The 131,617-nt window shown below is 42.8% G+C and overlaps 4 protein-coding genes and 1 non-coding gene across 9 annotated transcripts; 2 read left to right on the forward strand and 3 right to left on the reverse strand.

Moving 5' to 3' along the window:
• The first annotated feature begins 4,693 nt into the window (after positions 1–4,693).
• On the forward strand, positions 4,694–23,871 carry clec11a (C-type lectin domain family 11 member A). The gene is made up of 4 exons (XM_002938537.5): positions 4,694–5,228; positions 7,261–7,522; positions 20,977–21,168; positions 23,093–23,871. Exons 1-4 carry the CDS (start codon positions 5,052–5,054, stop codon positions 23,485–23,487), a joined length of 1,026 nt encoding a protein of 341 aa, XP_002938583.2. The 5' UTR covers positions 4,694–5,051; the 3' UTR covers positions 23,488–23,871.
• Positions 23,872–42,541: 18,670 nt separating this feature from the next.
• Positions 42,542–71,101, reverse strand: LOC100486384 (zinc finger BED domain-containing protein 1). Of its 4 annotated transcripts, XM_002938538.5 has the most exons (6): positions 70,940–71,101; positions 56,687–56,756; positions 55,000–55,262; positions 52,225–52,289; positions 47,222–47,379; positions 42,542–46,771 (listed from the first exon to the last, which is right to left on the reverse strand). In XM_002938538.5, exons 2-6 carry the CDS (start codon positions 56,736–56,738, stop codon positions 44,721–44,723), a joined length of 2,589 nt encoding a protein of 862 aa, XP_002938584.1. In that variant the 5' UTR covers positions 56,739–56,756; positions 70,940–71,101; the 3' UTR covers positions 42,542–44,720. The 4 variants fall into 4 exon arrangements, with proteins under 4 accessions (XP_002938584.1, XP_004912076.1, XP_031761556.1 ...); XM_004912019.4 differs by lacking the exons at positions 55,000–55,262; positions 56,687–56,756; positions 70,940–71,101 and adding an exon at positions 51,555–51,658; XM_031905696.1 differs by lacking the exons at positions 55,000–55,262; positions 56,687–56,756; positions 70,940–71,101 and adding an exon at positions 51,555–51,697 and having other exon boundaries at positions 52,225–52,279.
• Positions 71,102–85,556: 14,455 nt separating this feature from the next.
• On the forward strand, positions 85,557–95,850 carry LOC116412466 (ETS-related transcription factor Elf-5-like). Its single transcript, XM_031906761.1, has 6 exons — positions 85,557–86,097; positions 88,176–88,346; positions 89,931–90,017; positions 91,645–91,713; positions 91,859–92,051; positions 95,355–95,850. The coding sequence occupies exons 1-6, from the start codon at positions 86,016–86,018 to the stop codon at positions 95,461–95,463; spliced, it is 711 nt and encodes a 236-aa protein (XP_031762621.1). The 5' UTR covers positions 85,557–86,015; the 3' UTR covers positions 95,464–95,850.
• A 2,881-nt stretch (positions 95,851–98,731) lies between these two features.
• emc10 (ER membrane protein complex subunit 10) lies at positions 98,732–106,507 on the reverse strand. Of its 2 annotated transcripts, XM_012956621.3 has the most exons (8): positions 106,302–106,507; positions 105,371–105,437; positions 103,982–104,094; positions 103,762–103,860; positions 103,342–103,523; positions 102,403–102,496; positions 102,093–102,185; positions 98,732–99,939 (listed from the first exon to the last, which is right to left on the reverse strand). In XM_012956621.3, the coding sequence occupies exons 1-7, from the start codon at positions 106,425–106,427 to the stop codon at positions 102,102–102,104; spliced, it is 765 nt and encodes a 254-aa protein (XP_012812075.1). In that variant the 5' UTR covers positions 106,428–106,507; the 3' UTR covers positions 98,732–99,939; positions 102,093–102,101. The 2 variants fall into 2 exon arrangements, with proteins under 2 accessions (XP_012812075.1, NP_988902.1); NM_203571.1 differs by lacking the exon at positions 102,093–102,185 and having other exon boundaries at positions 99,355–99,939; positions 106,302–106,434.
• A 4,529-nt stretch (positions 106,508–111,036) lies between these two features.
• mir150 (microRNA mir-150) lies at positions 111,037–111,100 on the reverse strand. Its single transcript, NR_049590.1, has one exon. It is a non-coding gene; the product is annotated as a microRNA mir-150 (primary transcript).
• Between the last annotated feature and the right edge of the window lie 20,517 nt (positions 111,101–131,617).

Genomic DNA, 131,617 nt, shown 5'->3' on the forward strand with positions numbered 1-131,617 from the left:
TTATGTACCCAGATTGTGCCTAGTTGTAGCAATGATCTACCCAAGTGTGTGCCTAGTTGTACGTATGATGTACCCAGGTTGTGCCTAGTTGTACCTATGATCTACCCAAGTGTGTGTCTAGTTGTACGTATGATGTACCCAGGTTGTGCCTAGTTGTACCCATGATGTACCCAGATTGTGCCTAGTTGTACCTATGATCTACCCAAGTGTGTGTGTCTAGTTGTACCCATGATGTACCCAGATTGTGCCTAGTTGTACCCATTATGTACCCAGATTGTGCCTAGTTGTACCCATTATGTATCCAGATTGTGCCTAGTTGTACCCATTATGTACCCAGATTGTGCCTAGTTGTACCCATGATGTACCCATATTTGCCTAATACCCATTAGGCTACACTGATGAATGCAAAGCACTAAAATGGACACAAAACTGGGTTTGTATTGATACCTTTCACATTCTACTTTGCAACCCGACACAAGTGCCAATGCACCCCTTCAGCCTGCGCCAGTTGTACCTATGATCTACACAAGTGGGTTTCTAGTTGTACCCATGATGTACCCAGATTGTGCCTCGTTGTACCTATGATCTACACAAGTGGGTTTCTAGTTGTACCCATGATGTACCCAGATTGTGCCTAGTTGTACCTATGATCTACACAAGTGGGTTTCTAGTTGTACCTATGATGTACCCAGATTGTGCCTAGTTGTACCTATGATCTACACAAGTGGGTGTCTAGTTGTACCCATGATGTACCCAGATTGTGCCTAGTTGTACCTATGATCTACACAAGTGGGTTTCTAGTTGTACCCATGATGTACCCAGATTGTGCCTAGTTGTACCTATGATCTACACAAGTGGGTGTCTAGTTGTACCCATGATGTACCCAGATTGTGCCTAGTTGTACCTATGATCTACCCAAGTTGGTGTCTAGTTGTACCCATGATGTACCCAGATTGTACCTAGTTGTACCTATGATCTACACAAGTGGGTTTCTAGTTGAACCCATGATGTACCCAGATTGTGCCTAGTTGTACCTATGATCTACCCAAGTTGGTGTCTAGTTGTACCCATGATGTACCCAGATTGTGCCTAGTTGTACCTATGATCTAACCAAGTGGGTGTCTAGTTGAACCCATGATGTACCCAGGTTGTGCCTAGTTGTACCTATGATCTACCCAAGTGTGTGCCTAGTTGTACGTATGATGTACCCAGATTGTGCCTAGTTGTACCCATGATGTACCCAGATTGTGCCTAGTTGTACCCATGATGTACCCAGATTGTGCCTAGTTGTACCTATGATCTACTCAAGTGTGTGTGTCTAGTTGTACCCATGATGTGCCCAGATTGTGCCTAGTTGTACCCATGATGTACCCATATTTGCCTAATACCCATTAGGATATATTGATGAATGCAAAGCACTAAAATGGACACAAAACTGGGTTTGTATTGATACCTTTCACATTCTCCTTTGCAACCCGACACAAGTGCCAATGCACCCCTTCAGCCTGCGCCAGTGAATTGATCCTGGACCTGGCAGTAAATCCCTTAGTGAGTTGCAGACAACCTGTCTGCTAACACAGCAACCTGACGCTTCTTGACCCCCCTCATCATGCACATACACACCCACCCAATACCTTGTTTGTTCTTCCAGCCACTGGGGACTAGGGATTCCTGCGGGTCCAGTTCTTCAGAGGCAGATGAAGCCCATTATTCAGAAGTACAAGTTAGGGGCACAGGCCATAATGTGTTTACACTCCTAAGTACTCCTAGTTGCATCTAGGTCATAGTAAGCAAGCCCTAATATGTGCAAAAAAATTGACCGGACAGGAGCCAACACCGTGGACTTGTGTTTATTGGCCCAAAGTGCAGGTTGCAGACCCGCAGACAGACATTTCCACAGAGGACGTCAGTTGGATGCATTGATACAAAACCAGAAAAGTGTTAAATCAGCATGGGAGAAGCAATGTCCTGCAGAGAGACACACAACTCCAGGGAACCACTTTCCCGCTCCTTCCAGTGATAACAGAAAGTGCAGTGGAGTGTGACAGGCACAAGGGCAAATCTGTACACACAGCGGGCACCATGATAAATCAAGCCAGCCTCCTCAGCTGAATGTTTTGGGTCAGAGCACTCTGTGACTTGTTTTAATGCAATGCTGGACAGAATTGAGCAGTTAATGTGTACGGATTTCTATTGTTTTAAGAATAGCTGCCACGTTATTCTGAAATCAAAGATTTGAGAAACATAACCTGGGATGGGACATAACCACAGGGGGGAACAGAGCCAATGTACCATAGGGGGCAGTACATGAAGTGACTGAGGAGTAGAGGGCCTGAGATTAATATCTGTAAGTGAGGGAGGGTGTGGAGCTGGGCCAGACAGGGGGGTCCCGGGTCCAATTTTGCACCATGGACCATATGCTTTTAGTTGCACCATGAACATAGTAATAGATGAGTGATGAAAGCACCTCAATAATTACATGGTGCTACCAGGGTAGCCACGTGGCTGGTATTTTACTGGTGTAGCTGGTAAAGCTTGCAAAGTATTTGCTGCTAAATTTGTAATACCCTTAAGATGAGCTACTGGCCCACCCAATTTTACCTATTTTTCTCGCCCAATCCACTTAAACTTTATCCTCTGTCGGCCTATGCATCATATATCCAACCGTTTAACATCAAGGCCCACTCCGTTTACATCCCTGCTCTGCCCCCTTTTCTGTTTGCCTCCACCACCTGGTAAAAAGAATTCAAAAAGGTGGCAAACAGTCGCTGTGAGCCTCTAGTGATGGCATCCCTGAGCTGCATGTTCTAAAAGTGAGGCTGTATTTTGCCTATGTAGTTATCTCCTGGCTTGTTTTTACTTTTGGGTTTTAGCTATTTTAGCAGTCCATCGGTTGCTTAGCCTCCCAACCTTACCTAAAACAAAAAAGGCTACAGATCTACAGAAACATTGTTCTGACAGGCACCCTGCTATACTTTCAGGCATATCTACAGTTGGCCATACAAGTAGTGCATGGTGCAATGACAGATGATGAAGTGCAGTGGAAACACAGCTCCTTTACAATTGTTTGGGCTGTCGGCCCATACAAGCGAAAGAATAGAAAGGTAACCAGACTTATATCTAGTATAAATAAATCTAAAGCAACTGGACTTGTTACTTGTTAAGTAATCATTGAAGACATTTCACTACTCATCTGAGCAGCTTCTTCAGTTCAACTGACTGGTATGGGAAGTCCCCAGCATATGTACTCTTCCACTAATCCAATCACAATGGCACTATGTAACTCTTCAGAAAGGGGACATCTGAAACTCACAGAGGTGTGAATGCTGTGGAGTTACTTTGAAAGGATTACTTAACTATCATGGAACTCTTCAAAACAGGTGTTACTTGTTGGAGTTGCATGAATGGATGTGTGAAGAGTTCTGAAACTGCCAGGGTACAGATGTTAGAACAGCATTGTATGTAGCAGACAGATGGTGTTGAAGGCCCCCACCTCTGTTAAGGGATGGTTTCTCCACTTTAACATGAATAGCCTCTTTTACACCTCTTTCAAACCAGCGGTCTTCTTTGTCCAAAATTTGGACATTGCTATTTTCAAAGGAGTGTCCCTTGTCTTTTAGGTGTAGAAATACAGCAGAGTCCTGGCCTGTAGTGTTCGCCCTCCTATGCTGAGCCATTCGCTTGGAGAGCAGTTGCTTTGTCCCACTAATGTAAAGGTCAGCACACTCCTCGCTACACTGGACTGCATATACAACATCTGTACCCCGGCAGTTTCAGAACTCTTCACACATCTATTCATGCAACTCTAACTCTAGTAACACCTGCTTTGAAGAGTTGCATGATACTTTGGTAATCCTTTCAAAGTAACTCCACAGCATTCACACCTCTGTGAGTTTCAGCTGTCACCTCTCTGAAAAGTTACAAAGTGCCATTGTGATTGGATTAGTGGAAGAGTATATATGCTGAGGACTTCCCATACCAGTCAGTTGAACTGAAGAAGCTGCTCGGATGAGTAGTGAAACGTCTTCAATGATTACTTAACAAGTCCAGTTGCTTTAGATTTATTTATACTAGATATACCATGACCTGGATGAATGAAAATCTTCATAGTCATAACCAGACTTATGTTATCCATCCATGCAGCCCATGTGTTGATTGGTTGGATGCAATTTGGAATTGTCCTGTGTATGGCCACTGTAGTGCTGCAAAAAAGTTTTAACCCAATTCTCACCCTAACTTTCAGGCTGACCTTCCCATCCACTTATATGAGCCCTCTTAGGGAGCGTCCTGGCAATGGTTTGTAAGCATTATTAAACAACAATGAAGTGATAATGTCTATGATGGCATCTTAACCCCATGGCAATAGAGGGTGCACCATGTCATTATTGAGGTGCTTCCATCACTCCTCTATTACCATGTTCATGGTGTAACTAAAAGCACATGATCCATGGTGCAAAACTGGACCTTTGTATCATTTTTGGCATTCCGTGCAGGAGACCAAAGGGAATTGAGGGACTTTTCAATAAGAATTGAATAAGAGTTAGGAGGTATGTCAGCAGCTGCTTGTAAAGAGCACAAAGCCATTGTTGAATTTCATCATTTAAAGACAACATTTCAAAACATGAGTATAAAATTTAATAGGGGTGGGCTCCCACACTAACATTTTCACTTTTTCTAGAAGCAGCAACTTTGCAGCATACCAGGAAACCCATAGCCATGCATCATTTTCCGTGAGCCTTCTGTCTCCTCCGAGCCCACCTTTTATCCTTTCCTCTCCCCCTGCCAAGTGTGCTGTTTTCTTGGCCCTACCATCCCCTCTCTGGCTGCAGAACAGCAGACGCTTGGAAAAAAAAACACTGACATTTCCTGTCTTTTAGTAAGTCCTCATGTGAGCAAATCTTCAGAGAGAACAAAGACGCAGAACTTCTGAGGAGCAGGGGGAAGAAAGGAAAAACCTTTCAATGTAAGGTGTCCTCCTTCATTGTTTTTCATTTTTATTTTTGGAATTATTACTTCATTTAGACATTACTGGCCTTGTCTGTTATGAGAAAATGCTCTTGGAAGAAGTGTTCCTGGCTGCATTGTGCATGAGTCTAGTCCCCAGCACCCTGACGCAGGAGGAGGCAGCAGCAGAACCTCTTGGACTGGGGAACATTACAGAATCTGTGGTTATCATTGAGAAACGAGGGGACACGCCAGATGTCATTATAGATACATATCTGCGAAAGGTGAGAAGATGCTACCATTTTAGAGAGATATTTGCCATTACTCCTTGTCACCACTTCACACTGAAATGCCTGAGACTAATCTTGGGGTTCCAGTGGTCACATCCAGTGTGTTTTGCATGCTTGCCAATAGGAATCACTGAAAGGTAATATATATTTCCACACAATGGGCCCCGTGGGGCACATCTTTCATATGCGTTTGCGAATGTGGTTGCCTTCCTACAGTTTGGGGAGTCCTAAAATTATGCTTCCTCAGTACTTTCTCAGCCAAATCTGCCAATTAACCTTTTAGGAAGCCTTCATTCCTAATAACAAATACAAATGTATTTTCACATCTTGAAACTGTACAACGGTGTCTATTTGGTTAATGACCACTGAGCTATGGCTCAATCATAAATCTTTGTGCAGAGCTATACTTGTACCTTACATCTCACTTATTCGCACTTAAAATGCAGCCCTGAAAGGTAGGGCTTTCATTAACTACTGTCTTTGATTTGTCTGTCTGCTATTAATATCTTGATGTAACACAAGTCCAGACAGCTTCAGCATACCATGAGTCTGAGTACTTTTGCTTAAACATGATTTTATTGGCTCGAAAAGGTAGACAAGAGAAAGGCACAGTTTTCGGACCTTACTGGGCCCTTAATTAATATCTGAACGTACTGTACCAAGGAATATGGTACCTGTCTAATAAGCTTGTTCTATAGCAGTGATCCCCGACCAGTGGTTCGTGAGCAACATGTTGCTCCCCAACCCCTTGGATGTTGCTCCCCATGGCCTCAAAGTAGGTGCTTATTTTTTAAATTCCTGGCATGGAGGCAAGTGTTGGTTGCATAAAACCCAGTGTAAAGCCAAACAGAGCATTCTATATGCTACTAGTCCACATAGGGGCTACCAAATGGCCAGTTATAGCTCTAATTTGCACCCCCAGGAACTTTTTCTATGCTTGTGTTGCTCCCCAACACGTTTTCCATTTGAATGTGGCTCACAGGTATAAAATGTTGGGGATCCCTGTTCTATAGGGTAAGTAGACCCTGGTTTTGCAAGAGATTTTAGGACTATAGAGGGCTCACTGGGACCCTAGCTACATCTAGGTTCAACCATTGACAAGAAGACAGGAAGGGACCCTTGCAACTAGAAGTAAGGGCTTCCCAACTAAACTGTAGAAGTCTGCCCTGCAAATATACTGATGAATTGGCCCAGCCCAGTTGCTTCACACAGTAAGATGCATATTATAGGCTCAAGGACTCTCCAACAGGACATGTCTTCTGTATTTTCTACATATATTTCTGGCAGCATTAATTAGGGTCAGGCTTGAGATTCTTATGTGGGTTTATCAAAGTCTGGTAACAAGAAGTTACATATTAAAAGTCATGTAAAACATAGCAGGACTTGAAACTTAAGTCATGCCATATGTAGTGACCATTCCTCATTTTGTTGTTGTGATTTTTTTTCTGGAAACGTTGCCACAACTAAACATGTGAAGTGTTGGCAACAAAAGTGCTGTTCTTTTTCTCATAAGAAGGGCTTCAATAAGTCAAGAAGTTAGAGGACTCCTACTAATACAATGATGTCCTCCAACCAAAGCTCTTCAAGCAGGCTGGAAATTTGATGGTTGATCTGAGGCCCAAGGGCTTACAGCTGGCCAGCCCACAGTAGGATTCATCTCCTTTTATAAGATATAAGCCTTTGCAACTTCTTGTTATCATCAGTCCACAAAAAAAAATATTAGTCATTGTTATGTTTTTTCTCTACTGTCGCAATTTACTTGCTGCCAAAATATTTTCCCCATTGACTTGAATGGGTTTTGCCATAAAAACAATTTAGAATATTTTTGTTGTTCCCTACGTGAATTGTACAGTAAAATCTTAGGGGAAAATATTGGGGATTTTTGGTACTAGGTTTGCAGTTTCTATTCCTATACACAACTCTCCATAGTACAAAATATAGTCCACCAATGTCTATATGCATACTGAGCTGAAAACAGTATCTAAAATGAAGTGTGAATGCCTAATGTAAGGTTTATGCCTTTTAGATCTTTTTAGGGAATGAAGAGGTAACTGTTTCACCACCAGATGATCCTCATATACTCCCCAAAACGGATGCTCCCCAAATCCATCATGTTACAACAGTTTCTATTTTACAAAATGGAAACAGTAATGAGCAAGATATAGAGAATGAAGAAGAAGAAGAGGAGGAGATTGAAGAAGAAGATGATACACTGAAAGGCAAGGTACCAACAACTGCAACACAGCCATCAACAACAGCTTTTCTGGATGATAATTTCAATTATTTCAGTAAGTACAAAAACTCCTCTTCATTCTCTCCCCACTGCTAATATAGGCACCATCTCTCCCTACTATACCTGCTATCCCACAGCCAAAGTCCCTTCCCAAAGGCTATTATCCCACTGCTACTATAGGCACCATCTCTCCCTACTATACCTGCTATCCCACAGCCACAGTCCCTTCCCAGAGGCTATTATCCTACTGCTACTATAGGCACCATCTCTCCCTACTATACCTGCTATCCCACAGCCCCTTCCCAGAGGCTATTATCCCACTGCTACTATAGGCACCATCTCTCCCTACTATACCTGCTATCCCACAGCCACAGTCCCTTCCCAGAGGCTATTATCCCACTGCTACTATAGGCACCATCTCTCCCTACTATACCTGCTATCCCACAGCCCCTTCCCAGAGGCTATTATCCCACTGCTACTATAGGCACCATCTCTCCCTACTATACCTGATATCCCACAGCCCCAGTCCCTTCCCAGAGGCTATTATCCCATCACTGCTACTATAGGCACCATCTCTCCCTACTATACCTGCTATCCCACAGCCCCAGACCCTTCCCAGAGGCTATTATCCCCCCACTGCTACTATAGGCACCATCTCTCCCTACTATACCTGCTATCCCACAGCCACAGTCCCTTCCCAGAGGCTATTATCCCCCCCACTGCTACTATAGGCACCATCTCTCCCTACTATACCTGCTATCCCACAGCCACAGTCCCTTCCCAGAGGCTATTATCCCCCCACTGCTACTATAGGCACCATCTCTCCCTACTATACCTGCTATCCCACAGCCCCAGTCCCTTCCCAGAGGCTATTATCCCCCACTGCTACTATAGGCACCATCTCTCCCTACTATACCTGCTATCCCACAGCCACAGTCCCTTCCCAGAGGCTATTATCCCCCCACTGCTACTATAGGCACCATCTCTCCCTACTATACCTGCTATCCCACAGCCCCAGTCCCTTCCCAGAGGCTATTATCCCCCCACTGCTACTATAGGCACCATCTCTCCCTACTATACCTGCTATCCCACAGCCCCAGTCCCTTCCCAGAGGCTATTATCCCCCCACTGCTACTATAGGCACCATCTCTCCCTACTATACCTGCTATCCCACAGCCATGGCCCCTTCCCAGAGGCTATTATCCCACTGCTACTATAGGCACCATCTCTCCCTACTATACCTGCTATCCCACAGCCATGGCCCCTTCCCAGAGGCTATTATCCCACTGCTACTATAGGCACCATCTCTCCCTACTATACCTGCTATCCCACAGCCACAGTCCCTTCCCAGAGGCTATTATCCCACTGCTACTATAGGCACCATCTCTCCCTACTATACCTGCTATCCCACAGCCACAGTCCCTTCCCAGAGGCTATTATCCCCCCACTGCTACTATAGGCACCATCTCTCCCTACTATACCTGCTATCCCACAGCCACAGTCCCTTCCCAGAGGCTATTATCCCCCCACTGCTACTATAGGCACCATCTCTCCCTACTATACCTGCTATCCCACAGCCCCAGTCCCTTCCCAGAGGCTATTATCCCCCACTGCTACTATAGGCACCATCTCTCCCTACTATACCTGCTATCCCACAGCCACAGTCCCTTCCCAGAGGCTATTATCCCCCCACTGCTACTATAGGCACCATCTCTCCCTACTATACCTGCTATCCCACAGCCCCAGTCCCTTCCCAGAGGCTATTATCCCCCACTGCTACTATAGGCACCATCTCTCCCTACTATACCTGCTATCCCACAGCCACAGTCCCTTCCCAGAGGCTATTATCCCCCCACTGCTACTATAGGCACCATCTCTCCCTACTATACCTGCTATCCCACAGCCCCAGTCCCTTCCCAGAGGCTATTATCCCCCCACTGCTACTATAGGCACCATCTCTCCCTACTATACCTGCTATCCCACAGCCCCAGTCCCTTCCCAGAGGCTATTATCCCCCCACTGCTACTATAGGCACCATCTCTCCCTACTATACCTGCTATCCCACAGCCATGGCCCCTTCCCAGAGGCTATTATCCCACTGCTACTATAGGCACCATCTCTACCTACTATACCTGCTATCCCACAGCCACAGTCCCTTCCCAGAGGCTATTATCCCACTGCTACTATAGGCACCACCTCTCCCTACTATACCTGCTATCCCACAGCCACAGCCCCTTCCCAGAGGCTATTATCCCCCCACTGCTACTATACGCACCATCTCTCTCTACTATACCTGCTATCCCACAGCCCCAGTCCCTTCCCAGAGGCTATTATCCCCCCCCCCCCACTGCTACTATAGGCACCATCTCTCCCTACTATACCTGCTATCCCACAGCCCCAGTCCCTTCCCAGAGGCTATTATCCCCCCACTGCTAATATAGGCACCATCTCTCCCTACTATACCTACTATCCCACAGCCCCAGTCCCTTCCCAGAGGCTATTATCCCACTGCTACTATAGGCACCATCTCTCCCTACTATACCTGCTATCCCACAGCCACAGTCCCTTCCCAGAGGCTATTATCCCCCCACTGCTACTATAGGCACCATCTCTCCCTACTATACCTGCTATCCCACAGCCCCAGTCCCTTCCCAGAGGCTATTATCCCCCACTGCTACTATAGGTACCATCTCTCCCTACTATACCTGCTATCCAACAGCCACAGTCCCTTCCCAGAGGCTATTATCCCCCCACTGCTACTATAGGCACCATCTCTCCCTACTATACCTGCTATCCCACAGCCCCAGTCCCTTCCCAGAGGCTATTATCCCACTGCTACTATAGGCACCACCTCTCCCTACTATACCTGCTATCCCACAGCCACAGCCCCTTCCCAGAGGCTATTATCCCCCACTGCTACTATAGGCACCATCTCTCTCTACTATACCTGCTATCCCACAGCCCCAGTCCCTTCCCAGAGGCTATTATCCCCCACTGCTACTATAGGCACCATCTCTACCTACTATACCTAATATCCCACAGCCCCAGTCCATTCCCAGAGGCTATTATCCCCCACTGCTACTATAGGCACCATCTCTCCCTACTATACCTAATATCCCACAGCCCCAGTCCATATCCAGAGGCTATTATCCCCCCACTGCTACTATAGGCACCATCTCTCCCTACTATACCTACTATCCCACAGCCCCAGTCCCTTCCCAGAGGCTATTATCCCCCCCACTGCTACTATAGGCACCATCTCTCCCTACTATACCTGCTATCCCACAGCCACAGTCCTTATCCAGAGGCTATTATCCCCCCACTGCTACTATAGGCACCATCTCTCCCTACTATACCTGCTATCCCACAGCCCCAGTCCCTTCCCAGAGGCTATTATCCCCCACTGTTACTATAGGCACCATCTCTCCCTACTATACCTAATATCCCACAGCCCCAGTCCCTTCCCAGAGGCTATTATCCCCCACTGCTACTATAGGCACCATCTCTCCCTACTATACCTGCTATCCCACAACCACAGTCCCTTCCCAGAGGCTATTATCCCCCCACTACTACTATACGCACCATCTGCCCCTACTATACCTGCTATCCCACAACCACAGTCCCTTCCCAGAGGCTATTATCCCCCCACTACTACTATACGCACCATCTGCCCCTACTATACCTGCTATCCCACAGCCATAGTCCTTTTCCAGAGGCTATTATCCCCCCACTGCTACTATAGGCACCATCTCTCTCTACTATACCTGCTATCCCACAGCCACAGTCCCTTCCCAGAGGCTATTATCCCCCCACTGCTACTAGAGGCACCATCTCTCCCTACTATACCTGCTATCCCACAGCCCCAGTCCCTTCCCAGAGGCTATTATCCCCACTGCTACTATAGGCACCATCTCTCCCTACTATACCTGCTATCCCACAGCCCCAGTCCCTTCCCAGAGGCTATTATCCCCACTGCTACTATAGGCACCATCTCTCCCTACTATACCTGCTATCCCACAGCCCCAGTCTCTTCCCAGAGGCTATTATCCCCCACTGCTACTATAGGCACCATCTCTCCCTACTATACCTGCTATCCCACAGCCCCAGTCCCTTCCCAGAGGCTATTATCCCACTGCTACTATAGGCACCATCTCTCCCTACTATACCTGCTATCCCACAGCCCCAGTCCCTTCCCAGAGGCTATTATCCCCCCACTGCTACTATAGGCACCATCTCTCCCTACTATACCTGCTATCCCACAGCCACAGTCCCTTCCCAGAGGCTATTATCCCCCCACTGCTACTATAGGCACCATCTCTCCCTACTATACCTGCTATCCCACAGCCCCAGTCCCTTCCCAGAGGCTATTATCCCCCACTGCTACTATAGGCACCATCTCTCCCTACTATACCTGCTATCCCACAGCCACAGTCCCTTCCCAGAGGCTATTATCCCCCCACTGCTACTATAGGCACCATCTCTCCCTACTATACCTGCTATCCCACAGCCCCAGTCCCTTCCCAGAGGCTATTATCCCCCCACTGCTACTATAGGCACCATCTCTCCCTACTATACCTGCTATCCCACAGCCCCAGTCCCTTCCCAGAGGCTATTATCCCCCCACTGCTACTATAGGCACCATCTCTCCCTACTATACCTGCTATCCCACAGCCATGGCCCCTTCCCAGAGGCTATTATCCCACTGCTACTATAGGCACCATCTCTCCCTACTATACCTGCTATCCCACAGCCATGGCCCCTTCCCAGAGGCTATTATCCCACTGCTACTATAGGCACCATCTCTCCCTACTATACCTGCTATCCCACAGCCACAGTCCCTTCCCAGAGGCTATTATCCCACTGCTACTATAGGCACCATCTCTCCCTACTATACCTGCTATCCCACAGCCACAGTCCCTTCCCAGAGGCTATTATCCCCCCACTGCTACTATAGGCACCATCTCTCCCTACTATACCTGCTATCCCACAGCCACAGTCCCTTCCCAGAGGCTATTATCCCCCCACTGCTACTATAGGCACCATCTCTCCCTACTATACCTGCTATCCCACAGCCCCAGTCCCTTCCCAGAGGCTATTATCCCCCACTGCTACTATAGGCACCATCTCTCCCTACTATACCTGCTATCCCACAGCCACAGTCCCTTCCCAGAGGCTATTATCCCCCCACTGCTACTATAGGCACCATCTCTCCCTACTATACCTGCTATCCCACAGCCCCAGTCCCTTCCCAGAGGCTATTATCCCCCCACTGCTACTATAGGCACCATCTCTCCCTACTATACCTGCTATCCCACAGCCCCAGTCCCTTCCCAGAGGCTATTATCCCCCCACTGCTACTATAGGCACCATCTCTCCCTACTATACCTGCTATCCCACAGCCATGGCCCCTTCCCAGAGGCTATTATCCCACTGCTACTATAGGCACCATCTCTACCTACTATACCTGCTATCCCACAGCCACAGTCCCTTCCCAGAGGCTATTATCCCACTGCTACTATAGGCACCACCTCTCCCTACTATACCTGCTATCCCACAGCCACAGCCCCTTCCCAGAGGCTATTATCCCCCCACTGCTACTATACGCACCATCTCTCTCTACTATACCTGCTATCCCACAGCCCCAGTCCCTTCCCAGAGGCTATTATCCCCCACTGCTACTATAGGTACCATCTCTCCCTACTATACCTGCTATCCAACAGCCACAGTCCCTTACCAGAGGCTATTATCCCCCCTCTGCTACTATAGGCACCATCTCTCCCTACTATACCTGCTATCCCACAGCCACAGTCCCTTCCCAAAGGCTATTATCCCACTGCTACTATAGGCACCACCTCTCCCTACTATACCTGCTATCCCACAGCCACAGCCCCTTCCCAGAGGCTATTATCCCCCCACTGCTACTATAGGCACCATCTCTCTCTACTATACCTGCTATCCCACAGCCCCAGTCCCTTCCCAGAGGCTATTATCCCCCACTGCTACTATAGGCACCATCTCTCCCTACTATACCTAATATCCCACAGCCCCAGTCCATATCCAGAGGCTATTATCCCCCCACTGCTACTATAGGCACCATCTCTCCCTACTATACCTGCTATCCCACAGCCCCAGTCCCTTCCCAGAGGCTATTATCCCCCCCACTGCTACTATAGGCACCATCTCTCCCTACTATACCTGCTATCCCACAGCCACAGTCCTTATCCAGAGGCTATTATCCCCCCACTGCTACTATAGGCACCATCTCTCCCTACTATACCTGCTATCCCACAGCCCCAGTCCCTTCCCAGAGGCTATTATCCCCCACTGTTACTATAGGCACCATCTCTCCCTACTATATCTAATATCCCACAGCCCCAGTCCCTTCCCAGAGGCTATTATCCCCCACTGCTACTATAGGCACCATCTCTCCCTACTATACCTGCTATCCCACAACCACAGTCCCTTCCCAGAGGCTATTATCCCCCCACTACTACTATACGCACCATCTGCCCCTACTATACCTGCTATCCCACAGCCATAGTCCTTTTCCAGAGGCTATTATCCCCCCACTGCTACTATAGGCACCATCTCTCTCTACTATACCTGCTATCCCACAGCCACAGTCCCTTCCCAGAGGCTATTATCCCCCACTGCTACTAGAGGCACCATCTCTCCCTACTATACCTGCTATCCCACAGCCCCAGTCCCTTCCCAGAGGCTATTATCCCCACTGCTACTATAGGCACCATCTCTCCCTACTATACCTGCTATCCCACAGCCCCAGTCCCTTCCCAGAGGCTATTATCCCACTGCTACTATAGGCACCATCTCTCCCTACTATACCTGCTATCCCACAGCCACAGTCCCTTCCCAGAGGCTATTATCCCCCCACTGCTACTATAGGCACCATCTCTCCCTACTATACCTGCTATCCCACAGCCACAGTCCCTTCCCAGAGGCTATTATCCCCCCCCCCCCCCCCACTGCTACTATAGGCACCATCTCTCCCTACTATACCTGCTATCCCGCAGCCACAGTCCCTTCCCAGAGGCTATTATCCCCCCACTGCTATTTATAGGCATACCAGATGCTACTCATTGGAGCCCCATTTGAAGAGGAACCCAGGGTAGTAATCCCTGCTTGGTCTCCCAAAGACTCAATAGTTTGATTTTGAGTGCTGGATGATTTGTTTTCTTTTTTTCCAACCAAGGTTTGTGTATTAACAAAATACACTGGAACTTTAGCAACGTAATCATTTCAAGCTCTACAATTAACACTGGCTTAAATTACAGGATGGATGTAACAATACTTATAATTTATATACTTTGCTAATATAATCACCAACCCCTCTGGCTAGTTTTTTTTTCCACTGCAGAAACAATTCTGGCTTCACCACAGCATTAGATCATTTCCATTCTTATAGGGTATGAGATCATTTAATAAAGACCATACAGTCATACAGTACTGAATATACATATTAATATAATATGCTGTGAGGCTGATCATGGAGGTTGTGCTGCCATCCTGCTCACTCCTATATCTGCTCTGCTGGAGCTGTGCTTGCTCCTGTTTTGAATAGAAAGTTCAGCTGTTAGGCCTATGGGCACATAGGGCATATTTACAATCTCTGTGCTCTGGTGGAAAAGCCGCTGCGCCAGCTCCCTGCCTTTCTTTGCCCTACTGGTGGCATTTCAGAGGTTATTTAAAGGAGAAGGAAAGGCTAATAAAGAGATAATCCCAAGCTGCAGGCATACCTTCAGTTCTCTCAATAGTGCCCTTAAGTCTCCCCATATTTCTCCTGTTCAGATGATCAGAAGCCTTATAGGAAAAAAAAAACACTGAGCTCTGTAAAGAAAGTTCCCATAATACCTCGCTCCTGCACCGAGACCCAGACCAGTGTACATGCTCCGTTAGTAAGACTATGAGACAGCTTCCTGCTGATTGTCTCAGAACACAAATTCCTAAGGGGGGGGGAGTTCTTAGCATTCTTGAGGGAGGGAGGCAGGAGAGGGGAGAGAGGAGAGAACTGCGTGTCTCTGGCACAGGAAAACAAAGAGACCAAAAATCCTGTTTCTTTTGACAGAGAACTCAGTGCTTATAGCTGTATTTACATACACCTTTCTGATAAAGCTTACTTAGTTTTTACCTTTCCTTCCCCTTTAACTAGAGAGCAGTGGGTTGCTCATGCCTGCTTTATATGAATTCACTGGAATGTGTTTGCTGTACATTTTAACCAGGACTTCTATAGCCAAGACAGAAGGGTTTAGTAGTTAAAAGTGAAACGTCACAAAAAGCAACCAAGTAGAATTTTGATTTCATGTTTCACTTGCTGGTCATTTTGGCCACGTGGCTGCAATCAGTTGGAAATTCTATTTCTGAGAAAAGGAAAGTCTTGTGATGTTGTTCTGCTTAGAAAATGAAAAGTCACATAACAATTCTTTGTCCAGTTCAAAGCAGAGCAAGTGTAGCCATTCTGTCATAATCACCAGTAGGTGGTGCTGCTGTTTCATATGTAAAAACTGCTAATATATTGAAAACTAAAAAAAAAAAAATGTAATGCTACATTTACATTGTTTGTTTTTCAAAGTTATTCATTGCTCAGAAACCATTTTTCCGATATTTGCATCAGACAATGGGTACTCTTAGGAAAGGAAATATACAGATGGAGTATGTATCCTGAATTTTATCTCCATATATTCCAGAAAGTTACATTTACTAAGCCTAATTCCTAAATGTTAATGTGATTATGATGCCTAAAAATAACCTTATTTGGTATTTGTATCCCAGAGGAGCGAAGCATGCACTGTGCTCATAGAAATTTATTTCTGGAAAATCCCCTGAGATATCATTTGGGGTAACTAGGTAACCATCTGTATATTCAGCAATTACTTTCACCTCCAGTCATTAAATTCATTTTGCAAATAAATAACAATTGGAAAATGCACTAATAGCTTGGGTAGATCTCTTATATTTATGTGCCCCGTGATGCTCCTAAAGGTGCATTTTCACATCTATATACTCCTTTATTCATCAGGAGTAAAATAAATTGAACGTATGCTGGAAAACAATCTGCCTACTCTTTTAATTAAAACAAGCTTTGCTTTTACTCCATCTTCTCTGTAATTAGCTAAGTTGGTTTAGCTAGAGTGCTCTGCATAAACAACCCCCTCCCTTCACCCTTTTGTTGTGACTAAGGCTTACAGATAAGCAGAGGCCCATTATGCAGGGGGTTAATCTGTACACTGGTTATCTATTTAACTACCTTGCAAAAACCAGCAAGTTGGAAAACATGAATGGGTTCCAATGTATCTGTTTAGTTGAGGAAATAACAAAATCCGTAAATAATAAAAACAATAGGCATAAAGTATAATGAGCACAAGCACTGTTTATTAAATGCAGGGTAGGCAAGTGCCTGGGGTGCAGACAGAAAGGGGCAAAGTTGGAGTCCGGCCAAAGATGGTAAAGGAGTGAGTAACAGCGGGAGCAGGAGCTGAAGGTATTGTCAGCCGAATGTATCAGCTTTGGGGGTGGGTTCAACATTGGTCTGGCTCTTCTTATGCTGAACAAGAGGTTAGTATATTTGTACTTAAAAGCAGGAGCCGCTGTATATATTGTACAAAGTTGTGTCATTTGGGCCCATTCCAATGGACTGGTTGACTGACAGCTGATTGAAAATTGGGCAGATAGATATCAGGCAGCAATAGAAATCCCATTTCACAAGGGACTCATCAGCATGTTAATGCAGCCCCTACCCTGATGGGTTTGCATAGGTCTGTGAAGGGTTCGACAGTTGTCCAGAGGGCCAAATGATCAGATTTATTTGTTATGGTTAGCCTAAGAATCATGGCAGTAGGTCTATTTATCTTCAACAATGTCAAGATAATAGGTAAATTCACTTACCTTGATGCAGTGTGCAAAGTATAATTTTGAGCAAAATTGCCATGTTTTTTCCCACAATGCAGCCCTTTTTGTCAGAATTCCAGCCCCATTGCAGACGCAAATGGGTGATTATTTCGACAAAATTGTGCTGGGCCTATCACAGTTGAGTTCAACTAAGAGTGTGCAGTTGTGGCAAATATATTCTGCCTGGCGTCTTGAGTGTGTGAGTGGTGTGTGCACCCTTTTGCCACAAGTGTGTTGCACCTATTTACACTGGGCACGAGGGGGGGTGCAGTTGCACCCATTGATGCATAGGAAGCCTGGAACTACTATCAAATGAATAAAAGCGATTCCCACCAGAACTCCTTCTTCTTTAATTCTCCCATGGGGCACTATGTTCCCTGGATGTTTAACTTAACATCACCTTATAGCATAACCATGAAAGAATAGGACCAGCACTCACATATATCTTTTGAGCTCCTTGCCCTTTATTTCAAACCACAGTTTAAAATTTCAGAGGGAAGACCCTCCCTTCGTCAGGAAATGGAGAGACATAACCAGCAAGGGGTCTACCCACCTGAAACATTGAACCTACTTCACAAGTCAAACTGTGGCTTGAAATAAGATATATGTGCCATTCCTAGTCTTCCATGTTCAAATCCTGGAGCTACTGCCTCCCCCTGACCAGGTGGTAGGCCCAGGATTTCCTTGCATTAATAGGCACAGCAGCATCCAATGGAAAGCAGGATGGACTGCACAGTGACAAGAACAACTGTATGGAAGTGCAAAGAGTGCCTTTGGGCGTAAGTATCTTTAATGAAAGTGTTTCTAAGTGCAACCAACTGCAGGAAAAAGCACAAGTTTCCTACTGTACTTGCAGATGTAAATAAGCCCTAATAACTTAGCTGATGCAGAACACAAATAAAGCTTTAAAATGAAAAAATACATTTAACGTGACATGGAACAAAACACCGTTATGCCTATGTGAAAATTGAAAAGGGCTTATTTAAAAGGCAGGTAATTATGTGATGACAGAATCGTGCCCAGTAGCTATAGATCATCCTGGTGAGGGACCCTTGGCTAAGGTTTATTTCCCCTGACAGTTGCTGGCATGCCAAAGCATAAGTATCCTGTTCCAGACACTGCGCAGTTGCAGGATATAATCTTAATTAGCGCTTGATTGAAACTGACGAACTCTGAGGGAAATTATGCAGAAGATCAGCAGTTTGTAGGAGCTTAAATTCCAGACAGCATATTTGAGTAAAATATAATTGGGATCATATAACTGTCTTGTCTGCGGAGAAAGCAAGGAGCGCAAACATGTCCTTTAAGCAGTAATGTTTTGGAATAGAACCGCACGCTCCATACTCCGACCTCCCCATACAAACGAATCAATTATAGTGGCTGCCAAGCGTCGCTGGAATCCTGACAAGGGCTCGGAGTGCTGGGGCATGGGGGGGGGGGGGTACCACAGAGAAAGATGTTGAAAGGGAGTGCTGGGTTGGCCACGCTACAAGGAAAATGAAGAACACATATGTTTTGTTTGGATACATTCTTTTTTGACCACTGAGCACCAAGTTTTCTTTATTGGCAGTGCAAGCAGGGGGCCACCAAGGCATCTGTGTTTTTGAGGGGCCCTAGAGAGTAGAAGTAACACTAGCACTTTTCATAAGAACAAGATATTTTTGTTTCAATCAAAATCCTTGCCTACCCCTAGCCCCCTTTTATATACCCGTGCCAAACCCCAAAACTCTTTCTTCTCTGTTACTCTTAACATGGAGCCTTACCTCCCAACATTTGAAAAATGTAGAAAGGGACAAAACGAAATGCAGCACGTAGCATGGCGAAAAATCATTTGACCTTGCCCATTTTTAGAATTGCATCTAAGTGCAGTGTTGAGTGTTCTGGGCTCTCTGCCAAAAGCTACTTATCTTGTTAAATTTAAGAAGCTTTGTATCTTTTTTGGCGTTCAGTGTAGGAGAAGGGAAATATGGGACATTCAATAAGAATATGCGGGATAAACTCGAAAAAATCGAGACTGTCCCACCAAAAATCGGGACAGTTGGGAGGTTCACTGCCAGAAGCTTGGGGGGTTATGCAAAGACCCAATAAGCAGGAGACATTGTTTATATAGCTGCTCCAGTCTATTAGAGATTCAAATCACACCCAAGCCCTGTGTCACAGCCAGGGAATAATGGCTCCAGGAGCTTAGTAGGGCAATTCCCACCTAGGGGTGCCCATAGCAGTGGCTGGGGGAGCCCAGCCTAAAGGACATTTAGAAAAAGGTCTGGGAAGGATAAATGTTAGGCCTGAAGCCCAGTTTAAAGATCAGTAAGTTTAGGATTTGGGGTGATGTCCTAGATATTCTTGGAACTATGACTGAATGGCAACGTTTTTGTGTTTCTCTAAACTTGTTATTGACAATTGGGGGCCCTCAAGAAATAATGTTCTTCTTAGTGATGATCTTGTGCTTAAAAACTCAAAGTTTATATGTTGGTGCTACAAAGAATAAATAAAGTGTTGCTCGTTACTCTTTGTGTCCCGCATCTCCCAGAGGAAAGCAGTTGACATTTTATTTTGGCTTTGTCACAGTTTCCATGTTATTTAGTCACAGCCTGAAGCAAGTTCACTGCAAACACAGTTTGTATAGAGAGACTGCTATAGTACCATTAGTCTTGGCTAAATCTACAATCATTCACAAAAGGCATACAAAGGATTTATTTTTATTGTGCAACATTATTCATAAGTAAGAAGCAGGTTTGTGCCACAGAGAGTGCTGTAGGGCACGGGGCCCAGCTGCGACTAGGAGCAATGCAACATGAAGCCTTATAAAGAAAGGTGATTTAACAACCAACAACACACAGATATGGGGTGATTTTTGCCATGTCCGGTTTGGCCCAGGACTCACTCTTCACTCAAGGCCAGGTTATTAAATTGAAGACTCCTGAGAAATCTAGAAGAGTTGACATCTCTTTCCCCCCTGTATGGCTATATTGACCCTACGTCTTACCTTCCATGCCCACTTCCCATCCTAGCCCAATTATGACAATGAATAACTTGTACACTTATTTCTGTATGTGTTGCAAATGTAAATAAGATCAACAAGAATGGGTAGCAAGAGGCAAAAAGAGCTAATGACTGGGATTGCTAGAGAATAAAGCTGGCCGTTCACTGAAAGATCTGCTTGTTTGGCCAAATGAGTGGGTCTTTCCATTATATGCCTACCTTGAGGTAGGAGATATCATACTGATTTAATCATCTGGCCCTAGGGAAAAACAAGTGAATCACAACAATGGGGGATACAGGCCATCAGAGCTAGGACCACATCAATAAGCCAATATGGTCATCATTTCGATGAGGTTTTTAAAACTGCCCGATCATTATCTGCCTGATTTTCCTCCAGATATCAGTCAGGTAGGTCCATCAGAGTACCCCATACATGAGCAGATAAGCTGCCAACTCGAAGGAGTTGAATTAGCAGCTAAAATCTACCAATGTATGGCCACCTTAACAGGTGGAAAATAGAAGCTGGAAGTTATAGGGAAGATGCAGTTTAAAGCTAAGCTACTCCCTGGCCACAGAGAGTTTACACTGATATAGATGTACAGTATCTGATGTCTTTCTACACAGTGTCCCGACTAAGCGCCATAGAATCTGCAATCCATCGTCTTAATGTCCAGTTCTTTGGCCTGGATGTCAAGGTGAACCAGATGTCACAAAGCCTTTCCAAAATACGGACGAAACTGGCCGACGTAGAAGACAACATTGCAACTGTTTCTGAACTGAATCTCAGAAACCAGAGACAAATTGGACAGATTGAAGGTAGGACTGCCAAATGAGAAACATGTGTTAGGCTGTTGTTTTTTAAGCTGTTTTTCTTGACTTAATTAAGTATAAATATTCGACACTTTCAGAAGAGTACATCTCGGTACAGTACATGCATCTCTTCCAGAAATAAAGTTATGAAAATTCAGGCATGTCAAATCTCTGAAACATGCATAATTTCAATTCTTGTTGATACGTTACCCCATTTGGGTTCTTTCTTGCATGAAGTCCTCCAGGAGGTCATATCAGCAGAAAATACTGCTATTGAGAAGGAAGGGGGTAGGTAAATACGGGTGGGTCAGCTGGAGACCAGGTCTGCTGTTGCAAGTCTTTGCTACTTCTAGCAAAACGTTCTCGTGTCCTTGTTGGGTTGCCACTAAAGCTGGTAGAGATCAACTGAGGTAGAAGTTTTGAGGGAATAAATTTGATTAGCCCCACAAAGATCTCTATTGTAGAGAGCTGGACTGGCCTACTGAAACTATGGGTAAAATCCTGGTGTACCCCAGATTGGTTCACCAAAATGCACCATCACCTAATAGGCTGCTGCACTGCTAGACTGTTTATGCCCTGCTTACTTTTACTCCTACTCTTGTGCACACTGCTTTCTTCATGAGACATACCTGATTCCATCAACAGCTGGGCCCGTTAGCCCTTAAGGTCAGGTACTCTGGTAGGCCTTAGGTGCCCCAGGCCCAACACTACTTTTCTAGTGTATTTTAAAGTTTTTTTCACTTTAGCCAGCTCATCTTGCCAGTTATTGAAATGTTAGTAAGGTGAATGTAAACACATTAGGATGCCATAAAGTAGCCATTTAGTTTTGAGTGTTTTCACCACCCAGTTGTTCCTAATAGGCATCCTGTGGTGTTAGAATCCTATTACAAGAAGCCAGAATGGCATGTAGCCTAGTGTGACATAAGTTGTATAAGTTGGATGTAAAACATGAAATATTCTTGTTATGCTTAAATGTACCCTCTGCCCCCTCCTGCCTGTTGTAACAAATGCTATGTGTAGGATAATCTTTGATCTAAGTGTGTACTGTGTGTAGCCAGCCGGCTCTGTCTGGCCCTTTTCAAGGTAATTGCCCCCTACTGTGAGGGCACACAAAGCCACACCCCACTGTAACAGAATACACATAGTTCCCCCCTTGTGAGAGTTGTGTTCCATCTGGAGAATGCAATAGACTGAACTGGGCATGCCCACTAAATGGCAGCTCATTGGCACAGTGGGATTAGTTGTGATTGGCCCCTCTGGAAGCTGCCTTTGGGTTGGCAGATGGAATCAAACCCTGTTCTGCATTTACGACAGGGGCTGCTCCCTTTCTAGCTACAAAGGTGGCTGCCAAGAGTTCCAATGGGCTTCTTTTGTTCGTGGGGTGTAACCTAGCTGCGGCAGGAAACCCTCCCCTGCCTTCCCCTGGAATCTACCCTAGCTGCAGCAGGAAGATTCCCTCCAACTGTGTGGTTTTCCCTATTCCCTACGGAAGGACTGTTTGCCCAACAAGAGCGCAGGCTAGCTACCATTTACCTGCTCATGGAAACGTGTGGATGTTACTTGCCATTCTCCAGTAAATGCCTCCTCCTGTTACACCAACCGTTTGCCTTTTGGGTCCTGCCCTATGTTTGTAAACCCACGGCCCTAAGGCTGTGACACCTAGCAGTCTAGGGAATGGTGTTTATTGATATTGTTGGTGGTGGAACCATATAATAAGGGGCCATAAATGCAAATCTTTAATGCAAGGACAGCTACCCTTATTACCTGATATTGGTTATATCCTGTTAAAGTAAGCAGTGGCACATTCAGAAAGGAACCATCCAGTAAATGGCAAAGGTATTTCTTATAAGCAATAGGATAAGGGGTATCCAGGCTGGTAAGGGCTCCATTCTGCTTGTTAGTCTATTTTATTTTCTGTGAATTTTTGCAGGTTGTTTTAAAGGAAGGAGACTCTTGAGAAAGTGTTATCTTATTTTTCAACACTTTGAAAACTATGAAACAGCCCAAAAACTTTGCCACAGTCGAGGAGGCAACCTGGCCATGCCCATCGATGAGCAAGAGTATGCTGCTCTGGCAAAGTATATCCACGATTCATTCTATCCTTTCAACTGGCACATATGGATTGGAATTAATGATCTGCACACAGAAGGAATGTACCAATATGAAAATGGGCATCGCGTTTCATTCTTCAACTGGTACAAAGATCATATGATCGTTCAGCCCAATGGAAAGACCCTGGAGAACTGCATATCCGTCACATCCATTGATGGAAAGTGGTGGGATCATGACTGTGCTCGGAGAATGTTCTATGTCTGCGAGTATTAAACAGCATATGTACCCTTAATTCTAATTGGGGCTGGGTTCACTTTATTTTTTATAAATGTTTAGTAAAACACAATCGTATAGTGAAGCCTTATTTAAAGGCATCTTTGTATTTATTGATATAAGTTGGGGCCACCATACTGCTTCTTCTGGCAAGAAACAATATAATATCTTGTATGTATATGGATTCTAATGAAACAGCGCCCCCTGTGGCCAAAATATTACAAAAATGGTGAATGATTATATGACTTTAACACACTCACGGGGTGAGATGAACAATAAAAAAAGAAATGAAATAGGGTGCTTTGTTTAATATGTATAAAAGAAACCAATTAGTAATTAGTGTATGCACTAATTGTAATAAATATGGAGTCATTTTTAACTGCCTTCTTGGTTCTGTACTTAGTTTTTCTAAATCACAGCTAGGTCTTTAACACAACCAATTTTCCTGTAGGCCTATTCCTGCGACCCAAAACTGTAACCCCTGCATTCTGTCTGTTTTTGCTTCACAATGCTAAAGTAACCAGAGCAAACACATAGACCTTCCAATCACAGCACTGTATTGTAAAGGGCCAGCAAAGGGTAAGTAAATAGTGCAACTGTAGGAGGTTCTGTTCTGTACAGGGATAACGTTATCACAAGGACAGGCCTGATAGGTTCAGGGTTCTTCTCAACTACACTCTCTTCATGCATCTTGGGTCCTTCCTCTTGGGGTGCAGGAAGCTTTCCTGTTGTCAGGCTAGGTGGGGAGTCAAAGCCAAGTAGCCAATGATGAGGAGCCACACTGAGGGGAACAATACAATGGCCAAGATGTGGTGTATGGACACACAGCCAATAAATGAAACTGAGTACATCTTTATCTAGTATAAATAAATCTAAAGCAACTGGACTTGTTAAGTAATCATTGAAGATGTTTCACTACTCATCCGAGCAGCTTCTTCAGTTCAGCTTCAGTACATCTTTCTGTTGCGAGGCCGTTATCAAGCAAGAGCCTGGCAGAATTGGGACCAGAGGTTTAGCAGTATCAGCAATGTGGGACTTGGCCGTCACCTACTCTGCACAGTTTAGGCAGTGACACCAGACCAGATTATCAACTGAGGTCACCGGGGGTGGCCTTACAATTTGGTACCCCCCAAAGGTTTTTAGCATTTACGTCTGAATTCCTTCATCACAATCAAGATTTGTTTGTGTTCCCACAAGGCAGTGGTGGGGGTGTTGTGGATTTTTTTTTTATTATTGGAGACCAGACAAGACTTTAAACTGGGAACCTTTCCAGCGGTGAGAACATCGACAGCTTGCCAAGCCACGTAATGGAGGACCAAGCCAAACAGCCCTTCAGATGTTGTTAAACTATGACTTCCAGTGCCCAAAAGCAACTGGAGGGCCGCAAGATGTACGACAATGATTTACCCCCATATGTAACCCATAGCAACCAATAAGATGTTTGCTTTTAAATAGGTGATCAGTAAATGCTACCTTCTGACTGGTAGCTGTGGGTTACTGCACCTGGAAAACTTAGTGCCTTTTTTACATAACCCCTTTAAATTGTTACTGCGGCCATGTTGCCTGACTAGACATATTAACCCTCCAGCCCTACTCTCCCCACCTACATGTACTTCCCTGCAAGGGAACGTCTCTGTGCACAACGCTGCTTTGTACAATGCCAATTACCTCTCTATGAACCATGCCAAGTAACATACATAAGGCTGACAATGCAGCAGGACTGTGACTTTAACTAGACAACCTAAGGGAGTAAACGTCACAGGATTTTGCCATCGTTCTCACTAGTTCTTATTAAAAGGATTGGGAGGTAATGCTTATTACGGAACCCTAGCAATTTTCTACTGCAGTGCAAATGCAAAGAGGCAACCAACCTGCAACAAGACACAGCGGGGACCTAGATTATAACAGCAAGTCTTTTCTAAGCTTGCGACACAATGTAGCTTAAACTCCCACTGTTCCAAAAACTGAAACAGCTTTGTGCAAGGACAAAAGAATATCAGACTATGTGACAAGGACGCCTTTTTCAAAATAATGACCCCAATATCCTTTTAATATTTTGGAGAGGTGTTGAAAACCTACAGCTGTTACAGGAGTTTGCAGATACCTTCATTACAGACCAATTACGTGGTGTGTGTGAGTATATACCCTACCTGGCACACTTCCACATGACCTATTGCCCAAGGAGATGTCAAGGTTACAGACCCTGTATCCCTTCCTTAGCCCATATAATAACAACTGGGGCCATATCCCTATAAATCAGGCAGAACAGCTTTTCCCTTTTACACAATATAATGTAACATTTTATTTTTATACATTATTACTAATGAGAAGGAATGTTGTTATCAATGAATTGTTCATTCTTCTTTGTGTTTTGTTGGACCTAGCATGTATATAGTGGATTTGTTTAAAAAATTATAATATAAAACTAAATAATGTGGCATTTTAATGGATTTCCTTCTTGGGGGGTACGGTTAGTATTGTAAAGACTCTATAACTGGCCATGCACTAAAAAATCTTCTCATTTGGTGAGGTTGCAAAATGAGCAGATCTTTCCCCGATATGCCCATCTTAGGGACAAACGATCAAATCAAATTGGGATCAAGAAGCTCATCTGCACATTACAATGGGATAGTTAAACCTGCCCTGACATCAGCCGGGTCGGCCTTCTGAGGGCCCCATACACAGGCCCATAAGCTTCTATGTCTGGCCAGCTTAAAGCTGGTGCTCTTTTCTGAATTCTGGTAAGGAGGCAAATTTTGATTACATAAAAAAACAAGTATAATGCAAAACAGAGCCTTCTGTAGGCTGCCAGTCCACAGAGGGGTTACCGAATAACCAATCCCAATCCTTTGGGTACCTCAGGAACCTTTTTCATGCATGTGTTGCTCCCCAACACTTTTTCCATTTAAATGTGGCTCACGGGTATAAAAGGTTGGGGACCCCTGCTATGGAGGATCAAGTTGTATCGTGTAAAATGGCATACTATCCAACATGCCCAACTGGATAATGTAATCAGTACAATTTGGTTATCCATGTGTGAGGCCATTTTACATCAATATCCAGCCAATCATCCTATGATACAGGTAGGCAGCCCAGCCCATTTGTGGACAGCATTATTTTTATAGACAAAAACACATTTTTAAACCTTTTAACTTCCACAACGAAACTTGTAGGCCATGTCACCCCCAGTCACATACAATTCCATAACTTTCTGCTAAAGCATCTGATAGCCTCAATAGCTTGGGACATTTTGAAAGTATGGTACAGTTCTGCTCCTCACCTTGGGATGTACACCTAATTCTTCCTTTTCCTCTTGCCTCTTTACATCTAAACACAGATTATACCTCTTAGAGCACTAGCATTGTATCTGACCGAGTCTTGGCACTCATGGGCCCAAGCCATTGTGAATAGCAAAACAATTCTACTTTATATGACAGATCTTCAGAAATGTTAAATGCTATTATGTATATCACAGGCTCTAAATGCCATATCTGTACATGGCACCATGGGAACAACTTAGTATCTTATGGTGGCCCTCGGTGTGACATTGGCACAATGGGCTCTTGTTCTGGAAGTGCCCTCATGCAGGCTGGTCGAACCTTGTTACGTCTATTCTGCCCACTATAACTGCCTTTCTCCTGAGGCTCCATTGTTATAAATGTATTTTGGAGATACCTTGTAAATATATTCAGATACAAGTAAAAAAAATGTCCTAAGGTACAGCTTTCCTGCTAACATTTTAGAGCACTAAAAATCTATTTTATAAGACATTAAGCTATTTAAAGAGACTTTTGAATGTTATGTTGTTTAATGGCAATTTTCTTAGAAACATCAAAATTAAGATATGACAAAGAAACTAGCCATTACATTATATCGAACCCATTGCAACGTCATTTTAAAACGAATTGTGTTCTCTAAAAGAGAATAATATTATACATCAGGGGGCTTATGTATCACAGGCTGAGAATATAACCAGTCAGAGCCACTCCTGGTTTTGTTGCTTCCGATTCTTTGGCGATGAAAGAAAATCTTGGAAATAGTGCTCAATGGTTGTATTTACACCGAAGGTTCTATTAGAAGACCTGTCCTTTAGACATTCCTCTTAATGGAGAAATCAGCCATTAAACCTGCAAACAGCCTCCTGTATGTGCCTTTTACACTCTCAGGGGGCATCTTACCACAGATCATAAGCAACTCTATGATGCTGGCAGTCTCACCAGCAATGTTGACCTGATCCTAGCATCCTAAAACTGATACATGAAGGGACAGACCAAGTAACCAATGAACCAAAGTTCTGGGTGACTTAAGGTGGCCATACACGTAAAGATCCGCTCGCCAAGCCAGTCCAAGGGACTGATATCGGCATCTACACTCGGCCCGCGTATGGCCACCTTTAGGCTGAATAGCAACAGTCTAGCTTTTTAGGATGGAGTCCAAGATGGCTACTAGGAGCCATTTTTTTCAGGTTGTAGTTGTTGATCCAGAAGCTCACAAGCATCAGCCTTAAATACAAAAATGGCACCTTTTTGGTTTTAATTAAATCATACGTTATGTAACAAAGGAAGTACTGATATTTGGGACAAGGTTAACTTGATAGTAGATGGTCCATTATTATTCCAAAGACAGCCATACACAAGTCCATTGTATATGTCAGTGATTTCAACACAGTTAAAGCAGTGGCAGGGTGACTTAGCCTGAAGGCCAGTTAGGGTGGAGGATGGTCAGTTACTCTACTAGGTATACTTGAAAGCCCAACGTAAAGGTCAGTTAGAGTAAGATTTGGGTTGATAACTTATTTGCAACCCTAGATATTCTTGGATCTATGGCTGAATGGCTGATGCATTTATGTACTACAAGTTGGTTTCTGACCAAACATTGGACCTCCAAGGTGGGCTCAATCTGAAAAGCCAGCTGCTACCATATAGTATCCAACCAGTCAGTATCCAGGACTGAACAGATGGACACCGTACAACAGGCCATATACAATATGGCCACCTTCCTATTGTTGGAAGCGCAAAGAATTGGATCAGTAGGAAGTGAAAGGATTCACTATAAGCCAGGGAACATCACATCTGATGATGCACATGGCACTGGCCAATGGTTTCAGCAGATCTTTCAAACCAGTTTGATCATCTAATTGATATCTATACATGTATGTATCAGTTAGGATAGTCAGGCATGTATTCATGCACTATACGTATAGTTTTATCTGTACATGTATGATCAGTTTAAGAGGTTTTAGAAAATCAATTTTAATTTAATTTCAAAGCCCAAGATCCACAGGATCAGTTATTGCAGTAAGTATTAGATTGTAGGTAATATAACCTCAGGGAGCTGACTGTGTTGTAATTGTTATGGGCCCTAAAATTCCCAAAGTCTTAAGGATTTTATTATCAGCCATCCCTACCAACAGCAGCCTTATTATTAAATCTAATACAGTGTGGCTATGTTTTCTTTGTAGCAGGCTGCTAAGCATAAAGGCAATTAAGCTGGCGACTTGGGACTAAGATCAAACTCCCATTCAAGGATTTATCAGCATTACAATATTTCATTCTTATTTTCAGCATAATCAAACTAATACAAATATTACCAAATACCAAGGTCGGCCCATGGAGGGCACGAGAGATTAAATCATTTAATAAATGTTCTTTTTCTTATCGCAAGAGCAAAATCTCTACATCTTTTTGCCATTTATCTCACAGGCTTCCTTGTCCTCTAGGATCCCAGCATTGTAGGTCACGAGCCTGCTGTAACACAAAAAAATGTACGAGCTCAGCACCAGAGATGCCAATTATTCAATCAATGGCAATACTTTGTAGCACTAACAATCTAACAATAATAACCCCAGTACTAGGTTGGTGCAGTCTGAAGCCCATTTAGGCTGAGTTGGGAAGAATGCCTATTTGTTCTACTATACAAACCTGAAAGCCCAACTTGAAGGTCAACTAGGGTAAGATTCAAGTTGAAAACATATTTGCTGTATGCTAGGAACTATTACTGAATGGCTGACACATCATGAGAAGAATGCCTATTTGCTCTTCTGTACAAACCTGAAAGCCCAACTTGAAGGTCAACTAGGGTAAAATTTAGGTTGAAAACATAATTGCTGTATTCTTGGAACTATTACTGAATGGCTTTAAGCTTCTTAAGAGCTTAAAGGTCCTTTGACCAAAGGTTGGACCCTTCACAGAGAGAGGAATTCAAGAGTTAAATATGACATCATAGCAGTTAAATAACAGTCAGTCACTAAGTACTAAGTATAACCTATCCATTTAGTGATAAATGAACGCAGGAAGGATCTTAATAGAATATTAAATCACTCAGCTGCCATCCAGCAGATAGATGTATATATATAACTGCTAGATGGAGTTATGTATAGAAAGTTTTCCTTCCACAGCCCCAGACTTTACAATTTTTAGGGCTCATTTATGAATATTAAGGTGCAAGACTCCAGTGCAGTTATCAAGACTGTACTGCTGGGACTCTATAACTCCCACAACCATGAAAAACAATATGTAGCACTCTTTATTATGACATAAGGAGACTTGTTACCTTGTATGTAAGCCTACACCAGTGATCCCCAACAAGTGGCTCAGGGGCATCATGTTGCCCCCCAACCCCTTGGATGCTGCTCTCAGTGCCCCCAAACCAGGGAGTTATTTTTTAATTCCTGACTTGGGGGCAAGTTTTGGTTGAATAAAAACAAGATTTCCTACCAAATAAAGCCCCTGTAAGCTGATAGTGTGCATTTAGGCTGCCTAATAGCCAATCTTAGCCCTTATTTGGCACCTCCATGAACTTTTATGTTGCTTGTGTTGCTCTCTAAATCAATTCACATTTGACTGTGGCTCACCAGTAAGAAAGGCTGGGGACCAAAAATGCCCGCGTACTTGGAAAAAAGATGACCAATGACTGGCCATTTACAACAGCTGGAGGGTTATTGTGTGAGCTTTTTAGATTTAGTGCATAAACAAACATCTTATAGAGAGTCATGTATAAACCAGAATACAAAGTAGGTAAGTAAGTAGTAAGTAGAGTTTTATTGTCATCCCAACAATTTACTTGATACAAAGCAGATACACTTGTGTCGGTGCCAATGCCTAAACTACACAGACCATAAGGAGTCAATGATCTGCCTGAGACTCCTGCCGACTGGTTGCTCTTTAGATCCGTACAGTGATTTAACCTGACAGGCACAGATGTAACTATGACAGAGAGATACGGACTGAAAATAACCAGAGACGCAGCCCTATGAGGACAGGCATTCATAATGGAAATAAAGGCTACGAGAGCCCAGCACACTCCGTCTCACAGAAGAATGCTACAAAGGCAATATTGTACAATAGCAGGACAGGGTTGATAAACAGAACCAACAGCGGGGATCTACAATGAAAAGGGACAATATTCCTTTTTTTTTTTTTTTTAATTCTAACTGTGGATTTACTTAATGAAAGTATGAAGAGCTGAAAAGAGAACAATTACACTCTCTGAACTACAAGAGCTGAATTTCTGGTTTAAAAAATGAAATATGGCTCTTAAATGCATCAGTTTTTTGTCTCCTTGCTGACTTGCTGAACTACAGCTCCCAGTACCCTGTCATAGATGGAAAGCCTATAGCTTTGCTACATGAGGAACAGTTGTTGGAAGCCCAAGAAAGCTGCATAGTAGGCTTCTGTATGTTAGACGTCTAGTGCATTTCCCACTGCATAAGGTTTCTAAGAACACTATGGCAACAGATTCTGCACTCCTAACCACAACTCCCACCAGACTCTCGGTGGATGCTGGGATTTGTACTTTAAAGCAATACTGCCATGGGAAACATGTTTTTTTCAAAACCCATCAGTTAATAGAGCTTCTCCAGCAGGAACCTGCATTGAAATCTGTTTTAAAAGCATAGATTTTATAAAAATATTTAATTTTGAAATTTCACATGGGGCTAGCTATATTCTTTATTTCCCAGGGTGCCACAGCCATGTGACCTGTGCTCTGATAAACCTCAGTCACATTTTACTGCTGAGCTGCAAATTGGAGTGACCCCCTCCCCCCCACACTCCTCCCAGCAGCCGATCAGCAGATCAATGGGAAGGGAGCAAGATAGCAGCTCCCAGTAGGTACCAGAATAGCACTCAATAGTAAGAAATCCAAGTCTGGCTTGGGACTCCTCCAGTTACATGAGTGTAGGAGAAACAATAGGTTACCTGAAAGCAGTTCCATTGTAGCGCTGGATCCTTCTGAAAGCTCAGACTCAGACACAATGCACTGAAATGGCGCCTACACACCAATATTACATCTAAAAATACATATGTTGGTTCAAGAATTACAATTTAAATGGTAGAGTGGATTTATTTATGTAAACAGTGTAATTTAGAAATAAAATGTATACCATAAAAATCATTACAGAATCTCTTTAACACCAGCTGTAGGCTATATTTTGGACAGCCTTTATATATTGTAAAGTTTTACAGACATTACCTTCCTGTGTTACCACAGTGTGTAACCACAAACACTACCGCTCACCTTTCTATACAACACATTCTCTGTTTCCAGCTGGGGCTTTCAGTCTACAAAGAGCAGAGCATGTAGCAGACCCCTTTCCATGCCCACCTTTACAAGAGCTCTGCTTGCAATCCCAAAAGACTAGGCTGCAATCGTCACACCCTAGTCACCTGTCCAACTGAATCCTACCTCTTCACTTATACTGTATTTTGGGGACTGAAGAGGAGATTTAGGGCTTGTAGCTTACCGAGTAATAAAGATAAAGCATGTGTATCAGCTTGTTTATAATGCACACAACAGTCATGCTACCTGCTACCTGATCCCTCCCAATAGGGACACACATCTCAGAATAAACCATTAATCTTGTTGCATTGACCATACCACAATCTGATATGCTGAAATAATGTGGAGGTTCCAGTAATTTACCAACCCACCATTTGTATCCAAAATAATTCATCTGTGTCATTTTAATGAATGCAGTTCCTCTGTTCACAGCAGGCGATAAATGTGCTTTTACCACACCAAAACAACAGGATTAGATATAATTTTCCATTTAGAAGACTTTCATTAGATCTGCGGCACCTATAATATGCGTGTAACTGGTCGGTCGTAGATGTAAAATTCAGTGAATGTTTTGCATGGATTTTCTTATGAGTAAAAGGGGCCACACTTATGACACTATGGTTTCGTCAATTTTGGGCACAGTCTCCGTTTCTCTGCTGGCTATAGTTCTGTAAGCAACAGAAACCCTAAATCAAAGCTGTCCATCTTGTTCCGTGCAGTGAGCTGATTACTTGACGCACCCCATGATTATGGGCTAAATAGTATTAAAATTTCATGGTAGTCTGTGGTAGCCCTAGGCAAACTGGGAGTTGTACAATATAAAAATATTGAGCCAAAAAGCCTCCTACTGGACAGTCAGATAGCCAGTTCTGACACACTGTGCTGACAATCATTCTTCTATTCACCCCATGGACCAATAAAGATAACCCAAACATCACCTGTATTAGCCCCAATATGTATATGCACAAGCCAAATGCATTTCCATTGACAAAACTTTTTACTATATCTTTTTTTTTTTCTCACCCTGCACACTAATCGTATGCAGTGTTGTTCTCAACATGCAAAGTCCCCTGCCCCACAGAGCTTACAATCTAGTTTTGTCACCAAAGGTATCAAGTGAGCTGATATGAGAGTCAAACCCAATGCCTCCGAATCAGAGCTCAGTTTCACCCCCCACCCAAGATTCCCTTCCAGTTAGTTTTGGTCATTAGCTATTTCACCAATCACAAATAAACATAGAAGTACTAAATAGCTTCAAAAGTTGCAAAAATTGACATGCCCCGAATGTGCTTGTTTTAAAATGTTGTACCGTTTATGAATTAAAACCTCATGTTTGTTGTTTCCCTCTCTGACTTGACAGATGCTCGTAATGTTGTTCTGATGGCCGCCGGCTGTGCTGCTTAGAAGGAATTTTCGCCCTGTAGGAAAATTGCTTTTGTATGGCCTTCCAAGAGCCAGAAGCTTATATGATATTATAATAAACAGACACTACTGTAATTTTTTTCTAGGAGCAGCGCAGGAGCTTAAAATTCCTACTAAGCAGCACAGGCAGCGCACGTCAGAACATCATTGCGATTGTTATCATTACGCTGTCAGGTACAAAAAATTTTATAGCAAGAAAGATAATCATATATTTCTTTTTGTGCAGAGAAACTAAAAATCATTTTGTAGGAATTTCATAGGGAGAGGGACCTTATCTGGGGGTTGGTGGCTCTTTACATTTCAGTGAAGGTGACACACTTAATGTATTAAGATAGCCGAAGGATTAAGCCTCTATGTGTTCCCTTAAGTTTCTTAAAGGGTGAGGCACATATGAACACCTACCAAGTAGTGAGCGGACTACTCACTTTCCCTATCATTGGAAGCATAGAAGCTGCTTCTACTTTTTCATTAGTTCTTCCCCTTTCATGATTATATATTCATACATTTTTTTCTTGGTAATTCATAGATGAATTATTGCATTCCATTAAGTTATTTCCTCTGGAAACTCTATCTCTCTATACAGTGGATATCAAAAGTCTACACACCCCTGGTAAAATGTCAGGTTCCTGTGCTGTATAAAAATCATTTTAGAACTTTTTCCACCTTTAATGTGACCTATAAACTGTACCACACAATTGAAATACTAACTGAAATCTTTTAGGTGGAGGGAAGAAAACCAAAAAAACTAAAATAATGTGGTTGCATAAATGTGCACACCCTCTTCTAACTGGGGATGTAGCTGTGTTCAGAATTAAGCAATCACATTCAAAATAATGTTAAATAGGAGTCAGCACACACCTGCCATCATTTAAAGTGCCTCTGATTAACCCCAAATAAAGTAGGAGAAGGGTACAAAAGAAGGCATTAGATATACCATGGAACACAGTGAAGACAGTCATCATCAAGTGGAGAAAATATGGCACAACAGTGACATTACCAAGAACTGGATGTCCCTCCTAAATTGATGAAAAGACGAGAAGAAGACTGGTCAGGGAGGCTACCAAGAGGCCTACGGCAACATTAAAGGAGCTGCAGGCATATCTGGCAAGTACTGGCTGTGTGGTACATGTGACAACAATCTCCCATATTCTGGGCTATGGGGTAGAGTTGCAAGAAGAAAGCCTTTTCTTACGAAGAAAAACATCCAAGCCAGGCTACATTTTGCAAAAACACATCTGAAGTCTCCCAAAAGTATGTGGGAAAAGGTGTTATGGTCTGAACTTTTTGGCCATAATTCCAAAAAATATGTTTGGCGCAAAAACAATACTGCATATCACCAAAAGAACCCCATACCCACAGTGAAGCATGGTGGTGGCAGCATCATGCTTTGGGCTTGTTTTTCTTCAGCTGGAACTGGGGCCTTATTTAAGATAGAGGGAATTATGAACAGGTCCAAATACCAGTCAATATTGGCACAAAACCTTCAGGCTTCTGCTAGAAAGCTGAACATGAGGAGGAACTTCATCTTTCAGCATGACAACTGCTCAAAGAATACATCCAAATCAACAAAGGAATGGCTTCACCGGAAGAAGTTTTGGAATGGCCCAGCCAGAGCCCAGACCTGAATCCGATTGAAAATCTGTGGGTTGATCTGAAGAGGCCTGTGCACAGGAGATGCCCTCGCAATCTGACAGATTTGGAGTGTTTCTGCAAAGAAGAGTGGGCAAATCTTGCAAAGTCAAAATGTGCCATGCTGATAGACTCATACCCAAAAAGACTGGTGTGCTGTAATAAAATCAAAAGGTGCTTCAACAAAGTATTAGTTTAAGGGTGTGCACACTTATGCAACCACATTATTTTAGTTTTTTTTTGTTTTCTTCCCTTCCCCTAAAAGATTTCAGTTTGTTTTTCAATTGAGTGGTACAGTTTATAGGTCACATTAAAGGTGGAAAAAGTTCTGAAATGATTTATCTTTGTCTCATTTTTGTACAGCACAGGAACCTGACATTTTATCAGGGGTGTGTAGACTTTTTATATCCACTGTATATATATATATTGGCCTGGGTGCAGTCGAGAAAATAAGGTATTCAGAATGTAATGGAGATCCACACATCACAGGGCTTATAGGTGATAAAGAACACTTTATGTGGAGGCTGACGTTTCAGCCTATCCTTTGCAAAAGGGCTTTGTGTAGGCCGAAACATTAGCGTGTGTGTGTATAGGGGTAACATTTGCAGAGAACAGTAACCTTAAATACAACTTCAGTAGTGATATTTCAGATGGGTGAGTGGCTACAAGCACCACGACTGAAAATGAAAAATAAGCATTAAGTTTTTATTGTTCTGAAAAGATAAGGTGCTAGACCTACAGTACAGATACCTAATCTCTACTGTAATTATCCTGCTGATGCCTTTGTACCCTTTGTATTCCCTTTGGGATTGAAGTAAAGATGGGAAGGCAAATTTTTAAAAAAATGAGAGGTTCCAATAAAAAGTTCTTTGTGGTTTCAAGGACAGTGATTGGCTATTTGGTTGTCCAATTTGAACTGCTTGGAGTAAAACTGTATCTGTGAACTAGAAATGTAAAAATGGGCACCTACTTTGAGGGCACTGGGGGGCAACATCAAAGGCGGTGGTGAGTAACATGTTGCTTATGAGCCACTGGTTGGGGATCACTGCTCTAGCACATAAAGCTACAGACACAAAAACACCTTTTCGTCAGCTGTTTGGCCAGAGTTCAAAGGACAGAAAATTTGTTCACCTCAATTACTTTCAAGTTGGGATTCCAGGACAAGCTACTAGATGCTTCCCAAATCTTACCCTAACTGTTCTTCAGGCTGATCCCCCAGCCACTGCTCTGGGCCTCTCTGGTGAGAACACAGCAAGCCCGCCAGTTTGTAAACCACCTAAACTTCTATAAAAAAAACTGCTTATAATGTATGTTTTCGCTTTATTCTTTGGATATGTTTTATTTTTTTTGTTTTACATGAAAGGAAGTTGCATGACTGCTCAGACTAAGAAACTATCATTAAACGACTCTGGGGAAAAGCTGTGGCTTCACGTGGCCGCATTGTTATCAATTAATATAGAATATACTGGTTTTGCTCAGCAAGAAACACTAAAGATACATTTACTGACTGCATAATTGACCACTAAAATCCATTATTCCTTCTTCTCTTCAAACAAAGTTAGGAACACATAGGTGCACTAAATTTCTTCTGTGCTAATGTTAATCCCTAGCACAGAAACTGCAGCATCATCCACTGGCCAAGGGGAATTAACCTGGCTAATAAACACAGCATCTTGAATTGCAAACTCATCCGTTTTATAAGTTACCAAGAAACAGAATGTCCAATATGCTCCCTTGCCCAAGCATGTCAGAATGTGAAAAAGAATCCTGAAACCAAATGCCCTCTTGCGTCTTTAGGATTGAGGTTCTCTACATGAAGAAGTAAGGCCTGGCTCATCTTACCCTCAGAAGGACTGCAGTCTGATAAGGTTCCTTCCAGAGATATCCGACAAGTCACGCATTTATTAGGAACATTACTGTAAAGGTCCCCATACACCTTCAGATCGGCTTGCTACGGGTGGGCAATATTGGGAGAATCTAGGCCAATTCAATTATTTGGCCCTGGGGCCAAACAATCAAATTATAACAACGGGTATAGGAAAAGTCGGTTTGGGGACCGCATCAACGAGCCGATGTCTTCCCCGATCCAACTAGATTTTTTAACCTGCCTGATCGACATCTGCCCGATTTCAGGCCAGATATCGGTCAGGCAGTCCCATCAGTAGTACCCATACACAGGCCAATTAGCCTAGAATCAGCCCTTGTATGGGAACCTTAAGGGAGGGCACAAGATTTATCAAGGGATCACTATATGACAGAGTAAGTTCTTGTTTAAGAAAAGAAATAATACAAATTAGGGGGGCACTGAACACACTATTTTGGGTTTCCTTTGAAAGATTGGGCCGAATAACAAACTGAATCCAAATTCTAATTTGCATATGCAAATAAGGTTTTGGAAGGTCGTGGAAGGATCGAAGAGAAATTTTCAGCTTCTGTGTTTATGTGACAAAAAGTCACATGATTTTACGGATTTGGATGTGGTTCGGCCAGGCACATGGATTCAACCCCAACTGAATCCTCAATTTGGTGCATCCCTAATACAGTAGTTACTTTCCAAGCAACCCAGTAGGAAACTGATGTTCCACCAGGCCCTTCACACTATATACACCTTCAGTGAGGGGATGAAATTACACAGTAGTTTGTCTGTTCGTAACAATATGCACGAGCAGGCTTTGTGCATTACTCCATTTAACCCTACAAGAACATACATTGGCAATGTGGTTTTCATATTTTTGACAAGTATTATCCTGCAGGGTTGTACGATAAATGGGTGTATACATACATATATATATATATATATATAGTGGCTTGCAAAAGTATTCGGCACCCTTGAACTTTTCCACATTTTGTCACATTACAGCCACAAACATGAATCAATTTTATTGGAATTCCACGTGAAAGACCAATACAAAGTGGTGTACACGTGAGAAGTGGAATGAAAATCATACATGATTCCAAACATTTTTTACAAATAAATAACTGCAAAGTGGGGAGTGCGACCAGAGGTCACCCCTATAGATTAGAGGAACAGAGCTTCCATTTGAAGCAGCGTAGGTGGTTTTTCACGGTGAGGGCAGTGAGGTTGTGGAATGCCCTTCCTAGTGATGTGGTAATGGCAGACTCTGTTAATGCCTTTAAGAGGGGCCTGGATGAGTTTTTGAACAAGCAGAATATCCAAGGCTATTGTGATACTAATATCTACAGTTAGTATTACTGGTTGTATATATATAGTTTATGTATGTGAGTGTATAGATTGGTTAGTATAGGTTGTGTGCTGGGTTTACTCGGATGGGTTGAACTTGATGGACAATGGTCTTTTTTCAACCCTATGTAACTATGTAACTATTCAGCCCCCTGAGTCAATACTTTGTAGAACCACCTTTTGCTGCAATTCCAGCTGCCAGGCTTTTAGGGTATGTCTCTACCAGCTTTGCACATCTAGAGACTGAAATCCTTGCCCATTCTTCTTTGCAAAACAGCTCCAGCTCAGTCAGATTAGATGGACAGCGTTTGTGAACAGCAGTTTTCAGATCTTGCCACAGATTCTCCATTGGATTTAGATCTGGACTTTGACTGGGCCATTCTAACACATGGATATGTTTTGTTTTAAACCATTCCATTGTTGCCCTGGCTTTAAGTTTAGGGTTGTTGTCCTGCTGGAAGGTGAACCTCCGCCCCAGTCTCAAGTCTTTTGCAAACTCCAAGAAGTTTTCTTCCAAGATTGCCCTGTATTTTGCTCCATCCATCTTCCCATCAACTCTGACCAGCTTCCCTGTCCCTTCTGAAGAGAAGCACCCCCAGAGCATGATGCTGCCACCACCATATTTGACAGTGGGGATGGTGTGTTCAGAGTGATGTGCAGTGTTAGTTTTCTGCCACACATAGCGTTTTGCATTTTGGCCAAAAAGTTCCATTTTGGTTTCATCTGACCAGAGCACCTCCTTCCACATGTTTGCTGTGTCCCCCACATGGCTTGTGGCAAACTGCAAACGGAACTTCTTATAGTTTTCTGTTAACAGAACACTCTTCCATAAAGGCCAGCTTTGTGCAATGCACGACTAATAGTTGTCCTATGGACAGATTCCCCCACCTGAGCTGTAGATCTCTGTAGCTCCCCCAGAGTCACCATGGGCCTCTTGGCTGCATATCTGATCAGCGCTCTCCTTGTTCGGCCTGTGAGTTTAGGTGGACGGCCTTGTCTTGGTAGGTTTACAGTTGTGCCATACTCCTTCCATTTCTGAATGATCGGTGGAACAGTGCTCCGTGGGATGTTCAAGGCTTTGGAAATCTTTTTGTAGCCTAAGCCTGCTTTAAATTTCTCAATAGCTTTATCCCTGACCTGTCTGGTGTGTTCTTTGGACTTCATGGTGTTGTTGCTCCCAATAGTCTCTTAGACAACCTCTGAGGCCGTCACAGAGCAGCTGTATTTGTACTGACATTAGATTACACACAGGTGCACTCTATTTAGTCATTAGCACTCATCAGGCAATGTCTATGGGCAACTGACTGCACTCAGACCAAAGGGGGCTGAATAATTACGCACACCACACTTTGCAGTTATTTTTTTGTAAAAAATGTTTGGAATCATGTATGATTTTCGTTCCACTTCTCACGAGTACACCACTTTATATTGGTCTTTCACATGGAATTCCAATAACATTGATTCATGTTTGTGGCTGTAATGTGACAAAATGTGGAAAAGTTCAAGGGGGCCGAATACTTTTGCAAGCCACTGTATACACACACATATATATATATATATATATATATATATATACTCGCAAAATTATGAGCCGCACTCACAGGTCTTAGTGTGCAAATAAAGGAACATTTATTATAGCAACATGCTAACGTTTCAGCTGCTTCCACAGCCTTTATCACTTTCATAATTTTGCGAGTGGATTTTGTTTGCACCCAGGCACCCTATATCCTAGTAAACGTGAGTGCCTGTTGCCTTACACTTTTTATATATATATATACACACAGGTATGGTATCCCTTATCCGGAAACCCTTTATTCAGAAAGTTCCAAATTACGGAAAGGCCATCTTTCATAGACTCCATTATAAGCAAATAATTTTAATTTTTAAAAGTGATTAGCTTTATCTCTGCAATGATAAATCAGTACCTTGTACTTGATCCCAACTAAAATATAATTAATCCTTATTAGAGCCAAAACAATCCTATTGGGTTTATTCAATATTTAAATTATTTTTAGTAGACTTAAGTTATGGAGATCCAAATTACGGAAAGATCCCTTATCCGGAAAACCCCAGGTCCCGAGCATTCTGCATAACATGTCCCATACCTGTATATATAACATACAAATTTACATACAAAAACAACTAATAACTTATAGATGTTAGGAAGGCCCTGCCCAAGCAAGCTTACAATCCAAAAGTTCTCATATAGGTGCATCACCTCCTTGTTACTACAGTATACTGAGTGATAGCCTGGAATTATTGAGACAAAGGCCCTTAGTACATAGCCAAAGCCAAATTCCCTGTATGTGGAATTCTCTTTCGAAAGTTTTATAACCCGATTAATGTTAATATTTGGTAATAACAAATTAAACCTCTCTCTTAGAGAGGCTTAATTAACCTTGCATTAACAATCAATGCATATAGGGCCAGGTACCCAGTGCTAAAATGAGAAAGCTTGACACAGGCAATCATGCACCGGAATCGTGGCGCTTGGTCTGAATGTATTAAAGGGGATAACAGCTTACCTCAATATTATTATTAACAAGTATCTATAAAGGGCCAACATACTGTGCAGCACTGTATTTTTGTGGATACTGAGTTGCCTTTTTTTCGCTCTCTCCGGTAAAACCCGCCACTCCTGTTGTTCAAAGGTTAATAGTGAGGCTGCAGCATCCCCTTAATCTCTTAGGGTTCCTTCTCCTCCTCTAACTCATAGCATCTAGCCAAAGGCTGGCTTGCACTGGACCAGCCAAGACAGAATAATAAAAGCAAGACACCCGATTGTTTGCTTTGGGTTATTACAGCGTTACTAGTTTATCAAATTGGCTCAGGTTTCCAAATCCATAAGTGGAGAAAATTCTGCAATTCTGCAGTTTATGCCTGTTTCCCTTAACTGTGCTGGCACTGAAGCAGAACTGCAGAATGCGTTGGTGGCTGCCTCAGCTGCATGGGAAAGTTCTACACAAGGGGACCATAGATTCATTGCATCTCTCACTACAGGGTAAAAGGAAAGCATTGGAAACTGTCTCTGCTTATAGAAAATGCACTCCCTCTGACTTCATACCATGGCCCATTCTGGCTTCTTGTGCTAGAATTTTGAACACAATAAAAATCCCTTTGGTATAATTTAAGGAGTTGGTTATGCAAGATCTTTGCCCAGTGAATGACTGTACAAACCCTTTATGAGGGTTCTGTATCGATGACACCATGTGGTCCCCGTACAACAGTTTTTGCCAGCCAGCCCTGATATGATCACTTGATCGGCAACAGTGGCGTCTGAAGGCAATAGTACCATTTTAAACCTCCACTGATAATTTCATCAAATTTCAGGGTAATAAACTACATGGTAAGTATGATTCCAGCTGGTAAAATAGCATGACCCAATAAAACATAGAAAAGAACTATTATAGAATAAAAAAAACACTTAATTTTTTTAATATGGGTCATTAGGCATGTCTACACAGTAACCCATCTGTTTTAATACACTGCAGCTGGGTCTCTCCAAAGATGCCCCCATATTCTTTTCTGCTGATTCACTGCACATGCTCTGTGCTGCTGTCACTTACCTTAGCTTAGCTTAGGGTTCCACTCACAAAACACTTAATTTTTTTTTTTAATATGGGTCATTAGGCATGTCTAGACAGTAGCCCAGCTGTCTCAAAACAATGCAGCTGGGTCTCTTTAAAGCAGGGGTGGGCAAACTACGGCCCGCGGGCCACATCCGGCCCCTTGGCCTTTTTAATCCGGCCCGCCGACAATGCCAAGTCTCATCACGCGAGGCTTGGTGTCATTGGCGGGCCGGAATTAAACAGACTAAGGGGGCGTAATGCTGGCCTGGCCCGGTCTGGCCCGGGGGTAAGTAAATGTGGCCCGTGAGCCAAAAAGTTTGCCCACCCCTGCTTTAAAGCATTTTCTTGCCAGACACACATTTAGGTCAGGTTCAGACCTTGACGCAAATGTCACAAAGGACAGATTCTCTTCCAGTGGAGAATAAGCACCCTATCAACTGCCTTTTGCAGCCCCCACGGACTTCAATGGAAATGGCAGGTATGAACAACACCTTCATTTCCACAAGGTTCCCACTGAAGTCAATGAGAGCTGCAAGAGTGCTCAATGGTGTGTGACATTAGCCTAGAAACCTATGGAGGAAATCAGCTCGGAGGTACTGTTGTATATCTGAGAGCACTGATAGCCTGAGCCTTCGCAGCAATGCCATTTTCAAAATGATTTTAGCAGAAGGTATTTTTCTGTTTGGTTTCATTGCATGCTCCACCTAGTGGAAAAATTCAGAACAGTTTAATAAATAGTTATGGTTTGGGTTACATATACATAAATAAATAACAGTACAGTGTCCCTTTAAAATGCAAATAACAGTTTCAAAAGACAGAATTCATGCTGATTAAATATTAAAACTAATTCCAGAGGGTTTCGTTCTTAATGCTATCCAGACCCTCCCCCAGCCCATGTTACCAGGGATTGCTGGGGGGACAGGATGGTTTTGGGGCCAGTGGGGCACTCACCGATAGGCAGTCTAATGAAAAATCCCAAAAGAGAGCAGCCCCAAATTACTTTTCTGAGGTGTCCAGTAATTCTAGTTACATCACTGAGGTATTGCTCATGTTATATTGAGCACTTACAGAGAGCTTCTTACCCCAACAAAATTAAGATAGAAATGCTACATCACAGGGGTCATTTATGACTGCAATAGCTGTGAGTAAAGTTCAGCTGGACACAATTGTGCCAAAGTCTGGTTGAAGTCATTCCGTATTTGGCATAAAAGTGACACAGGCGCCCTACTAGACACAGTTGGAGGTGGTGATAGTTTCAGGGTTCTTCTACATCTATATGTGCAACTGTAATTGATTCAGAATGGGAGGCTGTAATGACACAGGAGTAACACAATATACAGAAATGCAAGGAGCACACTTTGACACAGGTACCTTTAAACAATAGGATTTTTCTTGCAACTGATTGTGGGGGAATTTGTGAGACAGCAAATGTGTTTGTGGTCCTAAATGACCCCTCTAATGTTTTGTGGTTCTGTACCAGCCCAAGGCCAGCACAACAAAAATCTGTAGCTCCAAAGATGCCCCCAGTTTCCTACCATATTCTTTTCTGCTGATTCGCTGCACATGCTCTGTGCTACTGTCACTTATCTGAGCTTAGGGTTCCACTCACAAAATACAGTATATATACACACACAATATAAATGTCAGGATATAAAGTTGATTAGAACTTAATTCTGATAGAAATTATTGCATTCTAATTTTTGGTGTAGCTACTGGGGGTCAAGGGGTGTGACTGGATCTGGACCTGCCACCTCCCCCCCATGAGGTGTAAGGGTGGCAATACAGCAGAGGATTGAAGGTACTTACAAGGGTTGAGGGGGGTAAGGAGGTCCACTTGCAAATTATGCCCCTAGGCCCATGGGTGTCTAGTCCTGCTATTATATAAGCTTACTTTCTACAATCACTTCTAACAACCCCTAAAGATGGCCCAACAAACCGAAGATGGTAATCTGTTATGTACATATTTAAAGGCCTAAATAATTTTTGGTTTAGTGCTGCTGAACCTAAGGGCTTGCACAGTTAGTTTAGTACATGAAATAAACCATATTTATTCTTAGGTTTCAGACAGAGGCATTCAATGCATGGTTTCTAGCTTGTGATTCGGTGTCACTGGCAGAACCCCTGCTGCAAGGAAAATAAGGGTATAGTAGGGCATTCCACAGCCCAGATAAAGGAAAAGCACCAAGGTTAACAGCAATATCATTATCTTAATTGCGTAGGAAACCATTCATAGAAACAATTAAAACATGCTGAGAAAAACTGCTCGTTTATGAAGAGTGACATAAGAGCCCGGCTTCTCGTTATTGCATTAACATAATGATTCAATAGTTAAGACAGTTCTGTGTTACACAGAAATACTGTATTGCAGGATTAAACAAACCATTATAATAGACATTTTCCTTTTACATTTGACCAATAAATAGTTTAAAAAACAAAAAAACAAACTTATATCTAATGTAGCGTAACACCTACATATCCTCTAGTTAAATATATTCTTTTAAGACTAATTTCCACCACAGAGGAGACCATTATTATAATTAAGCCAGATGAGTACCTACATAATCTACGTATTAAACACAAAAGTTCTCCCCAAGGAATCCTTCAGTGAAAGCTTCAAGGAAATAAAAAAAAATGGGGGGTATTATTTGAGATGCCCAGTAATATACTGGCTACAGAGAATACAGGTTCTGGTGGGAACGACAGAAAATTTCCTTGCCCCCCTTCTGCTTTAGGAAATAGTATATGGGGAAGCACTAGATCTGACCTGGAGAAGATTAAATGGTCCACTGGCAATGGGTGGCTTGGATGTAAGAGGGAGAGGCACAAACGTGAAGGAGCCACCCAGCAAAGATTCAAAGCATTAACCTGTTTCCATTGAGAAAGACTAGCAAGTCTACATTTTCTGCAGTCAGGGCAGAACGCTTTCTATAAACTGCCAAACCAGCATCAGTAAATAGCCAGTTTGTGGGCACTGAGGTTGCCGGAATGGCCAACAGTTTCCGGGCTGCCCGAGCCAAAAGGGGATACTGGGTATGATGCATTTTCCACCACTGCAGTGGATCCTGGCATAAGGAAGAAGCTTCACTTGTCTGAAAGCTGCTAATCTCTTGTTCTGCCTGTTGGTTGACTGTGCTCACTGAGGAGTTCCGTACACTGCACAAGTCTCCCAAAAGGAATTCAATGCCAGAGTCTTGCTTGACTTTTTTAATAGGTGGTTTTGCATTTAAGGGCTCAGGAGTAACACAGGTATGTTCAGGGGTCTGCAACTTTGCTAAATTGGACGCCTCAAGCTTCAGTAAATGAAGTGTTTCCACTCGGTCTGGCTGGCTGAGGAAATCAAGGCCACGAAAACGAGGATCCAAGGCACATGCCAAGTTAAGAACCTGATTGACATCATGATCTGCATACTTAAAGCTCAAATCCTCATGTATGGCCTTTTTAATAGTCTTACAAAAATCAGAGTCCCACTCATTAGGCGCTAAATGTTTGTATAATAAGCTGGTAATCACAGGCTTCACCAGTGATAATCCAGCAAACTGATCTTTGGTAAATGTTGAGGTAGCTATTGCTAAGGGTTTGAGGATGTCTACTACATCCTGAAGGACTGACCAATCATCTTGTTGTAGAACAATGTCACTTTCGCGTATTGTTTCAGTTAGGTTTTTAAAATAATTGGAATGGTCCACTATGCTCTGCAACAATGTGTATATACTGTACCACTTAGTTCCATCTCGCAGGAACATTTTTAAGTGCACCTTTAACACAGGACCATGTGTCGACATCTCCTCAATTTGAGTCGGAGAGGAACAAACAAATGCTGTAAGTTTCCTAAATCGATCCAGAGTGCTTTGTATGGTGTGATGCTGAAGAACAGTCTCGATGCAACCTCTTAAAACCTGCCCAACGCATGGCAGAGGTCTCCAGCCCACATTTGAGGTTGCTACCTTAACAGAAGAACTGTTGAGGCCCACTGCATAGAAAGTGTTATCACGAATCCCCCACTCTTCAGCTGCATCCAGCAGGACCGATGTCAAATTGCCTTCTGAAAGGTCTTCTGCAACAGCCCTACTTGACAGCATTATGTTCCGGGATTCAAATCCTTCATCAACGTAATGAATGGTGAGGGTGAGGTAGGACAGAGCTCCACTGTGTTTCCAAAAATCCAGGCTGATGGAACATTCTTGCAGATTTTTCACCAGTTCGACCACTTTGACCTTTACTTGAATGTACATTTCCTGTAAAATGGTATGAGCCAAGAAAGAAATTGCTGGCAGTTTGTAATTGGGGTCCAGTATCGCCAGCATTTGAATAAAACCTTCCCCCTCAATGATTTCAAGAGGCATAAGGTCACGGACAATAAAATCTGCCACTGCTCTTGTTGTTCTCCCCACTGTTGGAGCTACAATTGCTCTGGAAGCCAACTCACAAGGAGAAACTGATTCTATACTTTTATGTGGATCCACAACAGCTCCTTGTGTGCCGACTAAATCATTGTACTGCCGCCGGTGCTTGTATATTAAGTGCTGCCTCAGATTGGTAGTATTACCACTGTAGGAGAGTCGCACACCACATAGTTTGCAAATTATCTTTGTCTTATCGATAATGCGACCATAGGCATCCCCCTGAAACCCGAAAAAGGTCCAGTAGCGGCTCTGTGCTCGACCGAGGCTCACAAGATTCTGGGTTCCCTCCAGCAGTGGGAAGACAGAGGATGTATGTCCAATATTGTTCAGTGGGTAACTTGTCCTGTGTGCCTGCATCACAGGTGTGACCATATCATTGCACATGTACTGACTTTGAGATGACACATGATTTGATATGGAGTCTACTGGTTTTAGCTGCAAGTCCTGGAACAGCTTCATAAGAAGTTCTTTTTCTCCAAACTCATATTTAAAGTGTTCACCTGAAAACCAAAATACAAACACGCAGTTAAGGAAATGCTCATGTTACCTTTTAGTTACCAAAATATTTCCTACTGCTTTGTCCAGCTTCATGAGCACCAATGACACAAGACCAACCATCCTCGTAACATAGGCCACAACCATGGCCAGTGGCTTGAAAAAGAATCATATTACAATAGGAGGGTTTGGGCAGTGGCAAAAAGTTTGTTCCAGCCAGGCTGAGAGACATGCAGTTTGTGCAATACTAAAACTGCAAGCTGAGTCAGTCAGTAATAGCTTCTTAGCAGTAAGGGAAATATTTCTATTAGTCATATACAAAGAAAAAATATAAAAGGTATAATGGCCCTATAAAAACACGTAAATACCAGATTCCTGGGAGAAGCCCATGTTCACTGTATTAAACACAAAACTTCTCCATGGCAACAAGGACACTAAAGTGCAATTTCATTTACCCAGTTTGAGTCCTAGCGTCCGAGCATATTCCTCTCCAATCCAAACGAGCAGTTCAGTACCCGTGGGGATTACTTGACTGGCACGGTAATAAATTTTCCCGCGATACTGAAACACGGTCAGGTTGTGCTCTTCCTCTGTCGATGCACATGCCACGTACCTTTAGGGGAGAAAAAACACTTGACAATCAGAGATAGAAAACATGGACTCTCCTACAGGCACAATAATAAGGGAAACAGCTCTGCAGCAAAAGGAATAATGTGTTCTTTATAAAGCAAATGTAAGCAGAACAGATGGACCCTTGGGTTTACTACTACAGTATCCTATTCTAACATGATTGTTAAAAGGAAATGCTGGCTTATTTATAGGTGAACTTTGCTTTTACCAAGTGTCCCCATAAATATTCAATAAATTATAGTATAACGGATATATTAGGTTTTCCCAGCTTCTCTCTATCTCTGAAACTATCTGCTTCATTGCTGCTTACAAGAACATTTTTATGGGAACATGAAGAGTCACCAGCTGCAGCCAGTTTCCTCAATCCAATGCAGTTTCAAAAAAAGGGAAAGATACCTGATTATATTGGTATTTTTAAAAGATTTAGGCTTTTTTTATTGCTTAGAAATGCCCTTATTTATGATTGGCAGGGTGCAAAGTGCGGGGCTCGTGGATACCGCACTACCTGCAACTACATGTGGAAGTCTCCTAGTTTGCAGGTCATTCAGTCAGGTAAGCCAGGGTGTGTCAATCAGCACAAGGAGCAATGGAGCCCTGTACTTACCCACAGCCATATTCTCTATATAGGCATATATATTGTCAGGGTGTTTTTATCCGATCCCTCAGATGCTGATTTTTTTAAGACTAGTCTTCATTTGTGATGAGTGTGACAAGTGATTGCATGCAAACCCCTTCCGAGCTACTAGTAGCAATAACTTTATCAAGGATACTAAACTCCAGAAAATACCCTGCCATAGACAATACTGAGAATTGCCTTTGCTAAAGCACACATAGAGACAGTTATCAGTAAATGATCAGCATTGTCAGGATTGGGTAAAACACCCATGAGGTCAGCAACATCAACAGATGAAAGACGTCCATAGTAACCTGACCTAAAAGAAGACAGAAGCAATTTATATCCTATGACCAAAACAAATCCTCAAGATGCTCCCTATTTGATGGTATTTTATGGGCACTGACATGGCAACTAACAATAGCGCTAATTGATTTAAATTAATCTCCTAAAAATACGTAAGGAGCATCACGCTCAGACTTCTTAGGTCTGAATAATAGTGGTTTGATCAATGTCACCCAACTGACATACCCAGCTGCTGATGGAGAAAGGTTCTTGAACCCTTTAGTTTTTATACTAGTTCTTAGTATAAGATTTTTACTGTAAGAATTAAAAATGTAAAGCCTATATTTTCTACATTTTCGTACCATGTATATAAGTTGGGCTCATCTCCCCCACCCTAACCACACCATTTGCATTGCAAATATCCCCTCTGCTTGCCAGCACCATCACATTTTCATTAAACAAATAGCAGCTTTCACCTGGTGTCATTTATCCCTCTCACGCATCTTGACATTTACATCTGCAAACAGCATGTGTGCTGTAAAGTTCATGCAAAGAAGAATGCAGGCTTACACAGGCAGAACTTCTGACAGAAAGTTCTGTTTGGCTTGAACACTGTGATGGTTAAACTCAGCTCAGGAGAGGAGGTTAGGAGTAAAAAAAAAAAAAAAAAGGAGGGGCGCCTTCAGCAGATTGCACAACCTGCATTGCCATCTTTTCATTGGCTGCTAGACTGGAGGGTGTGTTTGGTAACCTAAAGGTGGCCATACACATAGCAATTTAGATCTTTCGTGCGACCATTGGTTGCATGAAAAAATCGTTCCCACCCTCCACAGAGGTTCAGGGCTGAATCGTCAGATATGGAGGTAGAAACAATAGAAATTCTACCTCCTGCTGCTGATTCAGCTGTGAACGTAGATTTTACTTGGGCGCTTTCAATTGCGCCTGATCAAAATCTTTTAACCTGGCTGATCGACGAATCGACCGATATCTGCAGCCTTTTGCAATATCGGTTGCCTCGTCGAGCTGCCATGCACGCACAAAATATCAATCTCCACAGTTCTGTTGCTCCAAAAGTTTACAACACACACATCACTCGCTCTCCGAACACCAGAAATGATGCCAAGCTATTGCTCCTGATTTGCGTCCTTTTTGGTAAATTACAGTAGGCACAGCACAACTGCATCAAGAAAATCACCCATTTCTGACCACAAGGACGCTGAAATCCTAGGAACAACTGTGAATAAAAAAACATGGCAATTGCGCTTGAAACTGCACTTGCAGACGTAAATAAGCCCTTGTGTTTGTACGCCGTGAGTTTAGAAATTTCACTCTGTTTGTGCAGCTTATTTTGATAACACCACTAACTCTTTTAACCTTTTCTGAGTCCTGGAACTAATACAATATGTGGTGTTTGTCTTGCAATCCTAATAGCATCATTTATATGACCTATTCTGTGAACTAGGCTTCTGTGCTGTTATGGTGGCCAGTTCACTGGTCATGGGCCATACTGCAATGGAAAAGAATTTACCTATATCAGATATACTGAAAGGTCTGGGTCAACTGGATATCATTTGGAACCACTTAAATAATTACAGTACACTAGGTTTGTGTGGGGTAGAGACTATTTTATCTAGGTACCCCAAGCACCATTATTACGAAGATAAATTCAAGAATAACCAAAATGTTAATCTAATGAATTTGGAGGAATGAGAAGGGCTGTATGCAAGAGAAGACAAATAAGGGTACAAAGTGTGAGGAACTCATTAAATACCTTTATAAAGTCTCTAAACATCATCTATTTTGAACAACAGTATACCCTCATCTTCTCCTCCTCTCCTCTTTCAGTGCCAGTGAGGTAGTTAGGTGAGCCTGGCATAGACAATAATAGATGAGATTACTTGTATAAATTCAAATCACTTTCTAAACAATGGGCTTCCCAGAGTGATATGCATAAGAGCAACAAACAATTCACCACATTAAAGGAGAAGGTAAGTCATTTTGGCATCTTACTGCCAAAAGATTTGCCACATTTGTGCCACCTAGAACACTATATTTATTCTGTACAAACCATTACCATACCTGAGTAAACAGCTTTAGAAGCTTTCTCCGTTTGCTTAAGATAGCAGCTGCCATTTTAAATAGCTTCCTGTCCTGCAGTCTAGCAGTTATAGCTTAGATCACACATTCCTAAGGGAGGGGGGAGGGAGTACTTAATATTCCTGTGGGAGAGAGAAGAGAACTGCGCAGACTCTGGCCACAGGAATTAAGGTTGTTTCTAAGAGAGGAATTCAGTCACTGGAATATCATGTTTACAAAAAAAGAGAAAATAAATCCTGTGCTTCTTTTGACAGAGGACTCAGTGCAGCATTACTGTAATTGCTTCTGGCTGCATATACATAGACCTCTCTGATAAAGCTTACTTAGTTAACTTTTCTTTCTCCAAATTGTAGGAATAAAATACTGCAGAAAAAATCATGCAACCTGTGTCTGAACATTGCACTTAGGCTAATGTCCCACTAGGTAGATTAGCCCCCGTGATACTTAGTGATGCGTATGCCTTCCCACCAGCGGTTCACATTATTACTGATGGGGAGACATTTTGGGGAGATAAGTGGCCTGCGATAGCAGAGATTTATCGCGGGTAAATAATCTCTCTGTGGGGTATTAGCCTAATGGTCCATCCCTATATCAACTCCTATAGAAAGTGGTAGACATTGTTAAAACCCATCTATGTAGAACCGCTGACTTGTTCTAGCAGTTTTCCAAATCTTACAAGCTTCAATTTTGGAAACACGCTACCAGCATTAAGATTACGGTATAGAACATGCAGTCACTTATAGTAGTTATATGTGATTAGTCTTGCTAAAAGATAGAATACTCACTCCCTGAACTGTTACAATCACCTTGTGCCAAAAATCAGCATGACAGACACAGAAGCTTGCCAGGGAGCAGCAAATGACAAGGAATCCACAATCAAGTGACCCGTGAATGATATTTCTCATATATTACTCTCTGATCTAAGACCTTGCAAAAACAGTGTGTCAAGACTGGAAAAGCCATCTAACAGGACACAGTTTCCCCGAGAGATCCAAGATTCTCTTTCACTCATTCACACAAAAGTGTTAGAACACAGGCAAACAGAAAAATAAATAACAAAGCAACATCAAGGTTGGCATAAATTGAATGAATTAGCTCAGAGACAGCAGGCAGGAGGAAAAGGTCTGAGGTGGGTGAAACATACAGGAAGGTAATAAGCTTACCTAGTTTTGCTGGCTGTTGATGGGTCACAAAACCCCATTCATTTCCCTTTGTTGCTGCTGGGCTGAGTTTTTCTTTCAAAGGCACCAAAACGGCCACCGGACCCCTCAAATACAGAGACGTTGATGTTGCTTGCAAGCCAAGTCTTTATTTGTGACGTGAGTGACAGAAGTGATTGCATACAAGACCACTTCTAATTTAGCACTGACCAAGTATTAAGTATTATGTAGGCATTCTAGTTAGGCATGAAAGGGGGTCTCCTTATCTCATGAGAGAGCAGTGACAAGCCTTAGGGAACATTCAGTCAAGTACATGGCCCACAGGTGCCCATCTAAAACCCTGTACTTGGCTGCCTATGGAAGGTGTAAAGTACAGTGCTCCATTGCCCTCAATTCTCTGCTGTGCATTATGTACAAAGTAAGATCTTGCTGCACTTACAGGGCGTTGGGAAATCTTCAGAAATGCCCTAAAGGGTTTTTCCTAAAGGACAGCAGCAAACCCCCTTTCATAATAGCTTTAAATCACCCTTTCATATTAGAACCCACTTACATAGAAAAACAGTTAAAAAAAAAAAAGTTAAAAAAGGGTGCACAACTTTATTTTTCTTATATGCAGGAAAAGCAGCAATATGAACGGATACATAATAGCTCAGGGTCCAGTGAAACAACCTACCTCATCCAACTGGATTTAGAGTCATCGCTGGCATCAATATAGAAATAAGATCCGTTTTCTCTCACCTGGAACAAGCATATACACAATTCAGTTGCTTTCTTCACTAGCACTAGCCTTTTGTATAATAAGATGCTTCTCAGTGACAGGTCTAAATTAAAAGCAATGATGGAATATAATAAAAGGGATAAGGCACACAGCCAGACAAAAGCTGCCAAAAATTTTTCTGGCTCATCCACCAAGCACGGCCAATATACATGCAGCGTGGAGCAAATGCCACAGAGGGTGGCACTGCAGAAATAGAATATATAATATCTGAAAACATTTACCGGTATATAAGATTGTGTTGGAATATTAGGGTACTTTTAGTGATTGTAAATAGACAGTCATGTCTTTATGGGTTCTATGAAGATTTGATTGCCAAGCAAGCAACATATTGCCTACCAGTAACATATAAAACGACAATTAAACACAGAAGGAATATGAACTAAACAAAATAAGCATCTCCCCAATAATAAACAGGCTGTTCAAACACACATTTTCTTTGTACCTGACCTTTATTTCCCTTGTGTTATTATTAGTAGTATTACATTTAAATATAAAGCGCCAACATATTCCACAGCGCTATACATACCTGTAAGAGGCTTACACCGGGGCAGATTCAAGTCTCCCCCTGACGCAGTTGGTTTTGCCATAACCAGCCCAAGCCCTGCCTCCTCTTCACTGATGCTGGGCCCCAGAAGTGCACCCAGACAGGCATAATGAGGATCCACCACTGGTCTTACAGTCCCATTTATTTTCCATTCAGGTTTAAACCGTGCAATTTTAGGTTGCCTTACAAATCTGGGGTTTGTTGCATTACATTGTTAAGAGCTATTGGACTGTTTGTTCTGCCTATGAAGATTGGCATTTTGCTCACCTCTAGTCTCCCTGAGAGAGACAAGTCGATGACAAGTTCCATAAATCTAAAAGGGCAGATACCACTGGCCATGAAGGAAGTAGACAGAATCACAGAACTTTCAGGAAATACTCCATGCAAGAAAAAAAAATGAGGTTACATTTTCTAGAGTTTTCTAAAAATGATATTTAGTTGAGGAAAACAATTACCTTAAATTTTGAAAATGTTCCACTCACATTTGTGCTTGCATAGGAAAGTATAATTGAACAGTTAAGTCTACTTCCTTTCTGCCACAAAGCAGCACCTGCATAATGCTTTTTGGCCGAGACTCTAGCTATCTTTAACAACAGAGAACTCAGATCACAGTGGATTAATTCCCACTCTGCCGCCCACTGTTAACACCACTCCTGAAATCTATGCTCTCAAAAGGATTAATTGACAAAAGCTTGAAAGAAGAAAGTTTGATGAAAAAGAGCACTAAATGGAAGTGCATACAAAATTAAAAGGAAAATTCTCTGATGTTTGGATCTGTTTAACTTAGACAGAAACTGTCCCTACAGCAATACTTTGCATTGTTAAAGAAAATGTAATTCTAAGGAAGTTTCCAATATACTAACCACTGAAAATGTATAACTAAAGTTATCTACTTCTGACTTCCGCCTCTCTTCTCCTCACTTCAACCCATTCCAAACTGCAAGACTTATCTCGGGCTTCTGTCTGCCTCTGGAACTTTCTGTCTCAAGCTATTAAACTCTCCCCTGCTTTGCAAACGCTCCCTAAGGGCTGTGGCACATGGGGAGATTAGTCGCCGCTCGATAAATCGGATGGCATACGCGGTGCCGAAGTTGCGGAAGTTGCCTTGAGAGGAAAGTTCTGCGACTTCGGAAAATCGCAGCACCGCGTATTTCGGGGAGACTAGTTGCCCGCGACAAGGGAGATTTGCCGTGGACGACTCATCTCTCCATGTGCCACAGCTCTAAAGCGTTAAGAAAAGCATATTCAATGCATCTCGACTGGTCAGGCATTAACTTATCATAAATCACCAACTGTTTTCATCTTTGTTATGTTTTAAATGTACCTTAGCTTCTTGTGATACAGAATCCACTTGAAACAGAGTGCAGGGAGAAAAGTATGATATTTTGGGGGATGTATGGAGTCACAAATGCATTTTTAAAAATAGAAAGATAGGGTTAATCACTTGGAAATGACAATTCGTTAGGCACCTCCCAGTGATTATAATCAGTGCTCCTGTTTACTGAAACATAGTACATGCCAACATCTCCCTACTAGTAGTCTACATTACAGTACCCATAATCACAACTAAAAAAATGGCACCCCTGTGATTTGTCCTTTAAAATAAATCTCGTGTATCCTCTTGAAACACTAATTCATTTCACATTACACAATGAAGCTCATTTATAAACACTAGGAAAATTTGCACCTAGGCAGTAGCAATTAATCAGCAATTCGTTTTTTTCCAGCAAGCTGCAGGTAGAACAGTGAAAGCAACATCTGAATGGTTGCCATGGGTAACTGCCCATTTGCAAATTTGCCCAGTGTTTAGCGATAACCCCCAGTGTACTTAAACATGTCAGCACAGGTATGGAATCTATTATTCATAATGGGTGGAATCTCAAATTAGTGCAACATGCCTAAAATTTACAACATATTTACTAAAAACATGAGACTAGTTTTCCTCCCCATGGATTCATGGCAGATAAGTTACATCAGATTCAATGCATTGCCCTTATTTTGTAGCGGAATTGAGGATCAGGCAAGAAGAAGAACTGTGGGCAACTGTGTGAAAGTCTTTCTGGATAATAAATCCCACAACTGCATATTTTTTGCACTCCTTTTAAAAGAAAGTAGATTGTTCTTACCGCCCAAGAATACACAGTACAGTCGCTCCGATCCATAATGACATCCCCTTCATATGGGCCGAAAATGCATCCACGGGGAATAACCGGAATAGTGCACCAAACCCCGAAACCCCCCTGAGGTCTTTCTTTAACAACCAGCCCTTCGGGCAATGAAAGCAGTGCACGGGAAGGTACATTTTCTGGAACAGGGGTGTCAAGGATAAATGTTGGGGCTCCATGTGTTGGGCAGGAATCACGGAAGTATAAGCGGCAATCCTCACAAACTGTGAGACACAGAAAAAAAAAAGCAAAGCATTAATACTCTGAACTCATTAAACCAATGGCATCTGCTACATGGTTTGTCTACTACACTGTCTTAGGTTGTAATCAGAAGTTTTCCTTGTTGGGCAGTGGGGCTGCATTTACAGTGATGTAAAACTATACCCCACAGAGTGCTATGTCAAACCCCATTCTGGTTTTTGTTAAGGTAATATAACACAGAAGGAGAGATATGAAAAATAAAACCTGTGTGCATACTGGATAACCCCATAGTCAAAGTGCAGTGCTGCGCAGTCATCTTACCACAGGCCATCAGTGCAAAACTATACTGCAGGCACCTATATCAGTAACACTTCAGAGGGCTTACATGGATGTTTGCACTGTTTGTCTCTAGCTGCCAGCACAGTACCGAAATCCAAAGGTGATAGAGAGCAGAGTGGTGTATTACTGGAGACGTATTCAGCATATTCAACTGTGCAGCAGGCCCGGCAGCCCTGAGGGGGAGCTACTGATCCTCAGGTCCCATTTAGCAGTACAGCATTGCCAATATGACAATAAATCAAACATTCACACAAGATTATTAATTTTATTTTTGACTCCTGGGGAACTCCTTGCCACACTTTCCATTTCCTTTAATCTTCCTACCATCATCTCTGAAGGCACATAGCATGGCAGGTGTCCCTATTGAACTTTACAAAGAACATAACCACAAGTACGAACTGTATTAGTTTTAAAGCTATTTTATTGTTTTTTCTGAATATCAAAAAACAGTAATGTAAAGTTTCATGTTGGTATCAGTCTGGATCTGCAACACCAATGCGCAGCTCACACAAGCAATCTGGCTAGCTGGCCCATGCGTTGATCTATCATCAGAACAGAGCTATTAATCCTAAAGGGTGTCCAACCAGCTGCTGGCCCTGGAGTGCTGGGTCTTTCTCAAATAAATGTGCATAATAAGCAAACTGGGGCACTAAGTATCATTTACATATTAGTGTCACAACATGGCCGCCGCACTCTTGTTGCTGGTGGCATAGTGCCCATTGGGAGCATTTTTTGCACAAAATGATATTGTTTGTGTAGTTAGTATTAGCCCAGACTTCCAGTGGGGTAAAGAGTTTTCCACCGATAGGTGCCCTCTAAAGCACTTCTCTGCCTGTTTTAAAGTACCGGATGGAACACAACTTGTGTCATCTGTCAAATAAATAGAGCCGCCTCCCACCCCTGGCCATGAGCCTAAAATTCCAGCCTTGGTATACAGAAGAAAATATAATAACTCATTTTTGTCCCTAATGAGGGATGGAGAATAAACCTGACCTGATGTCTTCATGTTTATATACTGTGGAGCGAGAGCGCCCCCTGGGAAGTTGCATATGCACCCCTGCATAAACAAAAGTACATCCCTGTCATATAAACATGCACTTCTACTTACAGAGCAACTCATCTTCCAGCTGCGCACATGCTTCCTCTGCAGCCTGCATCATTCACCAGCTGTCAGTCACCTGCGGGGAGCAGCATGTTAATCTGGGTTACTAAGGCCAGACTGAGATTCAACATAGACATTTCAAGTACAAAGAATCCCAAGCAGCCCTTCAGAGGCCCAATAACTAAATGTCAAAATGTCAGACACCCCCCCCCCAGTGATTGTAATCGCTTACCTTATACCCCGCGCTGGTGCTCCTGTGAGGGTGAATATACACGAAGCTACTAGTAGCAGCTACTTGTCAAGACTACTAAAACAGACATTGCTGATCATTTACTAATAAATTCCCTCCACGTGTGGTTTAGCAGAGGCAATTCTCGGTTTTGTCTATGGGAGGGTATTTTCTGGCATTTAGTAGCCATGACAAGTAGCTGCTACTAAGTATCTTTAAAAAATAAATAAATAAAAAGGAGGGCTCTTTCACTCTACTGCACATGCAATGGCCTCAAGATCCTGACGAGAGAAGGAAGAGGGTCCACAGCTACCCTGGGCTTGTGCAGTTTTCTCCTAAAAGAAGCACCAGCAGCAAAAACAAATGTGAAACAGATTTATTTAAATTTCTACTAAAGAGAAAAGGAGCTGCTGCAAAGGGAGTAACACAAAACAGCAAACAGAATAAAAACTATTGGGAAAGAAATTGAATGCAGAACAATCTCTTGACCTCTTATATACTGTACTGCCAGGCAGAGCCACTCTAAGAAATGTCAGAGATGCATACACTGCAGCCTGGAGACTGAGAAACGGAAACATTTTGGTATTTCGAAGAGGGCAGTAAGAAAACAGAATATGACCTTTTTAAGGCGACAGGGAGTTCACACTGACAGCGCTACTGTATGTTACTATAGAAATAAGTGGAAATGTTGCCATATTATAATGTGACATTACTAAACAGAGAACAAATGGCCACCTCTGTGCATAACAAACTTTGTGTCTCTGGAGTTTTGCAGCTGTTACCACTCTCATATTGTAGTGCTTTAAAGGGGAGATAACGCTGCAATGTCATGTGCACTGTTACTTTTAATGCACTGGGGCAAAAAAAAAAAAGACACAGCAGTTCTATGACGACTATTTATCCATTTCCAAAATCACCTTTAATGCGCCACTAAACTGGCCTGCTGACTTTGGGAACGGTTGATAATTCACATTTCACCTCTGAGATTTACTTGGCCTTTAGCTTTGTTTGTTCATGTAATCTGATTGGCAGCATTAATTAAGGTGACCATAGCCCAAATGATCAAATTGGCTTTTTGCCAGTTCTAATGCATCTCCTCCCCACAACCACAGCAACGACAAATAGCAAAACAGACAAACAGATTGAGTTGCTGCTGTCCTGCTGCCTACGCACTAGAGGGGAATTGCCTGGCATGCCACAATGCAAAGTGCAGAGTGCCACTGGCACACCTGAACAGCTTGGGAAACAGAAAGCAGCAGAATTGGAATGGCATAGGACTGGCAAGGTTATTCAAAGCAGCACCACATGGCGACAGGGCAAGCAACACAGAGCAAGTGACATAAATTAACAGAGACAGTGCAAGCAGCAACACACACACACAGAGACAGGGCAAGCTGCCACATACAGAGCAACATTGCAAGCAGCAACACACAGAGCAACAGTGCAAGCAACACACACAAAGCGACAGTGCAAGCAGCAACACACACAGAGCGACAGTGCAAGCAGTCACACCCAGAGACAGTGCAAGCAGTCACACACACAAAGCGACAGTGCAAGCAGCTACACACACAAAGACAGTGCAAGCAGCCACACACACAGAGCGACAGTGCAAGCAGCCACACAGACACAAACAGCAACAGCGACAGTGCAAGCAGACACACACAAACAGTGACAGTGCAAGCAGACACACACAAACAGCTACAGTGCAAGCAGACACACACATACACACAGCAACAGTGCAAGCAGCCACACACAAACAGTGACAGTGCAAGAAGCCACACACACAGAGACAGTGCAGTCACACACAAACTGACAGTGCAAGCAGCCACCCACACAGAGCGACAGTGCAAGCAGTCACACACACAGAGAGACAGTGCAAGCAGCCACAAACACACACACAAACAGTGTAAGCAGCAACACACACAAAGTGCCAGTGCAAGCAGTCACACACAAAGTGACAGTGCAAGCAGTCACACACACACAGAGACAGTGCAAGCAGCAACACACAAACACACAGAGACAGTGCAAGCAGCCACACACACACACAGACAGTGCAAGCAGTCACACACACAGACAGTGCAAGCAGCCACACACACACAAACAGAGACAGTGCAAGCAGCCACACACAAACAGAGACAGTGCAAGCAGCCACACACACACGGAGACAATGCAAGCAGTCACACACACACACAGAGACAGTGCAAGCAGTCACACACACACACACAGAGACAGTGCAAGAAGCCACACACACACAGAGACAGTGCAAGCAGTCACACACAGAGACAGTGCAAGCAGTCACACACACACACACAGAGACAGTGCAAGCAGTCACACACACAGAGACAGTGCAAGCAGTCACACACAGAGACAGTGCAAGCAGCCACACACACACAGAGACAGTGCAAGCAGTCACACACAGAGACAGTGCAAGCAGTCACACACACACAGAGACAGTGCAAGCAGCCACGCACAAAGTGACAGTGCAAGCAGTCACGCACAAAGTGACAGAGCAAGCAGCCACGCACAAAGCGACAGTGCAAGCAGTCACACACACACAGAGACAGTGCAAGCAGCCACACACACACACACAAACAGTGTAAGCAGCAACACACACAAAGTGCCAGTGCAAGCAGTCACACACAAAGTGCCAGTGCAAGCAGTCACACACAAAGTGCCAGTGCAAGCAGTCACACACACACAGAGACAGTGCAAGCAGCAACACACACACACAGAGACAGTGCAAGCAGTCACACACACACAGAGACAGTGCAAGCAGCCACACAAACAGAGACAGTGCAAGCAGCCACACACACACAAACAGAGACAGTGCAAGCAGCCACACAAACAGAGACAGTGCAAGCAGCCACACACACACAAACAGAGACAGTGCAAGCAGCCACACACACACACAGAGACAGTGCAAGAAGCCACACACACACAGAGACAGTGCAAGAAGTCACACACACACAGAGACAGTGCAAGCAGTCACACACACACAGACAGTGCAAGCAGTCACACACACACAGAGACAGTGCAAGCAGTAACACACACACAGAGACAGTGCAAGCAGTCACACACACACAGAGACAGTGCAAGCAGTCACACACACACAGAGACAGTGCAAGCAGTCACACACACAGAGACAGTGCAAGCAGTCACACACACACAGAGACAGTGCAAGCAGTCACACACACACAGAGACAGTGCAAGCAGTCACACACACACAGAGACAGTGCAAGCAGTCACACACACACAGAGACAGTGCAAGCAGTCACACACACACAGAGACAGTGCAAGCAGTCACACACACACAGAGACAGTGCAAGCAGTCACACACACAGAGACAGTGCAAGCAGTCACACACACAGAGACAGTGCAAGCAGTCACACACACACAGAGACAGTGCAAGCAGTCACACACACACACACACACAGAGACAGTGCAAGCAGTCACACACACACAGAGACAGTGCAAGCAGTCACACACACACAGAGACAGTGCAAGCAGTCACACACACACAGAGACAGTGCAAGCAGTCACACACATACACACACAGAGACAGTGCAAGCAGTCACACACACACACACACCAGAGACAGTGCAAGCAGTCACACACACACACACAGAGACAGTGCAAGCAGTCACACACACACACACAGAGACAGTGCAAGCAGTCACACACACACACAGAGACAGTGCAAGCAGTCACACACACACACAGAGACAGTGCAAGCAGTCACACACACACACAGAGACAGTGCAAGCAGTCACACACACACAGAGACAGTGCAAGCAGTCACACACACACAGAGACAGTGCAAGCAGTCACACACACAGAGACAGTGCAAGCAGTCACACACACAGAGACAGTGCAAGCAGTCACACACACACAGAGACAGTGCAAGCAGTCACACACACACACAGAGACAGTGCAAGCAGTCACACACACACACAGAGACAGTGCAAGCAGTCACACAGAGACAGTGCAAGCAGTCACACACACACAGAGACAGTGCAAGCAGTCACACACAGACAGTGCAAGCAGCCACACACACACAGAGACAGCGCAAGCAGCCACACACACACACACACACACAAACAGTGTAAGCAGCAACACACACAAAGTGCCAGTGCAAGCAGTCACACACAAAGTGACAGTGCAAGCAGTCACACACACACAGAGACAGTGCAAGCAGTCACACACACACACAGAGACAGTGCAAGCAGCAACACACACACACACACACAGAGACAGTGCAAGCAGCCACACACACACACAGACAGTGCAAGCAGTCACACACACAGACAGTGCAAGCAGCCACACACACACAAACAGAGACAGTGCAAGCAGCCACACACACACAGAGACAGTGCAAGCAGCCACACACAAACAGTGTAAGCAGCAACACACACAAAGTGCCAGTGCAAGCAGTCACACACAAAGTGACAGTGCAAGCAGTCACACACACACAGAGACAGTGCAAGCAGCAACACACACACACACAGGGACAGTGCAAGCAGCCACACACAGACAGTGCAAGCAGTCACACACACAGACAGTGCAAGCAGCCACACACACACAAACAGAGACAGTGCAAGCAGCCACACACAAACAGAGACAGTGCAAGCAGCCACACACACACAGAGACAGTGCAAGCAGTCACACACACACACAGAGACAGTGCAAGCAGTCACACACACACACACAGAGACAGTGCAAGCAGCCACACACACACAGAGAGACAGTGCAAGCAGTCACACACAGAGACAGTGCAAGCAGTCACACACACACAGAGACAGTGCAAGCAGCCACGCACAAAGTGGCAGTGCAAGCAGTCACGCACAAAGTGACAGAGCAAACAGCCACGCACAAAGCGACAGTGCAAGCAGTCACACACACACAGAGACAGTGCAAGCAGCCACACACACACACACAAACAGTGTAAGCAGCAACACACACAAAGTGCCAGTGCAAGCAGTCACACACAAAGTGCCAGTGCAAGCAGTCACACACAAAGTGCCAGTGCAAGCAGTCACACACACACAGAGACAGTGCAAGCAGCAACACACACACACAGAGACAGTGCAAGCAGCAACACACACACACACACACACACAGAGACAGTGCAAGCAGTCACACACACAGAGACAGTGCAAGCAGCCACACACACACAAACAGAGACAGTGCAAGCAGCCACACACACACAAACAGAGACAGTGCAAGCAGCCACACACACACAGAGACAGTGCAAGCAGTCACACACACACACAGAGACAGTGCAAGCAGCCACACACACACAGAGACAGTGCAAGCAGTCACACACACACACAGAGACAGTGCAAGCAGTCACACACACACAGAGACAGTGCAAGCAGTCACACACACACAGAGACAGTGCAAGCAGTCACACACACACACAGAGACAGTGCAAGCAGTCACACACACACAGAGACAGTGCAAGCAGTCACACACACACAGAGACAGTGCAAGCAGTCACACACACACACAGAGACCAGTGCAAGCAGTCACACACACACACAGAGACAGTGCAAGCAGTCACACACACACACACAGAGACAGTGCAAGCAGTCACACACACACACAGAGACAGTGCAAGCAGTCACACACACACAGAGACAGTGCAAGCAGTCACACACACACAGAGACAGTGCAAGCAGTCACACACACACACACAGAGACAGTGCAAGCAGTCACACACACACAGAGACAGTGCAAGCAGTCACACACACACACAGAGACAGTGCAAGCAGTCACACACACACAGAGACAGTGCAAGCAGTCACACACACACAGAGACAGTGCAAGCAGTCACACACACACAGAGACAGTGCAAGCAGTCACACAGAGACAGTGCAAGCAGTCACACACACACAGAGACAGTGCAAGCAGTCACACACACACAGAGACAGTGCAAGCAGTCACACACACAGAGACAGTGCAAGCAGTCACACACACAGAGACAGTGCAAGCAGTCACACACACACACACAGAGACAGTGGGCAAGCAGTCACACACACACACACAGAGACAGTGCAAGCAGTCACACACACACAGAGACAGTGCAAGCAGTCACACACACACACAGAGACAGTGCAAGCAGTCACACACACACACAGAGACAGTGCAAGCAGTCACACACACACACACAGAGACAGTGCAAGCAGTCACACACACACAGAGACAGTGCAAGCAGTCACACACACACACAGAGACAGTGCAAGCAGTCACACACACACACAGAGACAGTGCAAGCAGTCACACACACACACACAGAGACAGTGCAAGCAGTCACACACACAGAGACAGTGCAAGCAGTCACACACAGAGAGACAGTGCAAGCAGTCACACACACACAGAGACAGTGCAAGCAGTCACACACACACACACACACACAGAGACAGTGCAAGCAGTCACACACACACAGAGACAGTGCAAGCAGTCACACACACACAGAGACAGCGCAAGCAGTCACACACACACACAGAGACAGTGCAAGCAGTCACACACACACACAGAGACAGTGCAAGCAGTCACACACACACACACACAGACAGTGCAAGCAGTCACACACACACACACAGAGACAGTGCAAGCAGTCACACACACACAGAGACAGTGCAAGCAGTCACACACACACAGAGACAGTGCAAGCAGTCACACACACACAGAGACAGTGCAAGCAGTCACACACACACACACACACACACAGAGACAGTGCAAGCAGTCACACACACAGAGACAGTGCAAGCAGTCACACACACAGAGACAGTGCAAGCAGTCACACACACAGAGACAGTGCAAGCAGTCACACACACACACAGACAGTGCAAGCAGTCACACACACACACACACACACACACACACAGAGAGACAGTGCAAGCAGTCACACACACACAGAGACAGTGCAAGCAGTCACACACCACACAGAGACAGTGCAAGCAGTCACACACACACACAGAGACAGTGCAAGCAGTCACACACACACACAGAGACAGTGCAAGCAGTCACACACACACACAGAGACAGTGCAAGCAGTCACACACACACCACAGAGACAGTGCAAGCAGTCACACACACACAGAGACAGTGCAAGCAGTCACACACACACAGAGACAGTGCAAGCAGTCACACACACACAGAGACAGTGCAAGCAGTCACACCACACAGAGACAGTGCAAGCAGTCACACACACAGAGATAGTGCAAGCAGCCACACACACACAGAGACAGTGCAAGCAGTCACACACAGAGACAGTGCAAGCAGTCACACACAGAGACAGTGCAAGCAGTCACACACACACACAGAGACAGTGCAAGCAGTCACACACACACAGAGACAGTGCAAGCAGTCACACACACACACAGAGACAGTGCAAGCAGCCACACACACACAGAGACAGTGCAAGCAGTCACACACAGAGACAGTGCAAGCAGTCACACACACACAGAGACAGTGCAAGCAGCCACGCACAAAGTGACAGTGCAAGCAGTCACGCACAAAGTGACAGAGCAAGCAGCCATGCACAAAGCGACAGTGCAAGCAGTCACACACACACAGAGACAGTGCAAGCAGCCACACACACACACACACAAACAGTGTAAGCAGCAACACACACACAGAGACAGTGCAAGCAGCCACACACACACACAAACAGTGTAAGCAGCAACACACACAAAGTGCCAGTGCAAGCAGTCACACACACACAGAGACAGTGCAAGCAGCAACACACACACACAGAGACAGTGCAAGCAGTCACACACACACAGAGACAGTGCAAGCAGCCCCACACACACAGAGACAGTGCAAGCAGCCCCACACACAGAGACAGTGCAAGCAGTCACACACACACACAGAGACAGTGCAAGCAGTCACACACACACAGAGACAGTGCAAGCAGTCACACACACAGAGACAGTGCAAGCAGTCACACACACAGAGACAGTGCAAGCAGTCACACACACACACAGAGACAGTGCAAGCAGTCACACACACACAGAGACAGTGCAAGCAGTCACACACACACAGAGACAGTGCAAGCAGTCACACACACAGAGACAGTGCAAGCAGTCACACACACACACAGAGACAGTGCAAGCAGTCACACACACACACAGAGACAGTGCAAGCAGTCACACACACACAGAGACAGTGCAAGCAGTCACACACACACACAGAGACAGTGCAAGCAGTCACACACACACAGAGACAGTGCAAGCAGTCACACACACACACACACAGACAGTGCAAGCAGTCACACACACACACTGACAGTGCAAGCAGTCACACACACACACACACAGACAGTGCAAGCAGTCACACACACACAGACAGTGCAAGCAGTCACACACACACAGACAGTGCAAGCAGTCACACACACACACACACACACACACACACACACACACACACACACAGAGACAGTGCAAGCAGTCACACACACACAGAGACAGTGCAAGCAGTCACACACACACAGAGACAGTGCAAGCAGTCACACACACACACACACACACACACACAGAGACAGTGCAAGCAGTCACACACACACACAGAGACAGTGCAAGCAGTCACACACACACACAGAGACAGTGCAAGCAGTCACACACACACACAGAGACAGTGCAAGCAGTCACACACACACACAGAGACAGTGCAAGCAGTCACACACACACAGAGACAGTGCAAGCAGTCACACACACACACACACACAGAGACAGTGCAAGCAGTCACACACACACAGAGACAGTGCAAGCAGTCACACACACACAGAGACAGCGCAAGCAGTCACACACACACACAGAGACAGTGCAAGCAGTCACACACACACACAGAGACAGTGCAAGCAGTCACACACACACACACACAGACAGTGCAAGCAGTCACACACACACACACAGAGACAGTGCAAGCAGTCACACACACACAGAGACAGTGCAAGCAGTCACACACACACAGAGACAGTGCAAGCAGTCACACACACACAGAGACAGTGCAAGCAGTCACACACACACAGAGACAGTGCAAGCAGTCACACACACACACACACAGAGACAGTGCAAGCAGTCACACACACAGAGACAGTGCAAGCAGTCACACACACAGAGACAGTGCAAGCAGTCACACACACAGAGACAGTGCAAGCAGTCACACACACACACAGACAGTGCAAGCAGTCACACACACACACACACACACAGAGAGACAGTGCAAGCAGTCACACACACACAGAGACAGTGCAAGCAGTCACACACACACACAGAGACAGTGCAAGCAGTCACACACACACACAGAGACAGTGCAAGCAGTCACACACACACACACAGAGACAGTGCAAGCAGTCACACACACACACACAGAGACAGTGCAAGCAGTCACACACACACAGAGACAGTGCAAGCAGTCACACACACACAGAGACAGTGCAAGCAGTCACACACACACAGAGACAGTGCAAGCAGTCACACACACACAGAGACAGTGCAAGCAGTCACACACACACAGAGACAGTGCAAGCAGCCACACACACACAGAGACAGTGCAAGCAGTCACACACACACACACACACAGAGACAGTGCAAGCAGTCACACACACACACAGAGACAGTGCAAGCAGCCACACACACACAGAGACAGTGCAAGCAGTCACACACAGAGACAGTGCAAGCAGTCACACACACACAGAGACAGTGCAAGCAGCCACGCACAAAGTGACAGTGCAAGCAGTCACGCACAAAGTGACAGAGCAAGCAGCCATGCACAAAGCGACAGTGCAAGCAGTCACACACACACAGAGACAGTGCAAGCAGCCACACACAGAGACAGTGCAAGCAGTCACACACAGAGACAGTGCAAGCAGTCACACACACACACAGAGACAGTGCAAGCAGTCACACACACACACACAGAGACAGTGCAAGCAGTCACACACACACACAGAGACAGTGCAAGCAGCCACACACACACAGAGACAGTGCAAGCAGTCACACACAGAGACAGTGCAAGCAGTCACACACACACAGAGACAGTGCAAGCAGCCACGCACAAAGTGACAGTGCAAGCAGTCACGCACAAAGTGACAGAGCAAGCAGCCATGCACAAAGCGACAGTGCAAGCAGTCACACACACACAGAGACAGTGCAAGCAGCCACACACACACACACACAAACAGTGTAAGCAGCAACACACACACAGAGACAGTGCAAGCAGCCACACACACACACAAACAGTGTAAGCAGCAACACCACACAAAGTGCCAGTGCAAGCAGTCACACACACACAGAGACAGTGCAAGCAGCAACACACACACACAGAGACAGTGCAAGCAGTCACACACACACAGAGACAGTGCAAGCAGCCCCACACACACAGAGACAGTGCAAGCAGCCCCACACACAGAGACAGTGCAAGCAGTCACACACACACACAGAGACAGTGCAAGCAGTCACACACACACAGAGACAGTGCAAGCAGTCACACACACAGAGACAGTGCAAGCAGTCACACACACAGAGACAGTGCAAGCAGTCACACACACACACAGAGACAGTGCAAGCAGTCACACACACACAGAGACAGTGCAAGCAGTCACACACACACAGAGACAGTGCAAGCAGTCACACACACAGAGACAGTGCAAGCAGTCACACACACACACAGAGACAGTGCAAGCAGTCACACACACACACACAGAGACAGTGCAAGCAGTCACACACACACAGAGACAGTGCAAGCAGTCACACACACACACAGAGACAGTGCAAGCAGTCACACACACACACAGAGACAGTGCAAGCAGTCACACACACACAGAGACAGTGCAAGCAGTCACACACACACACACACAGACAGTGCAAGCAGTCACACACACACACTGACAGTGCAAGCAGTCACACACACACACACACAGACAGTGCAAGCAGTCACACACACACAGACAGTGCAAGCAGTCACACACACACAGACAGTGCAAGCAGTCACACACACACACACACACACACACACACACACACACACACAGAGACAGTGCAAGCAGTCACACACACACAGAGACAGTGCAAGCAGTCACACACACACAGAGACAGTGCAAGCAGTCACACACACACACACACACACACAGAGACAGTGCAAGCAGTCACACACACACACAGAGACAGTGCAAGCAGTCACACACACACACAGAGACAGTGCAAGCAGTCACACACACACACAGAGACAGTGCAAGCAGTCACACACACACACACACACACAGAGACAGTGCAAGCAGTCACACACACACAGAGACAGTGCAAGCAGTCACACACACACAGAGACAGCGCAAGCAGTCACACACACACACAGAGACAGTGCAAGCAGTCACACACACACACAGAGACAGTGCAAGCAGTCACACACACACACACACAGACAGTGCAAGCAGTCACACACACACACACAGAGACAGTGCAAGCAGTCACACACACACAGAGACAGTGCAAGCAGTCACACACACACAGAGACAGTGCAAGCAGTCACACACACACACACACAGAGACAGTGCAAGCAGTCACACACACAGAGACAGTGCAAGCAGTCACACACACAGAGACAGTGCAAGCAGTCACACACACAGAGACAGTGCAAGCAGTCACACACACACACAGACAGTGCAAGCAGTCACACACACACACACACACACAGAGAGACAGTGCAAGCAGTCACACACACACAGAGACAGTGCAAGCAGTCACACACACACACAGAGACAGTGCAAGCAGTCACACACACACACAGAGACAGTGCAAGCAGTCACACACACACACACAGAGACAGTGCAAGCAGTCACACACACACACACAGAGACAGTGCAAGCAGTCACACACACACAGAGACAGTGCAAGCAGTCACACACACACAGAGACAGTGCAAGCAGTCACACACACACAGAGACAGTGCAAGCAGTCACACACACACAGAGACAGTGCAAGCAGTCACACACACACAGAGACAGTGCAAGCAGCCACACACACACAGAGACAGTGCAAGCAGTCACACACACACACACAGAGACAGTGCAAGCAGTCACACACACACACAGAGACAGTGCAAGCAGCCACACACACACAGAGACAGTGCAAGCAGTCACACACAGAGACAGTGCAAGCAGTCACACACACACAGAGACAGTGCAAGCAGCCACGCACAAAGTGACAGTGCAAGCAGTCACGCACAAAGTGACAGAGCAAGCAGCCATGCACAAAGCGACAGTGCAAGCAGTCACACACACACAGAGACAGTGCAAGCAGCCACACACAGAGACAGTGCAAGCAGTCACACACAGAGACAGTGCAAGCAGTCACACACACACACAGAGACAGTGCAAGCAGTCACACACACACACACAGAGACAGTGCAAGCAGTCACACACACACACAGAGACAGTGCAAGCAGCCACACACACACAGAGACAGTGCAAGCAGTCACACACAGAGACAGTGCAAGCAGTCACACACACACAGAGACAGTGCAAGCAGCCACGCACAAAGTGACAGTGCAAGCAGTCACGCACAAAGTGACAGAGCAAGCAGCCATGCACAAAGCGACAGTGCAAGCAGTCACACACACACAGAGACAGTGCAAGCAGCCACACACACACACACACACAAACAGTGTAAGCAGCAACACACACACAGAGACAGTGCAAGCAGCCACACACACACACAAACAGTGTAAGCAGCAACACACACAAAGTGCCAGTGCAAGCAGTCACACACACACAGAGACAGTGCAAGCAGCAACACACACACACAGAGACAGTGCAAGCAGTCACACACACACAGAGACAGTGCAAGCAGCCCCACACACACAGAGACAGTGCAAGCAGCCCCACACACAGAGACAGTGCAAGCAGTCACACACACACACAGAGACAGTGCAAGCAGTCACACACACACAGAGACAGTGCAAGCAGTCACACACACAGAGACAGTGCAAGCAGTCACACACACAGAGACAGTGCAAGCAGTCACACACACACACAGAGACAGTGCAAGCAGTCACACACACACAGAGACAGTGCAAGCAGTCACACACACACAGAGACAGTGCAAGCAGTCACACACACAGAGACAGTGCAAGCAGTCACACACACACACAGAGACAGTGCAAGCAGTCACACACACACACACAGAGACAGTGCAAGCAGTCACACACACACAGAGACAGTGCAAGCAGTCACACACACACACAGAGACAGTGCAAGCAGTCACACACACACAGAGACAGTGCAAGCAGTCACACACACACACACACAGACAGTGCAAGCAGTCACACACACACACTGACAGTGCAAGCAGTCACACACACACACACACAGACAGTGCAAGCAGTCACACACACACAGACAGTGCAAGCAGTCACACACACACAGACAGTGCAAGCAGTCACACACACACACACACACACACACACACACACAGAGACAGTGCAAGCAGTCACACACACACAGAGACAGTGCAAGCAGTCACACACACACAGAGACAGTGCAAGCAGTCACACACACACACACACACACACAGAGACAGTGCAAGCAGTCACACACACACACAGAGACAGTGCAAGCAGTCACACACACACACAGAGACAGTGCAAGCAGTCACACACACACACAGAGACAGTGCAAGCAGTCACACACACACACAGAGACAGTGCAAGCAGTCACACACACACAGAGACAGTGCAAGCAGTCACACACACACAGAGACAGTGCAAGCAGTCACACACACACAGAGACAGTGCAAGCAGTCACACACACAGAGACAGTGCAAGCAGTCACACACACACAGAGACAGTGCAAGCAGTCACACACACACAGAGACAGTGCAAGCAGTCACACACACACAGAGACAGTGCAAGCAGTCACATAACAGTAACAGTGCCAGCTGTGACACAGAGTAACAGTAACAGTGCCAGCTGTGCCAGTCAGTAAGGCTATAGTAAGAAGCAGTAGCACACACTGCCAATACAAGCAAACCTACCTCCCAATAGTCCCGCTTCTCCGGGACAGTTCTGATATTCGGAACACAGCCTTCAGCCCCGGATCGATATTTAAAAGTCCCGCAGTGCTGTTACCATCTAGCGCTTCGACTCCTTCCGCACAGCGAATCCCGTGTCACAAGCCTCATCTCGCGAGAGCGTGACGTCACAGCACCCCTATATAAACCCTCTGGCTGAGTAAGGCAAGCCGGCTTATAGTGGGGAGAGGCGGATAGTCGCCTTTGGCTCAGTGTGCGACAAAGATTATGTGATTCATAGTCTTTACTAGAACCAATACGTTTGCCACCAGGCCTACCTGGGATTAAAAATAGGCTGGCAGCCCAAGCAGCACAATAATTAGTGAGAGCCTGCCTGGGCATAGTACAGCAGCAAGCAAGAGATATATACCACCACCCCCCCCCCTTGTTCTGAGGCAGTTTGGGCCGTTCCAGCAGCGGTCAATTTTGAAATCAGAATAGATGAACAGTGTCTGAAACGAAAAATAAATAGAAGTAGGGAATAAAAACATTGATTTGGGTCTGTGAGTTTTTGGTGTGTTTTTCTGTAACCTAAATCAGTAGTGATTGGGCTTCCCTGTTCCTTATTCCTGAGTTCAGCTCTGGCTTGGGCACCGTCTGTGAGGAGTCTGGGTGTTCCCCCATAGCTTTCCTCCCACTCTCCGAATACAAACAGGCAGGTTAATGGGCTCCTGGTAAAATAATGTGTGTAAATGTAATGTAGATTATAAGCTCCATTGGGGCACTGACTGATGTGAATGATATATAATCACTGTACAGCTGTGGGGATAGTTACTGTTTGCTTTCCTACATACACCTGAAAGCTCAGCTTGTAGGTCTATTAGGGTTCTATGTGGGCTTAAAATGTATTTGCTGTCCTAGACATTCCTGGTACTATGAGGAGATTAGGGGTGAGTGCTTATTTGTGCCCCGGGAACCCCTGGGACTATAGCAGGGTGACTGTTACCCCAATGTTTCTGTATATCTGTAACCTTGTTATGGGCTAAGGGGGCCCAGCCTGAAGGCCAGTTAAGGGGGATTTGGGGTGAGTGCTTATTTGTGCCCTGGGTACCCCTGGAACTATAGCAGGGTGACTGTTACCCCAATGTTCCTATATATCTGTAACCTTGTTATGGGCTAAGGGGGCCCAGCCTGAAGGCCAGTTAGGGGGAGATTTGGGGTGAGTGCTTATTTGTGCCCTGGGTACCCCTGGAACTATAGCGGGGTGACTGTTACCCCAATGTTCCTATATATCTGTAACCTTGTTATGGGCTAAGGGGGCCCAGCCTGAAGGCCAGTTAGGGGGAGATTTGGGGTGAGTGCTTATTTGTGCCCCGGAAACCCCTGGAACTATAGCGGGGTGACTGTTACCCCAATGTTTCTGTATATCTGTAACCTTGTTATGGGCTAAGGGGTCCCAGCCTGAAGGCCAGTTAGGGGGAGATTTGGGGTGAGTGCTTATTTGTGCCCTGGGTACCCCTGGAACTATAGCAGGGTGACTGTTACACCAATGTTTATATATATATTTGTAACATTGTTATGAGCTAAAGGGGTGTTCTAAACAAATTTGGGCATATGGCGGCAGATCCCATTTGCAAATAAACTGTCCCGGTACAAGGGCCACTGGACGGGCTGACTGGAAACTGATAAACAGGAGCTGACACTCACAACACTAGTACTGATTGACTCTTGGGTGTCTCACAGCTTGGGAGACAGCAGGTTAGTCCCACTGTGTTGTGTATAATGTCCCAAAACATGGCAGGATAAACATAGTGGCAGTTAACATAAACTGCAAAAAAAAGACAGGAATATGTTTGGAAACCCAAATCCATGGTCAAATTATCAATGTACCCTTTATCTGATATAATACAATTTGTTTTATGCACATTATTTGAAGCAATAGTATACTTTGTCCCTATAAACCTTTTAATGACATAGACCCCATTAATGTTTTTAGTTGTTACTGGTAGATGATGTCATGCAAGATGCAACCAAAGCACAATGCAGACACCATAAAATACCTCAGGAAACATGGCTTCATATATGTATAATACCCTGCCTAGAACATATAACAGAATCAATATAGTGCCAGCTTCATGTATGTCTGAAAAAAAATTTTTATCGGATAAAGTCTACAGCTCAGAAAGACACAAGGCTGCAGGCTGGGTTATACAGGCAAAACGTCTTTGTTCTTTCTTGTGGTTCCAGTCTGGGTGAATATCCGTAGTAGTGTTAAAAGCCAACATTCTGCATGCACACTTGGACCAAGGCTTAGAGAAGATCCTGAAAGAAAAGTAAGATGGTGATGTGGCGCTCCTAGCCAAGTCCCAGAAATGTTAATCCTTCTCCTGGCCACCCTCCCAGCTGTCTTCCTGGGCTTTCCCATCCCTGCTTGCTGCTCACCCCTACCAACACAAGGACAGGCCCTAATTGTCAGGGTTGGAGATGTGCCTAAGGGTAGTGGAGACTCAGAGGAAGGAAGGACAACCCAGGAGAAGCCTGAGTTTGTCAACCAGTTTGGCACCACAGGGTATAGACAGCTTGCTGTTACAATGTAAAGTAATTAGAAAGCTGCCCATGCTGGGATCAGAAAAAGGCAGGGCCTGGGGGTAAAACTACACAGTGAGACTAACCTGCTATTTGCCAAGCTGCAAGACACCCAAGAGTCAATCAGTACTTTGTTTATTAGTTTCCAGTCAGCCTGTCCCTGCTAGTGCACCAATGAGTAAGATGGCAGTGGTAAATCACAAGCATGTGGCCCCTGTACTGAGACAGTTTATTTGCAAGTGTCTTCTCAATGGGATCTGCCGCCATATGCCCACCTTTGTTTAGAACACCCCCTTAGCCCAAGGCTAAGTAAAGCATATAACAATGGAAGGACAACTGATCTGGCCAAAATAGCTACAAGCATACAATAGCTACAATGCACATTCCCTGTTTCACTAGAAATGTAGTATCTATGCAAGTGCATGTTTTATAAAAACAGGGGTTAATTAGTTACAAAGTTATGATTATAAAATTGACCAGCCACCATACCACTTCAAGCTAAACCCCAATGGTAGTTCTAACTATTTACCTCTGGTCATATCTCCTGACCAGGGCACTGGTTTCAGTCACAGGACTTGGTCCTCCCCACCCACACAAGTTTTGGGTCCATACACTGGGACTGGTAATTATGGAAAGAAAATACCAAACAAAAGAAAACAAACGTAATCACACATCTCATATGACAATGGCTATAGTTTGGGATGAATGAACCATTTAAGATCCAGGATGGTGCTTAACTGGAACTTTAAAAGCATGTGATAATATTAAAAAAAAAAAAAAACCTTCAACAACCTGGTGATCCACTGATCCACTTTATTCGTAGAAATGCTTGAAAAGCCATCACCAAAACACAAGGTAGGTGGCTAACCCCTAGCATAAGGGTATTCCATCTCGGATTCTATGACCAATGGTAACTTAACGGGAAATATACAGCCAATTTCTTAAAGGTAGTGTGGCTTACTTCCATAATATTAATGCTATATATATTGCCATAAATGCAGTTACACTTAAATTAACATCTTCAAAGGGTAACCACCTACCAAATGTTTTATGGTAATGTATTATTATCGACTATATCTACTAAAGTGTATAGTAGTTTAACAGTGATGCAGTTTAGTGTACTTAGGTCACTGGGTTGATTCTTTCTATATACAGTACAGCCCCTGTTTGGGGTAAGTAATGGTGAAAGTTATGGCTTTCAAGTGATGATTACCTTAACTGGACTGGCTGCCCTCTTGCTTATGGCATTTGTGCATGTAAGCATGTGGCCGTCCAGTATCAGGACAAAATGATTAACCTTTGTTTAGGGACATCCATGTCATGTCATTGGATAGATTTGCCAGTGGTAAAAATCTAGTAGTTAACCCCAGTGGTTCATATTAGTGTTCAGCAGTTCAGTCTGAGAGGGTGGGCACAATTTCTATATTTAGACTATATATTAGTGCTTTGTTAATTCTGTGCATTTGCCATAGCGAACGCAAAGGGGCAGTTCCCTTAAAATGTCATTTTTGATGGGCCGAACTATTGACAACTATTCTGCAATCATTCTTGGGCCGGAGGGACACCTAGAAAGAACCTGGTGAGCCCTGGTCCTTGTGTGCCCCTCCTACCCAGACCTGATCCTCGCCAACACTCCCCCACTGACCTTCCCCCCCAGTTGCGTCTAGTTAACTATGAGACATGCACGCTCAGGAGGTGAGTCGGGGCGGTCTGTGTGGAGGGGGGCACCTGGTCTATTAAGACCAACCAGATATCCATCAGATAGGCCAATTTATCTACACAGAACTACAGGCTTATCTAGGTCCAGAGTTCAGCCAATCTTTGACTTTTACCATCTCCACTGTCTCTGCTTGTCCTTGGGCATACAGGCACATTTCCATTATATTTCAGCGACAACAGATGCAGCGTCAGCAATAGAGTTAGTCAGCTGCAACTCTAAAAAAGCATTAGCAGTTTTCCCAATATATTAGGATTAGAAAACCTTTTAGATATAAAATATTTAAATATTTAAAACTTTTCAGCAAACAAAAATACAGGTTGCAGCTATAAAACAATATGCAGCTGGTCCTCAATTATGCAGGTTAGCGGGAGAAAACAGATGAACGCTTTAATTTTCTTCACCCTGCACATATTAAATCAGGTTTGTATAGTGTGGATGTAGCAAAATTCAAAGAGCCCCAAGCAGGAGAGCTACTGTGCCAACGTGACTTGCATTCTAAAATGGCTAATCTGGAGGCTGAGTGATTCAGCTATGGGAAGGGTGCCGGAGCATTGGGCCTCGCTAGGGACTTGCTAAAACCTGACCACTGTTTTTTACTCTTAAAATATATTTTATTTGCCTTTAGCAGAGAAGAAATTGGTGCAAGGATTGTCACTGTGTGTCTCCCTTAGCTGTTAGTTTGTTCAACTACAAATCCCAGGACCCCTCAGAAGACTTGCACTGGAGGCTTACTTAAAACTGGCCAAATCTTGCTAGCTCTTTCAGTGGTGCAGTTGTAGACATGGTCACTTTTGTTAAGGTGGCCAAATCAATACCATATTAAACCATTCAGGCCAAACAGACGGATACCATACAATAGGGCATAAACAGTAATGCCACTTTTCGATTGTTCCATTCCTCAGGTCACAACCTGAACAGTCGGAACAACAGAAGGTGAAAAGGAGCTGCAGTTTCTCCTTACTTTCGCACCTGTCAACATTTTCTAATCTGTCCAACTGACAAAGCAGCCAAAATCCATGGTACATAGAGATCACCGAGATGATTTGGGCAGCATTTGCAAAATAAAAATCTCAAGGAACTTATCAGTGTGTGTATGGCCAGCTAATTTGTTTTCAGAAGGCAAGAATATAGGTGGCCATACACGAGCAGATTTCAGCTGCCGATTCAGGTGCTAGTGTATGAACACCTCCGATGGGCCTAACCGACCAATATCTGGCCTAAAATTGTCCAGATCTCGATTGGGCAGCTTTGATTTTTCCGTTAGATCGGGGACCACATTGGCTTGTTGATGCGGTCCAACAGCCCATATACTCGCCGTTTTAATCTGAACATTTGGCCAAACGATCTAATTAGTCCAATATTGCCCACCATAGATCATTTGGGGACCTCGTCTTCCTGACTCTTGAAACTTAAGATCATCTTATCATAGAGGGGTAGAGCATAAGGAACAAAGAGAAAGTTTCTGGTAGTTCAGACTTTTTCGATTGCATATTATAGCTTTGGATAGCACCCCCCCCCCTTAGTTTATAACAAGGTTACAGATATAGGAAAGCATTGAAATATCAGACATTTTGCCCCAAATCTTACCTATTTACCATTAAAAATGTGGCTTTTAGGGGTGTCTGGGAGAGTAAATAACCATTAATCCCAAATCTTCCCCAAACTAAACTTTAGGCCGACGCCTACCACTGCTCCAGGCTCCCAGGCAAGCCAGCCTCACAGTTTGAAAACCACTGATCACCCACTATTTTGGAAAACAAAAGCAAATATCTGATTGGTTGCTATGGGCAACATAACCTGGGAGGTTTGTCTCCATTGTTAATAAATATACTCCAAAGAGTGCTATTATAGTTAATGCTGTTCAAATACCAAACAATGTACCTTTGTGGGCTGCATCAAGGGTTTACTATTTGCTAATCAAATACATGATCTCAATAGATACATACTGACAGAATGAAGGATAAGGTGCCTGTGTGGTCCTTGCTGATTGGGTATAAACCAACAAGGAAAGTATGGAAAGTGTTAGGTGAGATGTTTACTGTTTTTCTACTTAGCTATTGTCTATACGCAACATCGCTCTACATGTTCATGCGACACAGTATTCCATGCCAAGCATTTTGTCAGAGCTGCTTCCAAATCTGTAGAAAATGCATAAATCTCCAAGCCTCCAGCTCTAATTAAATGTCAGTTTCCATCAGCCTAATGTGGGTGCCAGCTGGTTTAGAAAGAGGGACATTGTAACCTGGTAACAGTTGGCATGCCACTGGCTACACAGCAGTCAGAAAATTGTTGTCCACTTTGCAGGTGAACAATGAATGTGAAGGAAGAACTCAGTATCTATTATGTAAGGGCCACTTAGAGGTTGTGTGTGTAGTATCATGTGTGTATGTCACATAGTTAGAATGACTTTTCCCACCCATTGACGTGGGAAGGGGGCAAATGCAGGCACTTTGTGCCACCATTACCCTGTTTTGAGCAATAAAATAATAGTACATAATAATATTACAAGAATTGTGCAAGTTGCTGGATGTTCATGAAAGCACAACAGGGGCTTATTCAGTAAGAGTAATTTCCTTCTCTTTAATATGGTTGCACCCTGGTGACTCTTATTCCTTCTGTCCATCTGTATCTTTAAACTGAATCATCAATAGGACACAGAGAGAGGTCATATTCTCTTTGGGTAGGACCACAAGTAGTTAGAGCAAGTATGAAACTAGAACATACAAGGCTCACAGTTTACCATTGCTTCAGCTATTCAGATAAAGGCCCAGTAATATCATTTATAAGTGTTCTCCCGAAATCCTAACTGACCTTTAAGCTGAGCTTTCAGGTGTACTGTAGGACAGCACCCCACCTAAAATCTCACCCTAAAATTCAGATGAGATAAGAAGCAACTAATAGAAAGAGGAGAAAGATCAAGGAAAATTAAGGAGGAAAACTCTCATCTTCAGTGAAGAGCACCTACTGGTCACCAAAGCTCATTGAGTTCCTCTAGTATAACCCTACTCCATAACCAGTGCACATGGATCGTTGGGGGCAGGTGATGCCTCTGCCCCCGGTCAGGAACCATGCTGCTGCTGTCTTTTAAAGAGCATACAAGGACGGAAAGGTAACTGATCCAGGGGCTTACTGTTAAACAGCAGTGATCATAGAAAGAAGCACAACTGCCAGGACATAATACCCCAACTTCCTATGGGCTTTAGTTTTCTTTCTATCAAAGAACTTACCTTGCTCTCTGGCATCTGGCTGGCATCTGGTTTGCGTCCTGTAAGTGTCTGCATGCTGTGAGTGTCTGCATGCAGGTGTGTGCACAGGTATCCTGCTCATCGTGGTGCACTATGGGTTCTGACACATGGCAAATCAACCCCCAACACATGTGCAAAGCCTTTTTAAGGATGCCAGATGCAGCAATTCTTTGCTAAGTGATCTTTCAGCCCAGCTGAGTTACTGAGCCTGTTCTGATCTTCTGGTTCTGGACCCTGCCTATTTGACTCTGCTTGACCATCCTTCTGCCCGCTCTGACCTTGCCTCTCCCTTCTGAGGAATATCTCCTGTTGTTGCTGACCAAACGTTTGTTTGACCTTGACTCCTTGATGCCTGCCCAAACCTCTGCCTGTTTGGCCACAAGATTGCCTGACGTTTTGGCCTTTCCTACTGCTTTACCTCTGTTCCCACTTTCAGATGCTTAAGTAGTGAAAGCTGTAGGGCAGAGTCCCTTCCCTCATTTGGCCTCTGCTTTGCATCCGTGATACTTTAAGAGCAGTGCCAGGTTGCTGTTATACTACTATAATTATTATGATAAGCACTGTCAGTTATTTATAAAGCAGCACATTATCCAGTACAAAAACTTGCATTTAATTGTCATTTTAATAAGCAATCTGTCATGTCAACGAAGCACTAAGAAAAGAAATATGTATGGGTTCCCAATGAATGCTGGCACACAGATGGAAGGTAGGCAAGCCGATGTTACATAATTAAAATGCAGACTTGCTTAAGGGTGAAGATACATGGAGCTACTTAGTAGCAGCTACTTGTCATGGTTACTAAACCAGCCAGAAAATCCCCTGCCATAGACAATACTGAGAATTGCTTCTGCTAAAACACACATAGAGACAATTATAAGTAAATGATCAGCATTTTTGTAGCCATGACAAGTAGCTGCTACAAGTAGCCTGCCATCATGTATTCTGCTCCTATGGAGAAGCCTTTGCATAGTTCATATTTTATAGTTTAACAGTAGCATGGTGCTGCCTGTGGTGTAACAAGAAGGGGCCCCCTCCAACAAAAATATTAGCACGCACTTTTGCAGCAGGAGGCTAAAAGGGACTGGGGAGGGGACTAACCTGCAGCCCTGGACCTCCAAGCAGCCATGGGGTCTGCTACCCTATCTGAGACATGTTATTGCTTAGTAAACCTTGCCACTGTTTTATTATTAGAAGCACACAGATTCATAGCCGCAACCAGTGTTGTAGGATAATAAATTTACTAAAACTCTAAAAAAATTTATTTTTTTAGTTTTAAAAATTCGATTAAACTAATTTCTATAAATGTCTGGCATTTACTAAAAAATCCGAACTGAAAAAGTCAGTGCGGTCATTGTCGCCCCGAATTGTCTTACAAAAACCCGTGTCAAAAAGAAGGATCTTTCAGGAACGGGCAGGATCGTCTGCCATTTACTTCTACATGTTATAGGCAAGTTTTAGCTGGTAAACTGACGGACTTTTAGCCCTTTGGATGAATCCAAACCGAAAAAAAAAATCTGACACTTAGTAAATGGCCCCATCAATGTAAAAACAAAAAACAATGTAGAGTTTATTTTTCATGCACCCATCCTCTGTAGTTAAGCCAGCTGCCTGAGTCTCAGGGCTGGACTGACTACAGTGGCTTGCAAAAGTATTCGGCCCCCTTGAACTTTTCCACATTTTGTCACATTACAGCCACAAACATGAATCAATTTTATTGGAATTCCACGTGAAAGACCAATACAAAGTGGTGTACACGTGAGAAGTGGAACGAAAATCATACATGATTCCAAACATTTTTTACAAATAAATAACTGCAAAGTGGGGTGTGCGTAATTATTCAGCCCCCTGAGTCAATACTTTGTAGAACCACCTTTTGCTGCAATTCCAGCTGCCAATCTTTTAGGGTATGTCTCTACCAGCTTTGCACATCTACAGACTGAAATCCTTGCCCATTCTTCTTTGCAAAACAGCTCCAGCTCAGTCAGATTAGATGGACAGCGTTTGGGAACAGCAGTTTCAGATTTTGCCACAGATTCTCCATTGGATTTAGATCTGGACTTTGACTGGGCCATTCTAACACATGGATATGTTTTGTTTTAAACCATTCCATTGTTGCCCTGGCTTTATGTTTAGGGTCGTTGTCCTGCTGGAAGGTGAACCTCCGCCCCAGTCTCAAGTCTTTTGCAGACTCCAAGAGGTTTTCTTCCAAGATTGCCCTGTATTTGGCTCCATCCATCTTCCCATCAACTCTGACCAGCTTCCCTGTCCCTGCTGAAGAGAAGCACCCCCAGAGCATGATGCTGCCACCACCATATTTGACAGTGGGGATGGTGTGTTCAGAGTGATGTGCAGTGTTAGTTTTCCGCCACACATAGCGTTTTGCATTTTGGCCAAAAAGTTCCATTTTGGTCTCATCTGACCAGAGCACCTTCTTCCACATGTTTGCTGTGTCCCCCACATGGCTTGTGGCAAACTGCAAATGGGACTTCTTATGGTTTTCTGTTAACAATGGCTTTCTTCTTGCCACTCTTCCATAAAGGCCAACTTTGTGCAGTGCACGACTAATAGTTGTCCTATGGACAGATTCCCCCACCTGAGCTGTAGATCTCTGCAGCTCCCCCAGAGTCACCATGGGCCTCTTGGCTGCATTTCTGATCAGCGCTCTCCTTGTTCGGCCTGTGAGTTTAGGTGGACGGCCTTGTCTTGGTAGGTTTACAGTTGTGCCATACTCCATTTCTGAATGATCGCTTGAACAGTGCTCCATGGGATGTGTAAGGCTTTGGAAATCTTTTTGTAGCCTAAGCCTGCTTTAAATTTCTCAATAACTTTATCCCTGACCTGTCTGGTGTGTTCTTTGGACTTCATGGTGTTGTTGCTCCCAATATTCTCTTAGACAACCTCTGAGGCCGTCACAGAGCAGTTGTATTTGTACTGACATTAGATTACACACAGGTGCACTCTATTTAGTCATTAGCACTCATCAGGCAATGTCTATGTGCAACTGACTGCACTCAGACCAAAGGGGGCTGAATAATTACGCACACCCCACTTTGCAGTTATTTATTTGTAAAAAATGTTTGGAATCATGTATGATTTTCGTTCCACTTCTCACGTGTACACCACTTTGTATTGGTCTTTTACGTGGAATTCCAATAAAATTGATTAATGTTTGTGGCTGTAATGTGACAAAATGTGGAAAAGTTCAAGGGGGCCGAATACTTTTGCAAGCCACTGTATATCAACTCTCCCTGTTTGAGGAGGAAAGTCCCACACACCCCAAGATGGCTGGAGCCAGAGCCAGGGCAAGTATTATTGGCACCCATGGCTACTGAGTGGCAGCTTGCCTGCTGATGCCACCACCCATTTGGTCACCACCCAAAGCCAGGGGTTAGTCTCCATGCCACTGCCCCACCCCTGGTCAGCCCTTCGCCTCTCCTTCCCATTGGTCCTTGCCCCCCTACATATGTGCCCCCTGTGCATTGTACCTAAGGCACTTGCCTACTCTTCCTACCCCTAGCTGGGGCTTAAACCAACATGGTCAGGATTTCAGACTGCTTGGCATGGCTGGGCGGATAAGGGAATCCTAAAATGTCCCAATGTTTTATTTTAAAATATTGGCAGGCATATCATAGCTTTATTCCTTGACCTGCCGGTCTTTTGAAAAGAGTACTACAGGATCATAAAATCTACGGTGTTGCCATTAGGCCCCTCAACAGCTGTAGATTTTATGTTCTATGGCTATAGAGAAGTTAACCTTTAGGCCATAAAGATTAAAAACTGTTTTACATCACTAACTGCCAAAAATGCGGTGCTAGAAAAATAATTAGCATTTTACTATTTATTGAAAATATATTTTAATGGTAATTCCCTTTCATTTTTAAAAGCTCGCTGGGGGTGTTATGTAACATTTTTTTTATGTGCCGCCCCTGAAGGACTGCCCCAGCATTGCTCAGTCTAATGTGGCCTGCTCTAGGGCCACCTGATTCTTAAAACCTACAAATACATTTAAAAAGTGAAGGTGTTATGATGTTGCAGAATGAGAAAAAGGAGTCAGCTATACAATACGAGCACAATTCCCATTTGAATATGATTACAGCAGAGCTAAGGACCAGCTATTCAGGTGGAAAGCTTTGCATTCTGAAAAGCTCTCTCCCTATTGATGCTCTCCAAAGGCCTCACTGAAGTGCACTTAGCATTGTCGCAGGAAGGCCCAGGTGCACAATGAGTCATTAGAGTTACTAGCTGCCAGCCAGCTGCCTCAGTAAGGGAGTGCTGAAATCAATTAGCCACGCGGCTCAGAGAATACAGAGAGGCTGCATACACCAATAGCCGTCACAACAAGAAAATAATAACAGCAATTACAAGGGAACATTGAGTCATTCATGATATGCAGCTCAAACTACAAGAGTGCGACATTGTTGTATGTGCAGACGCTAATATACTTTAAAGGATAAGTAAACCTAGAATTGATGAGAGTGCTACTCTAAGCATCTTTGCCATTTACATTATTTTTTTTTTTTCCTTAAGATACCAGGATATTAAGGGAAATATTTACTGTTAATATGAATGAATTTTGTTACAACAGCGCCACCTGCTGGTCAGTTTCTGACCATGATCCTGTCAAGGAAGTTCTCTGAAGAAAGAAAGAGGACTGGACTGATGTTCTTCTGGTTGGGGAAGACTTGAGAAGAGTTATCTGAGATTTCTTATGTATTTCACAATCAGAAGAACATCAGACCAGCCCTCTTTCTTTCTCCTGACAACTTCCTCTCCAACATTGGTTGGAAACCGACTAGCAGCTACGTATTTACATGAAAATCTTCAAATCTTAAAAGACCCCTGCATTTATCAACATTGAACCTCATTTTCCATTTTGCTGCCCAGTTTTCCAATTTTGTCAAATCGCTCTGCAAAGCGGCAGCATCCTGCATGGAACTTATAGTTTTGCACAATTTAGTGTCATCAGCAAAAATAGAAACAGTACTGTCTATGCCCACCTCCAGGTCATTAATAAACAAGGTAAAAAGCAAAGGCCCAAGGACTGACCCCTGCGGTACTCCACTAACAACTGCAAATAAAAAAATGTTTCATTTATCACCACTCTTTGCAGTCTATCTTTTAGCTAGTTCTCTGTTTAAGTACAACTATTATATTCCATTATTCCTTGATTTAACCAGTAACTTTCTGTGTGGTACTGTATCAAATGCTTTAGCAAAGTCCAAATAGATCACATCCATTGCCATCCAAGAGACTGGACTCTTCCCCTTCAAAGGCTGTTAGATCAGTCTGGCAAGATCCGTTACACATAAAACCATGCTGGCACAAACTCATAGTAATGTAATTCAACTCATAGTAATGTGATTTAACTTATCCCTTATTACCCCTTTCCAAAAGCTTTCCTACATCTGACAGGCCTATAGTTTTTATGCTGTGAACAGGATTACTTTTTGAATAATGGCTCCACATTAGCAATGTGAAAAATAAAGGAAAGAGGATTTGAAATCACAGCTAAGCTCATTTAGTACCCACGGATGAATACCATCCAGTCCTGGACCCCTGATTGCCTGTACATGTTCTAGTCTCTTGAATATACTAATGAATGACCCAAAGTAGTTATATTAATAGAACTGGGTCTATTAAAAAGGAAGCCTTCATTAGCTCCTCCGTGAGTTGTGTAGACAGATAAAAATACCAATTCAGAATTTCTGTTTTTTTTCCTGTTCCCATTAGCCAATTTACCTTCCTCTGATACTACGGATCCCACTTCTTCATGCCTCCTTTGTAATGGCTTTTCTTGCTTGTATGGGAAAAATACCGACATATACAGTATATCTCAAACAACAAAGACATTTAATTTTCCTTTTGTATTTAACCCTGTAATCCCGGTTAATATATTGCAGGGATTGCTTTTATACTGCCACAACTAAAATTTTGTGCCTTAGTTACTCCCTTATAAAGTTTTCTCTGCGAAATATTCTGGAAGGAGACCATGTTGTGATCACTTTTTCCTAAAAGTGCAAAAAAACCCAGAATATAGACAAAGTGTCCTGGTCAAAATCAAACTGAAGGCTGCACTGCCAGGGTTCTATAATAAATGCCCCAGGCTTCACTGGAAAGTTATTCACACTGATATGACAGCCTGTCTGTAGCACAGATGTGAGCAGGTTAATAGATAGAAATAATAATAAATATAAATAGATTAAATAGCAGGACTTCTTTAGCTGCAATAAGCAAGTTATCCTCTGGGTGGCGCTAGCGCCGTTCCAAATGCTGCAACAGAAAATTCTTAGAAACAGCTGCAAAAAAATTTGTGACAATCATAAAGTTTCAACATACTATTTTATATGTGTATTTAATATAAAGCTTTCACTAATGTGTATGAGCTCATTTATAATTGCAGGGTAGAGAAATTGGCACAGAATTTTCTCACCAATATGTGCCCAATACCTAATTTTATTGTCTTAAATCTTTGTACCTACAGTACCTGATTTAGGGAGGCACAATTACACTGGAACTAGAATAGTAAAGAATGTTGAATTGTGGGTAAAATATTGTCAATTTTAAAAAAATGTTTTGCACTATACAGGTATGCCTACAGCACCCTACTGTCTATTGTGGTTGAAGTTTTGAAGTCAGCCATCTAATTCATTCAGCTTTGGCTTCGACACCACCAGGGGGAAGGGGCAACTAGATAAGAGAGGGCATGGAAACTAGAACCAATCTAAATGAAAGGACAAATTGCGTGTATGTACAACTCCATGTACTAGTGATATGTGCGTGTTCTATGAAGTAGTGTCATTAAGTTCCTGCCTTGAAATAATACTGTATAATACTATAAGAAGGTGCCAGTATCACTTATAGGTCTCATAGGGGGCACCCTGAGTATCATGTGCAACAGCCCTAGAGAAGTGTGATAGCTGGCACTTGGGTCAGAATTGCCCCTGATGGTCAGACCCTCAAAGAACTGATTAGGGCCCCCCTCAGGAGGCAGCCCCTAAGAGCTATTTGTGTAACATGTTTGGCAAATAATGCAATGATTATATCCCTTTAACAGCACAGTCACCTGTTCCTTAAGTTACAGTAACACCTTATTTTGCTCAGATAAACTTACAGGGAGTGCCCAGGAGGGAATACCAAGGTGAGGGCTGGCAGAATGCCATTGCTGTGCCGGAGGCCGAGGCTCTGGGAAAGTAGAACAAGCAGGGAACAAAGAAGAGGACAAGTCCTGATCAGATCCATATTCACGGGCTCTTGTTATGGGATAACTCTTTTCTGTGCAGCCTGAGGAACCAACTGGGGGAAGAGAAAGTATCTGTAAGATTTCTAGGTGACCCTCATGTTTCATCATTGAGAATTCATCATTGGGAATTTAGTCTCACTCTGCCCTTGCAGTGTTCCCTTTGTGTCCTGTCCTACTTTACTGTCACAGGTACAAATGCTCTGTGCTATCAGGATGGACAATCTCCTCTGTACAACCTGGGTCTCAGCCTGACAGTCCTGCAGCAACATCCCTGGAGTTACACAGTGCTTTGTGCATTACTGGGCCAGCATGTATCACCCCCAAGCCATGCCACTTCCCTCACACCTACCAGAGGACCCCCCACCATCTACCAGCCAGGCCCTGCTGACAGGTAAGTCAAGACCATATGCCTCCTGCTGGGATCTATAACCCAGGGGTCCGTTCATCTTTGGCACTCATCTGCAATACTCAGGGTTTCCTATCATATATGCTAAATAGCATCTATGCTTTAGGGTGAAGGCCATCTGCAAACATATATTTTGTATGTTGTAGTTTTTGCTTGTTTTTTGGAGATATTTACTTATTTTAAATACAGCATTTAAAAAAAAGAAAAAGTAAAACACACTTACCTATGTTGTCACCCACACCCTGTGCAAATTGTGCTGATTCCATCGTTCGCACCCCCATGATCATATTGACTGGCCTCATTGGATAATGACCGTATTAGTGCACAGATGTAATTCATACCCGATGGGATTTTCAAGCCTTTTCAACCCTGCCACTAATTTTTGGCTAGATATCAGTCAGTTGGGTTCATCCTAAGAGCCTCATGTTCTAGCCAATGAGTTTCTCAGACTAGTGGGGTGAAGTTGGCGCATATGCAGATAGTCCTACTGTATTGCACTTGCGGAAATCACAGAAGAGACCGCTACCCCCCTCCCCCTTAGTTTTACTACCAGATTTAGCTGCAAGCATCCAGCAGTGAGCCTATTTTTCATGCCATTTTTTCCCACCTGAGGACCACCCTCCCCCCCACATAAAGCTGCCACTCTAGGCACTGCCCTTCATGGTAAATATGGCCCAAGGTGAATAATCTGTTCGCTTGTGTAGGGTCTATTACTGGCATATGTATCAAACTAACAGAGTTTCACACTTTGATAAAAATGCCCCCAAAAGCCCTATACCTATAGCCCTATACAGGTAAATAAAAAGTTGTGATGAGCTCTGTATTTAGCCTTTGTTAAATATGCCCTAAAAACTCCCATTCAGTATAAAAAGTGAGAACTGTCATTGCCCTCTGGTGAGTTCTATTTCCACCCCTTATTAAATATGCTTTGAAAAATCCCTATAAGATCAATAGAGATCAGTGAAATTTCCCTCTGGCAATCTATAGTATATTCCTATACAACAGATTTGCACCCATTGATAGATATGCTGAACAAAGTGGGTGCTACAAGGCGTGTGTTGAAGGGAACTTGCTGCCTACCTGAAGCCTTTTTAATTTGCCTTTGAGGGGAAAAGGCCCATTCTGTCTCCAAGAGGGCAATTGGACCATTCCCGACCCAGCAATCTGTTGTTTCTGGCAAATAAAATAGTTTTTAAAAATAATGGCCAGATAACAACAAATGAACATTTAAATGTGCATTTAGTAAATTAGATGAACAAACCCAATACAATATTACAACCAAAAGGGGTATTCATCTTTAAATTAACTTTTATGATGTGGACAATGATATTCTGAGACAATTTGCAATTTATTTTCATTTTTTATTATTTGTGATTTTTCAGTTATTTAGCTTTTTGTTTAGCAGCTCTCTTATTTCAGCAGCTATATGGTTGCTAGAGTTTTGTTTACCTTAGCAACCAGGCAATGGTTGAATGAGTGAGTGAAATTTGAATACGAGGGGGATTGAATAGAAAGAAATGAAATATAAAGTAATACGACTAATATAATTGTAAGCTCACTTAGCAATAGTTTTTTAGCTACTGAGGTCAGTGACCCCCATTTGAAGATGTAGAAGAGAAAGGCATGTAAATCAAAAACTATAAAAAAAAAATAATAATGAAGACCAATTGCAGAGTTGCTAGGAATAGAATATTCTATAACATATTAAAGGTGAACCACTCATTTAACCTTCTCTCACTTCCCACTATTTATTGGTTTTAACCAATAAACATTGGTTTAGGTAAGGGCCACTTTTCAATACTAATGTCCTGCTGTACAGACAGCTACATTCCTATGGCTGGAAAATGAACTTCATTAGCTAGGGTAAAAAAATTAATATCTTTATTTAAAAATGTCCATATAAATGATTCTGAATACACTAATCTAATGAACACTGTTGATTCGAGTGACTTGGCACTAGGGTTGGCTACGGCACTGTGTATACTTGGTGCTAATGTTTATACCAGGGGCTGTACATGTAAAACTAACTCTCCTCTGCAACCCTGTGTTTTCTGTCTATTTAGAGATTTGTCCTGCATCAATACCCTGGGACCATTCAGAGTTTGGTTATGAAACCAATGATATGGACTTGCCTTTCTTGGCCTGCCTTGCCTCACCCAGTTATTCTGCTCTAGCCTCAGACACATGCAGTATGGCAGACAAGAGCACAGATGAAGGAGCCCCTCAGTTTACAGGTATATACAGTACATTATGTAATGTGTAAGCCTTTTATGTTCTGTCCTTCAGGTCAAAACCAACCGGTTTTCCATGTATTGGGCTTGGGCCCCTGGATCCATTGAAGACAAACTTTAAGGCTACAGTGTACAATGATGTTCTTGACAATTCCATTATTCCTACTTTTTGCCAATGGTCTGGGGAAGGCTTTTTCATGTTTCAGCACAATAATGCCCCCATGCACTAAGCAAGGTAGCAAATCCCACCAACATCTAAAAGACAGCCTTCCCTGAAGAGTAGAGTCTGTAATTGCAGCAAATTAAGGCAAATTAATGTAAATACCCTTGGTTGGGAATGAGATGCTGGACAGACAGATTTGTTGATAATTTTGGCCATGTATATCAGTGTCAAACATGAGGCCCACTTACATGCTCCACATAAGGCCTGTGTGGCTGGAGCTTACCTGATACAATCTGGAACCAATTCCCTTCCTTGTAAGTGAGATCAGCACATGGTCACCATTATACTGTACATTCTGTACCCCTGACAGTGTTGAAAAGCCCCTCTAAACGGACACAGCATATCTATATAGAGCTGTTCTTGTCTCCTGTCTTATCAAACTTCTTCTTGTGTGTTCCCAGAGTCCCACTTACTTCATAGTCTGGCATCAATGTCCCCATTCTTGTTTCAGGGGTGTGGGCTATTGAATCTATGTGTTTGTGCAGATAATTATGTGGAACTCCACACCACTATAATAATACCAAATGCCAAATCCTATTGCACAAGCTGTTTTGATGTTGGAAAGCATTTTTGATGGAAAGGGTTTCTGTATCTCAAAATAGATTCTGGTAATTCATTAATGATTGTGAGAGGTTAATGATAAAGATGTCAGTGTATTGAGTTCAGCCTTAACAAAACCTTTCCTTTCCTTCCATTACATTTTTTTACCCCAGAGAGGTCTTCATTCTGCATGCCTGTTTGGGGCCCGCTTCATGATCTTAGTGGTGCTGCTCAGTTGGAGGGTGACTCTAGCTGGCCCACACCAGAGTCTTCTACTTCCAAGAGGAGCACTTTGCTCCTTCACCTGCAACACATGATCAGACATCAACCAATAACTTTCTCCTGTCTAAACATTACCAATAATTTCAGATCTGACAACTTTTGTGTGTTGAAATGGTTCCTTCCAGTGTCTGGGACATTGAAAAATTTGGGAAATTGCTGAAGAATTCATGAAACTGCAAAAAAGTTGCAATGTATTGAAGTCAATAGGTGACACTTTATTTTTTATGCATGCAACTTTTTTCTCACTCCAAATATATTACAGTCAAGGGGCTTTTTTCTCTGTGAATTTTTTGTCATGGCAATTTTTTGCCTCAGTTTCACAAAAAAAATTGCAGATTTTCACCGCAAATCCATGCCTGGAGAAAACATTCTCTCATCACTACTTGCAACTGAGATCAGGGCATTCTGGCAATGAAGCAAAACCTCAAGGTTAGGCCTGCTATTTAAAGAAGTGATAGACAAATAAAAACAAATGATGATCATTAGGTGTGGTGTTTTCCCTTAGCCTTATTGCCATTGATCCTCTTGTTATTCATCCCCAGAGTTATTGGCCACTGTGACGACCTACAGAAGGAATTTGGCCCAACAGGTTTCACAGGAGAAAACAATGAGTCTAATTACGGTTGGTGGTGAGTAGGAGATCATTACCCAATTACTCACATTATTCAGGCCCCTTAGGATATTGCAAGTGGTTGGTTGGAATCTGCAGGCAGGCATCTTCATTCATTAGTGTCCTATTCTTAGCATCTTTTCTATTTGGTCTTCTTTTTTTTTAGTTTTTGAACTATCTGTCTTCCTTTTCTGTCTCTTTTCAGACTTTAAGTGGGGGTCACTGACCCCGACAGCTATTGCTCTATAAAGCTACAATTTTATTAATTTTATTACTTTTTATTACTTAAAAAGTTCTATTCGGGCCCTGTCCGATTTATATTCTAGTCTCTTATTTAAACCACTGCCTGGTTGCTAGGCTAATTGAACCCTAGCAACCAAATAGGTGCTGAAATTGCAGACTGTCATGAGTGTGCCATAGGTTACTCAGTATGAGCCAGATTCAGAGAAGAGGGACACCCACGGAGTAACTAGACCTACAGTACAGAAGCTATCAGTTAATTTGTGAACAGATTTAAATGCCTGATCAGAGGCTGCCATCTTGCCTGTCCATTTTGAGGCATTTTTCTGAATATGAATATGCATTAGGGCAGAGGTCACATTATTTACCCTGCTATTATCCATATTTCCCTAACAGCCACACTGGCCATAAAGACTCTGAGCCAACTGGCTGGAGAACCATGGTAAACAGCATCTTGAGCCTATCAGGATCCAGAGCCTGAAGTTATGGCTGCACTCTCGGTGACAGGAAGGGAAAGGATTACATTTTATTGCTAAGAAAAACACATGGGATGTATTTAAAGTGATACTGATACCTTCCCATAGAATAATTGTAACATGATAGTATCACTTTAAACCTGATCCCCTAGGACTGGCCTTTATGGTGAATAAATAGGTTGGGTTGGGTTTGATCTGCCAGTCAGGACAAACAGGGATTTTCAATGAATAACAATCTAGAAAAAGCTTTCTCTTTCTGTATTAGAATGAAAAGCAGCCGGTTTGTAGCAAGGTTATTAGTGCACCACTCACAACTTGTATTACCCGTGGCTTTGCTTAAAAGGGGTTGTTGTTTACCTTTGAGTTAACTTTTAGTACAATGTAGAGAGTATTATTCTGAGACAATTTGCAATTGGTCTTCATTTTTTATTATTTGTGTTTTTTTTTAATTCACTTTTTCTTCAGCAGCACTCCAGTTTGGAGTTATCTGGTTGCTATGGTTCAAATTCCCTTACCAACCAGGGAGTGGTCTGATATATATATATATATTCAAGAGGACCTGAATAGAAAAATAAAAAATAACAATAAACTTGTAGCCTTACAGAGCAATAGTTTTTTGGCCATTGGGGTCAGTCACCCCTATTGGAAAGCTGGAAAGTGTTAGAAGAAGAAGCCACATAATTCAAAAACGATACAAAATAAATGAAGACCAAGGTCATAGGCCATTCTATACCATACTTAAAGTTAACTTAAAATTGAAACACCCCTTTAATGCTCCTGTATTGGTAAATGGCTGTTCTTATATGGTTTACTGTTTCTATAAAAGAATAAAAACTATTTTTTTTGCCTTCCCTTGTCCTGTCAGTCAAATTAACTCCATAAAATCCAGGGGAAGGAATAATGATAATATTCTTTAAACATGTGCCTTAGACACAAGCATCTCGGGAGAGAGCAAATCCCAGAGAGTTCCTCGGGAGAGCAGTCGGCAAAGGAAAACAGGTAACAGTCTATGACATAACTCCATGGTGTGGGTCACGTCAGCTGCTGCAGAAGCTCTTGCCAATAACAGCACCCACCCTGACCTGCATAATCCACATATAATGGAATCATTGTACTAATGCACAGCTCACTGATTATCACTAAGGTCAAGGCGTTCATCTGTGGGAGTTTGTGCGGGACCTGCTGTTGCACCCACAAAAGGACAGAGAAGCAGTGCGCTGGGAGAACCGTAAGGAAGGAACCTTCCGGGTCATTAGGTCTGACACCTTTGCACGGCTCTGGGGTGAACAAAAGAAGAACAAGTGTATGAATTATGAGAAACTGAGCAGAGCACTAAGGTGAGACAACAGCCTGGAGATTATTATAACAAACTGTGCTGGGATTTCTTTCAAATAGTCTTATACCAGGGACAGTTCCCCTTTAAAATTCATGGGTTTCCTTCCTTCTCATGTATGAAATTCATCTGCCTGGGCAGATATTTTCTGTGGGGGGGGCAGTGTAATGCTACTGCCAGCTCCCTCCCAATGAATTTGTGCATGGCATGGAGGTAAGGATGTACCAGGCCAGTGGAACAAGAACAGTAGAACAGTGTTAAATTGAGACCCTCTCTCTCCGCTGGAAGTAGTATCCCTACTTCCCTAAGGAATGGTTATCTTAGGGCCAATCACTACTAAGACCCCCCCCTCTATGGTGGAGTCTAGAAAAAGCATGAGGACAAGTTTCTTTTATAAACTAGATAAAATGAACTGGTAAGCTACTCTTGGGTTAATGGGCATAATTTCCTCCCACAGGTTACTGACCAGGGACCTCCTGAGCAATGGGAATGTTAAGCCTATTGGAAAGCACCCAGCGTATAGCCCTTTTAAGTGAATATTGAGGGAACATTGATGATTCCAATTTTTCATGCGTTAGTAACCAATTCATTTGGGGCATCCAAATAAGATGCTTTTATACTTAGTGCAGGGAAAAGCTTAGTCTCGCATACTTTTATGGTGCCTTTTTATACAAGCTGTGAGAAAATGTATGGGTTTAGCCTGTGCTATACCAGAAGTATTCCATTGCAAGCAAAGGTTGGCTGGCTGTATATCCAATGATGGCTGCCGCTGACCCCACAACTCTGGCACACAATGCCATACCTTCTGTTGGCTTCTTGCTATTGAAACACAATTGGAGGGCTATGGGTTGATAAAGAAATTTTTTAGCTAGCCAGGCTGACACAATGGCAACCCAGGCAAGGCTAAACTGCACTCCGAACAACTAACACATTTATCAACCCTGGTAAAACAAAATGAGAGGGAAACACAGCACTTAATATTTGCATCCAATGAAAAAAAACACAGAAATTTAGGGTGTGCTTCTTATCTAATTGCTGTGTTTATTCCCCCGCCATTCATATTACTTTCACCTGGTGTCCTGCTTGCTGTGGCTTGTTCAGCCATTATATTAGACTTTCCTTATTCTGAGATTACAGTCTGGTTCCTATATCTGTTGATCTAAATAGTCACACTGTCCCAGCATGCTCAGGGTAATTCCACATTAAGAGTCTGATAGCATCAGAATTTCTTGGAAGCCTGAAAAATGAAAATGTTGCACTCCCTTTACTTATGATTTATAATGGCAGTTTTAGACTGTGCCATCCAGCTGTCATGTATCCCAGCATTCCCTACAGCCGTATACCTGGCATGTTTTACAGCAATGATCCCCAACCAGTGGCTCGTGAGCAACATGTTGCTCCCCACCCCCTTTGATGTTGCTCCCAGTGGCCCTAAAGCAGGTCTTCATTCTTGAATTTCTGACCTGGAGGCAAATTGTGGAGGCATAAAGACCATGGGTACTACCAAACAGAGCCTCCTGTAGTCTGCCTCTCCAAATAGGGGCTACAAAATAACAAACTAACATTTTCCATTGCACCCACACTGATGGAGAGCCAGTGCCTAGGTTGGACATTTATACAGCCCCTAACTAGACCAATAAAAGCTAAGAAGTGATTGGGTACTACTAGTGTCATTGGCTGCATACACTAATCCTTGTTGCACAAACAGTTTCTATGGAAATAATAATTTCAGATGTCTTGGGTTCATGCCCTGCCATTCTGGTCCAGGAAAAGATACTAGAGTGGCAATATAAAGATTGGGGTCTAAATAACTACCAAGACTATGGGCCTATCATGAAATGTTCATTCTTGGATAATAATATGAAATGAACAATGGGCAGGCAGGTGGGGCTCAGGCTGAGCCTTTGTTGTACTTGATCTTGCCAAAAGAAACATTTACACACCCAGTAACTATTGTATATGGAAACAGATCTGCGGCCAATGTGTGTGCCAGCCTAGCAGGTAAGTATGGGTTCAGTTGGTTTAACCTCACCGAAACCCACGCGGCTGAATCACAATGCAGCTAAATAGTGCCATATAATCTACACTTACTGTCAGTTGTGCTTCTATAGAACTGATTTTGGAGGTGGATCTGTCAGTGCACTAAATAATGAAACCAATAATGAAACCTAACCTGAACCTGAGTCTGTTTGCATTCATCTCATAAGAGACCCCTCAGAAGTCATTTGTACAACTGGTTACAATATTTTATATTATGTAGTTCCTTTTGATGTATTTCCTGCTTGTTGGTTGCACCCCTCATTCTGAATTTAGCAACAGAGTTTTTCTTTCAGCTGTGTGACAATGAAACCAAAACAGGTAATTATCCAATGAAGCTTCAGTAGCGCTTTATAGCTCATATCATGCAGATTACAGATAAGCTTCTTAATGAAACTTGGGGCATTTTGATCACCATAGTCATCAGGTGAAAAACAGCAGAGGTCAAAAATGCCTCTGTTGCTGCTCACAATGGAAAGCACTCTGATTGATGGACATGGAACAGTGACAGATGGACTCCATGCTGGAGTGAATAAACTGGATAAAATAGATAGACTGCGCAATATAAAAATTTTTTCAATATAGTTAGTTATGCAAAAATTTAATCTATATAGGCTGGAGTGGGCAGATGTCTAACATAATAGCCAGAACACTACTTCCTCCTTTACAGCTCTCTAAGCTGTTAGCAATCAGTAACCAATCAGTGACTTGAGGGGGGGCATATGGTACATAACTGTTCAGTTAGATTGCTTTTAAATCTGGCCTGCATGCTCACAAACATGCTTTTAAAAATTGTGATTTGGGCTGATTTCTTGAAAATCTCTCTCTTAGCCTCACCCGTCTCTTTCACTTCCTGCTGCCTCCTTTCCCAGGCTGTGCAGGTGTGCCGGCAGCACTCAGTACACTGCATTGTAGGATAGGAACCAGCAGCTAGACTGACCTGATAGGGAACTGAAACCTGTCTTTGCTTGTGTGAATGCAGGGCTGTGATTGGCTATCCCCTTATACTGTGCTTCTGTGCACGCCTACCCTTCATTTGACAGGGAAAATAGCAGATATATGGGGAGCTCCAGTAAAGGCACAATTTTTAAAATAATGATGATTTTTATCCCAGAGTGAAACCAGCAACATATATTATTCATTATTGCTTAAAGGTTAGGTGGGGGGTTATTATGCTACATGCGTCCTTTACACAGCCCAATGAGGGTTCAAAAGAAGGGACGCAGAAAGGCTACAAACGGTCCCATCCAGAATCTGTCCTTTATTTCAGGCACTATTACAAGTCCGGGATTCTAGAAAAGGTGGGCGGCAGGCTAACGTACAAGTTCGGAAGAAAAGCCCATGGCTGGAGCGATGAACCTCTTCAGAAAGTCACATAGCACAGGCCCAAGAGAGCAATACTCAGATGTTATGTTTAATAATGGAAGGCAGGTCTAGACTATTTTATTAATCATCTGGGGAGTTCCAGTAACAAGGGAATGTAAAAATATATATATAATTGTGGTGGTACAATAAGACAACACCGTATGTTTGTGATGGGTCAAGTTGGGCTAAAACTATTGGCCTTTGGATAGAATGAGAAGTCCAGTGTCCAGCACCCCCCGGGGTCAAAGTACCATAAATAAAGGTAAAATGCCTGGTGAAGTAATACCTTAGAAAGCAGGTCCTTGTTTTCCTTAGCAAATAGCTTTGTGCAAATGACTATTTTATATGTTTTATATAGATATGATGCACTGGTATCAGAAAATTAAACTTTGTTAAACTTCAGTGGAGATGTTTTCTGAGTCTTTCTAAATTCTCTTATTTCAGTCCCTTTCTTAAGGGCATACAATACTGCAATCATATAAACAATGGGTTTTCTGATTGGCTGATTGCACAAGGTTTGTTTTCTTTCTCCTTCCACCTTCTATTTACCTAAATGGGAAACATCTGATGGTGCCAGTACTGCCACTGGCCATCTCCAAAATGGTCATATTGCTAAAAGGTAACTTTAATGTAAACGCCTATATTTCTGTACCTGAAAAACATGACAGGGGGAATAAGGGAATACTTTGGTGCAGGGATAAGCCAAGGATATAGAGGTGAGTTCCCTTTGTATCAACTTGCACACCACAAATTGCATTTACAGTTCAACCTGTGGAGTTTTGTTGAGCAATATGTAATGGCTGTGATTTGTCTCGCCTACACATCCTGTGTAACACAAACATTTTTGGGTGGAAATATGGATCATTCCCATCTGCAGACCTAAACCAAGGAAAATCAGAGCAAAACTAATGAAGATCAGGGTCGCCCCACCAAGCTATTAATCAAATAATACAAGCATTTGTATAAAGGAGGGTACAGGTCCAGACTGGCAAGCTGTGGATTCAGGCAAATGCCAGAGGGGCTGCTGTAAGATGCCATAGACAGTCACTATTTATTGGGCTGGTGGGGGCTGTTTGGGCACTTGTAGGCAAGTATAATTGAAATCCAAGGCCTCAGTCTGGACCTGGGACAACAAGCAGTAACTCAAGCGCAGGTCTTGTCACCTCATTCCTTTGGAGGTGTGCCTTTATATAAGACCTTTTTCTTGGTACTTTACACCTGCTTTAGTCTGATTTCACAGTCTACAAGTCATCACATGGCCAATAGTTCTGGTAGCTGTTCCCATGATTCAGGCATTGAATTTCAGCAGTTGGTACCAGCACAATAGACAATATATATTAGCAGCGTCTATATCTAATTGTTGTTAGGGTGAAAGCTCAATCCCTTCTGTCCTATAGAATCATACCAAGGAATTATGATTGTTCCTACTGCAGGGAGGCCACTGGCGACACAAATAGTTACACCAATAAAGATTATTACCCCCCCACCTATAAGAATCCATTACCTAACCCTTAATGCAAGTATTTTTCTGTTCCCCTGCACTAATTTAGTACAAGTATAGGAACTGTTATGCAGAATGCTCGGGACCAAGAGTATTCCAGATAAGGGGTAATCTGGAATTCGGTAATTTCGATCTCCATACCATAAGTGGAGTCTAGAGGAGACGGCCTTTCCGAATAACGGATTTCCGGATAAGGGATCCCATACCTGTAGAGATAAATTCCATTTTTTCTCATTAGCCTGCCTGGACCTTTCTCATGTATGCATAGATCATATGGTATAAATCCTCCTGACTACATGGTGACCTCAAGGAGTAGCCCACCCTATTCAATAGAACCCATTTGGGGTGGCTTGAAGTTTGCTGCAGGTTTTTCCTAAAGGAATGTCAAGTATCCAATCAAATTATATGGGCACAACAACTGATACAAATGGAGTAGCAGATAGGTATCTCTATGGTGGCAGAGATGAGAATTCTATCAACTGCTATAGCTTTATCAGTCAAGAACTTGAGTTAGAAAGGGCCACTATGCATCCCAGCTCTCAAGCACAGTATCTACAGAATTAACAGGACATATAGGAGAGTCTTTCTAGCAACCCAGAGGATTCTTTCAGGACCATTTCAGATTTTATGATGTTAATCGTTTTATCAAGAAAAAGTCCAAATGGAAACAAATATGTGATTACTGTGCTAGGCAGAGGATACTACATGGCCTCTGTGGATCTCAAAGAAATGTATATCCATGTTCTTCTATCAACTGGTATTTTAGAGCTTTGCTGATGGCTTGGACGTTGCAGCTACTTCCCCTCATACCAGCTTATAAAGAAAGCCCTTTAACAAACAAGGACGATCCTGTGCTTCAAAAACATTGTGTCCTTACCAGGCAATATTATTTGGAGATAATTTGGATTTGCTGTAGTGAGAACAGTGGCAGAGTAGGAGCGCCTTCTCGTGGCTACATAATGAAATGCACATACTATCTACGAAAGAAAGCTCAGCATGCTTGATACAGGCACTCTATTAATTATCTGTAATGCTTAGAACCTAGACTTTTCTAGATACAGGTGTTTTCCATAATTTGAGGTACTGTGTCTTAAGGCTACTAAAAACATTAAGGGAAAAAAACACCAAAAGAAGTGTTTTACCATGAGTGTGGCTCTAAGGTACTGTTATATTACAGAAAAAAAGGCTTCTGCATTGCTTGTTTAAATAGGGCTATTGTAAAATGGCAATGCTGTATTTTAGGACTTTTGGATAATGCCATACCTGCATTGTTTGCCCCCGGGGTTACATAGCCTATTTTTTTGCAGGCACCAAAAGTAAAAATCAGCTGATTCAAAACAATTATGGGGTTATGTAATAAAAGGCACTAGGTTAGCCCAGGAGCAAAAACCCATAGCAACCAATCAGCAGGTAGAATGTAATGGTCACCTGTTTAAAAGCAAACATCTTATTGGTTGCTATAGGTTACTGCTCCTGGGCAAAGCTAGCACCTTTTATTATATATGGGGGTTTGTCTAGAATCACATACCTTATTTAAGTTATTATTGTATCATACGATGAAATATCACTGCATTAACCCTTCAACAGAGAATCTACAGTGCTCACATGAAAGAACCATACCACTTTTCCGGTGATGTAGATTGTACATTTTCCACGTTTTCCATTTATCTATGTCGCACAGCGCATTTTGCAAAGGGAAAAAAAAACTTAGCATGACAATGGTTAAAGAGAATCACTGAGATCCACACTAACCTATTGGTTCATGTCCCATAGGTGAAGCATTAATAACCAAGTATTTATTTTAGCAGCTTGACACTGAAAGACAGGCACATGATAATACTCAATAAAGACCAAAAATTAAGGGAAAGGGAATGTTGCAGGGAAGATTTCAAGAATTCCTTCTAGGAAATAGTTTGTGATAAAGTTCAACTTCATCAGCCCAAAAAAACAAAGAAAGAGACAAAGGGCAAAAAGAAATCTTAAAAAGATGGCTCATCTTCAGGTTAACTAGAGAGTTGCTGAACAAAGAGGTAAATAAGTCAAAAACCAATAATAAAAAATGTAAACCAATTACAAATTGTCTCATATCATTGTATATATCAAAATAAAAATCAACAATCCTTTTAATGTCACAATTTTATTCAGGAATGCCCAACTAGCTTGCTGAACTCTCAGTATCCTTTCATATATTAGATTTTTTTTTTTTAGTATTTTCTGGAACATACAAATAGTAAGAACCTGGGATTTCATATACTGAATCATTATAGTAAAAAAAAAGTTCAATTAATAGGTTAATTATCAATAGCATCATTCTCCCTGCGATGGCTCCAGATGTCAGTCTGTCAAACTCAGCATAGTTTTATATCTGTCCATTCCAACAATACACACCGAACCACACACCAAATAATTCCAAAGTTTTTAATAAATTAATGCATCATTAAAACTAAAATCCAAGTTGAGCCCATATGAAAATGCATCTCATTCACAAATATATATTCTCTGACAAATGTGTATACAGTTACTATGTAGCAAAGAGCAAGTATTCAGTTGTGAGTAGGAGACACACTTGATGTGTCCTTTAGTAGACAAATGATCCCTACGACCCCATCCATACTGCAGTATCCTCCCAAGCTCCTGATACCTTTGCATGTATATATATTTGTGACTACTACTGGGAGCATTTTCATAAAAAGAAAGTTGCATTTTAGGTTTAGTTTCAATCAAATCCATTGAATCTCTCTTCTTGCAGATGGTGGCAAATGGAATGCTGTGCTCCATGTAACAAAATAATGCAGTTCACATGCACTGGTGATAGCCAGCTGTGATAAAGGCTGCCAGTGTATTCTCAAAGGGGACATCAAGGTTCCATTCATAGCAATCACCTTCCTCCCCCACTGCCACCGCCTCCTCCACCATTGCCTCCTTGGTTGCCAGCGTCAGACGCTCCAGACATCATTAAGAACAACACGACGGGAATAATGTACATCCACTGCAAAATGGAAACAATTGTTAGCACTAATTATCTCTTTATAGCGATGCTGCCAGCTCATGCAAAGGCACAGAAATTCAATTTATGGGGAATTGCAAATTGAAGTGGAAAAAACAATTACTGAGTTGTTTGTTAAATTAACGTCCAGCAGGGAGAACCATCCTAAAAAAAAAAAAGAGAAATAACATACAGCTGCAGATAAAAATATACACGTATGTATATTTTATATAGATATAACATATAAATTTAAACATATTTAAGTTTTTTAGACAACTAAAACTACCACCAGCCTACTGCCCTTTGCATGCATGGATAGATCAGCAACGGATTTCAGGCTACCCAGTGTCCATTCTAAGGTACCCATGTAAGGATTTCCTTAGCCGGCAAATTGATGAAAATAGGCTGGAACCTATAGTTTGGTACCTGCAAAAAATGAGTCCCGGTAGCCTGTGCCAATAGCAGTACCACTTTTCTCTCCCTCACGTCCTCTCCATCGTCTCACCTTTCTGCCAGTCTTTCAATCACCTCTCCACTCAATGAACCCTGCTACTTCTCCCCTTTATCAACCCCACCACATACAACGTCTCTCTTAGCATTTGCTAAATCTAAAGGTGGGCTCATACACTGGGCAGCCCTGGCACAGCACCAGCGGGTTATATAGCCAAAGTGGGCTGACAAAATTTGCAAATTTGGTGTTAGGAGGTGATCCTGCTGCAGATGGATTTAGCACGGAAAGGGGATGGAATAGCTCACAGGTAATCTACAGCAGCTCGGAACAGTTGCTCTGCATTACTCTTTGAAGTGGGGGTGACCTTAAAGTCAGGTAAGGCCTGGGTCACTTTTGCTAAAGTATATTAACTGCTTGACATTAAATAGACAAGGAGAATGAAAGGTAAAATCACTTGGGGGGTGCCAAAATGTTAGACACCCCCCCCGTGATTGTAATCGCTTACCTTATACCACAGGTTGGTGGTCCTGTTAGGAGAAAACCACACCACTCTCTCACAGCTACTCCAGGCTGGTGTGGTTTTCTGCTAACAGGAGCACCAACCTGGAATATAAGGTAATCAATTACAATCACTGCGCAAATTTTTCTGCAGCAAATCGTTTGCGGCCTTTTGCAAAAAAATCCGCTAATAGCGAAACGCAGAAATTTGCCGCAAATCCATGCCTTGCCAAAAATTTCGCTCATCACTACTCTTTGGTTTATATACATGCCATATTCTGCTTCTTTAAATGCTCTGTGAAGCTGCAAAGCTAGTCCTGGCAGAAACCTGAGGGAACCAGTGTTGTACCTAATTATCAGGCAAGGTTCATTAACCCTGCAATAACAAAACCTTTCCTGGTGCCCCAAACATAGCACTCATGCAACCAGTCTGCTGCCAAGAAATTTCATGACTACCACCACACTGGGTTTTTTCAGATACCCTACCAAAGTCCTGCTTTACAATAATCATACAACATCCACCCTAGAAGTATTGTCTACTGAACTACCACAGTGAGCAGAAATGAAATGTGAAGAGTGTACCATCACCAAAATAAAGAAAGACGTAAAGGTAGAAAAATCCTCTTATACGAGCTATAATGCATCCCGGCTACAGTTGCTCAGAGAGGGCCTACTGATCTTTAGGGACGTGCAATCTTTGTTTGAAGCCATTTATTCTTGCAATACAATAATTTAGCATATATAGTGGTACAATGCAAGGCCAGCTATGGGTCTGTTACAGGTGTCTCTGAGATCTGAGAAAAGTAGCATGTATCCTGTGGCCACTGCCAACCTACAAATGACTTAGGGATATTAAATATACAAAAGAAAAATAATTGTGGGTGATGGATCTAAGCATTTTTTCCCAAACTCTATTCACAGCACCGCTGTAATACTCTTTAGCTTGCTTTCCCTTTTATTATCTTGATTTGCACTTCTTTCTAACAGGGTTACTTAATTTAACAGAAGGAAAATAAAATTGGAGGGTATAGGTTATGGCAAACAATCACTAAGGAGGCCATATATGTGGAAAAATATTTGTTTTTCCAACTGATCGTGACAGCTCTAAATGTGCTACTTGAAGTTATGTCTCAGAGCTCAGAGAAAAGAAGATAGTAAGAAATAAAAGCTTTACAAGGGTAGAGAGAGTTGAGGTGAGGAGAATTACTTTAAGTCCTCAGGCCTGCTGTCCTTGCTCCCTCGGAACCTTCGCCGAATTGGTTAACATTAGCAACATTGCCCCTCCCAGAATAATATGCCACTGTGAGGAGGGAAAGATAAAACAGGCAGTCATAAAAAGCCCTGTTTATATGGTGGCTAAAAGGAGGTTCTCTCAATCTGCTTCCATCATTGTTTGGATTTCCCAAGACATTATATTATTCTAAGCAAGTATAGTCCTGTATAAGGAAGCACATCAATATCATTAGCAGCTAAACACAAGTTTCTGCAGCTTGAATCCAATCAAACCATAAACTTACATATTTGGCAAAGAATGACTTCTGCTCTTGGGGATTCTTTGCTTTTTGGGCTTGTTCCATCTCTAGGCGTTCAATAAATGCTGCAGTCTCGGGTCTGATAAAAAGAAAAAAGCATAGATAAACTCTAAAAATAGCAATTAACCAGTGTGCCTGTCAAAAGCGTAAATGTTCTGCACTCAGTAACCTTTTAATGATGTTAATGTTTAACATTTTCATCACCTCACCAGACCTTCCTCTAGCAGCAAGCGGACCAATGTTGGGCCAGAAATGTACACTTTGCTCCATTTAAAGGGACAGTAACACCAAAAAATGAAAGTGTATAAAAGTAATTACTATATAATGTAATGCTGCCCTGTAATGGTACAACTGGTGTGTTTTCCTTAGAAAGACTTCTATAGTTTATATAATAAAGCTTCTGTGTAGCCATGTGGGCAGCCATTTACAGGAGAAAAGGCACAGATAACAGATAAAACCCCATTATATTCTACAAAGCTTATTTGTTATCTGCTATGTGCCTGTGCCTTTTCTCCTTTTTCCCAGCTTCAATGGCTGCCCCCGTGTTGACATAGCAGCTCATTTATATAAACTATAGTAGCATTTCTGTTGCAAACTTACCAGTTTTACCAGCGCAGGGCAACTGTACATTATATTTTAATTACTTTAAAACACTTTCATTTTTTGGTGTTACTGTTCCTTTAACTAACTCTACTAACAAAATGTAGAACCTAGGCTGATATGTCCATATGTATACGGAACAATGATCCCTCTATTGTAAAATATAAGTCTATTAAAAGTGTCCCTGGAGTTAAACATGAAAAGGCACAAGGTCACAGGCCAAGTGCTTTTATACATTTGTCATGTTTTATTATATAAAAGAAACATTTAAAGATATATTTACTCAGAAAAAGATATGTGTGTGAACTAGAACATTATACTCACACTGCTGCTGCTATTGGCTGCTGAATGTAGACAGTAGTGTTGAACATTTCCAGGTCCACATCCTCCACCTCTGCACCATTGCAGGACCCAGGGAAAGTCACAATGGAAATGCCAACGACATTTCCTGAAATATCTGTATGAACGCTGATTTGGTCAGAGAGATGGGACTCGACCATGGAACACTGCAAAGAAAAAAACTGTAAGGCCAATAGAGAGGTAGGGTTTCTTCTCCTGTACCAATGCGATAAACCTAGCACATCCATATAAACAAACATAACATATAATACATGTCTGCTCTGTCCAGGAAAGTCAACCCACAGAAAACATCTCCCAGTATCCCCCATATGCTTTTTAGCCATGTGATTTACTTCTCCCATATGTGCAACGCACATTTTAAACACAACACATTAAACAACTTACTGCTCGGACAAAGGATGTGACATATTCATTGGCTTCTTCTGTAATACCCAATTTTCTAGGAACCCTAATTCGATAAAGCCCATTCAGGTTTGCAATATCCTAAGAGATTAGAAAATTTTTTAAAAATGTACAGCATAATCATTACATTTTTATAAAAAGACATGTAAAACACCTTTGTAATTACAGATCTTGTTCTCTGCCCGTTTCCATGCCTACTTACCCGTAATTTGTTTCTCTCATCTTCTGTGAGTTGCTTCTGCAGAATAGATATGCTTTGCTCGGCTGTCCCACTCCAGATCAAAGATCCCCTCTTTTTGAAATGGATGCTATCATCTGTGTGAGAACAGGAACAATTACATTTAGGCAAATTATTCATATTCATTTCAATGTTATTATTTCTGTGAACAGAAACAAAACAGGAAAAAAGTAGACATTGAATTAGCAATGGGCAACTAGGGGATCATCCAGATGTCCCACAGGGTGCAGGAAGCTGTAGTTTAATGACATCTACAGTACAAAAACACCAGATACAGATACTTCTTCTCAGGTTGAACATAAAGTAGCGACATCCAAATCACGGCCAGTCAGCTGTTAATGTAGTATGCACCATATTAGTGTAGTTATATAGAGCCACCTAACTACTTAGGAACTATAGCTATCATTATAAGTGTACTGCTTTGAGTGCATTGATAAGATGACAAATTGACTTCCATTAGTCTGACTGTATGGGCCACTTTATCGACCCGCTGGTATGGCTGCCACCTTTTTGAAGGTTCATGTCTGTGATGTAAATGGGGGGAAGCAGTGTTGCAAAGGGACAGGGTGATGGTCAAATTATGGAGAGATCTGATAGAAGAAAGGGCAAGATTGGGGTGAATCAGGGGCGGGTCAGGGGCTCAACCTAATTTACTAGCAACTACAATTCAGATCACAACATGTAAAAAAACCTTTTAATATGCCAACCCCATCTTTAAAAGAGACATATAGGATAAAAGAAGAAAACACTAATCTTGTAGGCAGTTATGAATAATATATGATGCTGGTTTCACTTTGGGCTAAAAGTTAACACTGTCTGTAAAAATGGCCCCTTTATTGAGCTCCTTATGGATCCTCTCAGGTCTCTGATTGTGTTTCATATGAGGGGTAGGCGTGTCCTAACGGTCCCTGCCAGAAGTACAGTAGGAGGGGAATAGCCAATCACAGCCCTGCAGTCACACAGGGTGAAGGCAGCAGGAAGTGACACAGATGGATGGGACTAGTGGGGTTTTTGGAGAAATGTTCAATAAATCAGCCCCAAACTACTTTTTAAAGTACATTCCTTCTATATTTTGAGGAGTACAATATTGTTTTTCACACAATATGTCCCCTTTAAACATAGAAAAAAAACCTTCTTGTGCATTTTTCCAGTAGTAAGCGGATTTGCTGCATGTAAATAATTTTACATTGATAAATTGAGCCCTGTCTGTTCTCTCAATGTACTGTTTTACTGTACAGTGCTGCTTACAAATTGTGCTAGATAAATAAAAATGTACACATATCCATACAAAACGTAAGAACCATGGGAATTTCTAAGGCAACTAGGCAGGGTGCCAAGGCGTGCATCACTTACCCAGTTCAAAGGAATGCTCTAGTTCAAGGTTGGTTCCACAGCTTTCGGAATCTCTTCCATCTCCTGTCTGAATATCATAAAACAATACATATTTATAGGCTGACTTACAGGCTTATCTGCCCGTGTATGGGCACCGCTAACAGGCCAGATCTCAATCGGATCAGGGACCACATCCAACGGCCCGTACACCCGCTGTAGGTGGGCACATCAGGAGACAACTGCACCGTGTATGACCACCTTTATTCCTGTTATTTGTTCTGAGACAGATACAACATTGCACACATTTAAAGGGGTATTTGTATAGCAATTACACGTCAGATGCAAATTAACACTAAAATATTCCCATATTGAAGGATACTGACATTCAGAGTGACATATATATATATATATATATATAAAGAAAGGGTACTGCACACACATGGACTTAATGCAAAGAAAAAAACCTCTGTTTTTTCCCTGAGGAAGAGCACAAGACGGTGCTCAAAACATTGGATTTTTTTCAATAAACACTTATTTCTTTGCATTAAGTCCCTGTGTGTGCAGTACCCTTTCTTTATATATACTTTATATATAAATCTTATGTACCCTGCTGTATATATTGTAACCCTGACATGCAAGCTAAATATCTAAGAATTGTTGCACAATAGATGTCCCTTGTACTGCCTTTGTTCCCCTCACAGGGCCCTACTACTGCTAGCGGCCCAGAGTAAATTCCCTTCCGCCCTACCCAAGCACCAGTGTAACTGGTTGCCATGAGGTTAGCGTCCAGGCGCAAATGTGCGCACTGTTTGTGACTATGCCTATGTGTCTGTACTGAACTAAAGCGCAGTCTTTTCTGTAGCTTTAATTCTGATTGAGCACAGTCAGCAGCAGCACTCAGGGAGCCCCGGCCCCAGTACATACACCTGCCCTTCTCTAAAGCCCCGCTCACCTTGAGCCTACACACAGAAGCTTGAGCAGTCGCCACTAAGAGAAGAGGCAGCAAAACCCAGCAGTAACCGGACAGTTTATCCGATAAGGGACCGGCCCTTTGCCCAACTAAACAACCGGCAGCCATGACAGAGAGGGGCAGGCCGGTCTAACTAGCGTAATCCTGCTCTGTGGTACAGGCGACAGACTGCGCATGTTGGTTGTACCATTAACCCTAACACACAGGGGTGCGACATTTTGGCTTTAAGGTTGTATTATGTTATATAAGACGAATATGACAAAAACGATATCGTACACTTTGGAGCATAGTATATTTAGATATCGTAAAGGTACATTAAGGTTTGTATAAGGAAAGAAGCTGTAAAGGGTTACAAAAATTAACAGGGCGTTTCAAGCCTCTCTTTGGCGAACCAATCGGCTTTGCAAAACTTTAAGACGCTCCGGGGCCGTTCAAGGACGCGCAGAATTAAATGTGGTTGCGCAGTTTGCAAGGCGTTTGTGTGGTGGAATGGGAGTGTTGGGGCTACTGCAGTTGGCAGCTGCTAGTACAGTCTTTTAGTAAAGGGGCACCTGCACCATGTTTGCAGGCTAGAGAAGAACTGAAAATGAATCCTCCTACAGGCATAATGGTCTAGTTAGAAAAGAAATGCTTTCTACATCTGCAGGTATATACTTACACTCTAAAGTGAGGGCACCGCCTTATACTTTCCAAAGTTACCATAATGCGTCATGAGGGCAGAGTTATGTTAAAATGGTGAGATTGGTTGCTATGGCCAACATCACCAGTGATGGCTTAGTGTAATAAATATGCCCATATATGTCAGTCGATAGAAATGTTCTGTGCCCTCCAATGTAACTACAATGAAGCTCTACGGGGCAGGGACCCCCTTCCTACTGTGTCTCATACCACATGGCACTTATATATATAAATATATATATTTATTTATTATATCACGTCCTCCCTGGGTGTAATTTTGTATTCTGTAAGACTACATCGCTGCGTACCCTTGTGGCTCTTTATAAATAAAGTTATACATACATACATACAATGCGTACTAGTGTAGTGTGTTTTGTAAGTGAAATATCCATTATTTCGCTGCATACACTCAGTGACTGCAGAATGGGTCACTGGGTAGAAACTTAAGGGCTCTGGCACACGGGGAGATTAGTCGCCCGCGGCAAAACTCCCTGTTCGCGGGCGACTAATCTCCCCGAGTTGCCTTCCCCCTGCCATCCCACCGGCGAACATGTAAGTCGCCGGCGGGATGGCAGACGCGGCAGCGCGATTTCGCACAAATTGCCGAAAAAGCCTCACGAGTCTTTTTCGGCGATTTCCCGAAATCGCCCCGCCGCGGGGATGACAGGGGGAAGGAAACTCGGGGAGATTAGTTGCCCGCGAATGGGGAGTTTTGCCGCGGGCGACTAATCTCCCCGTGTGCCAGAGCCCTAAGTCCTAAAAACTTAGTGGTTGTTTGTTTTTCTTGTCTCTGCAACTTGTTTAGTGTTAGCTATGCCTTCAGTACACAAGCTGTGGAGCCAACACATAGAAACATGAGGAGAGCACAGTATATTTTGTTTACATCCATACTACTTACATCCATACTACTTACTCAACCCACCATATAACCTTCCTATTCTCTGCATAGTTTTTATAGAATAAGCACCAAAGATGGAAAAATACAATAGGATTGGCGGCTGGGCCCACTGTTCCAGACATTACCACCAAGCCAACACTCCATATGCTGCTTACATATGATCTGGGGCTGCCACATTGTTTCAATTGCTGCAATAGGGCTTATTTACTAGCCCTATTAGATATTACTAGTTTCTAGCTTGTAGTAGACTGCTCAGTTGTAAAGCAGTGAAACTGTATTCATAAATCAGCCCCATTGCCAGTGCAGTTTATTGGTTTGTGTTTGGAAAGGAACTCAGGAAACAGCAAATAATAATATTAATTATTATTATGATAATTGGTCTGGGACCAAATTATGAAATCTGCCTAATTTTGCCCACCACTTAGGTGGCCAGATCAAGCATATTACCACTTGTTTGACCTCACCAAATGTTATATACACATATACGGCCCCCTTAAAAGTATCTCAGTAGGGTTTTAAGCAGGATGGTGGTCAACTTTAGCAGTACTCATGTTTCATGTGTTGAGGAGTAAACAAACAGAAGACCTCTCGCACACCCTTTGCTCTCCAAGATACTTTAGCGCTCGGTGCACAATGTTGGAGGGATCGGCACCCTCCCAAAATTCCAAGTAGAAACTAAAACACTGGCACTCAGGAGCTGCAAACGGGACTAGCCCTTAAGAAATCTTTATTGCAGAAATAAAGATTTCTAAAGGGCTAGTCCCGTTTGCAGCTCCTGAGTGCCAGTGTTTTAGTTTCTACTCATGTGTTGAGGAGTCCAGCAGGGGGTGCACAATCACTGACAAATCCAGTGTGTTTTAAAAAAAAAGATTAAAGACTAATCAAACTCGCGTATTTTGCACGAACAGCCAACAACTGTAGATGTGTTTCCTTTGATTCAGCTTAGTGCAGTCCAGAAACGTTCTTCAGAAAGGTAAAACCAGAATTCCTCCTGTTTGCACTGTCAGACATGCCAACGACTGCTGTGTGCTGCAGGGACTGTGAATATTGCACAAGGGTCACAGACTGGGGAAACTGAGGTGTTGCCACTCACATCATAGGGGTATATTTATCATGCTGTGTAAAAAAGTGGAGTGAAGCATTACCGGTGATGTTGCCCAGGGCAACCAATCAGCAATTTGATTTCAACAGTTAGAAAACCAAAGCAAAGTATCTGATTGGCTGCCATGAGCAACATTTACTGCACTTTTTACACAGTATGATAAATATACCCCTTAGTGTAGTAATTGGGACATTACACGAGAGGGCTAATTTACTAACACACAAGTGCAATTGTCATTAACAACCAATCAGGGATTTGCTTTATGATGGCTTTTACAAGTTAGAAAGTAAAAGCAAACATCTAATGTGTTTGTAAATCAACAACCATGTTCTGGGAATTCTAGGTAATAGGTAAGGAACAGAGCAAGGCTGATTGGTGACCCTTAGTCTACACCGATGGTACCTTGGTAGTTTGATGTGGACCAAAACATGGCCCGCCCCCATGCTTTGCAAAATAAGGCTGATCAAGGCAATGGGCCGGGGATCATACTGTACTAAGGACTGCACTAATGAGCTGATGCAAACCTGTCTGAGGTGCCCATACTTAAGCAGACAACAGCCTATTACCTGTGGCCGAGCCCATAACCTATATACCAGCTGTAAAGGGGTAGCACCTTATGTTGCCAAGTACATCTCCACCTCTATCAACAGCAAAAAGTTCATTTCAAACTGGAGATTCAGCTTAAGTGCAAAGAGTGCAGCTTTGCATCCAAAACTAGTGACTGCACTCCACCCTAACTTGCCCAGTCTAAGCTTTGTATGTGCTGCTTCAGGTGGCAGTGGGGGCAGAAACCACTACAGTATAGTTAGTAGCTTCTATTTAGCAGATGAACCCAGCATGTAAATGGTGTACGAGTGGAACATTTTGATTGGACCTGATTTGGGAAGTAATACATTTTTTGCATCTGCCTTCATAGACGTCATATAATTTTTCTGGAAATGAATTCCTGTTATCTGCACTTCTTTATTTTAATGCTCCTTGCTGGAGACTCTCCACTTACCTTTCATCAAAATGAACAGTAAAGTCAGAGCTGCACTTGAATGTTTCTATTTACAGTACTGCCTATAATTGTGAACCTTATATGTGGATAAAAATGATATTTCTAAAACTAGGTTACAAATCAATAGACCCATTACATACATAATGACTTTATTTCAACTCCAGTCACTAAAATACACCAGCATTTTAATCAGAAGAACTACAGCTTCCAGCATAGTCAGCTGTTACAAGAGCAGTAGTGCCAACATGCCATGCTTAAAGGAGAAGGAAAGGTAAAACCTAAGTAAGCTTTATCAAAAAGGTCTATGTAAAAACAGCCATAAGCGCTCACAGAAAAGCTGCACTGAGTCCTCTATCAAAAGAAATACAGGATTTCTTGTCTCCTTTTTTGTTAACATGTTCTTAGGGTATCTGACTTCCTCTCTCAGAAAAATCCTTCATTCCTGGGGCCCAATCTGCACAGCTCTCTCTTCTCCTGTTCCCCTCCCCTTAATAATTCACAAAACTCACTTCCCCCTCCCTTAGGAATGTGTGATCTGAGCTATAATGGTTAGACTGCAAACAGGAAGCTATGAACACCAAGCTAAAATGGCAGCTGCAATCAGAGAAAGTGTCTAGGGCTCTTTACTCAGGTATAGTAAAGTTTTCTGCAGAATAAATATATTGTTCTAGGTGGCACTAATGTGGCTAATCTATTGGCAGTTATATGCCAAAATGACTTTCCTTCTCCTTTAAAGGGGAACTCTGGCTTCCAAACCAAAGTTAAACCAAAAATTAAAAATTATGAAAGGCTGCATATTTTTTAATTGATGTATAATGGGAAGTAGAGTAAAATTATGTTTTCTTTTCAAAAAGCTTGTGTTTGAGTGGCAGATCTATAGATAGGTGCATCCAAACGCTGACTTGTATCTGTGACCTTTTGGGTACAATGGATCAGTACACTGGTTGTTAAAGCATGGTTGATTTTAGTTGTAGTTGGCTTGTGTTTAGATACCCAGCTAGCCTTTAGTCCACGGTCAGGAGCTGGACTCTCCACTGCTTCCTTTCAGCCATCCTCTGTACCAGAGTTCCCATTATCACTCTGGTACAAGGGTTGGGAGAGAGAAAGAGTAGACCATTATAAGGATGGATGTTGAAGTCACCAGCTGCTCAGATCTGTAAGACAAACAGGATATGTCAGTTACATTTTATTGCAACAGATAAGCTATTTACTTACACTCCCCTTTGTGCATAGATATTCTACATTACAAGGGGTCTATTTACAAAATGGAGCAATATACAAGAATGGCAAGAAACACCTTGTATTTTGCCCACAGAGCACTTTGGAGCACAAAATGTGCATCCCATGCATGGGTCACCATGTGCCATCAGCATCCATATGCATGCCTCTTACTAGTAGGCACAACCTAGACACTGTGGGCACAGGTACACTAGGAACCCTGCATCTGCCCCGTGCACCTTCTCACAGATCCATCAAAAAGGTGCAATCTGCATAAGGCACAGAGAATTTGTTCACAATACAGTAGGGTAGACAAACTGATGGCATTGTGTGGTAATAGGCAATTGATTTGCCTGTTAGTGGGCATCACACCTGTTGTTTATTAGACAAGGGTGCTCTGGAGGTTCCTGGAAGGTATAACTATAATAGGTAGGTCGCATGAGTCAGCTTCCTTTGCAGAAAAATTGAATTAACCCTGGTAAGTTAGTTGTTTTGCTGAAGGTAAGCTCCTGTGAGTCAGAACTGACTAATACAGCCTGGCAGGCTTTAGATTTGTTCTGGGCCCCCAGCTGCCCACCTTATAAAATACCTTTCATGGAGGTACCCATTTGTATCATTAGTCTTGACAATAATGTGGCTATGAAAAGTATTAGCCCACTACACTCCAAAGGTGTTTAGAAAGTCACATTTACCTATGGGTCTGCCTGTGTTGGGTGCTGGAGCGGAATATTAGCTGCCAGCAAGTGCTGAAGGGCCACAGGTTTGTATAATTGGTGTCGTGTCTGCCCCTAGATATATACCAGCTCTGATAATAGTGTCATTGCAAATGCATGCTTGCTGTATATCTATCTCTGTAGTTTGCTCTTCCTTTGTCACTGCTATTGTGAAACTATGAATCTGCAATATAATCAGTGTTGTACTCTCTGTGCACTTAGTGTCATAGTAAAACTGCAAAAAAAAAAAAGGCTAGACACACACACAGGCACTGCTCTAACAGCCTGTATCACCATTGTTGCGATCTAACCGATTGGCCCTACAGCCAAACAAACGTATCAGTCTGAAATTGCCCACCTCAAGGTAAGAATATTGGGAAAATAGGTTGCCTATATATAGCCAGCATAAAGTAATTATGAGTGTATATAAAACACAATTGTGCTCTTTGCGCTTCTGTATAGCCTGTTAATGAAGGGGCACCCTGACCAGGCAGTAGCTCCTCATTCCTCCAGTGCCCTGCGTCAATAGGCAGCACAATTGCATGACAAGAATAAGACATCTCAAGTAGCCACAGATTGCCAGTCCGGGTCATTTTGGCAAACAGTGGTAGACACAGTGCAGTTGGGTCAAGAGAATTACCCATTGTGTCTGCAATAATGATGGCATTTCGTACTTGCACTGTGCACACTGGAATGCATTCTAGGAATGCACCTTCGTGCCTAAAGTTGCACACTGGGCACATTTACTAACAGGTAAAACTGAAATAAAGCTGCGCAATTCCCAATTCTGTTTTTACTCACAATGCAACACTTTGTTCCACAGACTTTTGGCATAATGGCACCTGTCACCAGTCCAATGCAAAATTTCTGTTACACACACGTAGTGAGCAGAAGATACCCTAAGACCCTAATTATAATGCCTGGCCGATGGTATTTGTAAAGTATAAATGTTGTGCATTGGCTTTGGTCACAACTGGCCGCATAACATGTGGATTGACATTGGACACAAGAACTTACTGTATGGCATTTGGATTCATGCACAGTTACGTATGTATTAGTGCATAGTACTGTGCCCTCTGGGCCTTGTGTGCATTAGAAATGGGTCTGTTGACATTTTTGTGTTAAGTCTGCTACCCTTTCTATAGACAGAAGCTGCATGGTTAAAATAGCAGTATGACTATCTATGAAACCTGCAGTGTACCTAAAATTATGCTAGCATTCTGACTGTGCACTATTAACCCCATAGTGCAACCAGAAGGACGCCTGAATGGCACACACTTATATGGACACAGCTCTAATGTAACAGGTGTCTTCACCGGTGATATGTTTAGAATCTAGAAACAATAATAATAATAAACTGTTGCATTTTCCCTTCATATAAATACAGTGCCAATATAGCTGCAGAGCAAGTCACCCAGAATTGACAGAGCAATGCCCTTTGCATCGATTTGGTAATCTGAAGTCACACAAAGTTTCCTCCTGAAGGCAATTTCGAGCGACTTCGAAAACGAAGCGAAGTGAAGGGCTATCCGAAAAAGCCGTTTCCAAAAAGGCTTTCCGCCGGCAACAATAGCAGTCACCGGTGGAAAGCTTTTTCGGAAACGGTTTGGCGTCCGCGATAGCAAAGTTCTATCGTGGGTGACTGAACCACTCCGTGGGTTCTTATCCTTACCCTTAGGCAGATACACTGATTTTGATATGGTTCACTTGTACTTAGAAGTTAGTAGGGCTCATTTACCAAAGGCAAGTGCAAATCTTGCTCAAAATTGCTCAAGCATATAACCAGTACATAACCAGTCTTCCAATGAACTGTGGCAAGCAGCCCTAATTTTACTATTTAATGACTTTTTTACTTATGCACGGTCAACAAATATGTAGGGGAACCCCCCCGCCCAAACCTTGTGTTGGTTACAGGATCCAGGTACTGACTAGAAACAAATCACTGAGGGGGCATCGGTAATGCTCATCTGTCTTGTTTCATATTGGAATAAATGATGGTGAATAATTCAGAATCTGGGGAAAGTTAATACCGAGGGCAAATTTATAAACTCATTCAGGCACCAACATCCAGTGTGTAAGGAAAAGCCAGTATCCTTGTGTACTTCAAACTATATAGTGTGGTGCTTAAAATCCAGAGCTGTCAGCCATCCCAATGTCATGAGGAAGATAATGATCCAGTCCTAATTTTTTTAGGCCTGAATTCCTCTTTACACTAAATAATAACATGAAATAGGGTTTCAAAAAGGAGTGGATCATTATCTCCCTTATGACATAGGGTTTCAAAGCTAGGCTAATACTGGCACTTCTGTTAACCTGATGATAGCTAGATATGTAGACAGACCAATAGATAGAAAGTGTCAGACTACAAATGCTAGCTGAGAATTATAGGGGTTGTAGTTCCATAGCTGGTGCGCTTGGAGTTTCACATCTGTGGTGCAGAAAGGTATATAAACCAATCAGTAAAAAAATGTGGATTTAATTTAAAATCAGAAAATCCCTCTTTTATAAGTAAATGCTTTTTGGTGCCACAAATACAGAATTATCCAGGCTCATTTGCATCGCTATTTATATATTTCTATAAATTCCATTAATTAAACTCTCCAGCATGTTACCATGCTATTATTCTGCTTAATAAGGTCACAGCAACTACAGAGCCAAAAGCTCGTCCTCCACGTCTTTTATGTTGCTGCTGCAGAATTAAGAAAACATTTGTTGAGGTTTTAGTGGCCTTAACCCCTTCACCGCTGAATGTTTATTTTTTTTGTATGCCTCTCTTAGCACCAAATAGGACAATGGTAATTTGAATCCAGTATCTGTACTAATAAGGAGTCATTAGTTCACTGAATGTCATGGTCTGTCTGAGCTCATAAGCAGTGTATGGAAATATGACATGTGAGTGCATCTGTCTCCTCGCCCTGCCTCTCTGGCATCTGCATGCGATTTGTCTTTCATCATTATCATTTCATCTCTCATTATCAGCCCTGACTGGTTACTGCTTGGGTGTATTTGTAGGGCATCCAGTTAACATTGTATCACACCTCACCGATCATAATATTTGACAGCACCCCCTATACACGTATGGATGTGGATCTGTTTATGTTGGAAGTCATGGGATAAAAAAAGGGGGCTGTTGTATGAAATTCCCAATGCATTTATTGCATTTGCAGTTCCCTTAAGAATAATATGCCCAGTGGTTTAAAAACAGAAGCCCGCAATGTATAACCCATCCTTAGGGAAGAATCTGCAAAAGTCTGGAGAGTGCATACAGACTGAAAGAGACAGACAAATAAATAAATAGATATGTTTAGTTAGATCTGTAGATGTGTAGACACACATAGATGGACAGATAGACTGACAGAATTAAATATAGATAGACTGATTAATAGACAGATATGCATAGAGGATGATATAAACAGAGATAAATAGATGACACAAAGATAGATAGATAGATCTCACTATATCACAATCTATATTTCCCTACCTACATATATCTCCCTACCTATCTGTAAATATCAACATAAAGACAGAGATAGATAGATATATAGATAGATAGAGAAAGGTAGAGATACACAGAATGAGATATTGGCAGGTATATGCTGGGAGGCACACGTCTGCCTGTCTATTTATCTGTCTGTTTGTAGATAGAAAATTGTTATGGAAATACATAAATAGTGATGATAGATAGATAGATAGATACATGATAGATAGATAGGCGAAGGTAGTAAGAGATGCAGAGAAATAGATATTAATAGGTATATGCTGAGAGGCACACATCTCTGTCTATTTATCTGTCTGCTTGTAGATAGATAGATTATCTCAATAATCTATGTCTTTAACACTATCTACATTTCCCTACCTACATCTATCTCCCTATCTATCTGTAAATATAAACATAAAGATAGAGACAGGTAGATAGATAGATAGTTAGGAAGGTAGTTAGAGATACACAGAATGAGATATTGGTAGGTATATGCTGAGAGGCACACATCTACCTGTTTGTTTATCTGTCTGTTTGCAGATATAAATTGTTATGGAAATACATAAAAAGAGATAGATAGATGTTCAATAGACAGATAGATAGAGGAAGGTTTAAGAGATACAAAGAAATAGATATTAGTAGGTATATGCTGAGAGGTTCACATCTCTGTCTATTTATCTGTCTGTTTGTAGATAGATAGATAATCTCAATACCACTATCTACATTTCTGTACCTACATCTATCTCCCTATCTATCTGTAAATATAAACATAAAGATAGAGATAGATAGATAGATAGATAGATAGAGAAATGTAGTTAGAGATACACAGAATGAGATACTGGCAGGTACAGTATATGCTGAGAGGCACACATCTACCTCTCTGTTTATCTGTCTGTTTGCAGATGTAAATTGTTATGGAAATACATAACTAGAGATAGACAGATAGATAGATAGATAGAGGAAGGAAGTAAGAGATACACAGAAATAGATATTAGTAGATGCTGAGAGGCACACATCTCTGTCTATTTATCTGTCTGTTTGTAAATAGGTAAATTGATAAGGAGATAGAAAGATTAGATAGATGATAGATAGATAGATAGATAGATGATAGATAGATAGATAGAGATACACAGAATGAGATATTGGTTGGTATAGTTAGAGGACGGTAGTTAGAGATATACAGAACGAGATATTAGTAGGTATATGCTGAGAGGCACACATCTGTCTGTCTGTCTGTTTATCTGTCTATAGATAGAAATTGGTATGGAAATACATATATAGCGATAGGTAGATATATAGATACATAGATAGATAAATATTTGTTCCATGGATAGATAGATAGATAGATAGATAGATAGATAGATGATAGATAGATAGATAGATAGATAGATAGATAGATAGATAGGGAAGGGTAGTAACAGATACACAGAAAAAGATATTAGTAGGTATATGCTGAGAGGCACACATCTCTGTTTGTAAATTGCTAAGGAGATAGATGGATAGATAGATAAATAGATGATAGATAGATAGATAGATAGATAGATAGATAGATAGATAGAGAAAGGTATTTAGAGATACACAGACTGAGATATTGGTTAGTATATGCTAAGACCCACACATCTAGATAGATGATAATATCCCTCAATATATATTGACTACTATCTATTTCTGTGTATCTCTAGCTACCATCCTTTATCTCTTCATCTGTCTTTCTCTGGGTAGATATATGGATAGATAGACTGATAGATCAAATCGAGATATAAAGCTGCAGATGATAGATTTGACTGTAGATAGATAAACTAATATGTTAATACAGGTGAAAATTCATTTTATAGATCACATTTGATCACATTTTACAGATCATGCAAAACAATACAGCACTGATATGCACACATACACACGCACACACATACATACATACATACATACAGCAGCTTTGTGAGTCATAGTACATTTACCCTATGAATTCTGTCCAATCCCTAGTTCTGTGCAGTTAGAAGATCCCTCCCATATATATACATGAGGGCTGCTCATTGCCTCTACGCAGCATAAAACTAAAAACTAGAACTGTGTTCTGCAGAAGCTTCCTCATTCTCTACTGTGCTTCTGGCAGTATGCTGTATGATATATAATACAGTGTGGATACAATATAATGCAGTGAAAAAAGATATTTACCTATGTAAAGGTCCTCTGTTGAATAGAAAGACATGTGCAAATGCCTATAGCTTACCTATTATTTAGGCATTGTACATGTCAAGACATAAGTCCTTACCTTAATGTCATGATGAAAGAGAGCAAGATTGGAAGTCAGGTATCAGAATTTCTACCAACTCACCACATACCTCTAAATAAAAACACACATGAGCCCTCCCTAGGCTAATCTAAGGGAACCCACTGACCAATCAGGAAACAGAGAAGCAGAGATGGCAGGAAGCGATAGGACTAAGGTTTCCTGCACTAGAGGAAGAATGTGCAGAAGGAAGTGAGGTCACTGGTTGCAGAAAAAAAGAGGGGGCCAGATGTTTACTCGAACAATCAAATATTTCTGTGCATAAACAGGAAGAGGTGTCTGAGCAGGAGAGGGTGGGGGTCTGAATAAGGGTGTGTGAAAGGTACTAGTTAAAAGAATATCAAGCTTTGTGCGAGTATAGGCACTGATTCCCCATCCATATTTTTTCACTCATTTGCCCTCTGATGTGGTTTTCTGTTATCATAAAACCTTAAAAATGGAAGATTTCTTCGTTGAGGGTTACCGTTGCACTCTAGGGTGAGGTTAACTCATTCAAGTTTCACTTCCATGCTACAGATCATACCGAGCTTTAGTAATGCCACACACACTGTGGGCTACAAGTTCATCAACTTTCATTGGCCTTAACTCAGTCATTATAGGAGGTGGCTATTGAATTATCAGATCAAACTCAAGATATCTTATATCAAACAAGATATCTGTAAGCTCTACTGGGCAGGGACCTCCATCCTCTTGTATCTTTGACTTTTAACTTATTGCAGCTGTATCTTGTATTTATTTGTATTTATTGTTATACTTTGTATTTTATTATTATCTTAATAACCCCCTGTTTGTATTATTCTATTCTACTTTACAGCTCTGCGTACATAAGTAGCGCTTTATAAATAAAGATAAACATACATAAATAACTAAATACCAACCAATACTTATAGGGAAATGGCAACATTAAGGGAAGCCAAACACAGTCCAGTTATTATAGCCCTTACTATTATAGACAATTAAGCATCTCATGTGTGGCAAATTATGCTCCCTTTATTAGTCAAAAAATCTGAATAGCAAAAAGGACCAATGTTTGTAAAACCCCTATGCACATATAGGGATTGTGCAAATTAATGATACGTTGCTGGGGTTAGTAGAACTGGATCAAAATGTGGACCTGTTCCTAGCCAGGAATCAAAGATAGGACACCCTAGATTAGAGTCCAATGACCTATAAATGATTTATTTCTCCCAAAATCTAACTGGCATTGACCAAGCCTATCAAAATGCATCATGTTGTTTCAATCTTTCAGTTCCTTTCAATCTTTCAGTTCAACTTGGGCATGATAGACTGGATTATCACAGCTAAACACCACTCCACTAACTGGCCATGAATTCTGCAGCTACAGTCATATGGGGCCATGTGATTAAAGGCTCTGAGTTTGCCCAGTAGCAGTAACCCATAGAAACCAATAAGATGTTTGTTTTTAATCAGGTGACCAGTAAATGCTACCTGCTAATTGGTTGCTATTGGTTACTGTTCCTGGGCAAACTTTTAATACATATGGGGAATAACCTTTTTCACCAGTCTTGTCAACCTTTTCTACTCTCAGAGATGTCAACCAACCCTATGTCATGAGGGAGATAATGGTCAGGCCCTGGATTTTATTAAGCCTCTCTAAACACTAAAATGGTAACATTAAATAATATAAAATAGTAACAAGAAGACCCTGAGTGGATTAGTATCTCCCTCATGACATGTGGGTTGGGTGACATCTCTGAGCTCTATGCATTACATCAGTGATCCCCAACCAGTGGCTCGTAAGCAACATGTTGCTCAGTGGCCTTAAAGTAGGTGCCCATTTTTAAATCTCTGGCTTGGAGGCAAGTTTTGGAAGCACAGAGACACAAAGAGACTACTGCAGGCCAGCAGTCCAATTTGGGCTACCAAAGAGCTAATCAAATCTTTATTTGGCACCCCCAAATAACTTTTTTAATGTCTAAGTGTGGCCCATATAACAATAAATACCAATAAATACAAGGTACAGATGCAATAAGTTATGAGTCAAAGACACAATGGAGGATGGAGGTTCCTGCCCCGTAGAGCTTACAATCTAGATAATTTCTAGCAGACTAGAAGTATGGTGATCCAAATTACAAAAAGATCCCTTATCTGGAAAACCCCAGGCCCAAAGGATTCTGAATAATAGACCCTATAACTGTATACCCATGTCACCAATTTATACTAAATCCCCTTTCTTTGCCCAGGTTAATGGATTAAACCCATGGTTTAATAGTGGGCACAAAAATATGAATATAGCTTTAAAGAGAGTACATTTACATTGTGACCACTTATTACATCACATAGTTACATAGGGTTGAAAAAAGACCAGTGTCCATCAAGTTCAACCCATCCAAGTAAACCCAGCACACTTAACCCACACCTACCAATCTATACACTCACATACATAAACTATATATACAACCACTAGTACTAACTGTAGATATTAGTATCACAATAGCCTTGGATATTCTGATTGATCAAGAACTCATCCAGGCCCCTCTTAAAGGCATTAACAGAGTCTGCCATTACCACATCACTAGGAAGGGCATTCCCCAACCTCACTGCCCTCACCGTGAAAAACCACCTACGCTGCTTCAAATGGAAGCTCCTTTCCTCTAATCTAAAGGGGTGACCTCTGGTGCGCTGATTGTTTTTATGGGAAAAAAGAACATCCCCCAACTGCCTATAATCCCCTCTAATGTACTTGTACAGAGTAATCATGTCCCCTCGCAAGCGCCTCTTTTCCAGAGAGAACAACCCCAACCTCGACAGTCTCACCTCATAGTTTAAATCTTCCATCCCCTTAACCAGTTTAGTTGCACGTCTCTGCACTTTCTCCAGCTCATTAATATCCTTCTTAAGGACTGGAGCCCAAAACTGCACTGCATACTCAAGGTGAGGCCTTACCAGGGACCTATAAAGGGGCAAAATTATGTTCTCATCCCTTGAGTCAATGCCCTTTTTTATACAAGACAGCACTTTATTTGCTTTAGTAGCCACAGAATGACACTGCCTGGCATTAGACAACTTGTTATCAACATCACGGTGCAATAATGCCAAGTACCTTCAGTTCCAAGGCCTCCCTTGTCTTAAAGGTCTTCTACGAGCCATGGTGGCTCAGTCATTACCGCTGTTGCCTCGTGTCCTGAGTTTGATTTTGGCTTGGACACTATCTGCAAGAATTTTGTATGTTGAATTGGTTTTCTCCAATACGCCATGAGGATCCTATTTTTCATAATTCTTTCTGCTTTCCAGCACTACAAAAACATCCAAGCAGTTTAACAGGCTTCTGATAAAATCGACCCTAGCGTAAATATAGTAGAGAGCATATATTGTAAGCAACATTGGGACAGGGAACAATTATTTTATAGAAAGCAGTGATCCCCAACCAGTGGCAACATGTTGCTCCCCAACCCCTTGCGTGTTGCTCTCAGTTCCCCCAAAACAGGTAGTTATTTTTGAATTCCTGACTTGGGGGCAAGTTTTGGTTGAATGAAAACAAGATTTCCTACCAAATAAAGCCCCCTGTAAGCTGATAGGGTGCATAGAGGCCCCTAATAGCCAATCTTAGCCCTTATTTGGTACCTCCATGAACTTTTATGGTGCTTGTGTTGCTCTCCAAGTCTTTTTACATTTGACTGTGGCTCACGAGTAAGAAATGTTGGGGACCCCTGATATAAAGGATACAATTATAAATCTCTATAAATGTCTGTAGGAGATATATACCTGTATACTCATATTGGCCTTCTTGAAAGTACAAGATGAGGGACTCATTTACTATAATTCAAGATCACATTTTTCCACAGTTTGAGAATTTTGCAGCAGAGTTTTCAAAACCTTTGCTGAATTTTTGAGATTTATCAGTAGAACAAAACTCAAAAATTCAAATGAAAAAATCCAGCAACTAAAACCTGGAAAGCCTCTATATGTCAGCGGAGCGCTTAGCAATCTATTTTAAATATTGAAATTAGTTGAAAAAAATAAAATGTTTTTTCCCCAAATTAACGTGATCTACTAGAATTTTTCATAAATATGCATCAGGGGAAAAAAGAATTTGATTGAATTACGAAAGAAATTCTAATTGAGAATTGATTAATGGGCCTCCCTATTTTATCTAGTTCTTTTGTTAAGGAATGGTTTGTGTAATACTGCAGCTGCATGTGATGTGGATCTGGGAGATTAAGGGCCCTTCCAATCTGTAGAAGAAACTAATGAGCTTCCAGATAGCTGACCCATAACCTCTTGATGAGGCAGCATTCCTTAAGGTCTCTGGGGTCTGTCTGCCTTCATATAGGAGAGAGGAGTCCTGCAAGATATTGTGTTGTGCAGAAGAGGATTTCCCTCCCCACCCTGGGAAGTTCCTATCACTATTAACCAAATAAAACATTTCCTGCTACTTTCCGCTGGGCCTTTTATTTTAGGGTTTTTTGATGTGAATTGTTTGAAGTTTGCCCCCACCAGACTGGACAGGCAGCTGTATCTATTCAATCCTTTGGGTGCCAGTGAAGTCTGCACAGACACCAGGCATTACAGCTCTGAGGTCAAAATTCTGTGAAATAGGAATGTGAAATTTTTTTTCTTACACAAAAATGATATCAATAATTTGTTTTTCAAATAATTGTTTTATCAATATAAAATTTTATGGAATTGGTCAATTTTTTTAAAAATACGTGTATGCTATAATATGAACATATAAAAGTTAATTTTTGAGCTATCTGTCTCACCTCATTGTTCTGATGGGGTTTTTTTGTTCATTTCTTTCAATAACAATTTTAATAAACTCATTACAAATGAAGAAATATTTAATTTATATTATACATCATACCAATTGAATGTAGATGTATTTGCTCATTTTTTTTTTTTTAGAATCCATACATACATAATATTTTTGAACCACAGAAGAAACAAGGGGTCATTTAGATCCGTTACCGCAGTTGCAGTCATGCAATTTCCCCTCAGTTGTGCATAAAGCCCCAGTCATTAAAGGTACTTGCATCAGTGGGTGCTCTTTGCACTTCTCTATAGCTGTGATATATCCCATAATAATATATTATGGGAAAAAACTGACAATTGCTCTCAGAATTGCACTTTGCTCATGGCACTTGTGATCGTAAGTCACCCATACAGTGTTCAGGTAGAAGTGAGGTAAAGGAATGCTAAACCTTAATAAACCCCTAAAGAGGATTGTCTGCTGAATTTATTGGGTTAAAAGTACAAGGATAGTGGCAGGGCTGGAGTTATAAATCAGGGACCCCAGCAATGTAGGAACACTGCTAGTAGAAAAATGTTAGTTACAGCCTTGAAACATAGACGTAGACTACAAAATGGACGGAGTTTGAGGTGTGGTTGGCGTGGTTACAAAAGCCTCTGGTATATTGGGGCATAAATGTGTGGGGTCAAGTTGGATCAGGGGCAAATATCCTTAAATGTAGTTTTATTTTTTTTTTTCTTCAAAAGATAGGATATTAGTTTATCAAGGATGTGAATCACTTCATTTAAACAGGGTGTAACATCTAAATCTAGTGCACAGCAGGACCATGTATTACAGTGGTTACGGTGCAAGGCCAGTGTCAGGGGTTCACCTTTCTGCCCTATGGAACCCCTAATAGCATGGCTTTCTGTTAATGGCGCTATGTGCAGCATGATAGTTGGGTTGAAACAAGCCCTAAATAGTGCCTCACACATGCTTGGTATCAGAATGTTTACTATTGTAATGCAGTGAATTTATGTTCCATGTGCTACGGCTTATGCAACTGTTTAGCCATGTATGCCTATAGCATGATCATTCTGCATTTTTATATGAGAATGAGGAGAAAGAGAGGAGGCAGCAGTGGAATAACAAGCCGGCGCTCAACCACTCTGGCTTGGTTCGACTCCCATTTCCCTGGGGGGGATTTTTTACCATTTTTTTCTAACTACAGAGGAAGCAGACCTTGTAGTCGGGGGGTCCACTACCCCTGTAGTTATGCCACTGGGAGGTGGAATAGTTTGGAGATTTCAGCCTATGGTCTTAGAGTAATGGTACTCCAAGCATTTTGCCACCCATGCATTTTTCAGCTCAGCAGCAGGCGACCCCCCCCCCTCCCAATAATTCCTATGAAAATCACCTGCATGCACTCGCTGGTCAGTCGATTAATGCTGAAAAACTGTGACTTATGCATTTTCCAGAAATAAATGTTTGACTCAAGAAGCCTGCAAAAGCATATAAAGGACACAAATATAAGCAGAAACATGAATATAAATTCAGTAAAAAACAATCTTTTTTAATATCAACAGGATATACGGTACGAAGATATATTGAAAACGCTTAAAGGGGAACCCCACCCAAACACAACGCAAGCTTTTTAAAAACATAATTTCAAGCAACTTTTGCAGCCTTTTTATGATTTTTAATGTAATTATATGGTTTGGAACAGTTACTTAAGCCTGGCCCCCTAAAACTTGTTGAGATCATGTAGAAGTCAATTGCAGATGTTCCTTCCCTGGAAGATCATTCATTGCTTCGAAACTTTAGAGGTTTTCAGATTTTTGATGCTGGTTATTATGCGGCAAGTCGAAAAATTTCGGGTTTTCACAACTTTTCTGTGACTTTTTTCACACTCGCTTTTTCAGTTCAGTCAGAAATTTGATGAAATGAGTTTATTGAAATTTTTAAAAATAATAAAATGAGAAAGATTAGAGTTTTAGTTAATCTTCATGACTAAAAAAAGGTAACAGTAGTCACCTGTCCACAGCCTGCCTTCAGCCTGCCTCCTCCAAATCCCACAATTCCCTGCACACTTGATGTCAATAACAAAAGGTGCAATGCATTGTGGGTTATGTAGTTCCTGCATGCTGTCTGTTAAGCTGGCCATACACGCACCGATAATATCGTATGAAACCTCGTTTCGTGGGATATTCAGTGCGTGTATGGCAAGTCGGCGAGTTGACCAATATCGCAGGAGGCTGCTGATATTGGTCAACTCGCCGATTGGCCAGGTTAAAAGATTTTGATCGGGCGCCATAGAAGGCGCCTGATCAAAATCTGCCTTCAGGGCTGAATCAGCAGAAGGAGGTAGAAATCCTATTGTTTCTACCTCCTTATCTGCCGTTTCAGCCCCGAACAGTTGTAAGATCAAAAATCGCCACGTGTGTGGCCGCCTTAAGCTGTGGAGAAGTTGTTGCAATTTGTAACATCAGTGTTTTATTCCCTCCTCCCCTTCCAATATTTCAAACGAGGCAGAAAGAGAAGAACTGTTTTGCAGCTGCATACAAATTATATTTATTCATACTTTTGGAAATAACAGATTACAGTGATAGGTATATTAGGGTTTCTGTGTTGTGTGGGGCTCTTTAACAAATTGTCGTTCAAAAGCTGGAGTTCCCCAGAAAACCTGATAGACTCATGTTCCCTTCCCAAATCGCAAAAAAACCCAGGGGATATAAATGACCAACGGCGCTCATGCTGTTACACCCGGGTGTAAACAAAAATCAAAGACTCAAGAACTCTGGAAACACATTTAGACACTGTGTCATTAAGTTGCCATCTTTGTTTCATGCATAGAGGGTCCCTCTTAAATCTGCACCGCTTTTACATTACCAGAAAATATACTTGAATTAGAAATAACAAGCACAATAGTATTCTCAATAACTTCTGCTATTGACCAGTTTAAATGAACCCTTGGGTCCAGGCTTGTTGCCTTCAATTGAAACCCTAAAATTTGCCACTCAGATTAGTGAAACTGCCAGTTTAGTAAATCTCTACACTTGACCCTATCCTGCTTCTGGTAACCCCATAACATAAGGGTAACAAATAAAGAAAGTGATTTCACTGTTTAACTGCAGCCTTCCGGGACACTAATGATGATACTTGTGGGTTTTTGGGTGGGGTCACCTGTTTTTTAAGTTCCACCCTGCGAGGAGAGGTAAAAGATATGAGTGTATTAACTGGGTTTACAAAATGATGTTATTGTCATATGCATGTAACGGTGAATTGTTGCCACGGGGCACAGCACAAAATTTGATATCATAGAAATGGAGCGAGGATATACGTAGCAAGTTATTTTTGTCATTCAAACCAGTACCTGGTTGCTAGGGTAATTTGGACCCTAGGAACCATAAAGCTGCTAATATTCCAAACTGGAATTCAATAACCACAAATAATAAAAAATGAAGGCCATTAAGAATAGCACTCTCTACAACATACTAAAAGGTAAACAATCTATTCAAGGCCCAGATTGTGTTTTTTTAATTACAAGCAGTTTCACTTCTGTTTTGAAGAAAATGTAATCTGATCAGTTTAAACTATCAGTTTTAAGAATGTTCTCTTGACTTCTGGCACAGATCTTTCCTGTAACCCGCTTTCTCCATAGTACTCTTCTGATTTCAGTTTTCTTCTGATTTCAGTTCTCAGAATAAAAATTGTCTGTGTCAGAATTACCTGTGTCAGGGGATTTCTGCCCCATGAACCATCTAAATAAACCATTTTCATAAAATGTACTTTTTAGTAGTACGTGCCATTGGGTAATCCTAAATAGAAAACTGCCATTTTGAGTACTAAGGGCTGCCCCCTGGGGATCATACAATGCACGATGCACAAAAATATTCCAAGGCACACATACATGCTAGGCTGCATCAGCCAATTAATGGACAAAGTTCTGAATTTTAATCCCACACTGCTTTTTGTTACAGTTAGAGCTTCATTATTCCTGGTCATGTGATCTCTGAGGGTGCACACAGCCCATCACAAAATGGTGGCTTAAGGGGAAAAATCTAAAAGGGCAATATTTACTAATAAATATATTCCAGTTTGATAAGATTTTTTAATAGGTCACTTAATATTATATAAAATAGGGTTGATTCACTAAAGTGCGATAAAACGAGTGCATGCGTTAAAAATTTTATCGGGTCTTATTTTTCTCGTCTTAACGCACGATTCACTAAAAGTATATTTGCCTTAATTTAGACGCGATGCTGTTTGCGTTATTTAAGTCGCGAAGACTATTTTTGTGCGGTATTCGACGCAACACGCGCTAGTTGTCGCGCACGCTAATTAACGCACATGCGCTACTTATCACACGCACGCCATATTAGCCATACACACCATTACGTTTGTAAAACTACTTTTATGAAAATGACCATTTCCCTGCAAACTGGCGGCTGCATCACTCTAGGGCCAACACAGACTTGAATAAATCCCACTGCAAACTCCATATTGTGTTGCCAAAAGCTCATTAACTGTACTTTTCTATAATTACCGCCTGCCCCAAGTAGGTATTAATTTTCGCATGCAAAACTAATGCGATATTTAGAGCGTCTAAGTGTTTGTGAATCATGCTTTAGTATTATTTCTGCGCGAGAATTAACGCAATGCGGTAAAATAAACGCATGCGGTTGCAAGCTATTTAACGCACGCGATATGCAACTTAACGAATGCGATAATACTTTAGCGAATTGTGCGTCAATTTTAACGCAGAAAAACATGCGATAACGCTTATCGCACTTTAATGAATCAACCCTAATATCTGTTGGTTAAGTATTCATTCTGGAGTTATAGTTTTCCTAATATAATAATATGAATTAAATATCCTGAATAATCAAGCATTAAAATAAACATAGAAAAGGTTCATGATCATGTTCATGAACTGCTCATAAATTTTATTAGAGGGGGAGCCGAAAAGTTAGAAAATCAGTAGCTGCCGACTCCTGCTGCCTTTTCCTATGATGTTTAGGAAACACAGATCTATATATCGCTATTGTTATTAGTTTATTAGTGGGGGGGGTAAAGCGAACAAAGGGGCAAGGCAACCTCAGTATATAATTGTTTAACTGCTGCCAAGAACTGACTTATACTGAAGTGGTTGCATCTTTACCAGTTGCTGTAGAGTGATTAGCAGAACCTAAGCTTCCCTAACTGAATTTATTCCTGATATTTAAAGCTGCAGGGCCCTGCGGCCATGAAGGGTTAAAGACCATATATGTCCTTCTATTCTGTAGTGCTCTCCCAAGCTCTTGTTTCCTTCCAGGGCCTCGCTGAAAGGTCATGTTCTCTTTATAAAAATAACCTCTCTCTCGTTCTCTGCTTTCCCTTCACCCATCCTGTGCTCTGCCCATGACACCGCAGCGGAGGGAGCTGGCGCAGCGGAATGGGTGTTAGGGGACAGGAGCTGAATCCTGGCCTTAGGGTGTGCAGTAGGGGAGGTGGGAGCGAGGCACAGAGAGGAAGGATGTCAGAGAGGATAAACATCACCTCGACATCCTAGGCTCCCAATCCCATGCTCCCCTGCTGGAGAATTTAAAGACACAAGCTCCTGTGCCCTTGCTGGAGAAGGAGGATGTTTCCTGTGCCCTGACAAGTGTGCATGGGGTGATGAGGACACAGGTGCCCATATAAAACCTCCTTGTGAATCACTGACTTAAAAATACATCCATTTTTCAGAAGTCACTTTTTAGGTTCCAGCCGCTGCCATTAAAATTGCCATGGAAACGTTTCTTGCCTCTCTGTGATTCAGCCCCAATCTTCTATAACTAGTTTATGCAGATAATAGTGCCAAGCCCATTAAATAGAGCTTGATAGACAGATGCAGTTCCATTAGATCCCTTCTGAGACAACCAATGGCTTCTGCCAGGCGTTACTTAACAGTATTTTATGTATTTTGTGTATGCAATTATTTTAAAGTACAGTTCTGATCTATTGACAAGTTCCTGTGGTATATAAGAGTTTTTTGTCTCCACGTATCTGCTAGCTTTTTTGAATGAGAAGGGGTTTAGGGGGTAGTAGTATTAGAAAAACCTAGTTAGCACCCAAAGTAACAATGGGGGCCAATTTAAATGAAAATAAAGCAGAGGGATCTATCTCATTTCCAGTACCAGTCCTTATATATACACAGGCCTGAAGCACAAAGACCTGTGTACTACTCATGAATACAGCAATGCCTGCATTGTATTCATAAGGGGTGGATGGGGTAAACACATTCTTTTCCACAAGTTAGAGAAAAATATACGAAGCAGCCACAACATCGCTGAATAAAATCCACATTTATTGCATCCATTAAAAACACATTATGCGAGTGTCATGCAAGGGCATATGCTTGACGCGTTTCGTGGCGTCATGTGACATCTAGACTGTAAGCTCTACGGGGCAGGGGCCTCCATCCTCTTGTGTCTTTGACTCTTATCTTATTACAGTTGTATCTTTTATTTATTTGTGCTTATTGTAATACTTTGTATTTATCTATTATCTTAATACCACATTTATATTAATCTATTCTACTGTACAGCGCTGCGTACATAAGTAACGATTTATAAATAAAGATATACATACACGTCACTTTCTCAAAAGCTGAGTGACGCCACCAAAACGCGTCAAGCGTATGGCCCTTGCATGACACTCGCATAATGTGTTTTTAATGGATGCAATAAACGTGGATTTTATTCAGCGATGTTGTGGCTGCTCCATATATTTTTCTCTTTCTGATGGATGATATGCTGTCTGGGTTTCAGCAATACGTGAGCACATACAGAACTGACCGGTAAGTGCTCCTGTGAATGTTATTTAGCTTCACAAGTTAAATGGGAGTTTTTTTTAATATGGTACCAGATAGCAATAAGGCAATAAGGGGTGTAATCTGCTCCCATAGTGCTCTGGCATTGCATCCAGGGTCATGGTAATGAACTCTAAGTACTTTTATTAGTAAATGAGGCTACCTATCCTACTTGACACTTATGCATTCTTACATTTTGGAAACCCTATTTAGTGGGGTCACATTCCTCCATACCACTCCTGATGGTCTGCACCATAATTTGGCAGTAAGGTTTCTATCCTGGTTTCTATTATCAAGACTTTATGTGCTTCCCTCTAATACAACAGAATTTCCACTTACAAAAATACACTTAGTAACATAGTAAGTTGGGTTGAAAAAAGACATACGTCCATCACGTTCAACCATAGTGCCTATATATAACCTGCCTAACTACTAGTTGATCCAAAGGAAGGCAAAAAACCCCATCTGAAGCCTCTCTAATTTGCCGCAGAGGGGAAAAAATTCCTTCCTGACTCCAAGATGGCAATCGGACCAGTCCCTGGATCAACTTGTACTGAGAGCTATCTCCCATAACCCTGTATTCCCTCACTTGTACTGAGAGCTATCTCCCCTACCCCTGTATTCCCTCACTTGTACTGAGAGCTATCTCCCCTACCCCTGTATTCCCTCACTTGTACTGAGAGCTATCTCCCATAACCCCTGTATTCCCTCACTTGTACTGAGAGCTATCTCCCCTACCCCTGTATTCCCTCACTTGTACTGAGAGCTATCTCCCCTACCCCTGTATTCCCTCACTTGTACTGAGAGCTATCTCCCATACCCCTGTATTCCCTCACTTGTACTGAGAGCTATCTCCCATACCCCTGTATTCCCTCACTTGTACTGAGAGCTATCCCCCCTACCCCTGTATTCCCTCACTTGTACTGAGAGCTATCTCCCCTACCCCTGTATTCCCTCACTTGTACTAAGAGCTATCTCCCATAACCCTGTATTCCCTCACTTGTACTGAGAGCTATCTCCCATAACCCCTGTATTCACTCACTTGTACTGAGAGCTATCCCCCATACCCCTGTATTCCCTCACTTGTACTGAGAGCTATCTCCCCTACCCCTGTATTCCCTCACTTGTACTGAGAGCTATCTCCCCTACCCCTGTATTCCCTCACTTGTACTGAGAGCTATCTCCCCTACCCCTGTATTCCCTCACTTGTACTGAGAGCTATCTCCCCTACCCCTGTATTCCCTCACTTGTACTGAGAGCTATCTCCCCTACCCCTGTATTCCCTCACTTGTACTGAGAGCTATCTCCCCATACCCCTGTATTCCCTCTTAGCAATAGGTCGAAAAAAGCAAGATGCTTCTGCACTCTGCATCTCACCCTTGTAAAAATTGCCCTTGCCTCAGATTTGCACTTACAAAACTGTATATTTGCACACTATAGTGCTACATACACTAGGGGGCACATTTACTAATCCACGAACACTCCGAAGGCGTCCGAATGCGTTTTTTTCGTAATGATCGGTATTTTGCGATTTTTCCGGAAATTGCCGCGGCTTTTTCGTAGCCGTTACGACTTTTTCGTAAATTGTCGCGACATTTTCGTAGCCATCGCGCAGAGTACGAAAGTTTCGGATTCATTCAAGCTTCAGTATCGTGGCTTTCCTTGGGCCGGGTTGGAGCTGCAGAGTGCCATTGAGCCCTATGGGAGGCTTTCCTTGGGCCGGGTTGGAGCTGCAGAGTGCCATTGAGCCCTATGGGAGACTTTCCTTGGGCCAGGTTGGAGCTGCAGAGTGCCATTGAGCCCTATGGGAGACTTTCCTTGGGCCGGGTTGGAGCTGCAGGGTGCCATTGAGCCCTATGGGAGACTTTCCTTGGGCCAGGTTGGAGCTGCAGAGTGCCATTGAGCCCTATGGGAGGCTTTCCTTGGGCCGGGTTGGAGCTGCAGAGTGCCATTGAGCCCTATGGGAGACTTTCCTTGGGCTGGGTTGGAGCTGCAGAGTGCCATTGAGCCCTATGGGAGACTTTCCTTGGGCCAGGTTGGAGCTGCAGAGTGCCATTGAGCCCTATGGGAGACTTTCCTTGGGCCGGGTTGGAGCTGCAGAGTGCCATTGAGCCCTATGGGAGACTTTCCTTGGGCCAGGTTGGAGCTGCAGAGTGCCATTGAGCCCTATGGAAGACTTTCCTTGGGCCGGGTTGGAGCTGCAGAGTGCCATTGAGCCCTATGGGAGGCTTTCCTTGGGCCGGGTTGGAGCTGCAGGGTGCCATTGAGTCCTATGGGAGGCTTCCAAAATCATGCAAAGTCTGAAAGTTTTGCCCGCCGTTTACGAGCGCTCAATACGAAAAAGTTGCGACAATATAAGAGCAAATCGTAACGGCTAAGAAAAAGTCGCGACAATTCGC

Source organism: Xenopus tropicalis, chromosome 7 (genome assembly GCF_000004195.4).
Source record: "Xenopus tropicalis strain Nigerian chromosome 7, UCB_Xtro_10.0, whole genome shotgun sequence".
Lineage (NCBI taxonomy): Eukaryota > Metazoa > Chordata > Amphibia > Anura > Pipidae > Xenopus > Xenopus tropicalis.

Coding starts and splice junctions, on each gene's coding strand:
- clec11a (XM_002938537.5), top strand. CDS start 5,052: ATGCTCTTGGAAGAAGTGTTCCTGGCTGCATTGTGCATGAGTCTAGTC. Junction 5,229..7,260: donor TAGATACATATCTGCGAAAG/GTGAGAAGATGC, acceptor TATGCCTTTTAG/ATCTTTTTAGGGAATGAAGA. Junction 21,169..23,092: donor ACAAATTGGACAGATTGAAG/GTAGGACTGCCA, acceptor GAATTTTTGCAG/GTTGTTTTAAAGGAAGGAGA.
- LOC100486384 (XM_002938538.5), bottom strand. CDS start 56,738: ATGATGCAGGCTGCAGAGGAAGCATGTGCGCAGCTGGAAGATGAGTTG. Junction 52,290..54,999: donor GTACTGTGTATTCTTGGGCG/GTAAGAACAATC, acceptor TGCTTGTTCCAG/GTGAGAGAAAACGGATCTTA. Junction 46,772..47,221: donor GACGCTAGGACTCAAACTGG/GTAAATGAAATT, acceptor TTTGGTTTTCAG/GTGAACACTTTAAATATGAG.
- LOC116412466 (XM_031906761.1), top strand. CDS start 86,016: ATGTATCACCCCCAAGCCATGCCACTTCCCTCACACCTACCAGAGGAC. Junction 86,098..88,175: donor CAGCCAGGCCCTGCTGACAG/GTAAGTCAAGAC, acceptor CTGTCTATTTAG/AGATTTGTCCTGCATCAATA. Junction 92,052..95,354: donor AAACTGAGCAGAGCACTAAG/GTGAGACAACAG, acceptor CCTTTATTTCAG/GCACTATTACAAGTCCGGGA.
- emc10 (NM_203571.1), bottom strand. CDS start 106,427: ATGGCTGCCGGTTGTTTAGTTGGGCAAAGGGCCGGTCCCTTATCGGAT. Junction 104,095..105,370: donor AGAGCATTCCTTTGAACTGG/GTAAGTGATGCA, acceptor GTTCTCACACAG/ATGATAGCATCCATTTCAAA. Junction 102,497..103,341: donor CAGCCAATAGCAGCAGCAGT/GTGAGTATAATG, acceptor TCTTTTTATCAG/ACCCGAGACTGCAGCATTTA.